A 144,179-nucleotide genomic window follows, 5' to 3' on the forward strand; every position below is an offset into this window, starting at 1 on the left:
AACAAAAATAGCCTAAAACACAAAAATATAGATCTAGAAAAATACAGGGATAGAAAATAAGTTAAATAGATCAAAAAAATAGTAAAACAAGCAAAGGATGGCAGAGATATAGAGAGGATAGAAACACCATACCCAGACACATAGGAATGAATGAAAAACAAGATGGCGGCCCGATCACGCGCGAGTAAGTAAGTTCGCACGCGATTTCTCTCGCGAACTCGTGCGAACTTGTATTCGCAAGGCGCGAGTCGGGCGAGATTACACTTAGCGGGCGGAAACGGAAATACGTCACGCAAACAAAATGGCGGCGCCCATACTCAACCTTGAGGTAACTCGCACGAGTTCGCGGCTTCCACGGGCGAGTTCGCACTACGACGCGCCCCGCGAATAGGGCGAAATTACCGAAAAACGAGTTTTGCAAAAGCAAAACGAACGAGCAGGTGCAAAAGTTCGAGCTATTCATTTGTAACCATTTACCTGTAGTGCTTCCTGAAGGGGCCCTCCAGAATCCGGTTGCCTACTTGCAACTATTGTGTGACCCTGCTCTATCAGTCACAGAATAGTTACAAGTATGCCATTGCATCCTGTTAAAAAAAATTATTTACTTTGCATTTGCAACAAAAAGGAAAGGGAGCAGACAAGCAGGTGCCAGCCTTCATTAATGTCAGTTGGGGCAGGGCAGGTGTTGTTGTTTGCAAAACTTAAGGCACTTAGCAGGTGTTTGTTCACTCAGTGGTCAATCAGAGGGTGTTGTGATGACACTGAGGGTGGCATGGGTGTGCCAGCCAGAGGGTGGCATGGGTGAACCAGAGTGCCAGTGTTGACAGAGGATGGCAGTGCTTTGCTTTGCCCCAATAATGTACACTGGTGAACTAGAGGGTGATGTGATGACACAGAGGGTGACATGGGTGAGCCAGAGGGTGGCATGGGTGACCAAAGAGAGTGCCAGTGGTGACAGAGAGTGGCAGTGATGAAGAAAGCTTAGCAAACAGACTGGGCACGTACAAACAACAAGTTCGCTAAACTGGCGACCCGACAAGTAAGTTCGCAATTTGCGAAATAGTACAAAACCCTCGCGAACTTGCAGAAACCCGTGCGAACACACACACCCCCAAAAAATCCGCTAATCCGCGAGAATTCGCGGATTTCGCGTATTTTCGCAATCCGCGAATACGCAAATCCGCAAATTCGCGGATCGCGAATCCGCAAAATCCGCCCATGCTTAGTTTTTTGTCGTTTTTCTGGGGCTGCTGGTGGGGCCCTTTGCCCAGGGGTAGTGGTGCATGGACTGAGTGTGCCTGTAGTGTGGTCTCACTCTCTTTAATGTAACCATCATGGATGGCATTGGATTGTGGTGATTTCTGGCTGTTTTTCTGTGTTTTTTGGGGTGTACTGTTGATGTGGACTGGCCATGTGGGTGGTGGTGGTGGTGGCCATCTTGAGTGCTGCTGGCTGGTACAGGCAACATGTGCTTGGGGTGTAAGGGGCCATTTTGAGGAGAGGCAGTGTCTGAGGCCTGCACTTATTTTGCCTACTTTTCATCCATTATGCCCAGGGGTAGTGAGTGTTGCATACTTGCATGTCCCTAGTCTTTCTGTGGGGTGTCTTCAATGTAAACATCATGGATGGCATGGGATTGTGCTCATTTTTCTGTGTTTTGTCGATTTTTTGGGGTGTATAACTGAACTGATGTTCCTCTGTCTTCCATTGCTTTTAGGTGCACAAGACTCAAGAGAACCACCAGTGCCAGGAAGAAGTCCTGCAGCGGTGTGTGTGTGCAGCATAACGTCACGCGACGTCACGTCTGGACACAGACAACTCTGCAACTCGTGCAACTGCTGCCTGCTGTTCTGACCTGCTCTGAAGAAGATGGCCCCAAAAAAAGTAACCCGTAGCTCCTCTAGCAAGAAAGGTGCCAGTAAGGAGCAGAAGAAGCAAATTACCAAGGAGACTGGTGTGCCGCCCGCCCCTTTTTTTGGTGGTAAAAGAAAAAGTATGCCTGCAGCAGCAGCGGGATCTGCTGGGGACCAAGCTGGCAGCAGCACCCCCGCTCCATTGGGCTCAGTGCCACCACCACCACCACGCCAACTTAAGTCCAAGCCCTTGAGTGCTGCAGAGGCAGCCAGTATAGTTGTTCAATCACCATCGACCAGTGGTGTTGGCTCATCGCAAGAAAGCAGCAGCAATGTCCCTCAATCAACACAGGTTGTTGTAGCTCATCTGACGAGTGTTGAACAACCACAGCCGCAACAACAATCACATGTGCAAGTACAAGCCCAAGTACATGTGGAAGGAGAGGCAGCGCAAGGAGATGCGCAAGCAGAGGTGCATGGAGGGTCACAAGTGCCCACAATAGTTGTCCCTCCCGAAGTAGGGGCACATCAGGAAATCGACAATCAAGGCGAGGTATCATTTGAGGAAGCCACTCCTCCTGATGATCCTTCATTGTCTTCCACACCCCTAGCAAGGAAGAGATCAAGGGTGGTGTCTACATCTTCTTCAAGCACACCTCCTTCTGATGATACGGATCAAACTTGGGAACCAGCACCAGTGCCGTCTGAGAGTGAGGCACACCATGATCCGACAAAGGTAGTTAAGCGTAAAAGAAAGCTCGTCCAAAGTCTCAGAGTTATGGAGTGTGATGAGGCTCAACAAGAAGTGGCGGATACTGCTGCTGATGAAGACTCTGCCAACAACGACCCAGTCATCATAAAGGTCACTGCAGCCCCAGCGGGCATGCAGCAAACAGACATTTTGACCCTAGCCCGAAGAGCTGCTGAGCGTGATGATGATGATGTTGTTGATGAGGAGGCAGTGGAAACACCACAATCATTGGAGTTAAGTAGTACACCAACTCGTCCCGCTTCCATATTTCTTTCTGGCAAGAAGAGACCTCCATCCACCTCGACCTTAATTAGTGGCGGTGAAAGTGCACAACGTACAAAAGTTGGGCAATCCAGATCCTCCACTTCATCTGGCATTAGCTTCATGACCACCACCACCAGTATCGCCGCCTCCTCCAGGTCCCACAGACACTTCAAGTCCCCAGTTTGGGACTTCTTTACTGTTTGTCAAAAAAATCCAAAGTTTGCCATTTGTACCCTTTGTAAGCTTGCAGTTAGTCGTGGTAAGCCAGGTACCAACTATGGTACCGGAGGCCAGAGAGGTCATCTTAGGAGACAGCACACTGTCCAATGGTTTGCGCACCTAGATGCGATCAAGAAAGGCCGAATTCAAGGAAACGTTGATGTTGCATCTGATGATGACGAGGAGGAAGAAGACGTGTCAAACACTTCCCTTACACCCAGTACCCCTGTCAGCAGCGCACCCAATGTGAGGCACACTAAGAGTGTTGGAGCGAGTGAGACACCAACGCACAAAAGTTCACCAGCGAGCAAAATTGGGTCAACGAAGTCATTATCAGCCCGTAAATGCTTGGTCCAGGGCAACATTAGAACAATGCTTACTTCAGACGTGCCATATGAACGCAACCACCCACTGACGCGTCTGTATAACACTAAGCTGGCTAAAATGCTAGCTGTGGACCTTCTCCCTTTTTCTTTTGTAGAAGCGGTAGGTTTTCTAGAATTAGTGGCAACGCTCTGCCCTAAATGGAAGGTTCCTAGCCGGTTCTATTTTGCCAGAGTTGCGGTCCCAGCACTACATGAAGATGTGCTGGAGGCGATTGGGGCAGCTTTGCAGAAGAGTGCTGTTCACACAATACATCTGACAACAGACATGTGGACCAGTGGCGCAGGGGCTGATTACATGTGCATCACTGCACACTGGGTCTCTTTTTCAGGTGTTAAAGCAAAGCTAAACGCAGGTGTTGACCCGGACAAAGTTTTCAAAGCTGCTCGGAAACATGCAACACTAGCCATGTTTGGCTTGGAGAAAAGTCACACATCCCAAAACATTTTGGACGAGTTTGACAAAAAGGTCTTGAAAATGCTATCTCCAATAAAACGCAAGATTGGTTATGTTTCCACGGATAATGGCGCCAATATAGTTAAGGCCATGTCGCTGGGTGACTATGTTAGAGTGCCGTGTTTGGCGCACTGTATCAACCTGGTAGTTCAAAAATTCTTGAGTGATAGAGACAGTGCAGCGTTCGCGGTAATGGCCACCTGCCGCAAAATGTGCAACCATTTCAGCCATTCTTTTAAGGCACGGAAGCATCTGAGGAGGCTGCTACTTCAAAGTCGAATACCAGTGAAAGCACTCATCCAGGAGGTGGCAACACGTTGGAACTCAACCTTCTACATGCTTGAGCGTCTGTATGAGCAGTATACGGTACTCGATCACTATTTCTTAACAGAGGGTACAACTCAGAAGGAGGACCTGCGGATGGCTGCGGCGCAATGGGACATAGTTAAAAGCCTGACAGACATGCTTCGTCCTTTTGAGTTCTTCACGCGTGCAGTCAGCCAGGAGGACTGTAATTTGGGAAAAGCTATCCCATTGTTGTGCATGCTGGAGCACCAACTGATGGCGGTGTCTTCTGAGTTTCAAAAAGATGTACAAAAAAAAGACCATTTTATTTTGTCTGAGAAATTATTAGAGCGCCTACGTGGTGATGAACGTCTTCAAAAGATCAAGTCAGATCAGCATTACATTTGTGCTACTATTCTGGATCCACGCTACAAAAAGGCGCTGGCAGGCGAAGCATTCTTTCCTTTTGCTGATGCAGATGTTCAAAAGTACAAACATTGGTTAGCCTGGTCAGCCAAGAGGTTTGAAAAAGAACGGCAGGTTATTGAAGGAGAAGACAGTACATCAGCATCAGCAGGCCATCCCCAGTCACAAGAATCCACTCTCTCAGCCGTTAAAGACACCGGAAACTGGATCATCTGCACCACACACAACACTAACAGTGGCTGCTGAGGAGGATTGGCTAAGTTTGCTTGGGTATGGTTCTCGAAAAAAATGTCAAAGGCACAGCAAAAAGTAAGCAAAGTGGAGGAACCGTTGATGACCTTGAGTCGATGGTGCAGGACTATATGAATGACTCAACAGAGGTCTTTCTTAATGATGAGCCATTGCAGTATTGGCATGGCAAAAAAACAATTGTGGCCACAGCTCTCCAACCTGGCTATAAACTATTTGTCTTGCCCACTCGCAAGTGTGTCTTCTGAACGTGTTTTCAGTGCTGCTGGTGGCATTGTAACTCCCAAACGGAGCCGCCTCTCGCCCAAAAATGTGGAGCGGCTGACAATGATCAAGATGAATCAGCACCTCATACCACCAGATTACAAAGTACGAGAAAGCACGCCGCATGAAGACGAGGAGGACGGCAACGTAGATGAGGGGATTTGTTCTCTGTTCGGTGGCACTGACCTCATCCTGCCTGAATTCGCAGAGTATGATGACGAAATCTTCTTCTTATTCCCTGACACCGAGCCCTGAAAATGAGACAATGAATAAAGAACTTTCTTTTTCGTCCTTATTCACTTTTATTCCTGTGTGTCTCTCTTTCTTTGTTTTGCACAGTTAATTTAATTCAAACTTTAATCACCTAATCCCAAAAACAAGACCATCAGCAGAACTGTCTTCACTTGTTTGCTTATTAATTTGAAGGTGCCGCAGTCTACATTCCTCAGGTTCACAAGTTCTGAAGAACATGCTCCTCTATCCTCCTCCTCCAGACTGCGATTTCCCTCAAAGCAGAGTGCTGGATTACGCCCAATGAAGAAAGACTCAGCACTTGTGGGGGTGTTGTACTTCTTTGCGGGTGAGTTGACGGATTTGGGCCCATTGCTTTGAAGCTCTAATAATGGACAAAAGTGTTTTGGACCAAATATAAGGTGGAAATTTCTTGCCGTTTTTGCTGACTTGCTTGCCTTTGAGGTGCTCTTTGGCGGGGTTCCGGGTGTTTGTGGGTGATTTTTGGTGTCTGGGAGCACTGCTGCGACAGTCTAATCTTGATTGCATTTTCTTTTCAGGAAATCCGTGGTGGAAAACAGGAGTTATGATGATTGATGATGATGACCTAGCTGCACAGCGCCGCGTTTGGACCGAAGGCCGAGAGATATTGTAAGTATGAGATTTAGCTTTTTCGCTGTTTGGGGGTGTTGTCGGGTGTTTTTTTGCAGGTGGGTTGGCGGGTCTTGCCTGGGGCATTCCTGGGAAGGCCTAATACCGGATAGAAGTGTTTTGGACAAAATCCTTAAGGAACAGCCTTTTTTTTGCTATTTCTTCTGACATCTTGTTCAATGTAGCGTTTTGGGGGGCTTCCTGCTGTTCGTGGGTGGGTTGCGGCCGGGGTCTCTGTCGAAGCACTGCTGCGACAGTCTAATCTTGATTGCATTTTCTTTTCAGGAAATCCGTGGTGGAAAACAGGAGTTATGATGATTGATGATGATGACCTAGCTGCACAGCGCCGCGTTTGGACCGAAGGCCGAGAGATATTGTAAGTATGAGATTTAGCTTTTTCGCTGTTTGGGGGTGTTGTCGGGTGGTTTTTTGCAGGTGGGTTGGCGGGTCTTGCCTGGGGCATTCCTGGGAAGGCCTAATACCGGATAGAAGTGTTTTGGACAAAATCCTTAAGGAACAGCCTTTTTTTTGCTATTTCTTCTGACATCCTGTTCAATGTAGCGTTTTGGGGGGCTTCCTGCTGTTCGTGGGTGGGTTGCGGCCGGGGTCTCTGTCGAAGCACTGCTGCGACAGTCTAATCTTGATTGCATTTTCTTTTCAGGAAATCCGTGGTGGAAAACAGGAGTTATGATGATTGATGATGATGACCTAGCTGCACAGCGCCGCGTTTGGACCAAAGGCCGAGAGATATTGTAAGTATGAGATTTAGCTTTTTCGCTGTTTGGGGGTGTTGTCGGTTGGTTTTTTGCAGGTGGGTTGGCGGGTCTTGCCTGGGGCATTCCTGGGAAGGCCTAATACCGGATAGAAGTGTTTTGGACAAAATCCTTAAGGAACAGCCTTTTTTTTGCTATTTCTTCTGACATCTTGTTCAATGTAGCGTTTTGGGGGGCTTCCTGCTGTTCGTGTGTGGGTTGCGGCCGGGGTCTCTGTCGAAGCACTGCTGCGACAGTCTAATCTTGATTGCATTTTCTTTTCAGGAAATCCGTGGTGGAAAACAGGAGTTATGATGATTGATGATGATGACCTAGCTGCACAGCGCCGCGTTTGGACCGAAGGCCGAGAGATATTGTAAGTATGAGATTTAGCTTTTTCGCTGTTTGGGGGTGTTGTCGGGTGGTTTTTTGCAGGTGGGTTGGCGGGTCTTGCCTGGGGCATTCCTGGGAAGGCCTAATACCGGATAGAAGTGTTTTGGACAAAATCCTTAAGGAACAGCCTTTTTTTTGCTATTTCTTCTGACATCTTGTTCAATGTAGCGTTTTGGGGGGCTTCCTGCTGTTCGTGGGTGGGTTGCGGCCGGGGTCTCTGTCGAAGCACTGCTGCGACAGTCTAATCTTGATTGCATTTGCTTTTCAGGAAATCCGTGGTGGAAAACAGGAGTTATGATGATTGATGATGACCTAGCTGCACAGCGCCGCGTTTGGACCGAAGGCCGAGAGATATTGTAAGTATGAGATTTAGCTTTTTCGCTGTTTGGGGGTGTTGTCGGGTGGTTTTTTGCAGGTGGGTTGGCGGGTCTTGCCTGGGGCATTCCTGGGAAGGCCTAATACCGGATAGAAGTGTTTTGGACAAAATCCATAAGGAAACACCAGTTTTGGCACTTTTTGTAAGTTAGGGTTCTTTAGGGTTCGCCCTAGCAGCAGGATTGCATGTATTTCGGGGGGTTCTATTGCAACGCAGTTCTGGGGTTTTAGAGCACTGTTGGAGCGATGCTGGCTATGGATACTTTTGCTTGCTTGCAAGTGGTTTGAATACAATCCACGGTCTGTATTTGGGCCTACTGTTACTTTCAAAGTACGTTTTGTCACAATTTTTCTGCTAGGCATCGTTTTTGGAGATCTGATTGGGGGTCTTCTACATTTTTGCGACTGGCTTTAGTAAGGGTCTTGGTGGAAGCATTGCTGGGAAGGTCAAATTTTGTTCTAAAACACAGTTTACAGTACACCTACCTTGAGGGGAAAGATCCGCTATAATATTTTGGCCATACTTATTTATCCTTAAAAAGGTGACTCAGACAGAGCACGCAATTTCAAAAATATTGTACTGTCTATTAGGGAAATCAAAGTGTCACTTTTTGCACCACACAGCGTACATACCTTTCATTTATTTATCAGTGGTATTGTAATAGCACTTCCTGTTTTCCGTTCAATAATTACAGGCCGGGTTTCAGTCAACATCCGCCAGGCAGGCAGTGGACAGGGTGTCTTCTGTCAGTGGTCACCAAAATTGATGGACGAAGCGTCAGCTGGAATGGAGGAGTGCCGCCAATAAGAGGAATTGTTTGCTGCATGCAACTTACTTACCAAATTCAACAGGACAACTCCAACAACATACGCAATACAGATACAGTATCCATTGTTTTTTTCTATGAGTGTGACTGCATGTGCTTAGCTTTAGTTTGTACCCAAAGATTCTCTTTATCTTCATTTATTGTTTGTCCATGCTGTGCTTTTTTTTTCTTCTCTCAACAAAACCTACCCAAAAAGAAACCCCCATTCCCATCCATTTTCCAAACCCTAACCCTCTTCCCCCGGGCTGTGTTGTTTTGCTTGATGTCTGACTAAAATGACATCAATAATTCCACACACTTGCTGGGGAGGATAAGGTCATAGCAACAGGCTGGTGAAGGAATACGAGGATATCTTCTAGACTTACTCAGCTTCAGTACTATATCTTCTAGTAGTAGGAGCCAATGTCAAATAAATTCAACGCAAGTACTAGTTATACTTGCAAGCAAATACTTTACCATTTGTTAGGCTACATTATGGCACTGTTCTAGTGTACTGTCACCTGCTATATTCTCGATGGTACCGTAACCGTTGTAATGCTACAGTAAGGACAAACCAGGTTTCGTTTTCTTTTTTTCCACAGGCATGCAACTGCCACTGTGTCACACCAGTAGTACCACCGCAATGAGGAAATTTCACCCGCCCAGGATTGCCAACGTTAATCCCCATTTCACGTGGAGCCAGCCCTGGGCCTAGCCCTAATTTCTAACACAAATTACAGGTAAGATAAGCGTTTGGTGGGAGGTAGTATAATGGAGTATTATTTAGGACTAGACGAGAGATTGACGGTAGTACTACTAAAGTCCTACGACTGTTCAGGAAAACAAACTTACTGTTACACCCCCGTCCCCCACCCACCAGACTGAAAAGCAGTAAAAAACAGGTATGGTCAGATAAAGTTTAAAAATGTATATTTATGTAGCCCTAACAAAATAATCTCCCTCAAGACACACCCTAATCCCAACGATTGTCTTTGAAAAGTCCCAAAACGATCCCAACTCCCAAATCCCACCCCCCAAAAGTCTATAAAAAAAGGGCAAGGGACACTCCACTACTGGAGGGTGCTGGACCTGGTGCATTTTGCGGCATGGGCATCATACTCCTTGCGGAGGGTGGCAAGCTCGAAGCGGAGGCCCTCTACCAAGTTCTTATAGTTCTGGACCTCCTGCTCCAGGTAGGACATTCGGACTCCTAGGCGGCGTTGGCGTGCCTTGCAGCTCCTGTGGGGGGCAGCTGGTCTTTCTGTTGCTTGGCGGTGGCGGTTGTCTTTGTTAGCCCGGCTCGGTCCCGCTGGAGCACTGCGCATGCTGGCGTCCCGTGGGGTCACGGAGGAGGATGCAGCGGTCCCAGTCGAGGATGTTGTTGTTGCACCGGTCGACTGCGTGTCCTCCTCCTCCTCCAGGGCCACCAGCCGCCGATATTCGGCGACAGTGGCATCCAGCCTCCGTTGCCGGGCCATTCGCGCCTGCTCCCTCCGTGATGTTGATTTGGAAGGAGCAACTATATGAAGAAATAAAGACATAGTCTGTAACCAATGCTCCTTGGCATTAATAACACAAAGTGATTGAGCCGAAAGTTGGGTCACAGTACAAGTAGCAAATTGAAAGCACAGTACATAACTATTGAGGACAGTATCTATGTAACCTCCCACTTCTGCATCCTTGCTCTAACATTAGTGGTAGTTTAATGAACAAATTCTACCACCACTATGGACTTCCATTACACTCGACTATGACAGTACACCAGTCTTATTCTTCTTCTTCTCTCTTGTTTAGGAAAATTGGTACGTTATCTTATGCAAGCCGGCAGAATGGCAGCACAGTGAACTTGCACCCAAGAAAAACAGTTGCACACCATGATGAGTGAGACAGACTTGCGTTACTGTACCCGTCCAGTACATGCGGGTGGTGAAGCTATTACTTTTCTATTACGGGTGGCACTGAGAATACTCTGTTACAAGGGCTACTGCTTAATTAATTTACCTTTCACCCTACAGTGCAAATGAGTACTAGAAAAGGAAAATGAAGAAGCTAAATAATTTGATTATCTATCACTTCACATGGGACGTATTTGATGACATATGGGATGACTTTAGGTGCTTTGCTTAATATTGAGTGAACAGTGATACACCCACACATGAATGACGCACTACAACTAAACTAAAGTTATTAAGAGAGGTACGGAGTGTCCACCGTAATAACCAGATATATGCTGTGCTTGCACTTGCAATACAAAGTACTGCTACTATTCATGGTAGTATTGGACACATTTACAATTTCTTTTCCTTGCCTTCCCTACACTGGAACGGACGTGCAGGTGCGGTGGTAGATGCTCTTCGAAGTAACACTTAGTTCATCCAGCGACCATCTACTCTCTATAGATACACATGTGCTATCTAAGAGTCAGAGAATACCATGCTCCAGGCATCCATTCATTCAAAGTATACGCACACATACACTTTCTGTTTCACCCACCCAGGCTGATGTCCTTCCACCCATCCTTGCTTCATCATTGACCCAGCCATGCACCATACCATATTCTTTCCTTCCCAGCCACCTCGGGGGCCAAGCAAACACATATCGTTCTTCTTTGCCAGCCATCATACAATTTCGTGTCCCACTTACTTACACCCTTCTTTCGCTTTTCGTTCATCCCATCCATCACGTTCGTCTAAGAACTTATTGGGATTCTTCTCACCAAAAACTTCACAGCTAAATCGAAGTACATTTCGAGGAGGCTACTACCTGGTTGATTTGTAATACACCCGTGCAGAAAGCACACTATGCAGTCTTCAATCTCAATAAGTAAGGAATATATAGCTTACCTGTTCCCGCCACCACCGTGCGAACCCCCACAGGACCGTCCGCCGGCTCTTGCACCGCCTCCTCCCCAGAGTCCTCCGAGTCCTCCTCGCCCAACACCGCCACCTCCACGCTGGCCCCGTCACCAGATGTTACACCTACAAAGTACATTTAAGAATGTTAGAATACACCACTCACTACTATATAATATTTGGTCTAGGAGAAATGTTAAAAAAACAGAATACAATGTAATAATTTGTGACTGTCTACTCTAAAGTAAAAATGTCCCTTTTTCCAGGGAAGGCTGTTGTCTTGCTGCACTTTTATGCACAACTGATGAATGCTTGCTTTTTAGTTTTAACACGCACCACTTTTTCTCCTAACAGACAGAAGCTTGACTCCTAAGAACACGACCAGGATCAAGTTCAAACCAGGTGAGAGCTCGGCTCGACCACAAGAAATGTGTCCAATTAATCGTCAGCACTAAGCACTTTTCCGTTTTCAGTTAAATAGTTTTATGACAAAGTAGATTTTAATAAATGTGTTTACTTTTAATAAAGCTTTTAAACTTAAATAGACTCTGTGGTTTTTGGTCCTCCAGACTAGAGTGGATGAGCTAAAGGTTTTGGAATTTTTGCAAGCATGAGTGCCTCTGACACTTCTTGACTGTGCTGTGACTCCGTACTCTCTTGTCCTGCGTACGATAATCTAGAGATCATTGGGGATCAATCATCGGTGACTTCGGGAGCTGAATGACTCTGCCACACTAACTAGTCAGTAAGGAGACAGTGCATAGAGCTATTGCTGAATAGAATGGGAGTCCAATGGAATTGCCAAATGTCCAATCTTAGTTAGCTACACAGACAGACTAATAAGAATAATGTACTAATACCACAGGGAGTCATATTCGAGCCAGGATAAGAATTTATATCCAGTCTACAAGAAGATCAAAGACGATTTAGAAAAAATCGAATGAGGAACGCTAGGAAAAAATAGGTACTCTTTATTACAATTAAAACTTACTGGGGCCAGCAAAGGAGCCCTCGCCTGCCCGATCCTGGCCTGCATCCTGAACAGCACCCTCCTCCTCCTGTGTCCTCTTGCCCTTGGGGGGAGCTGATGTACAACATGAAAGAAAGAAAGACCAGAAAACATGGATGAGATTTATCAACCATTTCAAAAGAACAATAACAACATTTTTTGGAGAAATAGCAAATAGATAGACAACTATTCCACGGGATCTATCTCATGTGGTATACTACGTTATTCGTATTGCCTGATTTGCGGACCGTTGACTTAGAAAGTTCCTATGTAACCCAATAAACAGACTACTAAAGAGGTTTGCCTAGGCCTGGCACTGCAGGCAGCAGTCCGCAGCACGCGAAGTGACAGACAAAGCCCATCCTGCTTGCAGATCAGTGAATACTCAAACTATCAATCCACCCACCACCACCACTATTTCTTCTTATAGCCATGTGTCTAAAGGAAGGACTGGACTTCAGTCTGTTGGGGCTGATTTAGAAGTCCCTTGCGGCTCATTTTCCTCCATTGTTGCGTGACTTTTGTGACGCAGCGGCAGAACAAAAGACTCGCCATGGTGTTGGTGCGGCGTATATATAAAAAAAAAAAAATATGGGCGATGCATCACGTTGTAAAGCCCTGCTCCATCAGGGGGCGTTCCGGCGCAAGGGAGGGCGTACCTGCACAGGGACGAATCCTAAAAGTGGCTGAGGGAAATCTACAAGATGTCAATCAGTCACTTTTAAGACAATGATGCATGAGTCAAACCCTGCGCGCTTGAAGCCGACGTACGGCTTGATGCAGCATTGGGGAGATAGGGTACCCCAGAGCATTGCTGGAGCTGCGCCATCGTTGGCACGCAACTCCAGCAATGCGCCGCCTTTACGGCACAGATGGGTAAGGCTTCTGTGACGTTTTGGGCCAATGGGTGGTGGTGGCATGGCACACAATTACTGCCGCATCCCTGCTACTTTGCAGGGATGCGCCGGTAATTGAAAATATGACCCTTAGTGTCTAGCATTACGCAGTTTTTATCTTTACACTACACTCATACATAATTTCTCAGGCCAATGAAATGAACACAATTTACAAAACAAATAAGCATAGTAGCAAGCAAGGCTACTGAGAAGGAGAGCAGTGCACCTGAAATGCATAGAAGATTTTGAAATATAATTTACCTACAATGTAATCGGCAGCATTATTGCTCTTGGTAAAGAACAAAGATTTGCAAATAACAGAGCCGGATAAAACAGAGTAGTGATGAATAGCTACTACTACTCACCAAGCCCGGGGACCTCTACGCCGAGCGCGTCCAGCAAGTCCCGTTCCCGGTCCATGACATCGGTCCAGCGGTGGGTGGCCTGGTTATATGTGCGCCGGACCCCAGAGAGCTTATACATGGCCCGGCACACCTTCTCCCACCGCTTCCGGCGCTCCCGGATGCCATAGCCAGTTGCGATCTTGCCGCCTCCCAGGATCGTCTTGGGGAGGCGGCGCTGGACGTGGAAGATGAGCGCGGCCACCTCCTCCGCGCTGAAGATCTCCCGTGGCACCACTTGCTCCCCCCTCAAACGCCCGCACGGGAGCCGGGCACGGGGTGCGGGACCCTTCCCCTTCTCAGGGTGCTTCCCGGCTCCCTTTACCATGGTCTGGGCAGAAATAAACTTAAATGATAAAGAAGAAATAGAATAGTGAAGAAGAAAAGAAAAGAGTTTAAAAAAGTAGTTTAAAAGTAACTAAAAGTAGCAGAAAACACAAAAATATACAGCTAGAAAAATAGAGGGATAGATAATAAGTAAAATAGATTAAATAAACTTCAAACAAGCAAAGGATGGCAGAGATTCAGAGAGGATACAGAAAGCATGCCCAGAACCATAGCAATGAATGAGAAACAAGATGGCCGCGCCCGTTCACGACCGCGTGGGTAAGTTCGCGCGAGATTTTCCTTGCGAGCATGCGCGAAATTGTACTAGCGAGCAGCACAGTTTGCGAGATTACACATAGCGGCCGGAAACGGAATTACGTCACGCAAACAAGATGGCCGCGCCCGTGTACGACCGCTAGGGTAACTTGGCAAACGGATAGCTACAAGCGCCTCGCGAACACGCACAAAAGCACGCGAACATACACGTCGCAAAAAAAAATTAGTGTATTCGCAAGCATTCGCGGCTTCCGAAATCGATCTCGCACGGATTCGCGCCCCAAAAAACGCGCGAAATTGCAGAAAAAATGATTTTTGCTAAACTGAAAGCAATGAGCAGGTGCAAAAGTTCAAACTTAACATTTGTAACATTCACTGTAGTGCTTCCTGAGGGGCCCCTCCAGAGTTTGCAACTATTCTATGACCCTGCTATGACCCAAACAGCAGGCTCATAGAATAGCTACAAGTAGACCATAAAGGTCCTGTGAAAAAAAAAATTCACTGCAACAGAAAGCAATTTAGAGATAAGGAAGGAAGCAGGTGCCAGCCAGACTGGAACTTTCTAAATAACTGACACATTAATCAACCCCAAATTAATTCATGGCAGTTGAAGTAGGGGAGATGTGCTTGCTTTTTTCACCCCCCATAAACTACAGTGATAAACAAACCTAATGGGTGGCAGTGAGGATGTAGCAGAGGGTGGCATGGGTGTCCCAGAGGGTGGCAGTGGTGAAACAGAGGGTGCTGTGAACCTGTGAGATAAACCAGACGTAGAAACAACATAGTCGCGGCCGTTGCGTGCCGAAAAGTAAGTTCGCAATTGCGAAATTGTCCCAAAATCGGCGCGAACGCTCGCAAACACAAAAAACGGGAAAATCCGCAAATCCGCAAGAGTTCGCATATCTTCGCGGATTGCGAATCCGTAAATCCGCAATTTCGCGTACGCGAGATCCGCTACATCCGCCCATGCTTAGTTGTAAACCATGATCTTAAAAGCCGGGCTGTGTAGGTGAAATGACCTCAATAGTGTTCAGCGTCGAATGTTATCTCTGAAAGTGTAGTCAAGCACAAATCGAGTGGGGACGCCACATCTAAATGTCTAAAAATTTGCAGCGGTCTGTGTGCCTTCTCTTATTACGATGAGTTATAGTGCCGGTAGGAACAAGGGCTGGGCATTACGTAAAAAACGTGATTACTTCACAATACTTCCTGTGTAATTATCCTCTATAAATCAATTAGCAATGGCTTATATGCGCTAGAGCATGCTACAAATTACATGAGAACACATTTTTACATAACAGTAGTTCATGTTGTGGTTATTTATAATTTGCAATATTTATAGTTCTACATAAATAACTGTGTGTATCTCAATGTCTATTGTAGGTTTCAGTGTATACTAGTGATGTATTTCTGGAACCCATGTGATCTGATGTCTAGGTGCTGTGACATATGACCAATGGTCTGGATCTAGTGTAAAGATCAGGATTCAATGGTCTTGTGAAGGAGACCACATAAAGGCTTCTGATGTCATCGTGCTTGGAGACACATCATGACATTGCAATTACTGTAGTCTGCTCATCTGAACATATGTCTCTTCCTGTTCGTTGAGACCATGCTTGGTGGCTTCCGTAATGTGTATCCATCGACATTCTTTGAAATTAAGTTGGTTGATGATGTTGCCTCCTCTTTTGTGAAGGATGACCTTTTTGCGCACAGTTCATTCAATCTCATCTGGTGTGTGACCTAGTGAGGTGTAATGATCCACTAACGGTGCACCTTGTACTTTGCACTTGATTCTGCTTTGGTGCTGTAGAATTCTGCTTTTAACTTTCTGAGTCGTCTGGTCTATATAGATGCATTGACATGGGCATCTTATAGCATAAATCACGTTTTGGTTGTTACAATTTGTGAAATTGTTCAGAGTGTAGGTTTTGCTCACGGGGACTCAAATGCAGCACGTACCAGGAAGATCCTAACCTTTGATTGTGTGTGATTTTGTTCCCCGTTATTGCATATTTGAAGGCTTTGCAATTGCCACATTTTTGATGTCCTGTGATCGGTGGGAGACCCAGTTGTGACCGTGTGTCAGGGTCTAGGAACGAAGAGACGACGTGTTATGCCAATCTCAGGGCCTACCAGACCTCAGTACTTCTTAATAATGTCGTTGGTTTCATGACTTTTGGTATTGAATGTGGTAACACATATTAATCTGTCCATTTTAGTGTCTCTTGGTTGTATCTCCAGTAGTGTTTCTCTTGGTCTATACCACACTCTTTTCCTGGCCCTGTTGAGAAGTTCTTTAGGATAACCTCTTTCCCTTAGCTTCATGATCAGTTGGTCACTCTCATTGAAATAGTCCTTTCTTCTTGAGCAGTTTCTTTGGACACAGAGAAATTGGCCGTATTTCAGATTGTCCTTTAGAAGCCTACGGTGATGTGAGTTGTATTGTAATAATATATTGCGATCCGTTTTTTTTTTTTAAAAGACTCATTATGATTTTGCCATCTTCTGTTTCTAAGGTGAGGTCAAGGAAAGGGATGGATGTATTGCTGTGTGTCATGGTAAACTGGATGTCTGTGGAGCGAGTATTTAACCATGTGAGAAATTCTTCGAGTTTGCCTTCAGTTCCGGTCCATATCATTATGATGTTGTCAATGTAATTGTTCCTGGATGTGACATTCTCTTTGTATGGATTATGGTCAGGATACATCTGACGGTGTTCACTAAAACGTTTAAATGACTGAACACATTCCATGTATATGACCACTACATTTCAGTGGACAATCCTGATTCATTTAGCAAATACATTTCCAATTTGCTGCATTATTTTTTTGCCAACATTACATCCAAAAATGAGACACAATAGAACAAGAAAGAGGCCCAATGGGCTTGTAATTCTGCCCAAGAGTGTATGCAGCAGTCTATGTATACTGACTAGGGAATTCTTAGGAGGGAGGTATGATGAGAGAGGGAGGATTAAGAAGTCAGAGGAGGGAGTATAAAAAAAAGGGGGACTACTAGGAGACAGAGGAGACAATGAGAACAGAGAGGGACTAAGAGGACAGAAGGGACTATGAGAACAAGCAGCACTATGAAGAAAGACAAGTGAAAATGAAGAAAGAGGGGAAATATCAGAAGAGAGGGGACAGTATAAGCAGAGAGAAGTAAAGTTGGTACACTTCAATCACTATCCCTATACGAGTGCACAGGACTGGGCTCCGCAGATGCAAATTGTGAAAGGGAGCATAATCGTTTAAGAAGACTGAATGCTCTCAACTTAGGTGAATATCCTGTATATGAAAAGCGTGTAGTATGTCAAAAATGAACATTTGAGAAATGCTGTAGTGAGGATGTAATGTAATGTAATGTAAAAGACATTTCTAACGCGCAACTTTCACTCCAAGGAGTATCTTGGCGCTCACACAACTCAGGTGGAAGAGTTGGAGGGAAGGATGTTCTGCATTATACACCACAATTACACCAAAGTCCTACATGTAACATCGGGCAAAGAGAAGATCCAAGTTTTTAATGCCTTCCTGAATGGGGCTTCTAGGGAGAATGTGCGTAAAGAAAGAGGAAGCTTATTCCAGGCCTTGGTGCCCAGTACAAAAAGGGATTTACCCCCTTTTGTAGCCAGTTTGAACCGAGGAAGAGTGAGTAGGTTCTGACTGGCAGACCTCAGGCAGCCCGTTGGATGATATCTTTTAAACCCATTGAGTAAATATTTTGGGCCACGCTGGTGAAATGCCCTAAAGGTAATTAAAAGAATTTTAAACAAACTTCTCTTACTTACAGGCAGCCAATGGAGAGTATTGAGTGCTGCTGAGGCTGACGACCTCCGAGGCCAACGTAGCACGAGGCGGGCTGCCGCATTTTGGACCATTTGTAACCTATGGAGAACGCTTTTGTTGGCTCCAGCATATACTCCGTTACAATAGTCCAGCCTAGAACTTATTAAGGCCACTGCGACTGTTTTCCTCGCTGATAACGGAAGTAGATCGAAAAACTTCCTCAGTGCTTTGATGATTTGGAAGCACATGCCTGCCACTGCTATAGCCTGGGGCTGAAAAAATAGTTGGTTATCAAATGTAATGCCCAGGTTGCGGGCAGATGCGATTGTGTTGGGGGGATCTTCTGCCTCCGTTGGCCAACACATTTTTGGGGAAAACAAATTATGGCTCCCGACAGGTAGGATTTCAGTTTTACCGGTGTTGCACTTTAGATGGTTGTTGGTCATCCATCTAAAGGTAGCTGCCAGACACTCCTTAAGATTTTCCTCTGCGCCTGGTCGTTCTCTATCCAGCACCAGTATGAGCTGAGTGTCGTCAGCGTATGAGATGGAACTGATCTGGAATGACGCGATCAGTTTCACAAGGGGTACCATGTATAAGTTGAAAAGAACAGGGCTCAAGCTTGAGCCCTGAGGGACCCCTGAGCTGACGTCTTTGGCTTCAGACTGGTATTGGCCTAGCACTGTCACTTGGCGTCTATTGCTAAGGAAGTTCCTGAGCCATGCCAAGACCTGACCTCCTACTCCTGCGGCAGCCAACCGGTCCACTAAGATGTTATGTGAGACCGTATTGAAGGCTGCCGACAGGTCGAGTAGGATAAGGACAGCCTTTTTTCCTTGGTCCATTGCTGCCCGTAAGGTTTCTGCGGTGAAAAGCAGAGCCGTCTCGGTAGAATGTTCTGACCGAAATCCTGACTGATTAGGGTGGAGAATGTTATTCTTCTCCAAAAAGTTTGTCAGTTGGTTATTGGCAAACTTTTCAGTCAGTTTAAACAGGACAGGTAGCAAGAAAATGGGCCGCAGATTGGAAAGAGTAGTGGGGTCAGCCAGTGCTTTTTTTTGGAGTGGCTTGACAGCTGCAAGCCTCCAATCATTAGGAATGCTTGCCGTAGCTAAAGAGGAATTAATAATCCTGTTGATTATAGGATTAACCAACTCAACCAAAATATGCAGCACCGGGGGGGGAGGGATCGAAAGGGGATCCCGATTTACAGGCCAGGATAGCCTTAGAGGTTTCCTCAAGGGACACTGGGGCAAACTCCTCAAAGCAAGAGGGAGTCGTCGTTTCACCACACTGTTCAATTTCCGCAGTTGCCATTACTCCTGGTGGAAAGGTCTTTACAATGGCAAGAATCTTATTGTCGAAATAGTTGGATATCGCATTACAGAGATCTTGGGATGGTGGAATCTCCTGCGATAGAGCTGAAGGATTCATAAAATCCTTAACAATCTTGAAGATTGCTTTTTGTTCCTGACCTGCCATAAATAAGGCCTGTAGATAGTGGGTTTTTTTTGCAGATTTTATTTTGGCATGGTATTTCCGTCTTGCTGCTATGTAGATATTACGTGCGGTGGCGTCATAGTTTCGACGCCATCTTCGTTCCAGTACTCTGACCTCACCTAACGCAAGTTTCAGAGTCATTGAGAACCAAGGGGAACTCTTTTTAGTCCTGATAGTTTTGGAATTGTTGTTTCTAGGCGAACTTAGCAGGAGTCCTGCTCTAGCAATCCAATCACAGAAAGTCTGATTATCTGTTGAGGTAAGATCAGTTAGGACTGGTAAGTTGTCTTTAAGCTTATTAATTACGTCAGGTCTATAAGTTAAAGATTTCCAATCAGGGGTAAATTTGGTTTGGACTTTATTTATCAGTGTTGTGAAGTTGGTAATGGATTTCAAGTTCCATACAATATTAAAAGGAATAAAATAGTGATCCGTCCGTGTCTGAGGGCTGGGGGGTTTGACTCTCAGAGTAGGAGAGTTGGAACATATGCAGTCCAATAAATGTCCTGCCTGATGGGTGGGTTCCTGATTCATAAGTGAGAGTCCCAGTACTTCAATAATTTCCATAAAACAGCCTACTCCGGGGTCATTAGGAGACTCTAGGTGCAGATTTAGATCACCCAATACTGAGAAATGGGAAAATCTGAGTGCTAAATCACTCAGAGCATCACCTACTGTTTCTAAGAACTTCGAGGAAGGACTTGGAGGGCGATAGATAAGGGCCCCAGAGAAGACAAAGGTGTCATGGATCTCCAATGAGAATGCTAATGCTTCTGCAGGATGGAAATTGAAAAAAAAATCAAGAGAATGTTGAGGCTCCAAACAAAAAGAAAATGGGAAAGTCAACTATCAATTTCAGGAAAAACTTACAAAACAGTAGCAATAATTTTCCACGATGGACCTTCTACAACACCTGGACACTATACTGTGTATTTAAAGTGCAATAAAGGATGGAAACATTTTAATGATACCCATTTGGAATTCAAATATCTTTTGCCTTATGTATTACCAAATTTGTATCTAATATTTTTGGTGTCAAAGTTCTGAAAACATCATTCGGCCTATTGGGAAGATGTTCCTATGAATTAATGAGTTTATTTAAGATATTTTTCAATACAAATGATTTCAGAAACATCATTTGGCCTATTGGGAAGATGCCAATATGAATTAAGAAGTTTATTTTGGATATTTTCAATGCCAATGATTTCAGAAACATCATTCGGCCTATAAGGAAGATGTCAACAATTACTGTTTCAATTATCGGTTCTGTTCTTTGATAATGTTTTAGGAAATTATTTTTGAAAGAAGCAATTTATATATTTGATCTTTGTATTATATGCAATGTTATTGAGGGTGTTTATTTTTAGAAATGTACACAGATAGTTGAGTTTGTTGTAAAAATTTTGAACACAGATTTGTTTTTTTTAACAATCTTATTGATTGTATTTTTTTGCCCGCTGTCACATAATAATCAACATTGAAATCACTGTGCGTGGTGAAATTCAATAGAATCTGAAAACAGCAAAAAAGGCAAACTGAATAAGTTATGTAATTGGAAAATTATGTTGTTTTGCCAGTATTTTTCTTCTGTGTTATAGACACTAATTCTAAATTTTGAGAATATTTTAAATTTAGATTATAATCAAACAACTGAAAAAATAGTTGCAGTGAGTTTTATATCCACTTCAAAAAAGGTAAGATTAAGTCACCCAAGACACTACTCATTCACTCCTTCAATTACCCAGGTAGTACCCATGCACTGCTCCAATCACCCTGTCACTACCCATGCACTCCTCTAATCACCAACCCAGTACCATGTACTAATCCAATCACTTTGTGAATACCTAAGCACTTATAAATTCACCATGCACTATCCTTGCGGTACTCTAATCATCCAGTCAGTACCCATGTACTCATGCAATGACCCAGGCACTAACCATGCAGTGCTACAATCACCTGTGCACTACCCATGCAGTCCTCTAATCACTTAGACACTACTCATTCATACCTTTAATTAGCCAGGTAGTACCCATACAGTCCAGCAATCACACTGTCACTACCCATATTCTCCTCCAACCACCCAACCAGTACCATGTACTCATCCAATCACTCCACCAATACCCAAGCACTTATAAATTCACCATGCACTATCCTTGTGGTACTCTAATCATCCAGTCAGTGCCCATGTACTCATGCAATGACCCAGGCACTAACCATGCAGTGCTACAATCACCTGTGCACTACCGATGCAGTCCTCTAATCACTTAGACACTACTCATTCATACCTTCAATTACCCAGGTAGTACCCATGCAGTCCAACAATCACACTGTCACTACCCATATACTCCTCCAACCACCCAACCGGTACCATGTACTTATCCAATCACTCCACCAATACCCAAGCACTTATAAATTCACCATGCACTCTCCTTGTAGTACTCTAATCATCCAGTCAGTACCCATGTACTCATGCAATGACCTAGGCACTAACCATGCAGTGCTACAATCACCTGCACACTACCCATGCAGTCCTCTAATCAAGTAGACACTACTCATTCACTCTTTCAATTACCCAGGTACTACCCATGCACTCCAGCAATCACCCTGTCACTACCCATGCACTCCTCCAACACCCAGCTAATACCATGTACTTATCCAATCACTCTGTCAATACCCAAGCACTTACAAATTGACCATGCACTCTCCTTGCAGTACTCAAATCATCCAGTCAGTACTCATGTACTCATACAATGACACAGGCACTAACCATGCAGAGCTAAAATCACCTGTGCAGTACCCATGCAGTCCTCTAATTACCTAGGCACTACTCATTCACTCCTTTAATTACCTAGGTCCTACTCTTGTGCTCTAGCAATCACCCTGTCACTACCCATGCACTTCTCCAATCACCCAGCCAGTACCATCTACTTATCTGATCACTCTGTCAAAACCCAAGCACTTAATAATTCACCATGGACTATCCTTTCAGTACTTTAATCATACAGTCAGTACCCATGTACTCATGCAATGACCCAGGGACTAACCATGCACTGCTACAATCACCTGTTCACTACCCAGGCAGTCCTCTAATCACCTAGAAACTACTCATTCACTATTTCAATTACCCTGGCCCTACCCATGCACTCCAGCAATCACCCTGTCACTACCCACGTGCTCATCCAATCACCCAGCCAGTACCATGTACTTATCCAATCACTCCACCAATACCCAAACACTAATAAATTCACAATACACTCTCCTTGCAGTACTCGAATCATCCACTCAGTACCCATGTACTCATGCAATGACCAAGGTCACTAACCATGCTCTGTCCCAATCACCCAAGCACTACCCGTGCACTGATGCAATCACACACTGCAGGACCAATGCAATTCTCCAATCACCCAGTTAGTATCCAAGCACTCATTAATTCACTCAGAATGACCCACATCACCTAGGCATTACTCATACACTCTCCCAATATCCTAAGCACTACCCATGTTTGCATGCCATAACCTAAGCATAACCCATGCATAGATGCAATCACACATGCAGTACCCATACAATTCTCCAATCACCCAATTAGTATCCAAGCACTCATGAAATCACTCCGCCACTACACAGGCACTAATAAAATCACTCCATAACTACCTAAACACTTATGAAATCCCGCAGGCACTATCCATACACTGTTCCAATCTCCCAAGCACTAAAATATACTCATGCAACAACCCAAGCATTACCCATGCACTGGTGCAGTTACACATGCAGTACCCATACAATTCTCTAATCGCCCAATTAGTATCTAAGCACTCATGACATCACTCTGCGAATAACCAAGCACTCATGAAATCACCCAGGCACTACTTATACAGTACTCCAATCACCCATGCTCTACTCATGCAATCCTCAAATTACTCAGGGACTACCCATGTACTCTTTCAATCACCCAAGCAATACCCATGCACTCTTTCAATCACCCAGTGACTACCCATGCAATCATAAAATCACCTATGTACTACTGATGCACTCATACTATCACTCCGGACCTACCCATGCACTCTTTCAATAACTCAAGCACTACCTATGTACTCATGCAACAACCCAGACACTGCTGATGCACTTATGCAAACACCCAATCACTACCGATACAAACTTCCAATCACCCAACCACCACTTATATACAAATGCAATCACCCAGGCATTATCCATCCACTCAAGCAATAACTTAGGCATTACAGATACACTTGTGCGGACATGTAGGCATTAGTCATGCACTCATACAATCACCCATGCACTACGCATGCACTGTTTGAATTAATCAAGGGCTACACATATACCCAGGCATTAGCATGCAGTTATTTCTCTTGTTTAACCGAATAAGGTAGTTCTGAAAAGAACTCTTTTTTTCTTCTTTTTTGTTTTTTTATTTGTCTGTGTTTTTACAACTATTTTGTGATTTTTTTTTAAACGTGAAAAAACTGTTAACTTTTAGAATTAAATAGTCATTCCAATACAAAAATCCAAAAATTAGCAACAATGGTTTCTTAATGCAGAGCAAACAGCATCAACTGACTGCTCCCCACTACAAAATACAGTCTTGCATTTCATGCAATGTTGTTCAAGGTTTGAAAACTCAGGACGAATGTCTGGTCCTCGAGGTGAGAAGCTTGAGGCTCCAATAGTGCTGGGAGCAGCTCCCTGGTCACCTTCCTATATGGCTCCCTGTGCACATTGGAGTTGTTCATCTGTCAGATGTCCTGGGTGGATGGTTTGAAGATGTTTGAACATACTTGATGTTCCACACAATTATTTCTTATTGCTTCCGCTTGATAACATTTTTGGGCAAAGTGTACAGCTCAACTTTCTAGCGTTCACCTTCTTTTCACCATCTGGAATACAGAAAAAAAGGTTAAAAACAAGTAAAGGGGGCAGGATAGAAACACCCTGACCCCCTAGGCCTGCTCAGAAAGCATTTTGTTTAAATCAGCAGGATTTGCGCTGGCTGCGCAAATCTGGGCAAAAAAATAAATAAATGAATCGCGGGCTCCCACGCTTCATTTAAATGAGCCCCTGGGTGGGCCAGTTCCTGGGGGCAATACCACAATTATATAGCGGGGGCCAGCCACCTCCTTGGGGCTATGATAATTATGTGCGGGGACAGTCGGCCAACCCGCAGCCCCGTGGAAAGCCACCTCCCCAGGGCTTCTTCTATAGTGAATGCGTGGGGTGGTCCCAACCCCCCTTGCTGCCCCGGGGAGCACCGCCTCCCCTGACACTGTATAATTTTATGCAGGGAGCACGAGGCCCCGGCAACCCCAGAGACAGCCACCTTCCCGGGGCTTTATATATTATTTTTTAAAAAGATATGTGGGGGCAAGAGCCCCTCACACACCCCGGGGACCACCACCTCCCCAGGGCACATACTCTTTAAAATATGGAGGTCCATAAAGGAGGACCCCCGGCGCCAGGGACTGCCACCTCCCGGGGATATTTAAATTAAGGGAGGGGGACCCCTGGCCCACCTCAAGGAGCCCTTGATGGCCCTGAGGACTGCCATTCCCCAGGGCCGGTTCCTGCAATGTACTGGGGTGCCCACCCCGGGACATTGCTGTTTGCTATGTCAGGGCAGGAGCACGGCTCCCGCCCTGCCATAGCAAACACTGCTTTGCTTCATTGCTCCCCTTGCTCAAAATCAATGCTGGCTCCTGCAGGTGGTGCGGAGCTGGTCGGACCATGGGGGCATTGGGGCTCCCCCAACAGTAAGGCCAGGCCCCAGAAATGGGATACCCAGAGCCAGAAGTAGCCCAGGGAAGGGGGGCCATGCAGCCCGCCCTCCCATAGAATTTTTAAAAAAGAAACCAACAACTCGCCAGAGGCCCTGCCCCCTCCCTGCAGCACTTTGCAAACACGCCCCTGGCGCATTCTAAGTTGGGGAATTTAATCACCTTGAATACTGAGGGTCCCTCGGGGCCAACTAGCCCATCATGTACCTCCAATAAGCGTCACACAGCTGGATTTCAGAGAAGTGGTCCGAGTCCATGCCACTTTATACACCACTGTGCAAACACACCTCTTGGCGCAATGAGGTCCTCTTGTGTCCTGAGGACCTCAGGAAACAAGTGGACTTCATCCCCTGAGCAGTGAAATGTCCAACTATAATGTCCCTGAAACATATGTTTTGTTTCTGTGAATTTCTAAGGTTTTTTAAATTCTAATTTCTAACTATAACGTCCCTGAAACCTATGGTTTTTTCTGAATTTCAAAGGTTTTTTTAAATGTTAATTCCTAATTATAATGTTAATTAAACCTATGTTTTTTTTCAGTAATATGGATTTTTTTGTGATATTTTGGAACTTTAATGTCCTAAAATTTGTTTTTGTTATGTTTTGCATATGTTACTATAAGTATATAATGTCTTCTTTTTTATTAACTATTATATATATTTTATTGTGTACCTATCTTGGTTGGTGCGCGGATTCAAACCATCATATTGGTGAAGACGTGAAGGATGCACGTTTCAGCCAGCCTACTCCACTTACGCTTACAGGGAAGGAACGACAATGCTACATGTCCAAGGTCTTCCCTGTAGTGACGGCTGTGGAGTTTGCTCCGGCACGTGGTGGGCCCTCTTGAAGACACGCCGGTGGTGGCAGGTGAGCATTGAGGTCTGGGTACGCAGGGTCGGGCAGTCATTGCTCGGTGGCGGACTGGTCTGGGGACTAGGGCTAGGATGCTTGCAAAAGATGTAGGAATCATGTACACTGCCTTAGAAGTTTGCAACGACATTAGTGTTCACACCCCGGTGGTCCAGTTTTGCCTGTACATAGTTAGAATGCGTGTGGTTTCTATTGCGGTGATTGTGTACAGTGTCGTGAGCGGACACAAGTAGTACATGTGTGCAGTCAATTGCCCCTACACTGGCAGGAAGCTTGCTATGGCGTGCTTACCTTGCTTGGTCTCCAGCTGTTTCTGCGCAGTGTGGGTGAAATGAAGACGCCGGTGTATCAAACTGAAAAAAAAACATGATACCTACAGGTATGATAAATCCTGCACAATGAGACTGTAACATAGGTTCATGTGGTTGTATTGTTCCTTTTCTTTTTGACGAAGGTTATGCCCACACAAACTTCTGTTAAAGTAATTTTGTGCAGGATTGATCATACCTCAAAGCATTCTGGTTTGTCTAAGTGAAATATTTTGTCCCATATTAAGTTAATGACCATACTAACGCTTGACCATTCTCACCATTTATCCAACAGGTTTCTGACTTTGGAGCATGGGGATTTCCAGGACAATCTGCAGTTATATGGATCCACAAGTTGCCCTTTTGATATTCCCCATTGGGAATGTCACTTGTTGTTTGATGTTTTTGTGTTGTTAATTTATGTTTTTGTAATAAAGTTCTGTTTTTTCACTACTGTTGACTGATGGACTTTATGACCTGGCGCACCCCCATTATCAGTCACTAAAATCTTGGATCTGGAGCACAGAGGCATCAAGCGAAGGCTGGGGTTGGGGTTAGTTGTGCTGGAATACTACAAATTGGGACGAGCAGTTGGTGCGGATATAGGGGCCCTATGTTGCTTTGGTAGACATGCATCCAAGACATGTGAGGAAGTTTAATAGGGCTGGCAGTGAGACTACTCCAACTCTGGCAGTTGTTAATTAGAAGGTACCAGAGGGCAACAGGTGCAGCACAGCCAGCAGCTTTGTCAGCGGAAGTATGTTGATTGTCCGCTTTGGCAGTGTGCACCAACTTGAGAATGGGTCGATAATTCTTTTGCCACTTTTACTGCGCTAAAGTGACGATAACTAGGCGATAAGTCCCCACTGTTGGGCTATAGGGTGACTTTAAAATGAGCCTTTGTGTTTATTAGGACTTTGTTCTAGGTACATGTGAATCACAAGAAAAAAGATGGAAAAACAAGAAAAGTGGGTAGGGTACAAATACCCTGACCCCCTAGCTCTGCTCAGGGAATCCCACAAAAATGCCCAAGGCCAAAAAATGTATATATTCTTCTTTTTAAAAAAAGTGGCTGGGTGCGCGAATCCAGATGAAAAAAAAAATTATCGGATGTATTCTCAAGAACTTATTGCCGAGTTATCGGCACTTTAGCGCAGCAAAAGTGGCAAAAGAATTATCTTCCCATTCTCAACCAGGTGCAAACTGACGATATCACCAGTTTTCTTGCGATAGCTTCCGCAAAAAAACATTGCCACCGATGAGAGCGGCAACTAACACTACTAATATGCAGAGGAGGCGTTCCTGTACAAAGAAACCACAAAAATACCACTTCCTGATATTTTCAACTACCAGCCAAATCTGTGATGCGATACAAAAACAGGCAATAAGCCGTGTTAGCAGTAGGAATTTAACATTTGCCTATTACTGGTGTAAAGCAGGACAACTACCTACAGTATGAAAGGGAGCCCAGCCCAGAGCCACATCTTAAGACCAACACATGTCATAGAGCTACTGATCATGCAGCTCAGATACCCAAGAAGGCCACAACACCCACCGCCACTGCCACCACCCCCCCCCAGACCATCCCCCCCACTACTGCTGAGGAAGCGCAGAACAGGACTGCGGACTTTCCAAAAATGGCATGGCCCCTCAGCCATAAAATAGCTGAATGTTGGGAGAGGTGGAAACCAAGTGTGCGTGAAGTAAACAAGTCAAACATGAATAAGAATGCACACAATGCTAACTGTGGTGGTGATGTGCTGGATAGATCTCGCTATGCGGACAATAGACCTCTCCATGTGGACATATACTGCTGGTGCTTGTAGTGTTGTGGAGAGTGGACGCAACCATGTTACCTCAGTCAGTGAGGAAGACCTCGGTCATGTAGCTGTGTCGTCCCCGCTATAAGCATAAGCAGAGTGGGCTGGTCCGACGTACGCCACTCCAGCGCAGGAGTGTGAATAAATAGTCCGGGGCACTGGGCGTGGTTCACTTCTGGGAAGGCCAACGCGTCTGCCATGGTGGCGGCCCTCACCCTGCTATGAGGCCGCTGCCATGACCGCCATCCTCCTCTAAACAGGCACACTGCGAACCCAGCAGCACTGCAGCACCGAGTTATGTCTGTGCTGACTACTGCCTTCCATATACACTGCGGACAGCAGGGCTCTCAATTCAGATAAAGCCGCGATTACAGATTATGCAGTCCAGTAGGCAACTAACTATAACGTCCCTAAAACCTACATATTTTGATAATGTATTCCATAGATATTTCATCTTTTGTGCTGTACGCTACACTGAGGTCAGCAGGGCTCACAATTCAAATTCAGTCTTGCTTTATTAATTGCAGAGTGAACTGTACTCTATGGCCTCGGATTTTGTCAAGAGGAAGTGACAAAAAGCATTCCTCGATGTCTGTGCTGACTGTTGCCTTCGATCTACACTGCGACAACAGAGCTCACAATTCAGATCGAGTCGTGATTGTAGATTATGAAGTCCAGAAGGCAACTAGCTATAATGTCCCTGAAACCTACATATTTTGACATAGAATTTCATAGATATTTCATCTTTTTTTCTGTACGCCTACACTGCAGTCAGCAGGGCTCACATTTCAAATTCTGTCTTTCTTTATTAATTGCAGAGTGAACTGCACTCTATGTTCTCATATTTTGTCAAGAGGAAGTGACAAAAAGCATTCCTCGATGTCTGTGCTGACTACTGCCTTCAATCCACACTGTGTTGTCAGCAGGGCTCACAGTTCAGATCAAGTCGTGATAACAGATGACGCAGTCTAATAGGCAACAGACATTGCTACCAGTGTGATCCGCCCAGACCACGTATTATCGTCGGCTGCGCGCACACTGAAATGCCACTAACTGCATAACTCAGCTCAAAGCCACATGGCTGTGGGTCCTTGCTGACCGCTGCCTCTGGCCTACACTGCAGACAGAAGGGCTCACAATTTAGATCGAGTCACGATTACAGATGACACAGTCCAGTAGACAAGTGCAGCCAGCCCGGACCACGTATTATCGCTGGCTGTGCACACGCTAAGTGCTTCAGGTACCACTAACTGTGCAATTCAAGTAAACACTACATGGCTGTGGGCCCTTCCTTACTGTTGCCTACGGCCTACACTGCGGTCAGCAGGGCTCACAATTCAAATTCAATCTTGATTCATTAATTTGACAGTCCAGTAGGCAACTATAAAGTAATCCACGTACAAAAGGGAAGGTGCTCCAAAGTCAAAGTCAATGTCCTCCAAGTGTATCCAAACAATATCATTTTAGTATCCTTGCTTCAAGAACTGTTTTCATATCAGTTATATCTTAAGTACAATGACCACATTCATATTGCAAGTCCAAAGGAACACTGATTGGCAGTCTACACTGCGGACCGCAGAGCACTAATTCAAATAGATTTTTGATTTATTAATTTCAGTGTGAACTGTACTCTATGTCCTCGGAGTTTGTCAAGAGGAAGTGACAAAAAGCATTCCTCGATGTCTGTGCTGACTACTGCTTTCGATCTAAACTGCGGACAGCAGGGATCACAATTTGGATCGATTCGCGATTGCAGATGATGCAGTTCATTAGGCAAGAGTCATTCCTCCAAGTGGGGCCTGCCCGCACCGCACATCATCTCTGGCTGCGCACACGCTGAATGCTTCTGAAGCCCTTACCTCAGAATACCACAACTCATCGACCCTTTATGATAGAATCTTTTGTGTATGATTTCAGATCCCCTACTTCAGTGCACCACAAGTCATGGACCCTTTACAATAGAATCTTTTGTGTGTTAATTCACATCTGGTGCCCCTACCTCAGTGCAGCACAAGTCATGGACCCTTTATGATTAAATCTCAGTGAGTGATCCAATGATTACTGTTGTACGCCGAGCGTGCCCGTACCCAGTTCCATTATCTGTCTAACTTTGTCTGTGTGTTCATTATGTACGCATGATGCCCCTGGGCCCCACCACATTACATTGTGCTGTGGACAGCGCACGCAGCCATGTTACCTCTGGCAGTGGGAAAGGCTTTGGTTGTGTAACTTTGTCTGGGTCATTGTATAAGTACATGGGTAGAGACTGGATCATTAGAGTACGGTAAGGAGAGTGTATAGTGAATGTATAAGTGCTTGGAAATTGGCAGAGTGATTGGATAAGTACAATAGTTGGTGTAGCCTAACCCCCGAGCATGAGCTTGGCAGTAATTGGCTACCCTCCAAATGCAAAAAACTGAAATTTGGGCTTTACATGGCCCTGTATTGCTACAGCTAAACATTCATATCCACACAGATGTGTCATGTCCACGATCTTTCATGTGTGGAAACAGGGATGAATATAGGGTCAGCGATTCCCCCTACCTTCCATGTTGGCCATGTTGTGGGGCTTGGGTCACAGGGTGATACATTGGTGCTTGTGGCCCGGGTGGCAATTGCAAAAAACACAGTTGATGGACAGAATGTAGAACAATGTCATACATTCACCCCAGTACAAGGATCTGGGCCTAAATCCATCGTTTTTTTGCACTCCACACCACCCTGGGTTAGACACTGGCTATATGCAAATCAGCTCTGACCCTGTGCCTCATGGGAACAGTCCAGTCCGAACTACCAAGCCATGTCTTTCCCAGACCGGAATCAAGCATCCAAAGACCGGTTTCTGGCTATCAGCCTTCATTCAGCCTGGATAGCTTGACTCCAGTGGTGTGGAGAGCCTGGGACTCACGTCTGAGCATACCCAGCCCACTCGGGGTGAAAATTGCAAAAAACACAGTTGATGGACAGAATGTAGAACAATGTCATACATTCACCCCAGTAAAAGGATCTGGGCCTAAATCCATCGTTTTTTTGCACTCCACACCACCCTGGGTTAGACACTGGCTATATGCAAATCAGCTCTGACCCTGTGCCTCATGGGAACAGTCTAGTCCGAACTACCAAGCCATGTCTTTCCCAGACCGGAATCAAGCATCCAAAGACCGGTTTCTGGCTATCAGCCTTCATTCAGCCTGGATAGCTTGACTCCAGTGGTGTGGAGAGCCTGGGACTCACGTCTGAGCATACCCAGCCCACTCGGGGTGAAAATTGCAAAAAACACAGTTGATGGACAGAATGTAGAACAATGTCATACATTCACCCCAGTACAAGGATCTGGGCCTAAATCCATCGTTTTTTTGCACTCCACACCACCCTGGGTTAGACACTGGCTATATGCAAATCAGCTCTGACCCTGTGCCTCATGGGAACAGTCCAGTCCGAACTACCAAGCCATGTCTTTCCCAGACCGGAATCAAGCATCCAAAGACCGGTTTCTGGCTATCAGCCTTCATTCAGCCTGGATAGCTTGACTCCAGTGGTGTGGAGAGCCTGGGACTCACGTCTGAGCATACCCAGCCCACTCGGGTGAAAATTGCAAAAAACACAGTTGATGGACAGAATGTAGAACAATGTCATACATTCACCCCAGTACAAGGATCTGGGCCTAAATCCATCGTTTTTTTGCACTCCACACCACCCTGGGTTAGACACTGGCTATATGCAAATCAGCTCTGACCCAGTGCCTCATGGGAACAGTCCAGTCCGAACTACCAAGCCATGTCTTTCCCAGACCGGAATCAAGCATCCAAAGACCGGTTTCTGGCTATCAGCCTTCATTCAGCCTGGATAGCTTGACTCCAGTGGTGTGGAGAGCCTGGGACTCACGTCTGAGCATACCCAGCCCACTCGGGGTGAAAATTGCAAAAAACACAGTTGATGGACAGAATGTAGAACAATGTCATACATTCACCCCAGTACAAGGATCTGGGCCTAAATCCATCGTTTTTTTGCACTCCACACCACCCTGGGTTGGACACTGGCTATATGCAAATCAGCTCTGACCCTGTGCCTCATGGGAACAGTCCAGTCCGAACTACCAAGCCATGTCTTTCCCAGACCGGAATCAAGCATCCAAAGACCGGTTTCTGGCTATCAGCCTTCATTCAGCCTGGATAGCTTGACTCCAGTGGTGTGGAGAGCCTGGGACTCACGTCTGAGCATACCCAGCCCACTTGGGGTGAAAATTGCAAAAAACACAGTTGATGGACAGAATGTAGAACAATGTCATACATTCACCCCAGTACAAGGATCTGGGCCTAAATCCATCGTTTTTTTGCACTCCACACCACCCTGGGTTAGACACTGGCTATATGCAAATCAGCTCTGACCCTGTGCCTCATGGGAACAGTCCAGTCCGAACTACCAAGCCATGTCTTTCCCAGACCGGAATCAAGCATCCAAAGACCGGTTTCTGGCTATCAGCCTTCATTCAGCCTGGATAGCTTGACTCCAGTGGTGTGGACAGCCTGGGACTCACGTCTGAGCATACCCAGCCCACTCGGGGTGAAAATTGCAAAAATACAGTTGATGGACAGAATGTAGAACAATGTCATACATTCACCCCAGTACAAGGATCTGGGCCTAAATCCATCGTTTTTTTGCACTCCACACCACCCTGGGTTAGACACTGGCTATATGCAAATCAGCTCTGACCCTGTGCCTCATGGGAACAGTCCAGTCCGAACTACCAAGCCATGTCTTTCCCAGACCGGAATCAAGCATCCAAAGACCGGTTTCTGGCTATCAGCCTTCATTCAGCCTGGATAGCTTGACTCCAGTGGTGTGGAGAGCCTGGGACTCACGTCTGAGCATACCCAGCCCACTCGGGGTGAAAATTGCAAAAAACACAGTTGATGGACAGAATGTAGAACAATGTCATACATTCACCCCAGTACAAGGATCTAGGCCTAAATCCATCGTTTATTTGCACTCCACACCACCCTGGGTTAGACACTGGCTATATGCAAATCAGCTCGGACCCTGTGCCTCATGGGAACAGTCCAGTCCGAACTACCAAGTCATGTCTTTCCCAGACTGGAATCAAGCATCCAAAGACTGGTTTCTGGCTATCAGCCTTCATTCAGCCTGGATAGCTTGACTCCAGTGGTGTGGAGAGCCTGGGACTCACGTCTGAGCATACCCAGCCCACTCGGGGTGAAAATTGCAAAAAACACAGTTGATGGACAGAATGTAGAACAATGTCATACATTCACCCCAGTACAAGGATGTGGGCCTAAATCCATCGTTTTTTTGCACTCCACACCACCCTGGGTTAGACACTGGCTATATGCAAATCAGCTCTGACCCTGTGCCTCATGGGAACAGTCCAGTCCAAACTATCAAGCCATGTCTTTCCCAGACCGGAATCAAGCATCCAAAGACCGGTTTCTGGCTATCAGCCTTCATTCAGCCTGGATAACTTGACTCCAGTGGTGTGGAGAGCCTGGGACTCACGTCTGAGCATACCCAGCCCACTCGGGGTGAAAATTGCAAAAAACACAGTTGATGGACAGAATGTAGAACAATGTCATACATTCACCCCAGTACAAGGATCTGGGCCTAAATCCATCGTTTATTTGCACTCCACACCACCCTGGGTTAGACACGGGCTATATGCAAATCAGCTCTGACCCTGTGCCTCATGGGAACAGTCCAGTCCGAACTACCAAGCCATGTCTTTCCCAGACCGGAATCAAGCATCCAAAGACCGGGTGGCGGCAGCACTACAACAGGGACACCCTCATCAGTTAATTCCTCATACAGCCCAGGATGGAACCATGCCCAGAGCTCTGGAGTCATTGTTCACAACCTCACGCAGGACTGACATACGCCAGTCCCATCCACTCCGCTTACACTTAAAGGGAGGGAAGACAACACTATATGGCCCAGGTTTTCATTGTAGTGATCTGCTGGTCACAGGTCTAGTTGTCAGTATGCCACAGCCACTCCCTCAGGCTAGCTTACGCCCACACCACAGCCATCAAGCACAGCATCACAGGACATGTGACCCTGCCAATAAAAAGTCCCGGGGAACACGTGCAGGACGCCATTTCCACTCTCTGTCTGGGTGTGCCCCTGTGTGTCACATATATGCATTTGGGCCTAGGGCACAACCACCTCACAGTCCCCAGGGCCGGAGGTTACATGATGGCTGCTGCACCATGATAGACAATCATAAAGGCACCATGATTGGTGGGTGTAAGACTTGGTGGCACCAGGCACACTGTGTCTGACACAGGCACACCGTCACGGGTCGGTGACTTTCGGCGCTCTAAGGGGCACAATCAGTGCTGAGCGCGTGTGCAGCCTGGGATGATGCTGCATCCTAGCTGTCTGGACTAGTAAGGATTTGTGTGAGCTCTGCTGGACCACAGTGTGGAGGGCAGCGTGGGCCTACCACCATGTGGCAGTGGCTCACGGGTCAAGGGGGTAGTAGCACATTAAGGGCTGAGCGGGTGTGCAGCCTGCAATGATGCCATGGGCATTGATATGTTCTCGGCCATTGCAATATCAAAACCCAGAATCAAATGTGCGACCTTCTGGCTGCCAAGAACACGGGCCCATGCCTTGGATCTCGCTCTTGCATGTGGTGGGCCCTCTTGGACACATGTCTGTGGCGTAAGGTGAGCAGAGTGGCTTGTTTGCACAGTGCTAGGCAGTCACCTCTGGGCGGTGAGAGTGGATGGTGTTCAGCAGCCTAGGAGCGCAAGGGCAGGCAAACACCTCTGGGTGGTGGGAGTGGATGGTGTGCAGCAGCCTGGGTGCGCAGGGGCAGGCAGTCACCTCTGGGCTGTGAGAGCGAATGGTATGTAGCAGCCTGGCTGCGCAAGAGCAGGCAGACACCTATGGGCGGTGGAAGTGGGTGGTGTGCAGCAGCCTGGGTGCCAGGGGCAGACAGACACCTCTGGGCGGTGGGAGTGGAGGGGGTGCAGCTTCCTGGGTGTGCAGGAGCAGGCAGACACCCATGGGTGGCAGGAGTGGATGGGGTGCAGCAGCCTGGGTGCACAGGGGTGGGCAGACACCTCTGGGTGGCAGGAGTAGATATGGTGCAGCAGCCTGGGTGCTCAGGGGCGGGACAGCGATGAAGGCATGTGTAGTTGTATGTACTCTGCCATTACTGATTCTATACTGTGTTCAGATGAGTGAGCTTGAGGGCTGCAGTATTTCCTAGCACGCGGTTGGAGACACACCAGGGGCGGAAAGGTAATCTGTGAGGGTTTTGTAGGTAGTGTCGGCACTCACTGTCCCTCTCCCTCTCCATCTCATCCTTTCACTCGCTCACACTCTTTCTCTTTCTCTTCCTCTCTCTCACTCTTTCTCTCTCTCTTCCTCTCTCTCACACGCTTTCTCTCTCTCTTCCTCTCTCTCTCACTGTTTCTCCCTTTCTCACTCTCTTCCTCTCTCTCTCACGCTTCGCATGATGCACAATCTTATCTTGCTTTTTGTCTTGCAGGCTGTGATTCACAGATTGTCGAGGGATGACACGCCATGGCTGTACCTACTTTTATTTTTTAGTTTTTTTTAAATAAAATGTTTCACATGTTCACAGTTGTGACAAAAAAAATGTTTTACATGTTAATCCATAGATAACTGTGATTCTCATTTGTCCAACCTCACATGCATCTTGATTGTTATAATTGTGAAACATCAGCCGATTTGTTATGTTCCAAATTTCGGAAGGTTGCTGTCACATTTGTTTGTTCGGGGGTCAGGGGGGATGGTGGACTTGAGGATGGTGGGGGGGTGGCGGGGCAATCTTGGGTGTCCAAGACGCATAATCGTTGGCTCCATGGCATCTGTTGTTGTTCAGGTGTGGCTGTGGGCTGGGCTCCCTTCCATGTTCCAGGTTGTAGTCTGACTTTACACCAGGTCAGAGCAGGTATATATATATATTCACTGAAAAAACCATAGGTTATAGACCATATATAGTTAGGAATTAGCATTTACAAAACCTTATTTTACTCACACAAAACCATTGAAATTCCATATATAATTAGTTGCACTAACTATATATCGCGCACCCGCAATCCACTGCTGATGATGTCACATATTACATCATTCATGACATGGTCAGTGACATCACTGATGACATCACTGATGACATCTCAAATGACATCACTGATGACATCACTGATGACATCTCAAATGACATCACTGATGACATCTCATTTGACTTTACTGATCACATCACTGATGACATCATTCATGTGATAATACGATGAACATCTTCAGACTCTAATATAACCTTAGATACACTCAGTGTAAACAGACACTCACAGACTGTCACTCATCCATGAAGTTACACACACACCTAGTCAGTCATGCAAAGAATCAATCACACCTCCATTTTCTCAACTATACAGTTATACACACCTTACTTATTCAAACATATAGTAACACATATTTACTCTCTTATACACTCCCGGATACAAGTTCACAATGATCCATACAGCCACTCACACATTCACTGGCTCTTATGCACAGTTATTTATATATGTCAACTCTTACATGTACTGTGTTTTACATATGTACTTACTTTGACATGTAGCACTGAGATATCCATTCACTCACCAATACACTCATGCACACAGTCAACCGCCCATACAGCTGTTTCCACATGCACTTTTGGACCCATACATCTAGTGAATCAACTGCTCACACATATATGCACAGAGTCATACACCTACCAGCCACCCACACACACACTCAGTCTCCCATACAAATACATGGGCAACCAATCAATAACCCATATAGTTACTCATATAGCTACTGATCAACACATGCAGCAGTTTACAGAACAACAGATATAATGATGCACAAATTAAGACAGTTTAGTCACTAACCCATGCACTCAGTGAGACACATTTAATCACTCACTCATACAGTCAGTCATGCACCTACTAAATCCTTCATCCAGACACTTATAAATCCACTCATTCTTCAATATGTAAGACATATTTTAACTTCACAGAAACATAGTCACTGGATGTTGTCATCAGTGATGTCATCAGTGATGTCATTTGAGATGTCATCAGTGATGCCATCAGTGATGTCATTTGAGATGTCATCAGTGATGTCATCAGTGATGTCACTGACCATGTCATGAATGATGTGACATCATCAGCAGTGGATTGCGGGTGCGCGATATATAGTTAGTGCAACTAACTATATATGGAATTTCAATGGTTTTGTGTGAGTTAAATAAGGTTTTGTAAATGCTAATTCCTAACTATATATGGTCTATAACCTATGGTTTTTTCAGTGAATGTTCAAGGTTTTGTAAATGCTAATTCCTAACTATATATGGTCTATAACCTATGGTTTTTTCAGTGAATTTCAATGGTTTTTTAATAGTAAATATCAAAAGCTTTAAAATGTATTCTTCTTTAAATCGAAAAATATATTTTATATGTTTTTAAAACAATTTTTTTTATGTATTTTTTTTTATATATTTTTTTGTTTCGCTCCCGGTCCGCGAACCGGGTAGCTTCCCGTTAGCTCAATTTGGTGCCGCGACCCGGTCCGCGAACCGGCAAATGTTCAGTTTGCGCAACTGCAGCATTAGAAAACAACATCGTGACGCGTCGCGTAATCGTGACGTATCGCGTTGTCGCGTAATGCGTCATATGACGAGTCGCGTTAGCGCACCCGGAAGTGCTCCGGTACACGAAGCGAGGCGCGAAGCGCAGCTTCCCGGAAGCGATCCGGGACGCGGCGCGGAGCGCGTAACGTAAGCATAACAGGTCATGTGACTTGTTAAAAACACTTTTCATTGGTTCATTTCACTTTTGGTTTCCTAATGATGTAAGGCTAGGTCATATGACCTAAAAATAACACTTTTCATTGGTTCAGAACTATTTTTTTTCCCAAATGATGAAAACCCCTCCTTGTTTCCTCACTCTGACTTTCATTTTTGTTAGAGGAAGACCTTTTTTCATCACTTAGCAATGGCAAGTGTTGTAGCTTCAGCTGGTGCACCCCCACCACCACCACCACCTCCTAGGAAGAGAGGACCACCTCCTCAGGTAATCCTCAATCAAGAGGAGGAAGAAGAGGAAGAAGAGGAAGAGGAGCAAGAGAGGAGGCAGTTTTTGGAAGAAGAGCCTAGGACGTCCCGGGTCAAAGAGAGTTTCATTTGGCAATTTTTAAAATATCCCCGGGGCCAAAAAAAAGTGAATGCCCAGTATGTAACGTGCCTTATATGCAAGAAAGATCTGTCCAGAGGGTCAAATAAAAAATACAGTTATGGCAATTATACGATGCATACGTGACATGCAGGACAACCCCCCTCCTGTGACCCGAAGATCAAATGTAGAGGAAGTGACGGGACCAGAGGCGAGGGACATGGTCCCAAATATACAGATGAGGTTCAGGACAATCAAACAAGTGTGCGTGCGTTGCGGTCAGTTGATTTGCTACAGAGAAAGTAGCATCAATTTAATCAACTTAGCAATTGATAATCATGATTGTCCGAAACGCCCCAGAGAATAAATTCTTTTTTTTTGTTGCTCCTGTTGAGCCCTTTACAATGAATCGTTTTCGTTTCCCCCCCCCAAAAAACCAAAAAAAATATAAAACCGTTCAAAAAATACAAAAAAAGTAAAAAAATGTTCAGAAAAATAATAAAAAAAATAAAACAACAAAAATAATTTAAAAAAAAGTTATTTTCAGAACTACCTCCCCTTTATAAAAAAAATTGCTAAAATGTTTAGCACTCTGGCAACCTCTATTTCTTTTGGTTCGCTTCCCGGTTTGCTCGCCGGTACGCGAACCGGAAGCGAAACAAAAAACAAATTAAAAAAAAAAGAAGAGTAAGTATAAGGGAAGGAAACAGAGAGTAATGTTAAAAGAAAGACAGCTATAGGGAGTAACACAGAGATACTGTTTAATAGATCTATTTACCGAAGAAAAGATGGAAGAGGGTATAATTGTGAAAAACAAAATAGATAAGGAAGTGAAAGAAAAAAAGGAGAGTAGAAGAATAATAAACAAGAGTTTCTTAGAGAATGTGAGTGAATGTTCAAAATAAGATTAAAACATGTGGAATAACAGAGAGAAAAAACAGAAAGCAGAAAAGAAGAAGTAACAGAAAAGGAATGATTGAAACAGCAAAGAAATGTAAATAACATAGGGGCATATTATCAACATAGGTGATAAAATTATCGCTGCTTTTATAGGCAGAAATCTGCCGCTAAAGCCGCTTTTGCGGCAGAAAACTGCTGCTAAAGCCGCTTTTGCGGCAGTTTTCTGCCGATAATCACTGCTTTTATCGGCAGAAATCTGCCGCTAAAGCCGCTTTTGCGGCAGAAAACAGTTTTCTGCCGATAAAAGCAGCGATAATTTTATTGCCTGTATTGATAATATGCCCCTTAGTGTGCTTGAACTACAGGGAGAAAGCATAATCAACTATTAGTGAAAGAGTGATCAGTCAGAGACAGTGAGAGTAATAGAGACGGAGTGAGTGAACAGGAGTGAGGAACTATGAGAACAGAGGGACTGAGAAAAGGAGTGGAAGGAGTAGAGTAAGTAAGTAATAGAGAAAGGAATGAGAGAAGTAGCAAAGGCAGGAAACTGAGGGTTAAAGAAATGAAGCAGTGGAACTAATAGAAGTTAAATGTGATAGAAATGTAATGAAAAGAGTACAAAACATTTACCTTATAATTGTCGTTAACTTAGTCACTTGTTATTTTTATACTTTCAATCTGTGAAAGAAAGAACAAAAATTTGAAAAAGATTAAAACATGTATTTAAAAATTAGAAAAGACAAGGGGAAACTTTGACACTTACAGAAGCCTCTGCTTCTTCATGCCCCCTACACAGTCCTAAATATATACATTTTAAACTAACAGTATCTTGTTGCAGATGAAGTGAGGCCTATCTTGCAACATGGTGCATCTTTTGCATCACTGCTGCATCACATAAGTGATGCAACAGCGGCACAAAAGAGGCGCACGGCCATCATAAATCTGCCCCTAACATTTTAAATGATTGATTCAGGATGCCGATAAGGTGTGGCCTATCCAGGGGTTTGTTTGAGGTGAGGCCTACTCAGGGTTACAGATGAAATTTAGACTTGTTGAAGAGTACAAAGGAGATAATACATGTCCATGCCTACCAATGAAGTGAGTCATGTCCACTGCACTCTTTAACAAAGGCCAGACCTCCTCTGTCTCCCTGGACAGGCCTAAACCTGATCTGCACAATGTGATTCGTAATGTTAGGAAACACAGGTGATGTAATTGAAAAACGTGCAATTTCTTTTGCTCATTTCACAATCACATCACTTGTTTTTCCTTTGCTTAGGTATCTCATTGTGCATATGTAGTTCAGCATATGAAAGAGTACGCAGAAGTTCAGCACTGCATGCAACAACTTTGACACTTACTGAAGCCTCAGCTTCTCCATGCCCCCTACACAGTCCTAATTATATACATTTTAAACTGACGGTATCTTGTTGGAGATGAAGTGAGACCTATCTTGCAACATGGTGCATCTTTTACACTGCTGCTGCGTCACAAAAGTGACGGAACAGCGGCGCAAAAGAGGCGCACGGCCATCATAAATCTGCCCTTAACATTTTAAATGATTGTTTCTAGATGCTGATAAGGTGTGGCCTATTCACAGATTTGTTTCAGGTGAGTCCTACTCAGGGTTGCAGATGAAATTTAGGCTTGTTGAAGAGTACAGAGGAGATAATACATGTGCAGGCCTACCAACGAAGTGAGTCATGTCCACTGCACTCTTGAACAAACGTCAGACCTCCTCTGTCTGCTGGAACAGGCCTAAACCTCATCTACACAATGTGATGCGTAATGTTTGGAAACACAGGTAATGCAATTTTTTTTGCTCATTCCACAATCACATCACCTGTGTTTCCTTTGCTTAGGTATCTCATTGTGCAGATGTAGTCTATCATATGAAAGACTACAAAAAAGGTGAGCACTGTATGCAACAACTTTGACACTTACAGAAGCCTCAGCTTCTCCATGCCTCATACACAGTTCTAAATGTATATCATAAATACAAAAAGTACAGAATTAATTATACATGTTAAATGGTTTATTTTTGCTGTTCTCAGAATATATCAAATTTCACTAAAAACAGTGACTTGAAGGTATTCATCATATAACAGCGGGGAAAAAAAACACAATCAAAATGATTGTGTTTAAAAAACACATATAACATAACCAATCAAAAATCAGAACTCCTTAAAATTAACTTACTTTCTATGACGTCGAAGGATATCCTATGAACAGCTTACACTCTGTTGTGCTGTTATTATTTTCAGCCCGCCACTTTCTGAAAGAAAAGCTCCATCGTTTTGACAAATATGTTACATACAATAAATGACTTCTCGCTCTCTACCACACTTTTCCACAAGGCCACATCGTGTAAGAGCCATTTATAACTCTTGGAATTCTTCTAAGCAAATCCCGTCATTTTCTTTTTCCGCAACTTTCAGAAAGAAAACGTTCAAGATCACTTTCACAATCCTGTACAAGTAATATCTCACCCTTCTTGCTCACTCATGTTCCATATTTCCTATGACACTGATACTGCTTACAATGTAGCAGACTTACACTACCTCTATGACTACTACAATTATTTAATTCTCTACATCACTTTTATTCACAAAGCAATTTAAAACAGTACATAACATTATATCAACCCCTAGAATCATTATAGGCCAGTTACCTAGCCTAAATTCTTTCTACTGAAAACAGAAAGTAAGAATATTTTTAATAAGATGTGTAATAATAGGATGTTGTCAAAGGACCATCATGTCATATAATAGCAGCAGTTTGAATTTTTTTTCTAAAATCAACGAGTGTGTAGCCACAACATTTGAAATTAAAGTTGAAATCTTATTTTCATCAGGTTTATATAGTTGGAATTTTTAAATGACATTATAACCAAAAGTTTGTTCAAAATATGTCGACAGCATTGCAGACTTACATTACCTCTACTCCATGTTTTGATTGGCTGCTTGAATTAGTTTATTAAAAGAAACAGTTTTCCTGAACTCATTCAAAGTGCAGTTATTTTTCCATGACGTCAAGTGTTATGGTAAGAACACCGTTTGCTTTGGGAAATACTCTGTTGTCCTTTAACTAATCCGTGCCCACCACTTTCTGTAAGAAAACCTTCTTTTTTTTCAGGAACTACTTAAAACTGAAAAATAACTTTTGACTCTGTACTACACTTATCCTCAAGGCCAAATAGTGTAGGAGCCATTAGAACCTCTTGAAATTCTTCAGAGCAAATCCTGAGATTCTTTCCCTAAAAGTTTGTTTGTAAAAACACCAGGTAAGAATTTTTAAGGTCAAAAGGCAACTTTTTTTTTAAAGTTAAAACAGAATCATTGCAGAATGACCAGCCGCTTCTAGACTTCAAATAAGCTGTGTAATGTCCTGATGTTGATGAAGGACTGTCATGATATATCATTGCTGCAGTTACAAAAGTCCTTCCTGATATTGACAACTGCGAAGCCACAAAATTATTAATTAAAGTTGTCAATTTTGTTCCATCAGGCCTACATCGTTGGAACATTAAAATGACATACTGGCCATATGTTCGTATAAATAATGTGGACAACATTTCAGACTTACATTGGCTACACTCCATGTTGTGATCGGCTGCTTTTACTAGCTTATTAAAGGACACTGATTTACTGTCTGGCAAAGTTAAATATATACATTTTTCTGAGTCTACACTAGTAGTACTTGATACCCTACAGTTCTCGCAGTCATGCTGCCATTGATAAGAAAGGCCAAACAGGTGATCTACATCTACACCTTCATCTTGCAATACATCAAGCATATACATCAAAAACTCCTGACAATCTTGCTGAAAATTTTGAGAGAATTGCGTTTGACCTGAACATTTGTCTAACAGATTTCGAATTTCAGACACACTTTCTATTTTTGTTCTATCAGTGCTACATTTCTCTAACACAGAATTCAACAAACTGCAAAATCTTTGATCCGAATTGACCACAATCTCTTCTTTTAAATTTTCTAGAGAAAACAAAACATTAACCACTACATTAGCATAGCAGTTGACACCAGAACTGTTTTCAAATTGAAAACCAACAACATCTTCAACAAAATCCTTTTTCTTTCTGCTTATAATTTCTGGTTCATCGACTTTTCGTCTTTTTGCTACAACCTCTCTACTATTGGTCACATTTCTTCGTTTCCGGCCAACCACACGTTTCTCAAACAAAGGATATTGAGGCAAATCTGGCGCATACTCTATTCTTAACCTATTGTATTCCTTAACACAATCTAGATCCGCACAAATGTTTGTGACATCACACTCAATCAAGTACAATCCCGATAAAGTTCTGACTCGTGACAATGCCACATATGCCATACCCTCCTTGAACACAGAACTGCCAATATTCACCAATGCACTGTCTACACTTAAACCTTGCGATTTATGGATTGTCACCGCATATGCCAAGCAAACAGGAAACTGCTTACGGCGAACATATAAGTCTTTTACAAGCAAAAACCTAGCAGAGCAACGACCAATTAGCTGTACTTCCTCAATGCCATCAAATTTAATTTTTAAAAATTCAATTCCATCTCTATTTCTGTATTTCTCAAAATCAACAACATTACCCATTGATCCATTTACCAGACCTCTTTCAACATGTAAATTCCTTCTTAAAATTATACGGCAATTTAAGCACACATTCAGAGTCTTTTCAAAACCAGCAGTTTTAGATATAGTCTTCTCTAATGAATCCAATTTTGATTTCAAATTCTCAGACAAAATAATTGTTGCTCCCATATGCTCTACTCTGTCAATAGCTTCCAGTTTCACAATCTCTTGGTTTTCTAAATGCAACATTTTGTTGTTGAAGATGGCACATTCTGCAAGAGTTGGCATCAAACATATTCCAGATTTCTTCTCAGTAATTTTCTGAAAAATATTCTCAGGCACAACGTCTTCTTCTGGATACAAATTTGACAGTAATCGTGCATGTAAAGCTTATTTCCCATGCTCGGTCACTTTTCCGATTCTAACATCTTGTAGAATATTCTTATAATCTTCATCCTTCGCTTGACGCATATTTTCACGCAGTTCAGCATAATTGAAGTTTAACCATATATTGACGTTGCCAATACTCCCTAGGCACTTCCTGGTATCTTCATGCGTGAGCATTTTGAACACAGGTTGTCCTTTCACTGGTGTCAGCTGCAGAAGATCACCGAAAACAATGATGTGTTTGCCACCAAATAACACATCATACTCTGTTTTGAGAACTTCTTGCATTCTCAAATGCACAAAGGCAAGCATGACATTGGAAACCATGCTTACTTCGTCAATGATAAGAAGTTTCATTTTCCTCAAGACTCTTGAAACTTCACAACAAGCATCTCCAGATAACTTGTGGTATTGTAATTTGTTATCATGCTCCACTGGCAGCATCAGTAGACGATGCAAAGTAATACCTTTAATGTTATGTGCTGCCAGTCCAGTTGGAGTGGTGACAACACAAGACAGCGATGACTCAGTCCTTTTCTGCAAATTGCTTTAATGAGGAAACTTTTTCCAGTTCCCGCTTCTCCACTCACGTACAGTCGGACAGGCTTCAACGACGTACATAAGCACTCTTTTTTCTCATGACTTAATCCATGATCTATTTGGTTGGTAACTTCGTCATATATTTTCCTCTGCTCAACGTTGAGTTGTCTTTCCAAGTCTTCTAAGTTAACCGCATCCTCCTGAGCATGTGCCATGGCTCTTTCCACTTCAATCATGGCAGTGGCAGCTTCATTTTCGATAACTGGTCATCCTAGTGGATCCTGACTCAATGAAACAGAACTCTGACTGTCCTGAGAACTGTCTCTAGCAATCTCGGCTGCAATCGTTGCTTCCTGCTCGATTTCCGCATTCAACATTTCTAGATATTTGGGAAAACCAGGACATTCTATGGTCTCCTTGGCGGCATTGAAAGAGTCTTCGTAACAGAGGAAATCTCCAAGCAGTTCCTCTTCTGCACGCCAAGGCTTGAAAAGTTGCAAAAGTGCTAAATAGAAAAACTCTTTTCTTTCAGGAGATTCGCCACTCAATTTTCGATGGTTTACCAAGTGGCATTTTCTTTGCTTGACCAGACATCCCTCACTTCCAATTACAGCATACACTCCTTTATCAATATCTTCTTTGATGTTCCTCTTGAATATGTAATTTTGTAGAACCTCATACAGACAAACATTCTCGAGGTGACTGCTTCTATTTGGATAATATGTATCCAACATGTTGGTCTTCAAAATATCTGTACTGTTTGGCTCCTTTTCCGCCAAATACTCAATTTCCCATACAGGTTTCAGAACTCGATTACGCGTTGCAGCAAGACCAAGACTCGCCCAAATGATACTCCTGGATTTGGCATAGAGACTTGCTGAAGACAACCGGTCAGAACATTCGTAAGCTCCGATTTCTCGATGCGACAACATCTTCAGACTGAAACTGTACAACTTCTTACTGAGGCTCTTTTCATGGGAAATGTCCTCCCACATATCCTTCAATTCTGTCTTTTCTGTTTTTGGTGCTGTAAGATGTCACATACCGAGCCACAGCCATACAGTTATCAGCCACAAACTGTATATCCATGTTAGCATTCCACATGGACAAAATCACTGGGTTGTAGTCGTTGATGTACTTGGACTCTTCGTTCCTTTTCAAATTGTACGTATTTTTGGGTGATTTCTTCATCACATTGTGTCGCAGTGAAGACATCAAACTGTTCACTCTTCCCTTAGAAATCACCGGTCGTGGAAAGGCGAAACGACATTTTGTGTAGAACTTGTCCTTGTTTCTGAATTTACGACAACAGTACTTTCCACAACGATGGCTTTGGAAGCGTAAAACTTGTTCTCTTAGGCTTTTGTGTTCCTTTGCCTTTGGAACAGCACATGTAGAATACTGTTCTATGAAACTCATCACTAAGTCATCCGGATCTGTTCCAAAATTGGGTGCATCTTTGATCCACAGCAGCATATGTATATGAGGAGCACCTCTTGCTTGGTACTCCTTTCTCCAGAAGAAATCCAACACCTCTCCAAGAGGTGGATTTTTCTTGTTCATGATGAAAGATATCATAGCTTCAAATCTATGATTGAAGAACCTGCATACATTCACTGGATCCAAGGAGCACAGTTCTCCGGGTGTCTTGAATTCGATATTTTCAATGTTTCCATTTGCCTCTCGTAGAAATTCAAGTAAATCTTCCCAGCCATACTCGGCACAGCTGAGAGTGAGGAACCATGTGGGAGTTCCTAAGTTCCTCAGCATACATTTTAAATCACCATGACGACGGTACCAGTACTCATTAGTACCACGCTGACACGCCATGAGATTAATCAGGTTAGAATCCAAAATACTGTCTTGCACATTGACTTTATCCATAAAGTCACTTGCAGAGATATTTTGCATCTGTACACCACTTTTCAAGATGTGGTTCACTGCATATGACAGTCCAGACAGATCGCTTTCAAACAGTAGATGAAACAAATAGGGAATGCATTGACGAAACCTAGGATCTTCTGCATACAATCGTAAAGTCCGGTATTCAGAAGCAGGAATTTGATCAGGTCGCTCATCATATCTTCCTCCTTGACCTGTTGGAAATAGCTGTGGGAAACACCAAGCTTCCAAACTTTCCTCCCAAACACTAATGGGACTTCCTTTGGCTTGTTTCATTTGAAACAACTCAATAGCATTCCCCATGACTTCCTTGGAATGCAAAGGATGAACACTATAATGTTCATATATTTCTTCATTTTTAGAGGCTTCTACTTTCTCAATTTGACCAGCACACAAATCGCTATCCTCTTCTTCACTTACTTCCTCTTCTGCAACATATACATTCTTGTAGTACTTATTGTTTTTCTTCAAATACAATGTTGCCTTTTTGACTTTCCTAACATCCACTAAATCTTGCCAGATTTTCTTACTCTTTGTCGGAACCCCATTAACTAAGATAACCAGAGGTTCCTCTTCCACTTTCTCTACTCCAATTGTATTAATGTTTTTCTTCAAATCTAGAGGCAAATAAACAACTCTTCCCTTTAATCCTCTCTGTAAATCTGATGGAGGCAATTTCCCTGTCTTTGGCTCCATTCGTACAATAGCCTGAAAGGGATGGATACTTTGAATCAAAATAAATTCATAAGTATTTAAATCCTTCAATTCAGAAGGAATGTCACCCAATTCCAGATTATTATGAACCGCTCTAGCAGGCATCCGGTTTTGATTTAATTTGTTACAACAATAAGTACACACACGTTGATCCAATCCCAAATCAAAACAATTTTCTACCATCAAGTATGTTGCAAAATCCTTCCATTCACTATTATTTTCACTTTCACTTTTCGCATATAAATCCACTAACTTAGTCTGATTCTTATAATAAGTGCGTCGACAACACACACAAGTAAAATTAGGCCTCTCACTTGATTTCACCTGAAACGTGGCAATTTCTTTCTGAAAATTATCTGTACTGGAAACCTGTACACTATCTTCCACATTACCTTCTTCTTCTGGGTCAATTTCAACATTCTCCTCTTTACTTGCAAAGTAACAAAACTCAATTTCTTCACAAATATTCTTCACATCTACTTCAGAACCATGCAAAAGAGCAGTGCATAATTGTTTAAGCATAATTGCTGGACTCTTAGCATAATACAACATTCTAACTAATTTCCTCACTTTATTATGATGCACTGCTAGCATCCTGAAATGATGAAAAACACTCTGGCATACTCTCCTGGAAAGACAAGCCAGTGAATGACCATGCAAACCTGTCACTTCTCTCACTCTGCAAGGATCTAATTCTTGCAACAACTTCATTTTCTGTTTTAAAGTTTTCTTATTAAATGTCCGTACAAAATCACAAAGCAAATTGATGGAATCCTGTCGCACACTGCAAATACTACTACACTTCCAAGTATACACTGGTCCCTTAGGACGTCTTCCTAAAACCTCATTACCTAACACCTCTTCTGCCTCTGTTGTCACAAGTTTTTCTTTTTCAACTGGACAACCATCTTTCACCTCATAGGCTCAACCACTGGTGTCAACTGCATGCACCAAATCATTATCCTGGAAATAACTCTCCTCATTAAAAAATGCCTCACAACTTGAACTAATTACAAAAAGGGGGGTGGTGATGGACAGAGTATCTGAGTTAATCAGAACACTCCTACCCAGTCAACAGATCAGGGCTTGATCCATCACCGTTTTTTAGCTCACTGCACCATCCCAGTTCAGAACCTGGCTATATGCAAATTAGTCTGTCCCTGGCCCAGTGCATCATGGGAACAGGGCAGACCAAACTACCAAGCCAATTCTTCACTGGAAAGGAAACAAGCTTCCGGGGACCGGTTTCTGGCATTACAGCCGTCTTCGGCCCGGCTTGCTTGAATCCTGATGGTGCAATGAGCAGGGGACTCATGTCTGAGCATACCCTTCCACACTCATGGTGGCCAAAATAATTACAAAAAGGGGGTGGTGATGGACAGAGTATCTGAGTTAATCAGAACACTCCTACCCAGTCAACAGATCAGGGCTTGATCCATCACCGTTTTTTAGCTCACTGCACCATCCCAGTTCAGAACCTGGCTATATGCAAATTAGTCTGTCCCTGGCCCAGTGCATCATGGGAACAGGGCAGACCAAACTACCAAGCCGATTCTTCACTGGAAAGGAAACAAGCTTCCGGGGACCGCTTTCTGGCATTACAGCCGTCTTCGGCCCGGCTTTCTTGAATCCTGATGGTGCAATGAGCAAGGGACTCATGTCTGAGCATACCCTTCCACACTCATGGTGGCAAAAATAATTACAAAAAGGGGGTGGTGATGGACAGAGTATCTGAGTTAATCAGAACACTCCTACCCAGTCAACAGATCAGGGCTTGATCCATCACAGTTTTTTAGCTCACTGCACCATCCCAGTTCAGAACCTGGCTATATGCAATTTAGTCTGTCCCTGGCCCAGTGCATCATGGGAACAGGGCAGACCAAACTACCAAGCCAATTCTTCACTGGAAAGGAAACAAGCTTCCGGGGGCCGGTTTCTGGCATTACAGCCGTCTTCGGCCCGGCTTGCTTGAATCCTGATGGTGCAATGAGCAAACGACTCATGTCTGAGCATACCATTCCACACTCATGGTGGCCAAAATAATTACAAAAAGGGGGTGGTGATGGACAGAGTATCTGAGTTAATCAGAACACTCCTACCCAGTCAACAGATAGGGATTGATCCATCACCGTTTTTTAGCTCACTGCACCATCCCAGTTCAGAACCTGGCTATATGCAAATTAGTCTGTCCCTGGCCCAGTGCATCATGGGAACAGGGCAGACCAAACTACCAAGCCAATTCTTCACTGGAAAGGAAACAAGGTTCCGGTGACCGGTTTCTGGCATTACAGCCATCTTCGGCCCGGCTTGCTTGAATCCTGATGGTGCAATGAGCAAGGGACTCATGTCTGAGCATACCCTTCCACACTCATGGTGGCCAAAATAATTACAAAAAGGGGGTGGTGATGGACAGAGTATCTGAGTTAATCAGAACACTCCTACCCAGTCAACAGATCAGGGCTTGATCCATCACCGTTTTTTAGCTCACTGCACCATCCCAGTTCAGAACCTGGCTATATGCAAATTAGTCTGTCCCTGGCCCAGTGCATCATGGGAACAGGTCAGACCAAACTACCAAGCCAATTCTTCACTGGAAAGGAAACAAGCTTCCGGGGACCGGTTTCTAGCATTACAGCCGTCTTCGGCCCGGCTTGCTTGAATCCTGATGGTGCAATGAGCAAGGGACTCATGTCTGAGCATACCCTTCCACACTCATGGTGGCCAAAATAATTACAAAAAGGGGGTGGTGATGGACAGAGTATCTGAGTTAATCAGAACACTCCTACCCAGTCAACAGATCAGGGCTTGATCCATCACCGTTTTTTAGCTCACTGCACCATCCCAGTTCAGAACCTGGCTATATGCAAATTAGTCTGTCCCTGGCCCAGTGCATCATGGGAACAGGGCAGACCAAACTACCAAGCCAATTCTTCACTGGAAAGGAAACAAGCTTCCGGGGACCGGTTTCTGGCATTACAGCCGTCTTCGGCCCGGCTTGCTTGAATCCTGATGGTGCAATGAGCAGGGGACTCATGTCTGAGCATACCCTTCCACACTCATGGTGGCCAAAATAATTACAAAAAGGGGGTGGTGATGGACAGAGTATCTGAGTTAATCAGAACACTCCTACCCAGTCAACAGATCAGGGCTTGATCCATCACCGTTTTTTAGCTCACTGCACCATCCCAGTTCAGAACCTGGCTATATGCAAATTAGTCTGTCCCTGGCCCAGTGCATCATGGGAACAGGGCAGACCAAACTACCAAGCCGATTCTTCACTGGAAAGGAAACAAGCTTCCGGGGACCGCTTTCTGGCATTACAGCCGTCTTCGGCCCGGCTTTCTTGAATCCTGATGGTGCAATGAGCAAGGGACTCATGTCTGAGCATACCCTTCCACACTCATGGTGGCAAAAATAATTACAAAAAGGGGGTGGTGATGGACAGAGTATCTGAGTTAATCAGAACACTCCTACCCAGTCAACAGATCAGGGCTTGATCCATCACAGTTTTTTAGCTCACTGCACCATCCCAGTTCAGAACCTGGCTATATGCAATTTAGTCTGTCCCTGGCCCAGTGCATCATGGGAACAGGGCAGACCAAACTACCAAGCCAATTCTTCACTGGAAAGGAAACAAGCTTCCGGGGGCCGGTTTCTGGCATTACAGCCGTCTTCGGCCCGGCTTGCTTGAATCCTGATGGTGCAATGAGCAAACGACTCATGTCTGAGCATACCATTCCACACTCATGGTGGCCAAAATAATTACAAAAAGGGGGTGTGATGGACAGAGTATCTGAGTTAATCAGAACACTCCTACCCAGTCAACAGATAGGGATTGATCCATCACCGTTTTTTAGCTCACTGCACCATCCCAGTTCAGAACCTGGCTATATGCAAATTAGTCTGTCCCTGGCCCAGTGCATCATGGGAACAGGGCAGACCAAACTACCAAGCCAATTCTTCACTGGAAAGGAAACAAGGTTCCGGTGACCGGTTTCTGGCATTACAGCCATCTTCGGCCCGGCTTGCTTGAATCCTGATGGTGCAATGAGCAAGGGACTCATGTCTGAGCATACCCTTCCACACTCATGGTGGCCAAAATAATTACAAAAAGGGGGTGGTGATGGACAGAGTATCTGAGTTAATCAGAACACTCCTACCCAGTCAACAGATCAGGGCTTGATCCATCACCGTTTTTTAGCTCACTGCACCATCCCAGTTCAGAACCTGGCTATATGCAAATTAGTCTGTCCCTGGCCCAGTGCATCATGGGAACAGGGCAGACCAAACTACCAAGCCAATTCTTTACTGGAAAGGAAACAAGCTTCCGGGGACCGGTTTCTGGCATTACAGCCGTCTTCGGCCCGGCTTGCTTGAATCCTGATGGTGCAATGAGCAAGGGACTCATGTCTGAGCATACCCTTCCACACTCATGGTGGCCAAAATAATTACAAAAAGGGTGTGGTGATGGACAGATTATCTGAGTTAATCAGAACACTCCTACCCAGTCAACAGATCAGGGCTTGATCCATCACCGTTTTTTAGCTCACTGCACCATCCCAGTTCAGAACCTGACTATATGCAAATTAGTCTGTCCCTGGCCCAGTGCATCATGGGAACAGGGCAGACCAAAATACCAAGCCAATTCTTCACTGGAAAGGAAACAAGCTTCCGGGGACCGGTTTCTGGCATTACAGCCGTCTTCGGCCCGGCTTGCTTGAATCCTGATGGTGCAATGAGCAAGGGACTCATGTCTGAGCATACCCTTCCACACTCATGGTGGCCAAAATAATTACAAAAAGGGGGTGGCGGTGGACAGAGTATCTGAGTTAATCAGAACACTCCTACCCAGTCAACAGATCAGGGCTTGATCCATCACCGTTTTTTAGCTCACTGCACCATCCCAGTTCAGAACCAGGATGCTTGTTTCCGGTCCAGGGAAGACATGGCTTGGGCGTTCGGGCTGGACTGTTCCCATAAGGCACAGGGTCAGACTGATTTGCATATAGCCATGTCTGAACTGGGGTGGCTGAGTGAACTAAAGAATGGTGATGGATTAAACCCAGATCAGTTGACTGGGGGTGAGTGTTTGATTTATACAAACGCTCCGTCCATCATCCCCTTTTGTATCGCTTTGTTCGCCCTAAGTGTGGCAGGGTATGCTCAGATGTGAGTCCCTTTTTCACCTGGCCACTGGATTCAAGATAGCCTGGCTGATGAGGATTATGAATCCGAAACCGGTCCCAGGATGCTTGTTTCCGGTCCAGGGCATACATGGCTTGGGCGTTCGGGCTGGACTGTTCCCATAAGGCACAGGGTCAGACTGAATTGCATATAGCATGTCTGAACTGGGGTGGCTGAGTGAACTAAAGAATGGTGATGGATTAAACCCAGATCAGTTGACTGGGGGTGAGTGTTTGATTTATACAAACGCTCCGTCCATCATCCCCTTTTGTATCGCTTTGTTCGCCCTAAGTGTGGCAGGGTATGCTCAGATGTGAGTCCCTTGTTCACTTGGCCACTGGATTCAAGATAGCCTGACTGATGAGGATTATGAATCCGAAACCGGTCCCAGGATGCTTGTTTCCGGTCCCGGGAAAACATGGCTTGGGCGTTCGGGCTGGACTGTTCCCATAAGGCACAGGGTCAGACTGATTTGCATATAGCCATGTCTGAACTGGGGTGGCCGAGTGAACTAAAGAATGATGATGGATTAAACCCAGATCAGTTGACTGGGGGTGAGTGTTTGATTTATACAAACGCTCCGTCCATCATCCCCTTTTGTATCGCTTTGTTCGCCCAAAGTGTGGCAGGGTATGCTCAGATGTGAGTCCCTTGTTCACTTGGCCACTGGATTCAAGATAGCCTGGCTGATGAGGATTATGGATCCGAAACCGGTCCCAGGATGCTTGTTTCCGGTCCAGGGAAGACATGGCTTGGGCGTTCGGGCTGGACTGTTCCCATAAGGCACAGGGTCAGACTGATTTGCATATAGCCATGTCTGAACTGGGGTGGCTGAGTGAACTAAAGAATGGTGATGGATTAAACCCAGATCAGTTGACTGGGGGTGAGTGTTTGATTTATACAAACGCTCCGTCCATCATCCCCTTTTGTATCACAACTTGAACTATGCATCCATTCTCCTGAAAAAACTTCACAAAAATTACTACGATTAACTGTTCTCTTCCATCTACTATTTCTTTTGAAATCATAAATTGCCTTGTTTAGCTTCCTAATTCTATTGATTATCAAAATAAATAACTTTCGCTTAATTTCAAATGCCTGATCAATAATTTTCTCAACTTTTTTTTTTCTCTTATAAAAAACCACTTTCTGTTGACCTTTCTTAATATTTTTTAACAAATTGCCAATTATCCTGTTGCGGTTCATTCGTCTACGAATGTCCCTAAACTGATTTTTCCTTCTACTACCATGCACAGAGTTATCTCCTGCTCTAGCAGTAACATTTTTGATTGGCCTTTCCTTTCCATTTAAATTGGTTCTCTTTTTCTGGACTAAAACATTTTCTGTAGTACTACTTTTTTTTCTACAAATGTTTCTTAGGAATAATGTTGTTGTCTTACCCGGAGCTTTCTTGGTGACTTGACGAGTTTTTATTGTAGAGGACTGCTGCAAGCATTTAGTAATCTGCTGTCTTTGACGTTTTGTAGCCTTTCGGTTTCGTTCTTTAGATGGCATTATGTACTTTTGAAATGATCTGCAGTTGAATCTGTGGTAAAATATAATAAAAAATATTATTAACCACTATTACCAAACAGTAAATCTATCAGTCGTCAAAAATTTAACACACTACTTGTCAATTTTACATACAATAATTTTTAGTGCATTGGCAAATTTAGTAGTCACAAATAGTAGCAAAGAAATGGAATGCTTCTACATTTGACCTGTGCTCTTTTATATGTGAATCTGAACTAATTGTATGAGCATATTTGACTTTTTTATTAAAGACACTACACACAAGCTGTTTTTGAAGTTGTGTTTAATTTTAAATGAAACGGTTTACATGTTTACTTTTCATTTCCAGTAACTTTTAAAAATAAATGTTTATAGTTCCATAGGCTCAAGCAGGTCAGCTTCCCACCCTATGTCATACAATTCTGACAAATCGGCATCCTCATCATGTTCTTCATCATCCTCAGGATTTAAATCATCCAAGGGATCTACTTCCACTGATGTTTCAATCACAATATCAATGATAATATCGAGATGAACAGATTGCTCATTATCACTCATGCTTGATGTTGTCGTTACCTTTAAAGAAAGAGAACAACAATGAGATGTTGCAGAGTAAGAGACAAATCTCAGAGACTATAATTGTAAAATTGTTTAACAAGAGTAACATTTTGCAGATATTATTTAACCATGTCCAGCGATGCTGAGGAGGGGAGGCCTATGTCCAATTTTTCAGTGAACAGGACTCATCTCTTCTTAACCTTGGATAAGCCTCACCAACACTGTGTCCCCTGCTAATACTTAAATTTAAAGGAGCAGATTTATGTTAACTGGCGCATCCCCAGGGATGCACCAGTTAACGTGCGCCACTGCTCTGCCACCCATGATGTGCCGCATTTACAATGCAGAGCACCATTGAGCAAAAACAGCACAGATGCGTCACGCATCTGTTCCACAAAAACGGCGCATTGCACGAATCACGTCGTAAGCGCAACATGTCTACTGCAATGCACAGGGGCAAGCCACACATTGCATGGTGCATCACTCCTTATGCCTGTTTCAAACAGGCGTAAGGATTTGATTCAGCAATGCCATAAATGTGACTCAGTGAAATCTTCTTATTTTTACTGTGTTAGTTTTACAGGGCTTTCATGCAAATGACTGGCCACCCTACAACAAAACGCTCACATGAAATCTGACGCAGGTTTCATGTGGCACAGGACTTTACAGCATGACACATCTGCCTAGATGCATCAAGTTGTAAATATGTCGCAACATAGCAAATCTTTTGCACCGCCGCTGTGTCACAAAAGTGATGCACAGCGGCGCAAAAGAGGCACACGGCTATCATAAATCTGTCCCTAACATTTTAAATGATTGATTCAGGATGACGATAAGGTGTGGCCTATCCAGAGGTTTGTTTGAGGTGAGGCCTACTCAAGTTTGCAGATGAAATTTAGGCTTGTTGAAGAGTACAGAGGAGATAATACATGTGCAGGCCTACCAATGAAGTGAGTCATGTCCACTTCACTCTTGAACAAAGGCCAGACCTCTTCTGTGTCCGTGGACAGGCCTAAACCTCATCTGCACAATGTGATTCGTAAAGTTAGCAAACACAGGTGATGTAATTGAAAAATGTGGAATTTTTTTTCCTCATTTCACAATCACATCACCTGTGTTTCCTTTGCTTAGGTATCTCATAGTGCAGATGGAGTCTAGCATATCAAAGAGTACACAGAAGTTGAGCACTGTATACAACAATTTTGACATTTACAGAAGATTCAGCTTCTCCATGCCCCCTACACAGTTTTAAATGTTTACATTTTAAACTGACGGTATCTTGTTGGAGATGAAGTGAGGCCTGTCTTGCAACATGGTGCCTCTTTTGCATCACTGCTGCATCAGTTTCATGTGGCACAGGACTTTACAGCATGACACATCTGCCTAGATGCATCAAGTTGTAAATATGTCGCAACATAGCAATTCTTTTGCACCGCCGCTGCGTCACAAAAGTGATGCACAGTGGCGCAAAAGAGGCACACGGCTATCATAAATCTGTCCCTAACATTTTAAATGATTGATTCAGGATGACGATAAGGTGTGGCCTATCCAGAGGTTTGTTTGAGGTGAGGCCTACTCAGGGTTGCAGATGAAATTTAGGCTTGTTGAAGAGTACAGAGGAGATAATACATGTTCAGGCCTACCAATGAAGTGAGTCATGTCCACTTCACTCTTGAACAAAGGCCAGACCTCTTCTGTGTCCGTGGACAGGCCTAAACCTCATCTGCACAATGTGATTCGTAAAGTTAGGAAACACAGGTGATGTAATTGAAAAATGTGGAATTTCTTTTCCTCATTTCACAATCACATCACCTGTGTTTCCTTTGCTTAGGTATCTCATTGTGCAGATGGAGTCTAGCATATCAAAGAGTACACAGAAGTTGAGCACTGTATACAACAATTTTGACATTTACAGAAGATTCAGCTTCTCCCTGCCCACTACACAGTCCTAAATGTTTACAGTTTAAACTGACGGTATCTTGTTGGAGATGAAGTGAGGCCTGTCTTGCAACATGGTGCATCTTTTGCATCACTGCTGCATCGGTTTCATGTGGCACAGGACTTTACAGCATGACACATCTGCCTAGATGCATCAAGTTGTAAATATGTCGCAACATAGCAAATCTTTTGCACCGCCGCTGCGTCACAAAAGTGACGCACAGTGGCGCAAAAGAGGCACACGGCTATCATAAATCTGTCCCTAACATTTTTAATGATTGATTCAGGATGACGATAAGGTGTGGCCTATCCAGAGGTTTGTTTGAGGTGAGGCCTACTCAGGGTTGCAGATGAAATTTAGGCTTGTTGAAGAGTACAGAGGAGATAATACATGTGCAGGCCTACCAATGAAGTGAGTCATGTCCACTTCACTCTTGAACAAAGGCCAGACCTCTTCTGTGTCCGTGGACAGGCCTAAACCTCATCTGCACAATGTGATTCGTAATGTTAGGAAACACAGGTGACGTAATTGAAAAATGTGGAATTTCTTTTCCTCATTTCAGAATCACATCACCTGTGTTTCCTTTGCTTAGGTATCTCATAGTGCAGATGGAGTCTAGCATGTCAAAGAGTACACAGAAGTTGAGCACTGTATACAACAATTTTGACATTTACAGAAGATTCAGCTTCTCCATGCCCCCTACACAGTCCTAAATGTTTACAGTTTAAACTGACGGTATCTTGTTGGAGATGAAGTGAGGCCTGTCTTGCATGGTGCATCTTTTGCATCACTGCTGCATCGGTTTCATGTGTCACAGGACTTTACAGCATGACACATCTGCCTAGATGCATCAAGTTGTAAATATGTCGCAACATAGCAAATCTTTTGCACCGCCGCTGCGTCACAAAAGTGACGCACAGTGGCGCAAAAGAGGCACATGGCCATCATAAATCTGCCCCTAACATTTTAAATGATTGATTCAGGATGACGATAAGGTGTGGCCTATCCAGAGGTTTGTTTGAGGTGAGGCCTACTCAGGGTTGCAGATGAAATTTAGGCTTGTTGAAGAGTACAGAGGAGATAATACATGTGCAGGCCTACCAATGTAGTGAGTCATGTCCACTTCACTCTTGAACAAAGGCCAGACCTCTTCTGTGTCCGTGGACAGGCCTAAACCTCATCTGCACAATGTAATTCGTAAAGTTAGGAAACACAGGTGATGTAATTGAAAAATGTGGAATTTCTTTTCCTCATTTCAGAATCACATAACCTGTGTTTCCTCAGCTTAGTTATCTCATTGAGCAGATTTAGTCTAGCATATCCAAGAGTACGCAGAGGATGAGGACTGTATCCAACAGAGCAATGTACATTACTCACCTCCTTTGACACTTACAGAAGCCTCAGTTTAATATTTCTCAGTTCAATATTTATTTAAAGAAGCACACAAAATATGACCTTCTCATAAATGTGAAAAGCGTTTTAAAAAAAAAAAAAGATTTTCTGGTCATAATTTGAAAACACAACACAGGTCCTATGTAGAAGCACATCCTATCAGTACTTAAATTAGCCAAGCACACATGGGGGCGTATTTACAAGGACCTTACACCACAGGGAAATAACTTAAATTAAAATGGGGAAAATAACATCGAAGGGACTCAAAGGCCTTTTAAATATGCCCCAAGCAGCCTATGAAACTCTAGCAGTACATATCAAGAAACTTAAATGACTTCAATACACGTTTTTAAACACATCAAGTAAAGCAGTTATTCAACTACATTCATGGGGAAGTGACTTAAAATGCCCTAACACACATGAAAGCGTATTTTGAAGGCCCTTAAACCATTTTTGCATCACTTTTAACATGGCTATGTAACTCAAAGAAACAAAATCTAAATTTGCCAAGCACACATGGGGGCGTATTTACAAGGACCTTGCACCACGGGGAAATGTCTTAAATTAAAATGGGAAAAATAAAATCAAAGGGACTCAAATGCCTTTTAAATATGCCCCAAGCAACCTATGAAACTCTAGCAGTACATATCAAGAAACCTAATTGATTTCAAAAAACGTTTTTAAACACATCATGTAAAGGAATTATATACCTACATTCATGGGGAAGTGACTTAAAATGCTCTAAGACACATGAAAGCGTTTTTTTAAGGCCCTTGCACCATTTTTGCGTCACTTTTAACATGGCTATGTAACTCAAAGAATCAAAATCTAAATTAGCCAAGCACACATGGGGGCGTATTTACAAGGACCTTACACCACAGGGAAATAACTTAAATTAAAATGGGAAAAATAACATCAAAGGGACTCAAATGCCTTTTAAATATACCCCAAGCAACCTATGAAACTGTAGCAGTACATATCAAGAAACTTAAATGACTTCAATAAACGATTTTAAACACATCAACTAAAGCAGTTATTCAACTACATTCAAGGGGAAGTGACTTAAAATGCCCTAACACACATGAAAGCGTATTTTGAAGGCCCTTGCACCATTTTTCCATCACTTTTAACATGGCTATGTAACTCAAAGAAACAAAATCTAAATTTGCCAAGCACACATGGGGGCGTATTTACAAGGACCTTGCACCACGGGGAAATGACTTAAATTAAAATGGGGAAAATAACATCAAAGGGACTCAAAGGCCTTGTAAATATGCCCCAAGCAACCTATGAAACAAAGCAACATTTTAAATACACAACTTTCTTCATCATTTTCTCCTTAAAGCATACTATTCTCTATCTAAATTAAATGAATTTTTTCTCACCTTAGCAAATACTTTTTGAGTTTCAAAACAGTCTCAGACACACACCAATTTGTCTTCAGCAGAGCAAAAGGTATGCACTCCAGAGGCTGCAACCAACAATGGCACAGAAATGCTGTAATTCATCACACATATCTCTCATGTCACCCAATCAAAACTCTTCCCTCACTTTTTTCAAATCAACACCCTTCCCCCCTCTGCCCTTTCTGCCTTTTTTGCATAGCAACCACCTCCTGAAAGACCTCTCATGTTTGCAAGTTCACACAACAATGTTTCAATTGAACTCTGAACTCTCAGTACACCTGCGTATCCAGTGCAATCTTTCATAAAATGATTTTTTCTTGACCATTAAAATTACATCTTTCAAAGAACTCATCCATGCACCCTAATTTTCTGTTTTCAGCAATCAAAATCCACCAATCACTGCTACTGATTAATTACCACAGAAACTCCACCGTTTTTTTCATTACATACTCCTACTGTATTAACTGCCATTTCATTACCACACTTCATCTGACTGCAGCAGAACCTCCTTTCACCATGTTTTCTGTCTGGATTGTTGGACATAGTTATATCCACTGGGCTCAAAGGTATGCTGATAACAGAAATTTACACAACCTCAATTTACAAAATGTGGAAATCAACTGGATTGGCCACAGAGGATTAAGATGTCACCAATTGATACCATTGGTGAAAACCTTTTTGCATTTGCCAAAACCTGACCTGTTAATTGTGCACTGTGGAGGAAATGACTTGGGCACTTTGACTGGGGTAGGTCTGGAAATGCTTTTAAAGGACACCTTTGAGCAATTGATGGCACTATTTCCTCAAACTGCCTTGGTATATTCAAATATATGCCAAAGACAGAATGGAGGTGGTCAAACCAATTTTGTCCACAAATTGAGAAATCGAGGAAGCATGTAAATAAATCTGTTTCAGCTTACATGAGAGACCATGGAATGGGCTCCATCTACAACAATAACTTGCGTTACTACATGCAAGATATCTACAGAGCAGATGGAGTTCACTTCTCAGATGAGGGGAACAGAATTTTCATCCTCAATTTAAGACTGTGCATTGGTATCTACTTGTAGGTACCTACATCAGCCACAGGACCCAAAAGCTCTTTTCAGAGCTACCCTACATCTGATCACTCACAATTATTATTTTACTCTAACTTTTTTCACTAATTTTCACCAAAATACGCTCCCCGGAGCGCTACCCGGTACGCGCACCGGACGCTAACCGCGCGAAAATTTGAAAAAAAAATGTTTTTTTTTCGCACATATGGGCCTCCTCAGCCACCCTCAGAAAACCTAGGGGGTCAGGATACGTCTACCGTGCCCCCTTCTACCCATTCTGAACATTATTTGCCCTCCATCTTGTATCTCAATTCTACCGAAACACAAAATGGAGGACTCCCGTAACGCTGCCGTATCGCGTACCGGGGCGCGCACCGGGAAGCGCTCGCTCAAAAAAGGTGGGAAAGTAATATACAGAAAAACCACTGGAGACACTTTCACCAAATATAGATTAGCTCATACTACATACCAATCCCTACCATTTTCACAAATTTGGTTGGAATTCCATTTAGCCATTTAGCCTGTAGACCTCTCTAAATACCCTGAGGTAAATTACTTCACAAAACACATCTGAAGTGTTGGAATTGACAACCAATTAAAATGTTACTTTCATTTTCTACTTTTTTTACCTGACATTTGATTGGTTATGTACCTGAATATATATAAAGAAAGAGAGAGAAACACAGCCATTTTTACTACTACTTCCTGAACTACATTGCAAGATCATTTTCACTGACAACTTAAACTTGTTTTTAAAAGGTAAGATGTTATTTTATAAATTTGAAAACATTTTCAGATAGTTATATACTATCCCTCTGTAAGAGTTAGACATTGAGAAAGGCGTGTTTATTATAATTATGGATTGATTTAGGTTTCTGTGGTATAATTATAAATTTACTTAGGCTTTTTCACAGGCACTTTTTAATAGTACTACTTCACGCCTGAAAAGTACCTGTCTGAACTTAAACCCAACAGTGCCCTATCTCTACTGATATATTTATTTTGTATGCAAATTTCAGCACAAAAATGGAAGGAGAACAGAACGTTTCCTTTGAAATTGTCCTAGAGATGAACAATGAGGAAATCATTGAACCCATTGACTTGGAATTCATGGATGAATCACGAGACCATGAACTTCTACAATGTGTAGAATCTGTGGATTTCTTACTTCAATATGAGGACGGTCAAATGTGGGAAGTTATGTTCAGTCAAAAAGAAGACATATCGGACAGTCAAATGTTAGACGTTCTATTACATTTTGAAAAAGAATCAGAAAAATAAATGTATATTAAATAATCAAAAATTGTTTGAGTCTTTAATCATTTTTATATCTAATTCATAAACTAGTACCAAATTGATTATAATGTAAAGTCAGACTTATAGTATACTGTGCAACTTTATATTATCTCCAATGTGTATTTAACATCTATTTATCATCTCCTGCCTCCATATTGTTTCTGCTTTCCTGACACACTATGGTATGAATTCCATATTCCACAATAACTTCTGAAACAACATGCAAGATATCTACAAAGGAGACGGTGTATATGAATTTTTTGACTCTGCATTGGTACCTACATATTGCTACTTAAATAAAAAAAACGAAAAAAAAAACCCACAAAACGAACAATCAATAAACATACAATATTTAAAAAGTCTATCATTCTTTTTTCCTTATAATACGCTCCCCAGACCGCTTCCCGGTGCCCGTACCGGGCGCTCCCCACGCAAAAAAACCGAAAAAAAAATGTTTTTTTTTCTTTTCCCCCGCGGGGCCCTTTTAAAGCCTCCACATCACACCTAGGGGGTCAGGGAGGGTCTGCTATGCCCCCTAATGGTCATTTACCCCTTTGTTTTGGCCTCCTCTTGTCTCTCGATCCTACCGAGAGACAAGATGGCGGCCGCTCCGGACTGTTTAGAATGTTGACAGACACCGGAGAGCCAATCATCTTCGCTTCGCGAAGTTCCGTTACGCGTCAGGTACGCGAACCGGGGCGCTGCCCGGAGCGCGCTTACAGATATATATATTTTTTTGAACGTTAATTTCTCAAAATCCACTGGAAGACATATATTGAGACCTAGCAAAGGCACATCGGGCTACCAGTCCCTACAATTTTGCCAAGTTTCGTGGAAATCCATTTAGCCGTTCGAGCTAAAAGTGAGGCCAACAGCCCTATGGAAAATTGCATGGGAAAAACGTGTTTTGGGACCCCCCTTTTTTCTCGGTCCCCCCTTGACGAAACCCCCCCAAATTTTAAGGGGCTGCTCAGAAACAAAATGTTCCATTTTCCTGAAAATTTCAGCCAATTCCGTCCTCAAACGCCAAAGTTATTCGACATAGAATTTTCAAAAATCCCATAGAGAAAAAATCCTAACTATATATACCTACTGGCGACCGCCAGTAGGTAATATATATATATATATATACCTGTTTTACCGTGAACTCCATCACGTCAGGATTCCTGTGTTTCATATATATATATGAATATATATATTGATATATATATATTCACTGAAAAAACAATAGGTTTCAGGCCTGATATAGTTAGGAATTAGCATTTAAAAAACCTTAGAAATTCACTGAAAAAACTGTAGATTTTAGGGGTGTTATAGTTAGCTGGACATTTCACTTGTACAAAACCATTGAAATTCCTCCAATATAGTTAGTTGTACTAACTATATCTCGCGCGCCCGCAATCTACTGCTGATGATGTCACATATTACATCATTTATGACATGGAATTTCAATAGTTTTGTACAAGTGAAATGTCCAGCTAACTATAACACCCCTAAAATCTACAGTTTTTTCAGTAAATTTCTAAGGTTTTTTAAATGCTAATTCCTAACTATATCAGGCCTGAAACCTATGTTTTTTCAGTGAATTTCAAAGGTTTTTTTAAATGCTAATTCCTAACTATATCAAGCCTGAAACTTATGGTTTTTTCAGTGAATGTGCAAGGGTTTTAAATGCTAATTCCTAATTATGATGTGTGTGAAACCTATGGTTTCTCTGTGAATTTCTAAGTTTTTTACAATGTTAATTCCTAACTATAACGTGTGTGAAATCTATGTTTTTTTCAGTGATTTTACAAGGTTTTTAAAATGCTAATTTCTGTATTAATTTTTATATTTTTTATATATTTATTTTCCAACAAATTGCCTTTGTATAATGTAATACATTGACTGTATCCTGTAATATGCAACGGCACAGCTAGTTGTTATTATTTGGATAAAGTTAAACAGTATAGTCTACATCTTCATTCAAAATATAAACAGTCAAATTTGTCAATTCATTATTTATTTATTTATTTTTCAACGTGCGTGCACCTCGTGATTAAAAAAAAAAGGTCCTTTAGAGACCCCTGAGAAGGCCTAGGGGGTCTGGAAGTCTCTACCCAGCCCCCTTTTCACATTCTCCACTTTTGTTTTTGAGTCACTTCTGCCTCGAGGGTGCGTGCAACGTGCGCTCACCTCGCGATTCTTTTTTATTTAAAAAAAAAATGTTTTTTTTGCCCTGAGGGGTCCTTCAGGGACCCCATGAGAAGGCCTAGGAGGTCAAGGAGTCTCTTCCCTGCCTCCTTTTCACATTTTTAAAAGCTTTTTCGAAAATCGGGTAAAACCTCATTTATATGCAACGGTCGCGCAACATGCGCGCATGCGTGCGCGCACGTTGCACGCACATAAAGTCATGTGACATGAAAACAACACTTTTGATTGGTTTATAGTAGTTTCTTTTCCAGAATCTTGAAAAACCCCACCCACTTCCCTCACTATCTCTTTTGGTTTCCTGAGAGAAGGATCTCTGCTTTGTTCCAGCTTTTTTCGTATCAAAATGGCAGAACAGCAGCCACAAGATTCTTTGGACTCCGATGTCGACTTGGTGGAAGAGTAGCCACGTGCCAAGAATGTGAAGAAGTCCTTCATCTGGCAATTTTTTACATATCCTGAGGGGCAAAAGAAAGTCAATGCTCCGAAGGTGAAATGCACTATCTGTGGAAGTGTGTTGTCGAGGGGAGACCCTAAAAATAAATATTCATTCAGCATCCACACCATGATGCGACATGTCAAGAAGGTGCATCCGAACAACTATGCACGCGCTTCCACAAGAGCCCTGGCAAGTGAACTTCCAACTGCTGTCCCCAGCACCTCATCTGGAGCAGCATATCCATCAACATCATCTTTAGATGTCCGGCCACTTTTGGCCAATGTTCATATAAAATGTAACTTTTGTTATGAAGTACTCTGCTATGGAGAGCAGAGCGTTAATCTAATCGAGATGAAGATTAGGCAGCACCAATGCTCCCGAAGATAATTTTTTTATTTGTTTTGTTTGTTCCTGTTGAGCAGTTTTTCATTTCCTGTTTATTTTTTCCTTACAAAAAATACAAAAATATATAAAACTGTTAAAAAACTACAAAAAAATACAAAACAAAAAAGTTAAAAAAAATGAGTTTTTTTCAGAACTAACTTCACTTCTCCAAGAAGAGCTATATCTCTTATATACTGTGTCATACTTTTTTTGAATGAATGTGTAGTGTATACATTAATGACTGCAATGACTGAGTGTAAGGGAGGAAAGAACTGAGGGAATGAGTGAGGAAAGGGTAGAATGGTGACTGAGGAAAGGAGAGTCAAAGAGTGACTGAAACAAGGGGACTGAGGGTAGGGGAGTGAGGTAAGTGGAGAGAAAGAGTAAGGGAAGGGCAGTAAGGAAAGGAAAGTGAGCGACGAGGAGTGAGAAAAGGGGAGCATGGAACAGAGACAGGGAAGGGGAGTAAGAGATGGAAAGGGAGAAGTAGAGCAGAGTAAAGGTAGTGAAGGTAAGAGAAGTGGAGTGACGGTGAGGGAAGGGGTGTGAGGATGAGAAAAGGGGAGTAAGGGAAAGTGAGTGTTGGGGAGTGAGGGAGAGAGAAGTGGAGTGAGGGGATAGAGGGAGTTAGAAAAGGGGAGTGAGAGAAGGGGGTAAGGAATGGAGTGAGAGAAGGAGAGCGAGGGGGAGTGAGTTAAAGGGAACGGGAAAGTGAAAGGGTAAGAAATACAGACAGGAGGAAGTGGAGTGGGGGAAGAGGAGTGACGGTGAGTGAAGGGCAGTGACAGTTAGGGAAGGGGTATGAGGGTGAGTGAAGGGGAATGAGGGAGAAGGAAGAAAATTAAGAGAGAGGGAAAGTGAGTGAGGGAGAGAGGAGGAGTGATGGAAAGAGAGAGGAAAGAAGATTAAGGGAAAAGGAGAGAGAGAGAGAGCAAGGAACTGAGAAGGAGTAAGGCAGTTAGAGTGAGTGAGACAGAGGGAGACAGGGAGAGAAACATGGATGAAAAAAAGTGAGTGAGGGAATGAACGAAGGGGAGTAAGTGAGATGGAGTGAGGGAGTGAGGAAATAGGAGTAAAGGAAGGAGAGTGAGGGAAGGGGAGTGAAAGAAGCAGAGTGAAAGAAGCAGAGTGAGGGGGAGTGAAGAAAAGGGAGTGGGAAAGTGAAGGGGTGAAAAATACAGATAGGATGAAGTGCAGAGGGGGAAAGGGAGTGACGGTGAGTGAAGGACAGTGACAGTTAGGGAAGGAGTATGAGGAAGAGAGAAGATGACTGAGGGATTAGGAAGAAAATTAAGAGATAGGGAAAGTGAGTGAGGAAGAGAGGAGGAGTGATAAAAAGAGACAGGAAAGTGGTTTAAGGGTGAGGGAGAGAGAGGGAAAGAGTGAGAGAGAGGGAGAGCAAGGAACTGAGAAGGAGTGAGGCAGTTAGAGTGAGTGAGACAGAGGGAGACAGGGAGAGAAAAATGGATAAAAAAAGTGAAGGAAGGAATAAGCGAAGGGGAGTAAGTGAGATGGAGTGAGGCAGTGAGGAAAGAGAAGTGAAGGAAGGAGAGTCAGGGAAGGTGAGTGAGGGAAAAGTACTGAGGGAGAGTGAAAGGCAGTAACAGTGAGAGAAGGGGTATGAGGGTGACGAAAGGGGAATGAGAGAGAAGGGAGGAGATTAAGAGAGAGGAAAGGGGACTGAGGGATAAAGTAGGAGTGAAGGGAACAGAAATAGAAAGACAGTAAAGGTGAGGGAGAAAGAGAGAGAGAGTGAGAGAGAAAGAGAAGGAGGCGCAGTGAGTGAGAGGGAGTGAGGCGATTAGACTGAGTGAGACTGAGGAAGAGAGGGAGAGAAAAATGGAGTGAAGGGGAGTGGGGGACTAAACAAATGTTATGTTATGTTATGTTATATTTATGCTTCTATAGCGCACGGCCACTCCTTTGGAGCATCCCGGCGCTTTTTCGAAGGTACCCACCAGAAGAGGGAGAAACATAACACTGAAGGGACATGCAACACACCTATAAAACAGCAGCAGCGGACTATGGGAAAAGCCATGTTTTAAGGGCCTTTCGGAAGGACAGCAGGCTAGAAGTTAGCAAAAGTGAATGAGGAAAGTGAAGTAAGGGAAGAGGATTGATGGATGGAGTGAGGGAAAGAGAGTAAGGGGGAGTGAGCGAATAGAAGCAGGTGAAAGAGAATAGGAGTAATGCACATAGAGAAGAATATGAAGTAGGAGAAGAGGAGTGAGATTGAGTGAAGGGCAGTGACAGGGAGGGAAAAAGAAGCATATTAAGAGAGAGGAAAAAGTAGTGAGTGAGAGAGAAGGATTAATGGAAAGAGAGAGGAAAGAAAAGGAAGAGTGCTGGAGAGAGAGGGAGACAGTGAGAGAGACAAACAGAGGGAGAGTGGAGAAGTGTGAAGGAGTAAATCAGTTATACTGACTGAGACAGAGGGAGAGACTTAGAGACGGATGAAGGAAAGGAGAGTGAGGGAGAGAATAAAGGAAGAGGAGTAAGCAAAAGGGAGTGAGGGAGTGAGAGAAGTGGAGTGAGTAAAGGTGAGTGAGGGATGATGTCAAGGAAATAGAGTAAGGGGGGAGTGAGAAGAGACTGAGGGATAGAGCACGTCAAAGGTAGTGATGTAGGAAGATAGGTAGGAAAGAGAAGTAAGGGCCAGAGAGGGGAAAGAGGTAGTTGAATAATGTGAGTGAGGGTGAAGAAAGAGTGCTGATAGTGAGAGAAGGACTGTAAAGGTGAATAAAGTGGAGTAATGAGAATGAGGAAAGGTGAGTAAAATGAGTAAAGGAAGAGTAGTAAGACAGAGATTAAAGAATGGGAAAGAGAGAAAGAGAAGAGAGTGATGAAAAAGTATTTTTTGTTTGTTATACTTACCTTATAAATAATAACAAGTTAATAGTACATTTTTTTAAATAAATATAGTATCTGTGGAAGACAAGAAAAAATTGAGTTATAATATACATTTCATAATACAAAAGGAACTAGGAGTGAAGGAAACAGAAAGGTAAAGAAAGAAAGGGTGAGGGAGAGAGAGAGAGAGGGAGAGATGGAGAGAAAAAGATAGGGAGAACGAGTAACTGACAGGGAGTAAAGTGGTTAGACTGAGTGAGACAGAGGGAGACAGGGAGAGAGAAATGGAGTGAAGGGGAGTGAGCGACTAAAGGAATGGGAGTTAGCAAAAGGGAATGAGGAAAGGGGAATAAGGGAAAGGTATTGACGGATTGAGTGAGTGAAAGAGAGTGAGGGGGAGTGAGGGAATGGGAGCAGGAGAAAGGGAATGAGACTGATGCACAGAGAGGAGAACATGAAGTGGGGGATGAGGAATCAGAGTGAGTGAAGGGCAGTGATGGAAAAAGAAGCATACTAAGAGAAAGAATAAAAAGAAGTAAGTGAGAGAGTAGGATTTATGGAAAGAGAGAGGAGAGAAAAGGAAGAGTGGTGGAGAGAGAGCGAGACAGTGAGAGAGACAAACAGAGCGAGAGTGAGGAAGTGTGAAGGAGTAAATCAGTTATACTGACTGAGACAGAGGAAGAGACTTAGAGACGGATGGATGAAATGGGAGTGAGGTAGAGAATAAAGGAAGGGGAGTGAGCGAAAGGGAGTGAGGGACTGAGAGAAGTGGAGTGAGTGAAGGTGAGTGAGGGATGATGTGAAGGAAAGAGAGTAATGGAGGAGTGAGAAGAGACTGAGGGATAGAGCAAGACAAAGGTAGTGATGGAGGAAGATAGGAAAGAAAAGTTAGGGACAGAGAGGGGAAAGAGGTAGTAGGATAATGTGAGCGAGGGTAAAGAAAGAGTACTGATAGTGAGAGAAGGACTGTAAAGGTGAATGAAGTGGAGTAATGAGAATGAGGAAAGGTGAGTAAGATGAGTAAAGAAAGGGTAGTAAGACAGAGATTACAGAATGGGAAAAAGAAGTTAGAGAGTGATGAAAACGTATTTTGTTACACTTACCTTATAAATAATGACAAGTTAATAGTACATTTTTTTTATAAATATAGTGTCTGTGGAAGACAAGTAAAACTGAGTTATAATATATATTTCATAATACAAAAGGAAATAGGAGTGAAGGAAACAGAAGAGGGAGGGAGAGAGTGAGAGAAAGAGAGAAAGAGAGGGAGAGCGAGTAACTAACAGGGAGTGAAGTAGTTAGACTGAGTGAGACAGAGGGAGAGAGAAATGGAGTGAAGGGGAGTGAGAGACTAAAGGAATGAGAGTTACCAAAAGGGAATGAGAAAAGGGGAATACGGGAAGGGTATTGACGGAAGGAGTAAGGGAAAGAGAGTGAGGGGGAGTGAGGGAATGGGAGCAGGAGAAAGGGAATGGGAGTGATGCAGAGAGAGGAGGGCAGTGACAGTGAGGGAAGGGATATAAGGATGAGCGAATAGGAGTGTTGGAAAAAGAAGCATATTAAGAGAAAGGAAAAAGGAGTAAGTGAGAGAGAAGGATTCATAGAAAGAGAGAGGAAACACAAGGAAGACTGGTGGAGAGAGAGGGAGACAGTGAGAGAGACAAACAGAGGGAGAGTGAGAGACTGTGAGGGAGTAAGTCAGTTATAGTGACTGAGACAGAGGAAGAGACTTAGAGACGGCTGGAAGAGAAGAAAAAATTGAGTTATAATATATATTTCACAATACAAAATTATATGTACAATATGTTTTCTATTTTATTTTGCTGTTCTCAGAATAAATTGAATTTCACTGAAAACAGTGAGTTCAATAGTACACATCATATAACAGCGGGCAAAAAAAAAGACTATCAATAAGATTGTCTTTAAGAAACCCATTCAAGATTTTCATTGAGAATGTAACAATTATAAAAAAACATATCTTAAATTTCTTTTTCGAACAGCAATTTTTTATGTAAGTAAGGGAAATTACCAACAATCACAAAGTAACAAAACATTATTACTTCTTTCCTATACACTCTAAATAAAGTTATATACAAACATATGCTAACAACATTTACCCGAAATAGTCATTTTTTTGTTTCAGATACCATTCCACTGGCCAAATAGTATGTGTAAAATCTTTAGTTTGGAAGTTACTTAATAGTACTCTTAACCGTCCGTTTCCCAACCTTCCGAGTCAAAAGCACAAGGGAATGAAAAATGTCAGCAACATCTCGAACAACTACAACAAATCTAAAACACTGCTGCCTCACTGATGATCAACATCTCCTGTGATAGCCACATCACCCACTATCTGATACACTTACACTACCTCTACGTCTACTACAAGCATTTTTTGAACCTCATCACCCTCACTCTCAAAGTAATTTTCAACACCAGACTACCCTTTCTTAACAGCAGTAATTTTCCCAGGCCAATTATTTTCCATAAAATTTGGGTTGTAAAAACACTAGGTAAGAATTTGGTAAGTTATAAGGCAAACGTTGTTTAAAAATCAATTGAGTATCATTACAATGAGTCCAGCCTTTCGTACATTTTAAATAAGCTGTGTAATGTCCTGATGTTGTAGAAGGACCATCATGGAAAATAATTGCTACAGTTACAAAAGTTTTTCCTGATATTGATAGTTGAGAAGCCACAATTTTTTTTATTAAAATTGTCAGTTTTCTTCCATCAGGTTTGCATCGTTGCAGCATTAAAATTACAGGATGTATGACGTTACAACGCATACTTTTACCACGCATACCTTTACAACGCGGTATTTACAACGAATACCGTTACAACGCATAGCGCTTAGAGGTGCTGGATAGTGGTAAGTATAATTTTTTATTCCAACTCCAGTCCCCTTGGACCCTAGGGAAGGTGTTGGATAGAAAATTAAACGTATTACTTACCCTAGAGCGCCCCCAGCGCAATACGTTGTAATGGTATGCGTGGTAATACCCGCGTTGTATTGGTAGTGCGTTGTAAAAATGTTGTTGTAAACGTTGCATACCAAAATTACATACTGTCCATATCTTTGTATAAATAATGTTGATAACATTTCAGAGTTACATTGGGTACAGACCATGTTTTGATTTGCTTCTCTAACTAGGGCCAGATGTAGGTGAAATAGATTTACCGATTTTAAATTACCGAATTTTACCGATTCGGTAATTAAAAATCGGTAAATCTATGGGGTCGACATGTAGGTATTCCAGATGTGCTGGAATACCGAATCGGATGATTTCGGTATTTACCGATTCGGTAAATACCGAATCGGTAATGCCCATTCATTCCTATGGGCTATGAAGCCCATAGGAATGAATGGGCATTACCGATTCGGTATTTACCGAATCGGTAAATACCGATTTCCACAAGGGTGCAGGGGGTGTCACTTTGACACCCTCTGGCACCCCCAAAACAGGCTCGGGTGCCATGTGGCAGGCATACATGCCCTAAGGGCAGGTCTGCCTGTCACATGGCATAGGTGTGCACCGGAATCGGTATTTTACCATCAAATTTATTTGATGGTAAAATACCGATTTGGTAAGGCTCCTGGGACTCTGAAGAGTCCCACCTACATATGGGTGGCTCAGATTCGGTAAATTTACCGATTTTTTATTTTACTGAATCGGTAAAATTACCGAATCGGTAATTTTACCGATTCGGTAAAATAAAGCCCCCTACATGCCAATCACCTATTTACCGATCGGTAACGGCCGAAAATACCGATTTTTGGCCGTTACCGACCGACCTACATCGGGCCCTAGATTATTAAAAGACACTAATTTGCAGTCTGGTAAAGTCAAATATATAAATCTTTCCGTGTCTATTTCAGACCTACTTGAAAATGAACAATTGTCACAGTCATGTTGCCATTCATAAGAAAGGCAAAAAAGTTTTCAATTTCTATACCATCATCTTGCAATACAACAAGCATATACATTAGAAATTCCTGACAATCTTGCTGAATATTCTGTGAAAATTGATTTAAACCAGAACATATGTCTAAAACATTTCGATTATCAGAAACACTTTCTATTTTAGTTTTATCACTACTACATTTCTCAAACACAGAATTCAACAAACAACAAAATCTTTTGTCCCGATTTTCAACAATTTGTTGTAGTAAAGTTTTAAGAAAAAAAAACAACATTCACCACTACATTAGCATAGCAGGTGACACCAGAACTGTTTTCAAACTGAAAACCAACAACCTCTTCAATAGAATCCTTTTTCTTTTTGCTTACTATCACTGTTTCATCTAGTTTTTTCTTTTCTCTGCAACCTCGGTACAATTTTTCTCATATCTTCTTTTTCGACTTACCACATGCTTTTCAAATACTGGATATTGAGGTAAATTGGGAGCATGTTCTCTTCTTAACCTATTATACTCTCATACACAATTTACATCTGCACTAATCTTTGTGTCAACAAAATTAATCAAGTATAATCCAGATAAAGTTTTGACTCGAGATAAAGCAACATATGCCATACCCTCTTTAAACACAGTATTTCCAATATTCACCAAAGCACTATCTACACTTAAACCTTGAGATTTATTAACAGTCACCGCATATGCAAAACAAACAGGAAACTGTTTTTGGCGGACCTATAAATCTTTTACAAGCAAAAATGAAGCTGAACAACAACTCACTTGTTGTACTTCTTCAATTTCATCAAATTTGATTTTCAAAAATTCAACGTCATCTCTATTTGGGTAATTCACAAAATCAACAACATTACCCATTGCTCCATTTACTAAACCTCTTTCCACGTGTAAATTACGTAGTGAAATTAACCGACAATTTATTCATGTATATAGATTCTTTTCTAAACTAGCAGTTTTAGATATTGATTTCTCTAAAGAATCCAAATTTGACTTCAATTTTCTGACAAAATATTAGTAGCTCCTTCATGCTCTATTCTGTCAATAGCTTCCAGTTTTATAATTTCTTGATTTTCTAACTTTAAAATGTTTTCATTGAATATTGAACATTCTTGCAGAGTTGGCATCAAGCATATCACTGATTTCTTTACTGCAATTTTTCTATATATATTCTCTGGGAGAATATTTTCATTTGGAAAAAAATTGTAAGTAATCAAGCCTGTAAAGCTTCTTTGCCGTGTTCACTCACTTTTCCAATTCTTATATCTTCAAGAATACTTTTATAATCAGCATCCTTTGCCTGTCGCATATTTGTAATGAGTTCTGAATATTCGAAATATGACCAAATATTAACATTTCCAATGCTTCCCAGGCACTTTCTGGTGTCTTCATGTGTAACACTGGCTGTCCTTTCACAGGAGTTAGTTGTAGTAGATCTCCAAAAACTATGACAGGTTTGCCTCCAAATAACACATCATACTCTGTTTTAAGGATTTGTTGCATTCTTAAATGAACAAAGGCAAGCATTAAATTTGATACTATGCTTACCTCATCAATAATGAGAAGTTTCATTTTGTTTCAAGACTCTGGAAACTTCACAACAAGCTTCTCCAGATAGCTTGTGGTATTCTAATTTATTTTCATGCTCTACTGACTGCATCAATAAACGATGTAAAGTAATCCCTTAAATGTTATGTGCTGCCAACCCAGTTGGAGCAGTAACAACACAAGAGAGTGATGACTCAGTTATTTTCTGTAGATAAGTTGCAATTACTTTAATTACAAAACTTTTTTCCAGTTCCTGCTTCTCCACTCATGTACAGTCGGATAGGTTTAAATGACGTACATGAGCACTCTTTTTTCTCGTGACATAAACCATGATCAATCTGTTCTGTCACTTGATCGTATATTTGTTTTTGCTCAACATTTAGTTGTTTTTCCAATTCTTCTAAGTTTATTATATCCTCTTGAGCTTGTTGCATTGCTGTTTCCACCTCATCCATGGCAGTCGCTGCTTCATTTTGAATATTTGGTTCTCCTAGTGGATCCTGACTCAACGAAGGAGAACTTTGACTGTCTTGAGAACTGTCTCTAGCAATCTCTGCTGCAATTGTAGCTTCTTGCTGTATTTCGTCGTTCAACATTTTCAGATAATTAGTAAAAGCAGGACATTCTATAGTATTTTTAGTTGTGTGAATGAATCTTCATAACTGTCAGTAGTTCCAGTTCTGTTCGCCATGGCTTAAAGAGTTGCAAAAGAGCTAAATAGTAAAATTCCCTTTTGTCAGCAGTTTTGCAACTCAGTTTTCGATGATTAATCAAATGTCCTTTTCTTTCTTTCACTAAACATCCTTCAGATCCAATCACTGCATATACTCCTTTATTGATATGTTCTGTAATATTCTTCGTAAAAGTATAGCTTTGCAGTACTTCATAGAGACAAACGTTCTCAAGATGATTACTTCTATTTGGATAGTATGTATCCAACATATTTGTCTTCAAAATATCTGTACTGTCTGGTTCTCTCTCTGCTAAATACTCAATTTCTTGTACAGATTTCAAAACTCGATTTCATGTTCTTGCAAGTCCTAAACTCACCCAAATGATTGTTCTAGATTTGGAGTATAGACTTGCAGATGATAAACGATCTGATTATTCATATGCTCCCATTTCTCGATGAGACAACATCTTCAAACTGTAGCTGTACAATTTCTTACTTAGGCTCTTTTCATGAGAAATTTCTTCCCACATTTCCTTTAGTTCCGTCTTTTCAGATTTAGTAATGTAAGACGTTACATATCGAGCCACAGCAATCGAGTTGTCTGCAACATATTGAATATCCATGTTAGCATTCCACATGGACAAAACGACTGGGTTATAGTCATTTATGTATTTTCACTCTTTATTTCTTTTTAAGTTGTAGGTACTTTTCGGTATTTTCTTGTGACAGTTTGTCTCAAAGATGACATAAAATTGTTCACTCTTCCTTTTGATAATACTGGACGTGGAAATGCAAATCAGCATTTTTTGTAGAACTTATCCTTAGATTTGTACTTTCGACGACAGTATTTTCCACAACCATGGGTTTGAAACCGTAAGACTTGATGTCTTAAATTATTTTCTACTGTACTTTTTGGTACAGCACATGTAGAATATTGTTCAATAAAACTCATCACTGTGTCATCTTAATCTGTTCCAAATTTGGGGGCATCTTTGATCCAAAGCAGCATATGTATGTGAGGAGCACTTCTTGCCTGATACTCCTTTCTCCAAAAGAAATCCAGAACCTCTCCAAGAGGTGGATTTTTTTGTTTGTGATAAAAGACATCATAGCTTCAAATCTATGATTCAAATACCTGCATACATTAACTGAATCCAAAGAGCACAGTTCTCCAGGTGTCTTGTATTATATATTTTCTATGTTAGCATTTGCCTCTCAAAGAAATTGAAGCAAATCTTCCCAAGCATAATCTGCACAGCTTAGAGTAAGGAACCATGTAGGAGTTCCTAAGTTTCTTAGCATACATTTCAATTCCCCATGACAACGGTACCAATACTCATTAGTACCACGCTGACATGCCATGAGATTAACTAGCTGAGATTCCAAAACAGTATCTTTCTGTTGGACTTTATCCTTAAAGTCCTTTGCTGAAACATTTTGCAAATGTTCTCCACTTTTTAGTATATGATTCACTGCATAAGAAAGTCCAGACAAGTCACTCTCAAACATAGGATGAAACAAATATGGCATACATTGGCGGAACCTTGGATCTTCTGCATATAATCTTGAAGTCCGGTATTCAGATGCAGGACTCTGCACAGGTCGTTCATCATATCGTCCACCTTTGCCTGTTGGAAATAACTGAGGGAAGCAACGAGCTTCCAAGCTTTCTTCCCATACACTAACGGGACTTCCTTTCGCTTCTTTCATTTGAAATAACTCAATAGTATTTCCCATCACTTCTTTAGAGTGAAGTGGATGCACACTATAATGTTCATGAATTTCTTCAGTTCTGGACACATCCACTTTTTCAATTTGTGCAGTTGGCAAATCACTCTCCTCTTCTACAGTTGTTTCCTCTTCTCCTACATACACATTTTTATAGTATTGATTATTTTTTACCAAATACAACGTTGCCTTTTTCACTTTCCTAACATCCACTATTTCTTGCCAGATTGTATTACTCTTCGTAGGAACACCATTAACTAGAATAATTAGAGGTTCCTCTTCCACATTTTCTACACCAATTGTTTCAATATTTTTCTTTAAATTTAGAGGCAAATATACAACTCTTCCCTTTAATCCTTTCTGTAAATCTGAAGGAGGCAATTTCCCTGTCTTAGGCTCCATGCGAACAATAACCTGAAATGGATGCACATTGAATGAGAATAGACTCATAAGTATTTAAATCCATCAGTTCAGAAGGAATATTTCCCAACTCAAGATTATTATGAACAGCTCTAGCAGGCATCTTATTCTCATCTAATTTATTATAACAATATTTACAAATACATTGATCAGAACCCAAACAATTCTCTACCAACAAATAAGTTGCAAATTCCTTCCACTCATTATTATTCTCCATTTCACTTTTTAAATATAGATCAACTAACCTGGTCTGATTTTTATAATGAATTTGTCTACAAAGTTTGGCTTTTCATCTGAAATGACCTTAAACCTTGTAATTTCTTGCTCTAAATTTTCTGTACTAAAATTCTGTACATTTTCTTACACATTTCCTTTTATTAATGTATCTGTTTCTGCACTTTCTTCTTCAGGACCAAAGTACCTAACAACAATTTCTTCACAAATGTTGATCACATCTAACACAGATCCATGCAAAAGAGCACTGTTCAACTTTTTAACATTAGTGCTGGACTTTTTGCATAATACAACCTTCTCACTAATTTCCTCACTTCAGTATGATGCACTGCTAACATCCTAAAATGGTGAAAAACACTCTGACATACTTTTTTAGAAAGACAAGCCAAAGAATGACCTTGCAACCCCATTTTTTCTCTCACTCTGCAGGGGTCTAATTCTTGCAACATCTTAATCTTCTGTTTAACAGTTTTCTTAGTATACTTACGTAAAAAATTGCAAAAAAAATCAAAAGAATCCTGTCGTACACTACAAATTCTACTACAATTCCAAGTGTACACTGGAGCCTGAGGATGTCTCCCTAAAACTTCATCAGCTAACACCTCTTCTGCATTTCTAGGGACAATTTTCTCTTTTTCCAATCCGGGTACCATTCTTAACCTCGTAAGCTCGACCACTGGTGTCAACTGCATGCAACAAATCATTACTCTGAAAGTAACTCTCTTCATTAAAAAAACGGTTCACAACTTGAACTATGTTTCCATTCTCCAGAAAAAACATTCCAAAAATTAGTTCTATTAATTAGTCTTTTCCACTAACTTTTGACCTTCATAACATTGATTGGCTTATCTAGTGTTCGAATCCTATTGATTACTACAACAAATAGTTTTTTTTTTATTTCAAAAGCTTTGTCCACAATTGAGTGTATATGTTTTTTCTTCTCATAAAAAGCTGTTTTTCTTTTACAATTCTTTACATTTTTTTAATACATTTCCAACAACTCTGTTATGAAACATTTGCTTCCGAATCTCAACAAACTGATTTTATCGTCTATGTTTCCCACTTATTTTTCCATCATTTTTTGTTTTTTTCTGGCTTTTCTTTGTAGTTACAGATATATTTTTATTTTTTTCCTGATTGTCCACAGTTTTTTTTAATTGTGTTATTTTCCTTATAAAATGCTTTGTTGACTTACCAGGAGCTTTCTTTGTTTTTTCCAGACATTGCTCTTTAGATAAATCTTGTACTTCTTTTTTCTTGGAAATGGAAGCCTGTTTATATCTTTTTCTTCTTTCACTTTTAGACTGCATTTTCTTTTTTCTTTCTGTAGATAATTAAAATCTGTTGTGAAGAAAAAAAACATATTATTGTATTTACAATAGTAGACCACTACAAGCATACTACATAGCAATTAGAAACACTATATGTTGTTAAGTCTGGTTCACTCCATAAGTAGTTTTAAGGCACGGCAGCAGACGTCGGGCAGTGTAGGAGATCATGCAGGGAGTGCTGTTTCAGGGTTTAGGACAGTGCAGTAGTGTTTAAACATTATAGGGGCATTTGCTGAAAATTATGTTTTAGGGTTTAAAGCAGTGCAGTAGTGTTCAAAGAGTTTAGCAGGTTTTGCTAGGGATGGTATTCCAGGGATTAGGACAGTGCAGTGGTGTTCAGACACTGTAGAAGTTCAAGGGGGGACTGATAAGTCTGAGTTTAGAGCAATGCCTGAACAACACTGCACTGCCCTAAACCCTGAAACAGCACTACCTACAAGAACCCCTTTCACTGTAGTAATAATTTTACTAAATTGCAAGGCATACTGTCATGTGTCTACGATCACAGTGTGAGTCAGACTTTATTTCATAAACATGTGGCAAAATAATTTGCTTAGTTGATGTATTTTTAAATTATGGCAATACATGTACTAGAATCACCAGCCGACACCCATGGACCCTTCAGCTGTCACCGCTGCCGGCACACCTGCAGCACCGCCAAGAACACGGATCCAGCACAACCCGCCCACAAGAACACAACCGAACCGAAGTCCCTGCAATGCATCCTCCTCAACGTCCGATCCCTCCACAAACACGCCACAGAAATCTGGGACCTCCTCGACAGCACAACCCCAGACGTAGCATTCTTCACCGAAACCTGGACCAACACCACCTCAGGACCGGACATCGCCATCGCCATCCCCCAAGGATACAAGATCTCCAGGAAGGACCGCCCCATCCACCCAGGAGGAGGAATCGCCATCGTCCCCAAATCCAGCCTCCGCCTGAGCACACTCCCTGACGAGTCCACAGAACTGATGGAACACCTTCACTTCAAGATACTGGCCAGCCCCATCGCAGCCCTCCGAGGAACCCTCATCTACCGACCCCCTGGACCCCGCGGACCCTTCGCCAACTCCATCACGGATATTATCTCCCCGCAGGCCATCGCATCCACCAACTACACCCTGCTGGGAGACCTCAACTTCCACCTCGACAATCAACTGGACCCCAACAGCACATCCCTCCTGGATAACCTCCACAACATTGGACTCCGCCAGATCGTGACCGAGCCCACGCACTCAGCAGGACACACCCTCGACCACCTCTTCACTACAGGAAACTCCATCACATTCAGCCACACCACCGAACTCCCATGGACCGACCATCGTTGCGTCCACTTCACCTTCAGAACACCCACCATCCACAGACACCAGCACCTGCTTCCACAAAGAAACTGGACCAAAATCACCGATGACCAGCTCACCTCCTCACTCAACAACTCCACCCCAACCATCGCGGAAAACGACGACCCCAACACCGCAGCCCGAACCCTGCATAGATGGATCTCGGACAGCACCAACACCATGGCCCCCCTCAAGAAAAACAACAATACCCGTGCCAAGAAAGCCAGATGGTTTACCACCAAACTTCGATAGTCCAGGCGCACATGCCGCCGCCTCGAAAAGGCCTGGAGAAACAACAAATCCACAGAAGCCCACAACAACTTCAGAGCCGCCACCAACGCCCACCATCAACTCATCAGAGAAACGAGGAAAAAAGCGATTGAAGACAGAATCTCCACCCACGCACACAACAGCAAGGAACTCTTCAGCATCATCAAGGAGTTCGCCCAACCCACCAGCGAGTCTACCGACATCCCTCCCTCACAAGACCTCTGCGACAAACTCAGCATCTTTTTCCACCACAAAATCAAGAGCATCTACGACAACTTCGACGAAGACAACCAACACACTGAACCCTCACCAACCACCCCCGACACCCGGAAACCAGCGATTGATGACTGGACAGCCCTCACCACCGAAGACACACTGAAGACAATGAAGTCAATCCACTCAGGGGCCCCCACGGACCCCTGCCCCCACCACATCTTCAACAGAGCCGCCAACACCATCGCACCCATGCTCCGCCAAACCATCAACTGCTCCCTGGCGACCGCCTCATTCCCCGACGACTGGAAACACGCCGAGGTCAACCCCCTCCTAAAGAAACCCTCAGCGGACCCCACTGACCTCAAAAACTACAGACCCATCTCCCTGCTCCCGTTCCCAGCGAAAGTCATCGAGAAAGCCATCAACAGCCAACTCGCCACATTCTTTGAAGAACACAACATCCTCGACTCCTCCCAATCCGGCTTCAGAAAAAACCACAGTACGGAAACCGCCCTCCTCGCCGCAACAGACGACATCCGCACCTTACTGGACAAAGGAGAAACAGTAGCCTTCATCCTCCTCGACCTATCAGCGGCGTTCGACACAGTCTCCCACCGCACCCTAATACGCAGACTCTACGATGCAGGAATCCAGGACAAGGCCCTCGACTGGATCTGCTCCTTCCTCTCCAGCAGGACGCAGCGGGTCAGACTCCCCCCTTTCCTCTCGGACCCCACACCTATCACCTGCGGAGTCCCCCAGGGCTCCTCCCTCAGCCCGACGCTCTTCAACGTCTACATGGCTCCACTTGCCCCCATTGTCAGAACCTACGGACTCAACATCGTGTCATATGCAGACGACACCCAGCTCATCCTCTCCCTATCCAACGAGCCCAACACCGCCAGACGCAACTTTCGAGAAGGCATGGAAGCCGTCGCCAACTGGAAGAAAAACAGCTGCCTACAACTAAACACCAACAAAACAGTAGTACTCATCATGGGCCTAAACCCCGACGCCTGGAGTGACACCTGGTGGCCCACCGCCCTCGGAAACCCGCCAACCCCCACAGACCACGCACGCAACCTGGGAATCATCCTGGACTCCGAGCTCAAAATGGACCGCCAGAACAACTCTGTCTCATCTTCCTGCTTCCACACCCTCCACCTCCTTCGTAAGACCTTCAAATGGATCCCCCTCGAACACCGAAAGACAGTCACTCACGCCCTGGTCACCAGCAGACTCGACTACGGCAACGCACTCTACGCCGGAATAAACAAAAACCTCATCCGCAAGCTACAGAACATCCAGAACGCCGCCGCAAGACTGGTCCTCAACCTGCCAAAACACTGCCACATCTCCCTGCACCTGCGCACACTCCACTGGCTCCCCGTCGAGGCGAGAATCACCTTTAAGATGCTCACCCACGCACACAAGGCCCTCCACGGCACCGGACCAGCATACCTGAACAGCCGACTCAAATTCCACGCACCCCAAAGGACCCAACGATCAGCCCAGCTTTCCTACGCTGTGGTCCCCCGCACCAGAAAGACCAGATCGGGAGGCCGCTCCTTCTCCTTCCTCGCGGCCAAAGCATGGAACGCCCTTCCGCTCCACCTCAGACAGACAACATTGCTCCCCATCTTCGCAAGAAACCTCAAAACCTGGCTCTTCGACAGACCCCCTCCTTGATGGAATGGAACCTGCACCCCCCCAATTCCCCCCCCACCCCTAGCGCCTTGAGACCCTTACGGGTGAGTAGTCGCGCTTTAACAAACTCCTGATTGATTGATTGATTGATTGATTGAACTCATGTAATGAGTCAGGCCTTAGGACAATTACTGCTACAAAGTCCAAAGCAGCATGTGTGCCGGACCACTGAATACTGAAATAGTCTCCATGCTGTGTAATAGAAATCCTGGGTGTGCTGTTGAAATTGCATAGCAACTGTCTCTGTAGCATGTAGTAATCATTTCAGTGAATTCTCATTTCTACATTCTCAGTTTCACCTTGACCCTCTACACTGCATGAACACCACTGCACTGTCCTAAAACCTGAAACAGCACTCCCAGCAAGACTCTCTTTCACTTTAGTAATAATTGTACTGAATTGCAAGGCATACTGTCATGTGTCTAAGATCACAGTGTGAGTTAGTATTCATTTCAGAAAAATTCAATTCCATTAAATGATTACTACAGTGAAAGAGAGTCTTGCTGGGAGTGCTGTTTCAGAGTTGTAATGGATGTTGCTTTGTAAAAAATGCGTTGTAAAGGTGTGCGTTGTAAAAGTATGCGTTGTCACGTCACACAACCCCACTGCACTGTCCTAAAATGTGAAAGGTGTGCTGGGTGTGTCTGTTGTGGTGTCTGACCTGTGGCATCTGCGTGTACGTTGGGTAGGTATGGGAGAGGCTGAGGTGGATGGGTCTGAAGGAGGGGGTCAGATGCTGCCGGGTGGACAGTGCTGCTGTCAGTGATGACTCTATGGCAGCCACACTCTGACGTAGATCAGACATGGCAGATGACATGCCCTCCATGAACGACAACAACTGTGTCATTGTTTGTGTATGTCCATGAAGGACAGTCAACATGGATGTCTGAACTACTAGAATCTGCCAGAGTAGGTCCACAGACTCAGCACTGAGGGCAGCAGGGGAGACAGGGGCAGGGGCTATGGTGCCAGGAACAAAGGAGACACGGGGGCTAACACGGACCCTAGGGACCCTAACAACTGGGAGGGTGGAGATGGTACTGGAGGAGGAGGGGACAGCCAAAGATGTAGAAGATGGCATAGCTTCCTATTCCCCCTCCTCCGGAAAGTCTGATTCCGAGCCGTCCGCATGGTAGGAGGTGTCGTGCTCATGAGGTCCGGCCATCTGACTCTCCTCACCCTCCGTGCCACTGCCTCCCACTAACTCCTCAAAGCAGGTGGCACTGTCGCTTGGTCCCTCTGTCTGGTCCACGCCTGTGTCTCCTCCAGATTGTGGTGATGATGCTGTTGGCAAGGAGAATAAGAAAAACATATCAGTAACCTGTACACATAAGACATATCAGCAACAAATCATTTGGGCACATTTCTAAACATGGCATGCATCATGAGTCACATGCAACTGAACTCTGCACAATGCTAAGCCTAGTCTTGGGCAATTGTAAGAGACAAAACGCTCAATATATAGTAGGATACAAGTAACAGGCAAGGCAACAACTTGTATGAGAGACACAATGATGAGCAACTGCCTGACAACAGGATAGCTGATGATGAATCACTGTTCATTTGCCCACCCTGCTACCCAAATCTAGACCTGGTCATGTTTGAATCGCTTTGACCCTGTGCCACATGGGAAAAGTCCTGCCCGAACTGCCATGTGAGGCCATCCTGGGACCTGAACCAAGTGTTCCATCACCTCACACTGGCATCAGAGCTGTCTACACCCAAAGTCACATTGTGTGGCTGACCATCAATATTATTTACAAACAACATGCAACATATTTTGAGAATATGCAGACACGCACTGCCCAGTGTGAGTATGCACAAGCCTAAATTAGTTTACATGTACAGTGTGCACCTGTAGCTAACACATGACAATTAGAAAGTGTACTATGGACAAAGGCCACTGAGGCTGACTTGTGCAGAAAACGCATGTTGAGACTCCTGATCAGTGCCAAAATATGAAGAAGACAAACCGAATTGCCGGGCAGTGTAAATTGATAGAAACAAATGCACACCTAGTACAGTGAATTGCTAGGCTGACAAACCATTTGTGTTTAGTCACTTGTTTTTTTTATATGAAAAAAAGATTTTTACCAAAAACTTTGGCATCAAAGGATTCACACAGCAATTACTGAGGTTCACAAAAACATTGAAAAAACCATATACAATACATAAAGTCAAAACATACACATATATCAATTATGATAACAATGAATATGGACAACTATATAATGCCTCGAGAAATTTCATTTGTTGAGGCACCAATCCTGAATGAAAATAAACAAGTGGACAGATGAGAAGACAAACTAGCCTACTTGTTTTCACCAGAGACTAACGGGTTCGAAACGCGTCGGCGTCCTGCTCCACCCAGATACTGAACCAGCAGGGCACAATAGGAACATAACCCACAAACATGTCTACATTGATGCATAGTTTTGTGTCTTCCTAATTTGTGCACCATATGTTAAATCATCTAATGTGTATCTAGTGGTGGTGAAAACAAGTAGGCTAGTTTGTCTTCTCGTCTGTCCACTTGTTTATTTTCATTCAGGATTGGTGCCTCAACAAATGAAATTTCTCGAGGCATTATATAGTTGTCCATATTCATTGTTATCATAATTGATATATGTGTATGTTTTGACTTTATGTATTGTATATGGTTTTTTCAATGTTTTTGTGAACCTCAGTAATTGCTGTGTGAATCCTTTGATGCCAAAGTTTTTGGTAAAAATCTTTTTTTCATATAAAAAAAACAAGTGACTAAACACAAATGGTTTGTCAGCCTAGCAATTCACTGTACTAGGTGTGCATTTGTTTCTATCAATTTACACTGCCCGGCAATTCGGTTTGTTTGTTTCATAAGAGTGGTCCAGCCGGACAGAGACAGGACCCAGCCTTTCCCCCTTTTTTTCCCAAAATATGAAGAAGGGCAGACACAGTGCACATGTGGTGCTACATGTAAGGTACCAACAGGTGTCACAGACCTCCCTCCAACATGATAATGTGCAAAGGAATATGCATACTAAGACAGTGCACCTTAGGAGTACATGAGAAAAACAATCAATAGCCAAAGCGCTGGTCAAATGTGGAGTAGGGCAAGGCATGTAAAGAAGCATCTGCTGAAACTGGGCCATTCTTATGCCAACGCATAAAGTGGCTGTCTGACCACACCACTCCAACTGTGGGAGTGTTACCATGCCTCGGAGCACTGCAGGTAGCATGTTACACACATGACAACAAACAGACATGTACCTACCCCCTTCTTGCTGCTGTCCCTCCTGTAACTGCCTATGGAGGTCTGGGAACACCACTTCCAGGACCCGGAGCATGTGGGGGGTGAGGTGGCGGGTGCATCCATGCCAGCGCGGAGCTTCGAGCTTGAGCTGTACCCTGGCGATGCGGTGGGTCCAGCACCAGATGTCCTGCCCCTCTTCCTGATGTTACTGAGCCTCCTGCAAGGCCCCCCTCACTCCTGACAGCCTTGGCGATGTCCAGCCAGATGTCACCCTTCTCATAGGCAGATACCTGTCACAAATATAAAGTGATTACTGCAAACACAACAATGATGGACAGAATGTGGATCAATGTCACACATTCACCCCAGTCAAAAGATCTGGGCCCAAATCCATCGTTTTTCCACTCCACACCACCCTGGGTTAGACAATGGCGATATGCAAATCAGTGCTGACCCTGTGCCCCATGGGAACAGTCCAGTCCGAACTACAAAAGCCATGTCCTTCCCAGAACGGAAACAAGCATCCGAGGACCGGCCCGGTTTCGAGGTAACACCTCTCATCAGCCCGGCTAGCTTGCTTCCAGTGGTGTGGAGTGCCTGGGACTCACGTCTGAGCATCCCCAGTACACTTAGAGCGGTTACTGCAAACACAACAATGATGGACAGAATGTGGATCAATGTCACACATTCACCCCAGTCAAAAGATCTGGGCCCAAATCCATCGTTTTTCCACTCCACACCACCCTGGGTTAGACAATGGCGATATGCAAATCAGTGCTGACCCTGTGCCCCATGGGAACAGTCCAGTCCGAACTACAAAAGCCATGTCCTTCCCAGAACGGAAACAAGCATCCGAGGACCGGCCCGGTTTCGAGGTAACACCTCTCATCAGCCCGGCTAGCTTGCTTCCAGTGGTGTGGAGTGCCTGGGACTCACGTCTGAGCATCCCCAGTACACTTAGAGCGGTTACTGCAAACACAACAATGATGGACAGAATGTGGATCAATGTCACACATTCACCCCAGTCAAAAGATCTGGGCCCAAATCCATCGTTTTTCCACTCCACACCACCCTGGGTTAGACAATGGCGATATGCAAATCAGTGCTGACCCTGTGCCCCATGGGAACAGTCCAGTCCGAACTACAAAAGCCATGTCCTTCCCAGAACGGAAACAAGCATCCGAGGACCGGCCCGGTTTCGAGGTAACACCTCTCATCAGCCCGGCTAGCTTGCTTCCAGTGGTGTGGAGTGCCTGGGACTCACGTCTGAGCATCCCCAGTACACTTAGAGCGGTTACTGCAAACACAACAATGATGGACAGAATGTGGATCAATGTCACACATTCACCCCAGTCAAAAGATCTGGGCCCAAATCCATCGTTTTTCCACTCCACACCACCCTGGGTTAGACAATGGCGATATGCAAATCAGTGCTGACCCTGTGCCCCATGGGAACAGTCCAGTCCGAACTACAAAAGCCATGTCCTTCCCAGAACGGAAACAAGCATCCGAGGACCGGCCCGGTTTCGAGGTAACACCTCTCATCAGCCCGGCTAGCTTGCTTCCAGTGGTGTGGAGTGCCTGGGACTCACGTCTGAGCATCCCCAGTACACTTAGAGCGGTTACTGCAAACACAACAATGATGGACAGAATGTGGATCAATGTCACACATTCACCCCAGTCAAAAGATCTGGGCCCAAATCCATCGTTTTTCCACTCCACACCACCCTGGGTTAGACAATGGCGATATGCAAATCAGTGCTGACCCTGTGCCCCATGGGAACAGTCCAGTCCGAACTACAAAAGCCATGTCCTTCCCAGAACGGAAACAAGCATCCGAGGACCGGCCCGGTTTCGAGGTAACACCTCTCATCAGCCCGGCTAGCTTGCTTCCAGTGGTGTGGAGTGCCTGGGACTCACGTCTGAGCATCCCCAGTACACTTAGAGCGGTTACTGCAAACACAACAATGATGGACAGAATGTGGATCAATGTCACACATTCACCCCAGTCAAAAGATCTGGGCCCAAATCCATCGTTTTTCCACTCCACACCACCCTGGGTTAGACAATGGCGATATGCAAATCAGTGCTGACCCTGTGCCCCATGGGAACAGTCCAGTCCGAACTACAAAAGCCATGTCCTTCCCAGAACGGAAACAAGCATCCGAGGACCGGCCCGGTTTCGAGGTAACACCTCTCATCAGCCCGGCTAGCTTGCTTCCAGTGGTGTGGAGTGCCTGGGACTCACGTCTGAGCATCCCCAGTACACTTAGAGCGGTTACTGCAAACACAACAATGATGGACAGAATGTGGATCAATGTCACACATTCACCCCAGTCAAAAGATCTGGGCCCAAATCCATCGTTTTTCCACTCCACACCACCCTGGGTTAGACAATGGCGATATGCAAATCAGTGCTGACCCTGTGCCCCATGGGAACAGTCCAGTCCGAACTACAAAAGCCATGTCCTTCCCAGAACGGAAACAAGCATCCGAGGACCGGCCCGGTTTCGAGGTAACACCTCTCATCAGCCCGGCTAGCTTGCTTCCAGTGGTGTGGAGTGCCTGGGACTCACGTCTGAGCATCCCCAGTACACTTAGAGCGGTTACTGCAAACACAACAATGATGGACAGAATGTGGATCAATGTCACACATTCACCCCAGTCAAAAGATCTGGGCCCAAATCCATCGTTTTTCCACTCCACACCACCCTGGGTTAGACAATGGCGATATGCAAATCAGTGCTGACCCTGTGCCCCATGGGAACAGTCCAGTCCGAACTACAAAAGCCATGTCCTTCCCAGAACGGAAACAAGCATCCGAGGACCGGCCCGGTTTCGAGGTAACACCTCTCATCAGCCCGGCTAGCTTGCTTCCAGTGGTGTGGAGTGCCTGGGACTCACGTCTGAGCATCCCCAGTACACTTAGAGCGGTTACTGCAAACACAACAATGATGGACAGAATGTGGATCAATGTCACACATTCACCCCAGTCAAAAGATCTGGGCCCAAATCCATCGTTTTTCCACTCCACACCACCCTGGGTTAGACAATGGCGATATGCAAATCAGTGCTGACCCTGTGCCCCATGGGAACAGTCCAGTCCGAACTACAAAAGCCATGTCCTTCCCAGAACGGAAACAAGCATCCGAGGACCGGCCCGGTTTCGAGGTAACACCTCTCATCAGCCCGGCTAGCTTGCTTCCAGTGGTGTGGAGTGCCTGGGACTCACGTCTGAGCATCCCCAGTACACTTAGAGCGGTTACTGCAAACACAACAATGATGGACAGAATGTGGATCAATGTCACACATTCACCCCAGTCAAAAGATCTGGGCCCAAATCCATCGTTTTTCCACTCCACACCACCCTGGGTTAGACAATGGCGATATGCAAATCAGTGCTGACCCTGTGCCCCATGGGAACAGTCCAGTCCGAACTACAAAAGCCATGTCCTTCCCAGAACGGAAACAAGCATCCGAGGACCGGCCCGGTTTCGAGGTAACACCTCTCATCAGCCCGGCTAGCTTGCTTCCAGTGGTGTGGAGTGCCTGGGACTCACGTCTGAGCATCCCCAGTACACTTAGAGCGGTTACTGCAAACACAACAATGATGGACAGAATGTGGATCAATGTCACACATTCACCCCAGTCAAAAGATCTGGGCCCAAATCCATCGTTTTTCCACTCCACACCACCCTGGGTTAGACAATGGCGATATGCAAATCAGTGCTGACCCTGTGCCCCATGGGAACAGTCCAGTCCGAACTACAAAAGCCATGTCCTTCCCAGAACGGAAACAAGCATCCGAGGACCGGCCCGGTTTCGAGGTAACACCTCTCATCAGCCCGGCTAGCTTGCTTCCAGTGGTGTGGAGTGCCTGGGACTCACGTCTGAGCATCCCCAGTACACTTAGAGCGGTTACTGCAAACACAACAATGATGGACAGAATGTGGATCAATGTCACACATTCACCCCAGTCAAAAGATCTGGGCCCAAATCCATCGTTTTTCCACTCCACACCACCCTGGGTTAGACAATGGCGATATGCAAATCAGTGCTGACCCTGTGCCCCATGGGAACAGTCCAGTCCGAACTACAAAAGCCATGTCCTTCCCAGAACGGAAACAAGCATCCGAGGACCGGCCCGGTTTCGAGGTAACACCTCTCATCAGCCCGGCTAGCTTGCTTCCAGTGGTGTGGAGTGCCTGGGACTCACGTCTGAGCATCCCCAGTACACTTAGAGCGGTTACTGCAAACACAACAATGATGGACAGAATGTGGATCAATGTCACACATTCACCCCAGTCAAAAGATCTGGGCCCAAATCCATCGTTTTTCCACTCCACACCACCCTGGGTTAGACAATGGCGATATGCAAATCAGTGCTGACCCTGTGCCCCATGGGAACAGTCCAGTCCGAACTACAAAAGCCATGTCCTTCCCAGAACGGAAACAAGCATCCGAGGACCGGCCCGGTTTCGAGGTAACACCTCTCATCAGCCCGGCTAGCTTGCTTCCAGTGGTGTGGAGTGCCTGGGACTCACGTCTGAGCATCCCCAGTACACTTAGAGCGGTTACTGCAAACACAACAATGATGGACAGAATGTGGATCAATGTCACACATTCACCCCAGTCAAAAGATCTGGGCCCAAATCCATCGTTTTTCCACTCCACACCACCCTGGGTTAGACAATGGCGATATGCAAATCAGTGCTGACCCTGTGCCCCATGGGAACAGTCCAGTCCGAACTACAAAAGCCATGTCCTTCCCAGAACGGAAACAAGCATCCGAGGACCGGCCCGGTTTCGAGGTAACACCTCTCATCAGCCCGGCTAGCTTGCTTCCAGTGGTGTGGAGTGCCTGGGACTCACGTCTGAGCATCCCCAGTACACTTAGAGCGGTTACTGCAAACACAACAATGATGGACAGAATGTGGATCAATGTCACACATTCACCCCAGTCAAAAGATCTGGGCCCAAATCCATCGTTTTTCCACTCCACACCACCCTGGGTTAGACAATGGCGATATGCAAATCAGTGCTGACCCTGTGCCCCATGGGAACAGTCCAGTCCGAACTACAAAAGCCATGTCCTTCCCAGAACGGAAACAAGCATCCGAGGACCGGCCCGGTTTCGAGGTAACACCTCTCATCAGCCCGGCTAGCTTGCTTCCAGTGGTGTGGAGTGCCTGGGACTCACGTCTGAGCATCCCCAGTACACTTAGAGCGGTTACTGCAAACACAACAATGATGGACAGAATGTGGATCAATGTCACACATTCACCCCAGTCAAAAGATCTGGGCCCAAATCCATCGTTTTTCCACTCCACACCACCCTGGGTTAGACAATGGCGATATGCAAATCAGTGCTGACCCTGTGCCCCATGGGAACAGTCCAGTCCGAACTACAAAAGCCATGTCCTTCCCAGAACGGAAACAAGCATCCGAGGACCGGCCCGGTTTCGAGGTAACACCTCTCATCAGCCCGGCTAGCTTGCTTCCAGTGGTGTGGAGTGCCTGGGACTCACGTCTGAGCATCCCCAGTACACTTAGAGCGGTTACTGCAAACACAACAATGATGGACAGAATGTGGATCAATGTCACACATTCACCCCAGTCAAAAGATCTGGGCCCAAATCCATCGTTTTTCCACTCCACACCACCCTGGGTTAGACAATGGCGATATGCAAATCAGTGCTGACCCTGTGCCCCATGGGAACAGTCCAGTCCGAACTACAAAAGCCATGTCCTTCCCAGAACGGAAACAAGCATCCGAGGACCGGCCCGGTTTCGAGGTAACACCTCTCATCAGCCCGGCTAGCTTGCTTCCAGTGGTGTGGAGTGCCTGGGACTCACGTCTGAGCATCCCCAGTACACTTAGAGCGGTTACTGCAAACACAACAATGATGGACAGAATGTGGATCAATGTCACACATTCACCCCAGTCAAAAGATCTGGGCCCAAATCCATCGTTTTTCCACTCCACACCACCCTGGGTTAGACAATGGCGATATGCAAATCAGTGCTGACCCTGTGCCCCATGGGAACAGTCCAGTCCGAACTACAAAAGCCATGTCCTTCCCAGAACGGAAACAAGCATCCGAGGACCGGCCCGGTTTCGAGGTAACACCTCTCATCAGCCCGGCTAGCTTGCTTCCAGTGGTGTGGAGTGCCTGGGACTCACGTCTGAGCATCCCCAGTACACTTAGAGCGGTTACTGCAAACACAACAATGATGGACAGAATGTGGATCAATGTCACACATTCACCCCAGTCAAAAGATCTGGGCCCAAATCCATCGTTTTTCCACTCCACACCACCCTGGGTTAGACAATGGCGATATGCAAATCAGTGCTGACCCTGTGCCCCATGGGAACAGTCCAGTCCGAACTACAAAAGCCATGTCCTTCCCAGAACGGAAACAAGCATCCGAGGACCGGCCCGGTTTCGAGGTAACACCTCTCATCAGCCCGGCTAGCTTGCTTCCAGTGGTGTGGAGTGCCTGGGACTCACGTCTGAGCATCCCCAGTACACTTAGAGCGGTTACTGCAAACACAACAATGATGGACAGAATGTGGATCAATGTCACACATTCACCCCAGTCAAAAGATCTGGGCCCAAATCCATCGTTTTTCCACTCCACACCACCCTGGGTTAGACAATGGCGATATGCAAATCAGTGCTGACCCTGTGCCCCATGGGAACAGTCCAGTCCGAACTACAAAAGCCATGTCCTTCCCAGAACGGAAACAAGCATCCGAGGACCGGCCCGGTTTCGAGGTAACACCTCTCATCAGCCCGGCTAGCTTGCTTCCAGTGGTGTGGAGTGCCTGGGACTCACGTCTGAGCATCCCCAGTACACTTAGAGCGGTTACTGCAAACACAACAATGATGGACAGAATGTGGATCAATGTCACACATTCACCCCAGTCAAAAGATCTGGGCCCAAATCCATCGTTTTTCCACTCCACACCACCCTGGGTTAGACAATGGCGATATGCAAATCAGTGCTGACCCTGTGCCCCATGGGAACAGTCCAGTCCGAACTACAAAAGCCATGTCCTTCCCAGAACGGAAACAAGCATCCGAGGACCGGCCCGGTTTCGAGGTAACACCTCTCATCAGCCCGGCTAGCTTGCTTCCAGTGGTGTGGAGTGCCTGGGACTCACGTCTGAGCATCCCCAGTACACTTAGAGCGGTTACTGCAAACACAACAATGATGGACAGAATGTGGATCAATGTCACACATTCACCCCAGTCAAAAGATCTGGGCCCAAATCCATCGTTTTTCCACTCCACACCACCCTGGGTTAGACAATGGCGATATGCAAATCAGTGCTGACCCTGTGCCCCATGGGAACAGTCCAGTCCGAACTACAAAAGCCATGTCCTTCCCAGAACGGAAACAAGCATCCGAGGACCGGCCCGGTTTCGAGGTAACACCTCTCATCAGCCCGGCTAGCTTGCTTCCAGTGGTGTGGAGTGCCTGGGACTCACGTCTGAGCATCCCCAGTACACTTAGAGCGGTTACTGCAAACACAACAATGATGGACAGAATGTGGATCAATGTCACACATTCACCCCAGTCAAAAGATCTGGGCCCAAATCCATCGTTTTTCCACTCCACACCACCCTGGGTTAGACAATGGCGATATGCAAATCAGTGCTGACCCTGTGCCCCATGGGAACAGTCCAGTCCGAACTACAAAAGCCATGTCCTTCCCAGAACGGAAACAAGCATCCGAGGACCGGCCCGGTTTCGAGGTAACACCTCTCATCAGCCCGGCTAGCTTGCTTCCAGTGGTGTGGAGTGCCTGGGACTCACGTCTGAGCATCCCCAGTACACTTAGAGCGGTTACTGCAAACACAACAATGATGGACAGAATGTGGATCAATGTCACACATTCACCCCAGTCAAAAGATCTGGGCCCAAATCCATCGTTTTTCCACTCCACACCACCCTGGGTTAGACAATGGCGATATGCAAATCAGTGCTGACCCTGTGCCCCATGGGAACAGTCCAGTCCGAACTACAAAAGCCATGTCCTTCCCAGAACGGAAACAAGCATCCGAGGACCGGCCCGGTTTCGAGGTAACACCTCTCATCAGCCCGGCTAGCTTGCTTCCAGTGGTGTGGAGTGCCTGGGACTCACGTCTGAGCATCCCCAGTACACTTAGAGCGGTTACTGCAAACACAACAATGATGGACAGAATGTGGATCAATGTCACACATTCACCCCAGTCAAAAGATCTGGGCCCAAATCCATCGTTTTTCCACTCCACACCACCCTGGGTTAGACAATGGCGATATGCAAATCAGTGCTGACCCTGTGCCCCATGGGAACAGTCCAGTCCGAACTACAAAAGCCATGTCCTTCCCAGAACGGAAACAAGCATCCGAGGACCGGCCCGGTTTCGAGGTAACACCTCTCATCAGCCCGGCTAGCTTGCTTCCAGTGGTGTGGAGTGCCTGGGACTCACGTCTGAGCATCCCCAGTACACTTAGAGCGGTTACTGCAAACACAACAATGATGGACAGAATGTGGATCAATGTCACACATTCACCCCAGTCAAAAGATCTGGGCCCAAATCCATCGTTTTTCCACTCCACACCACCCTGGGTTAGACAATGGCGATATGCAAATCAGTGCTGACCCTGTGCCCCATGGGAACAGTCCAGTCCGAACTACAAAAGCCATGTCCTTCCCAGAACGGAAACAAGCATCCGAGGACCGGCCCGGTTTCGAGGTAACACCTCTCATCAGCCCGGCTAGCTTGCTTCCAGTGGTGTGGAGTGCCTGGGACTCACGTCTGAGCATCCCCAGTACACTTAGAGCGGTTACTGCAAACACAACAATGATGGACAGAATGTGGATCAATGTCACACATTCACCCCAGTCAAAAGATCTGGGCCCAAATCCATCGTTTTTCCACTCCACACCACCCTGGGTTAGACAATGGCGATATGCAAATCAGTGCTGACCCTGTGCCCCATGGGAACAGTCCAGTCCGAACTACAAAAGCCATGTCCTTCCCAGAACGGAAACAAGCATCCGAGGACCGGCCCGGTTTCGAGGTAACACCTCTCATCAGCCCGGCTAGCTTGCTTCCAGTGGTGTGGAGTGCCTGGGACTCACGTCTGAGCATCCCCAGTACACTTAGAGCGGTTACTGCAAACACAACAATGATGGACAGAATGTGGATCAATGTCACACATTCACCCCAGTCAAAAGATCTGGGCCCAAATCCATCGTTTTTCCACTCCACACCACCCTGGGTTAGACAATGGCGATATGCAAATCAGTGCTGACCCTGTGCCCCATGGGAACAGTCCAGTCCGAACTACAAAAGCCATGTCCTTCCCAGAACGGAAACAAGCATCCGAGGACCGGCCCGGTTTCGAGGTAACACCTCTCATCAGCCCGGCTAGCTTGCTTCCAGTGGTGTGGAGTGCCTGGGACTCACGTCTGAGCATCCCCAGTACACTTAGAGCGGTTACTGCAAACACAACAATGATGGACAGAATGTGGATCAATGTCACACATTCACCCCAGTCAAAAGATCTGGGCCCAAATCCATCGTTTTTCCACTCCACACCACCCTGGGTTAGACAATGGCGATATGCAAATCAGTGCTGACCCTGTGGGCTGGGTATGCTCAGACGTGAGTCCCAGGCTCTCCACACCACTGGAGTCAAGCTATCCAGGCTGATGAAGGCTGATAGCCAGAAACTGGTCCTTGGATGCTTGATTCCGGTCTGGGAAAGACATGGCTTGGTAGTTCGGACTGGACTGTTCCCATGAGGCACAGGGTCAGAGCTTATTTGCATATAGCCAGTGTCTAACCCAGGGTGGTGTGGAGTGCAAAAAAACAATGGATTTAGCCCCAGATCCTTGTACTGGGGTGAATGTACAACATTGTTCTACATTCTGTCCATCAACTGTGTTTTTTGCAATTTTCACACCGAGTGGGCTGGGTATGCTCAGACGTGAGTCCCAGGCTCTCCACACCACTGGAGTCATGCTATCCAGGCTGATGAAGGCTGATAGCCAGAAACCGGTCCTTGGATGCTTGATTCCGGTCTAGGAAAGACATGGCTTGGTAGTTCGGACTGGACTGTTCCCATGAGGCACAGGGTCAGAGCTGATTTGCATATAGCCAGTGTCTAACCCAGGGTGGCGTGGAGTGCAAAAAAATGATGGATTTAGGCCCAGATCCTTGTACTGGGGTGAATGTACGACATTGTTCTACATTCTGTCCATCAACTGTGTTTTTTGCAATTTTCACCCCGAGTGGGCTGGGTATGATCAGACGTGAGTCCCAGGCTCTCTACACCACTGGAGTCAAGCTATCCAGGCTGATGAAGGCTGATAGCCAGAAACCGGTCCTTGGATGCTTGATTCTGGTCTGGGAGAGACATGGCTTGGTAGTTCGGACTGGACTGTTCCCATGAGGCACAGGGTCAGAGCTTATTTGCATATAGCCAGTGTCTAACCCAGGGTGGTGTGGAGTGCAAAAAAACAATGGATTTAGGCCCAGATCCTTGTACTGGGGTGAATGTATGACATTGGTCTACATTCTGTCCATCAACTGTGTTTTTTGCAATTTTCACCCCGAGTGGGTTCGGTATACTCAGACGTGAGTCCCAGGCTCTCCACACCACTGGAGTCAAGCTATCCAGGCTGATGAAGGCTGATAGCCAGAAACCGGTCCTTGGATGCTTAATTCTGGTCTGGGAAAGACATGGCTTGGTAGTTCGGACTTGACTGTTCCCATGAGGCACAGGGCCAGAGCTGATTTCCATATAGCCAGTGTCTAATCCAGGGTGGTGTGGAGTGCAAAAAAATGATGGATTTAGGCCCAGATCCTTGTACTGGGATGAATGTATGACATTGTTCTACATTCTGTCCATCAACTGTGTTTTTTGCAATTTTCACCCCGAGTGGGCTGGGTATGCTCAGACGTGAGTCCCAGGCTCTCCACACCACTGGAGTCAAGCTATCCAGGCTGATGAAGGCTGATAGCCAGAAACCGGTCCTTGGATGCTTAATTCTGGTCTGGGAAAGACATGGCTTGGTAGTTCGGACTTGACTGTTCCCATGAGGCACAGGGCCAGAGCTGATTTCCATATAGCCAGTGTCTAATCCAGGGTGGTGTGGAGTGCAAAAAAATGATGGATTTAGGCCCAGATCCTTGTACTGGGATGAATGTATGACATTGTTCTACATTCTGTCCATCAACTGTGTTTTTTGCAATTTTCACCCCGAGTGGGCTGGGTATGCTCAGACGTGAGTCCCAGGCTCTCCACACCACTGGAGTCAAGCTATCCAGGCTGATGAAGGCTGATAGCCAGAAACCGGTCCTTGGATGCTTAATTCTGGTCTGGGAAAGACATGGCTTGGTAGTTCGGACTTGACTGTTCCCATGAGGCACAGGGCCAGAGCTGATTTCCATATAGCCAGTGTCTAATCCAGGGTGGTGTGGAGTGCAAAAAAATGATGGATTTAGGCCCAGATCCTTGTACTGGGATGAATGTATGACATTGTTCTACATTCTGTCCATCAACTGTGTTTTTTGCAATTTTCACCCAGAGTGGGCTGGGTATGCTCAGACGTGAGTCCCAGGCTCTCCACACCACTGGAGTCAAGCTATCCAGGCTGATGAAGGCTGATAGCCAGAAACCGGTCCTTGGATGCTTAATTCTGGTCTGGGAAAGACATGGCTTGGTAGTTCGGACTTGACTGTTCCCATGAGGCACAGGGCCAGAGCTGATTTCCATATAGCCAGTGTCTAATCCAGGGTGGTGTGGAGTGCAAAAAAATGATGGATTTAGGCCCAGATCCTTGTACTGGGATGAATGTATGACATTGTTCTACATTCTGTCCATCAACTGTGTTTTTTGCAATTTTCACCCCGAGTGGGCTGGGTATGCTCAGACGTGAGTCCCAGGCTCTCCACACCACTGGAGTCAAGCTATCCAGGCTGATGAAGGCTGATAGCCAGAAACCGGTCCTTGGATGCTTAATTCTGGTCTGGGAAAGACATGGCTTGGTAGTTCGGACTTGACTGTTCCCATGAGGCACAGGGCCAGAGCTGATTTCCATATAGCCAGTGTCTAATCCAGGGTGGTGTGGAGTGCAAAAAAAATGATGGATTTAGGCCCAGATCCTTGTACTGGGATGAATGTATGACATTGTTCTACATTCTGTCCATCAACTGTGTTTTTTGCAATTTTCACCCCGAGTGGGCTGGGTATGCTCAGACGTGAGTCCCAGGCTCTCCACACCACTGGAGTCAAGCTATCCAGGCTGATGAAGGCTGATAGCCAGAAACCGGTCCTTGGATGCTTAATTCTGGTCTGGGAAAGACATGGCTTGGTAGTTCGGACTTGACTGTTCCCATGAGGCACAGGGCCAGAGCTGATTTCCATATAGCCAGTGTCTAATCCAGGGTGGTGTGGAGTGCAAAAAAATGATGGATTTAGGCCCAGATCCTTGTACTGGGATGAATGTATGACATTGTTCTACATTCTGTCCATCAACTGTGTTTTTTGCAATTTTCACCCCGAGTGGGCTGGGTATGCTCAGACGTGAGTCCCAGGCTCTCCACACCACTGGAGTCAAGCTATCCAGGCTGATGAAGGCTGATAGCCAGAAACCGGTCCTTGGATGCTTAATTCTGGTCTGGGAAAGACATGGCTTGGTAGTTCGGACTTGACTGTTCCCATGAGGCACAGGGCCAGAGCTGATTTCCATATAGCCAGTGTCTAATCCAGGGTGGTGTGGAGTGCAAAAAAATGATGGATTTAGGCCCAGATCCTTGTACTGGGATGAATGTATGACATTGTTCTACATTCTGTCCATCAACTGTGTTTTTTGCAATTTTCACCCCGAGTGGGCTGGGTATGCTCAGACGTGAGTCCCAGGCTCTCCACACCACTGGAGTCAAGCTATCCAGGCTGATGAAGGCTGATAGCCAGAAACCGGTCCTTGGATGCTTAATTCTGGTCTGGGAAAGACATGGCTTGGTAGTTCGGACTTGACTGTTCCCATGAGGCACAGGGCCAGAGCTGATTTCCATATAGCCAGTGTCTAATCCAGGGTGGTGTGGAGTGCAAAAAAATGATGGATTTAGGCCCAGATCCTTGTACTGGGATGAATGTATGACATTGTTCTACATTCTGTCCATCAACTGTGTTTTTTGCAATTTTCACCCCGAGTGGGCTGGGTATGCTCAGACGTGAGTCCCAGGCTCTCCACACCACTGGAGTCAAGCTATCCAGGCTGATGAAGGCTGATAGCCAGAAACCGGTCCTTGGATGCTTAATTCTGGTCTGGGAAAGACATGGCTTGGTAGTTCGGACTTGACTGTTCCCATGAGGCACAGGGCCAGAGCTGATTTCCATATAGCCAGTGTCTAATCCAGGGTGGTGTGGAGTGCAAAAAAATGATGGATTTAGGCCCAGATCCTTGTACTGGGATGAATGTATGACATTGTTCTACATTCTGTCCATCAACTGTGTTTTTTGCAATTTTCACCCCGAGTGGGCTGGGTATGCTCAGACGTGAGTCCCAGGCTCTCCACACCACTGGAGTCAAGCTATCCAGGCTGATGAAGGCTGATAGCCAGAAACCGGTCCTTGGATGCTTAATTCTGGTCTGGGAAAGACATGGCTTGGTAGTTCGGACTTGACTGTTCCCATGAGGCACAGGGCCAGAGCTGATTTCCATATAGCCAGTGTCTAATCCAGGGTGGTGTGGAGTGCAAAAAAATGATGGATTTAGGCCCAGATCCTTGTACTGGGATGAATGTATGACATTGTTCTACATTCTGTCCATCAACTGTGTTTTTTGCAATTTTCACCCCGAGTGGGCTGGGTATGCTCAGACGTGAGTCCCAGGCTCTCCACACCACTGGAGTCAAGCTATCCAGGCTGATGAAGGCTGATAGCCAGAAACCGGTCCTTGGATGCTTAATTCTGGTCTGGGAAAGACATGGCTTGGTAGTTCGGACTTGACTGTTCCCATGAGGCACAGGGCCAGAGCTGATTTCCATATAGCCAGTGTCTAATCCAGGGTGGTGTGGAGTGCAAAAAAATGATGGATTTAGGCCCAGATCCTTGTACTGGGATGAATGTATGACATTGTTCTACATTCTGTCCATCAACTGTGTTTTTTGCAATTTTCACCCCGAGTGGGCTGGGTATGCTCAGACGTGAGTCCCAGGCTCTCCACACCACTGGAGTCAAGCTATCCAGGCTGATGAAGGCTGATAGCCAGAAACCGGTCCTTGGATGCTTAATTCTGGTCTGGGAAAGACATGGCTTGGTAGTTCGGACTTGACTGTTCCCATGAGGCACAGGGCCAGAGCTGATTTCCATATAGCCAGTGTCTAATCCAGGGTGGTGTGGAGTGCAAAAAAATGATGGATTTAGGCCCAGATCCTTGTACTGGGATGAATGTATGACATTGTTCTACATTCTGTCCATCAACTGTGTTTTTTGCAATTTTCACCCCGAGTGGGCTGGGTATGCTCAGACGTGAGTCCCAGGCTCTCCACACCACTGGAGTCAAGCTATCCAGGCTGATGAAGGCTGATAGCCAGAAACCGGTCCTTGGATGCTTAATTCTGGTCTGGGAAAGACATGGCTTGGTAGTTCGGACTTGACTGTTCCCATGAGGCACAGGGCCAGAGCTGATTTCCATATAGCCAGTGTCTAATCCAGGGTGGTGTGGAGTGCAAAAAAATGATGGATTTAGGCCCAGATCCTTGTACTGGGATGAATGTATGACATTGTTCTACATTCTGTCCATCAACTGTGTTTTTTGCAATTTTCACCCAGAGTGGGCTGGGTATGCTCAGACGTGAGTCCCAGGCTCTCCACACCACTGGAGTCAAGCTATCCAGGCTGATGAAGGCTGATAGCCAGAAACCGGTCCTTGGATGCTTAATTCTGGTCTGGGAAAGACATGGCTTGGTAGTTCGGACTTGACTGTTCCCATGAGGCACAGGGCCAGAGCTGATTTCCATATAGCCAGTGTCTAATCCAGGGTGGTGTGGAGTGCAAAAAAATGATGGATTTAGGCCCAGATCCTTGTACTGGGATGAATGTATGACATTGTTCTACATTCTGTCCATCAACTGTGTTTTTTGCAATTTTCACCCCGAGTGGGCTGGGTATGCTCAGACGTGAGTCCCAGGCTCTCCACACCACTGGAGTCAAGCTATCCAGGCTGATGAAGGCTGATAGCCAGAAACCGGTCCTTGGATGCTTAATTCTGGTCTGGGAAAGACATGGCTTGGTAGTTCGGACTTGACTGTTCCCATGAGGCACAGGGCCAGAGCTGATTTCCATATAGCCAGTGTCTAATCCAGGGTGGTGTGGAGTGCAAAAAAAATGATGGATTTAGGCCCAGATCCTTGTACTGGGATGAATGTATGACATTGTTCTACATTCTGTCCATCAACTGTGTTTTTTGCAATTTTCACCCCGAGTGGGCTGGGTATGCTCAGACGTGAGTCCCAGGCTCTCCACACCACTGGAGTCAAGCTATCCAGGCTGATGAAGGCTGATAGCCAGAAACCGGTCCTTGGATGCTTAATTCTGGTCTGGGAAAGACATGGCTTGGTAGTTCGGACTTGACTGTTCCCATGAGGCACAGGGCCAGAGCTGATTTCCATATAGCCAGTGTCTAATCCAGGGTGGTGTGGAGTGCAAAAAAATGATGGATTTAGGCCCAGATCCTTGTACTGGGATGAATGTATGACATTGTTCTACATTCTGTCCATCAACTGTGTTTTTTGCAATTTTCACCCCGAGTGGGCTGGGTATGCTCAGACGTGAGTCCCAGGCTCTCCACACCACTGGAGTCAAGCTATCCAGGCTGATGAAGGCTGATAGCCAGAAACCGGTCCTTGGATGCTTAATTCTGGTCTGGGAAAGACATGGCTTGGTAGTTCGGACTTGACTGTTCCCATGAGGCACAGGGCCAGAGCTGATTTCCATATAGCCAGTGTCTAATCCAGGGTGGTGTGGAGTGCAAAAAAATGATGGATTTAGGCCCAGATCCTTGTACTGGGATGAATGTATGACATTGTTCTACATTCTGTCCATCAACTGTGTTTTTTGCAATTTTCACCCCGAGTGGGCTGGGTATGCTCAGACGTGAGTCCCAGGCTCTCCACACCACTGGAGTCAAGCTATCCAGGCTGATGAAGGCTGATAGCCAGAAACCGGTCCTTGGATGCTTAATTCTGGTCTGGGAAAGACATGGCTTGGTAGTTCGGACTTGACTGTTCCCATGAGGCACAGGGCCAGAGCTGATTTCCATATAGCCAGTGTCTAATCCAGGGTGGTGTGGAGTGCAAAAAAATGATGGATTTAGGCCCAGATCCTTGTACTGGGATGAATGTATGACATTGTTCTACATTCTGTCCATCAACTGTGTTTTTTGCAATTTTCACCCCGAGTGGGCTGGGTATGCTCAGACGTGAGTCCCAGGCTCTCCACACCACTGGAGTCAAGCTATCCAGGCTGATGAAGGCTGATAGCCAGAAACCGGTCCTTGGATGCTTAATTCTGGTCTGGGAAAGACATGGCTTGGTAGTTCGGACTTGACTGTTCCCATGAGGCACAGGGCCAGAGCTGATTTCCATATAGCCAGTGTCTAATCCAGGGTGGTGTGGAGTGCAAAAAAATGATGGATTTAGGCCCAGATCCTTGTACTGGGATGAATGTATGACATTGTTCTACATTCTGTCCATCAACTGTGTTTTTTGCAATTTTCACCCCGAGTGGGCTGGGTATGCTCAGACGTGAGTCCCAGGCTCTCCACACCACTGGAGTCAAGCTATCCAGGCTGATGAAGGCTGATAGCCAGAAACCGGTCCTTGGATGCTTAATTCTGGTCTGGGAAAGACATGGCTTGGTAGTTCGGACTTGACTGTTCCCATGAGGCACAGGGCCAGAGCTGATTTCCATATAGCCAGTGTCTAATCCAGGGTGGTGTGGAGTGCAAAAAAATGATGGATTTAGGCCCAGATCCTTGTACTGGGATGAATGTATGACATTGTTCTACATTCTGTCCATCAACTGTGTTTTTTGCAATTTTCACCCCGAGTGGGCTGGGTATGCTCAGACGTGAGTCCCAGGCTCTCCACACCACTGGAGTCAAGCTATCCAGGCTGATGAAGGCTGATAGCCAGAAACCGGTCCTTGGATGCTTAATTCTGGTCTGGGAAAGACATGGCTTGGTAGTTCGGACTTGACTGTTCCCATGAGGCACAGGGCCAGAGCTGATTTCCATATAGCCAGTGTCTAATCCAGGGTGGTGTGGAGTGCAAAAAAATGATGGATTTAGGCCCAGATCCTTGTACTGGGATGAATGTATGACATTGTTCTACATTCTGTCCATCAACTGTGTTTTTTGCAATTTTCACCCCGAGTGGGCTGGGTATGCTCAGACGTGAGTCCCAGGCTCTCCACACCACTGGAGTCAAGCTATCCAGGCTGATGAAGGCTGATAGCCAGAAACCGGTCCTTGGATGCTTAATTCTGGTCTGGGAAAGACATGGCTTGGTAGTTCGGACTTGACTGTTCCCATGAGGCACAGGGCCAGAGCTGATTTCCATATAGCCAGTGTCTAATCCAGGGTGGTGTGGAGTGCAAAAAAATGATGGATTTAGGCCCAGATCCTTGTACTGGGATGAATGTATGACATTGTTCTACATTCTGTCCATCAACTGTGTTTTTTGCAATTTTCACCCCGAGTGGGCTGGGTATGCTCAGACGTGAGTCCCAGGCTCTCCACACCACTGGAGTCAAGCTATCCAGGCTGATGAAGGCTGATAGCCAGAAACCGGTCCTTGGATGCTTAATTCTGGTCTGGGAAAGACATGGCTTGGTAGTTCGGACTTGACTGTTCCCATGAGGCACAGGGCCAGAGCTGATTTCCATATAGCCAGTGTCTAATCCAGGGTGGTGTGGAGTGCAAAAAAATGATGGATTTAGGCCCAGATCCTTGTACTGGGATGAATGTATGACAGTGTTCTACATTCTGTCCATCAACTGTGTTTTTTGCAATATAAAGTGAGACAACATCAGTACACCTGGTCCATTTCCAAAAGACACACACTTGCACCAAATAGACGATGACAACAGGGCATAGGATGCTGACCACACTTGCATCATTGTCCATGTGTATGTGGCCTGTGAGCAAACAACAATGCACTACATGCCATAGAAAGGCTACAGATGCCATAAAGGGGTGCAAACCAATCTTTGAGCATGGCACTCACTGAGCAATATATGCTACATCAGGGTGCACTGCAGCACGTGACATGCTGTCACACACCCCACTACACCAAATAACCATCTTCGGACCACACATGCACACCCTGGCACAGCTCATCTGCTTGTCATTGTCAACAGTGTATACAACATCAATTAGCACATGTTACACCTGCGAAAGATGTGACACAGGCCTCAAGCTAACTGTCCAAGTCATGCACACGGCGCTGCATACTTGTCTCATCACATGGGTATAGCAGCGGCATACGTCATGCACCACATCACCAACACAATTTGCCAGGTTACAAAGATCTATCACACTCTTCAATGTACATCACTTCAAAGCATGCTTTTGTCCAACAGGCACACATGTCATGAACCCATCTACAGTGAGTACATTCATCTGTCATTCATGGGTGAACACTGCAACAGCTCAGGAAAACATCCAAAAAGAACATGCAAGGTGTGGCATAGCAGAAAGTGTGATTCACATTGGAGTTAATGTCACAGTTAGCACAATGCTGAGGAGCAGTAAACACTATTACACCACATCATTAACTGCATGTGAGAGACCACACTGTACACACCGGCACTCACTCCAAACAACATAGCATCTCTTAACAATACATACACAATGGCTGTAGTGTCACACACACAACAGGTGCACAGTCCAAGGTAGTGCACACATCACTCACATGCTCCTCTGGTCTCCCATACAGCTTGCTGTAGTTAGGCAAGAGGGCATCCAGCAGGGCCTTGTTCTCCCCCTCACTGAATGCAGGTGCCCTCTCCATGCTCAGCTAATCAGGGTCCAGAGGATACAGAGACAGCAGCTGTGTTGTCCACTCCAATGTTGTGCAGGCAAGTACCCTCTCACAGCCACATGCTGCCTTATATCTGTGCTGCTGAGGGTCTGTGAGTCCAAGGAGTACTGTGTGATAGGCCAGAATAGTTTGCATCCTATGTTTCATCCAATACCATGACACATAAGGCCATGACACCCATTTGCATGGTTTGAAAACTGAGCCTGAGCTCAACAACAACTTTTGCAACCGAAACTGAATTTTCAAGAACACCTGTAGAACACTCTGTTTCCTTGACAACCTGGCTGCATTCTAACCATTCCACTGTTCCCCTAGATGTTCCCTATGTATTTTCTGTAATCCTCACACACGTACGGTACGATTGGCATCGCAAATGCAACTCATTCAATGGTGAAACGAGCCACGTTCAATCGGGGTACAGTCTGCTCCCATATGGCTACAATGCAGTAGGGAAACGACCCGTACACACGCATGTTCAATCGGGGTACGCTCTGCTCGCATATGGCTACAATGCAGTAGGGAAACGACCCGTACACACGCACGTTCAATCGGGGTTTGCTATGCTCACGTATGGCTACAATGCAGCAGGGAAACGACCCGTACACACGCACGTTCAATCGGGGTACGCTCTGCTCGCGTATGGCTACAATACAGTAGTGAAACGAGCCGTACACACACACGTTCAATCGGGGTACTGTGCGTTTGACATGCTCAAGTGAATGCATGTGTAGGCTGCGTACATAAGCTCATTCATGTCAACATTGGGAGAGTGATACCAGGAATTCACATGGCAGGGATGTAGGTGTAGGCTCATGTTGAGGATGTGGATGTATAGATTTGCATGGCATCCTTACATCAGCAGGCCCTATGTGTGGCAGACAATGATATAGCACAGGGAATGTGATATTGTGGCACAGTTGATGTGGGAAGAGCTGTTCAGACATGTCATTAATCACGGTGCACATGTGTTCCACATACATTCAACACTTCTCACCTGAGTTACATCTTGAACATATTGTGATGCACATCAACACTGGTATGGCACAACATTCAGTACAGGCATCTGTCACATGATGACAGCAACATGCCCACTGTCACAGATGTAAAATTGACGCCCAGCATGACCGTGTGTGACCACGTCATGTGTGTGCCATGTGCGAAATTGTGCATGCTGTTTGTATACTGTCAAGTTCATCTGCTGTAGGAGCATCTATGATGGGTCTTTGCCGTGAAGACAGGGTTACACATGTACGCACACCATGCCACTAGAGCAAATCATTCGCTCATATGTGTGATGGCATTATAGACCATTTGTCCCCAAACATACATATCTGCAGTCTGATAATGTCCATGTTGTAGTTGTTGCAAATGCACACCTCAAGCACAATATGTCTGATATGTGCAAATGATGGCACATGTGATGTGGGTGTGTGCATTGCTGTCAGCTGTCTGGATGTGCAGACAACCTCCTCATGCAGTTCATGTGACGTGTGTCACTGACATGATACATGGTCCTGCTCACTCAGACCAGCCCAGCAGATCATTTGTATGCATGTTATGTCCATTCCACAGACAACAGGTCTAATCAGTTATAATGGAGGAGTGGCAGCCAGCTGGCACATGTGTCCTCAATGTGTAGCCCACGCCAGACTCAAAAATGATTCGATGCGTTGAAGCAGTGTTGCTTCTGCCATGTGCATTGTAATTGTCTTTGTCTGACAGTTGTACCCTTTTTTTCCTTTATATGTTGTGCAGGGCATCCCCTCTGGCAAGGCCGTTGCCAGACTTGGATGCCATGAGGGAACGTGATTGAATACGGCATTACCGCTTCACACGAAAGTTGATTCAGGACCTGACGGACAGGCTGGAACCACATCTCCAACCACGACCCAGGTATCCAACTGTGCTGACACCCAAGGTAAAGGTGATGGCAACACTATATTTCTTTGCCACAGGTACGTTCTAATTTACCACAGCTGATGTGGGGGGGATGTCCCAAACAATGTTCAGCAGGGTTTTACGTGATGTATTGGCAGCCATGTTGGTGCACATAGATGAATTCATAACATTCCCTACTCCTGCACAGTTGACAGATGTCAAGGGGAAATTCTATGGCCTGGGACACATGCCACATGTAATTGGTGCTATTGATGGAACACATATTTCTCTGGTGCCACCACAGGCTCAGAAGCAAGCGTTCCGCAACAGGAAACATTACCACTCGATAAATGCACTGGTGGAGTGTCTTGCCTACATGCTGATCTCCCATGTTTGTGCACATTTTCCAGGATCGTGCCATGATGCATTCATCATGAGGCATAGCAGGGTACCACATATGATGCTGCAGCTGCGCAACTATTGGGCATGTCTTGTTGGTGGGTAAACTCTGTTACTCATGTATGTCTGTATGTCATTATTTCCTTAACTGCATCATAATACACACTCATTTCAATGATGTCAATTTGCAGGAGACGCAGGATATCCAAACATGCCGTGGCTCATGACTCCGCTATGCCCAGGACCGCTGCAGACCAGCGGTACAACAATGCTCATGGGCAGACCAGGTGGGTGATAGAGCGAACATTTGGACTCCTGAAGAGCCGGTTCAGGTGCCTCGACAAGACAGGCGGAACCCTTCCATACACCCCACTCAAGGTGTGTGACATCTTCACCGTATGCCGCATGCTACACAACATGGCAGTGGAGGAGGCCATGCCACTCATCCTAGATCCTGATGAGCTGGAACATCTGCCTGTGGAGGATGAAGGACTTGGCCAGGATGCCAGTGACAAGGAGGTTGAAGATGATATCCGGAGTCACCTCATCCTCAATTTCTTTTCATAATGGTGAGTCCTAGGTGCATTTTGTTCACGCATGTACCATAGAGTTGAATGGGTAGCATGCTGTGTGTCCAGCTGACTGTATGCAATGTCACTTTGATGTTTGTTGTGCAGTGTCACACAGGTGCAGATGTAATGCCACACACAGACGTGCTATGTGTGAACTTGGAATGTACAAGTATAGTACAACCTTAGTCTATTCAACATGACCATGTCTGAATGAAATTATTCTGTACTTGAACCCTTGTGTGCCTCTCATTCCCAGGGCGCGCTGCCTGTTGTCCGTTGGTGTCATCTTGGTCAGCCTGCTATTTCTCATGATGATAGCAACATCAGCCAATTCAACGGACCATGCACGGACATGTGGAAATGTCAGTTTGGGTAAGGACTCATATAAGGCTTTTTTGCGTTGGTATGGTTTCAATTGTGTGGTACATGTTCATGTGCAAGTTGTTGGACCAAGCGTACATGCAATAACATCAGGTTTCCGATTCCATGTAGCCCCACTCCCATGACAGGATAGTCACCCTATCTGACAGTCATCTGTCGTTGAGTTTTGACTCTGGTGAATGCATCAATGTGTGTAAACATTGACACTGAAACATTGCATATACCATGGTTGGACATTGTGTGGGAGATCACAACCAAGGACTCTGTGGGGGATTGCAACCTCACTGTGTGCAGCAGGATGTGTCTGGATCATCCCCTCAACCCTGTGGGCCAGTACACTTTGGTTTCCCAAAAACCATGTCGTGGAGGTGTGGGCCGGTGTATGTCCCTTATGTTAAGACAACTGTCGTGTGAGTCTGTTTGCATGGATGCATTGCCCCTTGTGCCAGTATGTCATGTCACTGTCATATTGTTACCTCAGTGCAGGTTGAGAATACTGCTACGCTTGCTTTCACAGTGAGTAGAAGTTCACTTTCCATTCCCATGATGCCAGGTATGTTGGGCTGATGACATTAGAATGGTGGGCTGAATCACATGTAAATTATTCCGTGGCACCAGTGGAGTGAGGTTAATCACATGATTCTCTAGTCCCATGCAGCATCTCATGGTGACGGTAGGGTTCTTTATGTGGCCTAGCTCTTCCTTACTTGCTGTTGACTTAACTTCCACCTGCTTGTCTTGTTTAGCACAGTGAGGCTCATTTGCAAGAGCAACAGACTGGCTCCAGAGGGGCTTCATTGGATTTAGGTCATTATCTTCCTCATCATATGAGATGCTTAAAGCTGTTGTGGGTGATGTCAAGTTTGCCTTCATGGCCCTTACAGATACACAGGGCCAAATACAGATATTTGACTTTGCGTAAGTAGCACTGCCATACAATTTGATGTCTTGTTTTGGGACACATCATCATACGCTGTGACTTAGTTTTTGTCAACATGGATCTCATTGCATACTAGCAGACTTGTGAGCGTTACACAAGATTCTAATAGGTGACAGACTGGACTATATTTTATGTGTCTGTGTACATGCATCTGATCTTTTGTCATAACATTATATGTGATCTCAAAAAGGGTACAGTGGTTACACTTCACAGGTGTGACTGGTACAGTGTATCTCATGAGGTATTTGTCGAATCAGTGACATAAAAATGCAATCCTAATGCTTGTTTGCCTCTGTTTCAGATCTCCCTCCTTGCAGTTCCCATCCTCTCCTTCCCTCGCCTGATCACCCTTTTGTGTCTGTCATTTGTACTCAGACCAAGAGACTATTTGGAGGTGGAACCCTTTCAGCATTGCACAACTCTGATGATCAAAGGTACGGACAGTCCCTGGAAGTCGTGTGGAGAATCTTTCTGCAGCATTACAGGTGACATCATTGCATGACTGTTATTGTGTTCAGGGCAATGCCACTGGCCATGTACATTGGATAATGCTGCATGGCCTCCCAAGGAACTTCATCATGTTGTGTATGACGTGTGATTTCCACAGAACATTGTACCTCCTTGCTGTCAATGCACGTCTTTCTAATGTGCGTGTATTCAATATGGCCTAATGTTAATTAATTGTTCATATGTGAATACGTGTACAGTGACCACATGCATGGTGTAGGTAAAGACAAAAGTTCAATATTGTGCGTGAGGTAGATGGCTGTGTAAGTGCTGTTTACCTTGCTACCCACTACGTGCAGACTATACCTGCTGACGCTGTGTGTCCTGTGCCCCACTTGGCCCAAAGGGGCCTGATCCTGTGACCGTGATATTTGGTGATTACTCTGCCATTTTGCTTGCAGTGACCCTGAGTCACCCAGACACATCCACAGCCACATTGCAGCACCGAGTGGCCAGATCCTGGACCCCACACGCCTACAGAATACTCCTCCTTCCATCTATTTGTAGAGCATGCTCCTGCCAGCCTACACACAGAGAACACCAGACATTCATCCACCTGGTATCACGATACCTCAAACTCACCCATAACAGCTTCTCTGCCTGCGTGTGCAACACATACTGGCAAGACTATGCTGCCCCACATGACAGTGTGTCTACGTACAACCAGGTCATGTGCCTCGTACAGCACACAAACACCTTCCTTCTGCACAATTTTGTACTGTGTTACCTTGTCAACACTACAGCAGCACACCTCACCTTCCTTACAGTAACGTGGAAGTACGCAACCTCAGCACACCACTTCAACATGGCCATCACAGACAGTCAAATAGCCACCGGGAACACACACCAAAACCACGTCTCTTGGGTGTGGTGTGATGTGGCCAGTCTGGTGAAGAGATTTCTCAGACGTGGCAAGGCGTTCGTGATGCGTTGCACCCGTCACATGAGTTTGGTTGTTGTAGCTGCATAGGGGGCGGTCACGTGATCAGGTGAGCTTGTAGAGAGTGCAACAGGCCATTGCTCACAGTTTGTCCTGCCACCCTTGGTCTGTGCACCATTCATCACATCCACAGTACAGCTGCATGCTGATGATCATACATCAGGACACAGATGTTGGTACTCCCTACGTGGACACCTACATTTTAACCCTGATCTATATACCTACAAGTGAGTCTCCTGTGCCTGTCTGTAATTGCAGTGTTTCAAGCCAAACCCCCCTACAGCACTTAGTAACCATCACAGGTGTGTATTGCCATCCATGTATCTTGTTATTTGAAAATTTTGACCACCTATGTGTGTCCTCAACCAGACTCAGATCCAAGTGTGTGGATGGCTGCGGCTTGTTAAATACTCTAGCATTTCATACATTTCCACACACATATGTTTTAGACTCTGGGTACAAGATTACTACACCAATTCGTATGATGTTTCTTAGATTTATTTGGTGATCTTGTGCAGGAAATGTGAGTAGGTGCTGTAAAAAATGGGGGAATCCAAAGTTCACAGCTGGAGATGAGATGCCTTACAGTTTCAGTCAACAGAGTCCAGGCCACAGTGCGTGGCATCATTGGACAGACTGTGACCAGCAAGTCCAATAGGTGATGCTGTTGCACCCAAGGGCAATATGCCAGGCAGGTGTCCCTGGAGTTGTGCATTGCCCATTGCCTCTCAAAGTCTTTGCCGTGGACAACCAACCTTCCTTAGGGGATCCTCACATGCAGGCCTTGACGATGCATGGGACGCTGCGTCAGACTGTTCCTCCTCCTCCTCCTCCCTCCCTGTGGCTGGAGTAGAACTTTGCCTTGACATTTGTGGCATGGTGACACAGGGAGGGTGCTGCATGTTGGCAGACATCTGACGGAGAGATTGGCTCATATACCGATGCACCGTCAAGAGCTCAGCCAGTGTTGCCTCCACCCGTCCATGATGTCGTACTTGCCTGGCATATTGCTCGGCCTGCTGTTGTTTCCGTTCGTTGAGGGCCTCCCCTACCTGGCTGACCTCCCTGGTGTTCTGCCGGTATGCCTCCAGGATGGTACTCAGTTGAGCCATACCGGTGCCTGCAGCTTTCTGGCCAGAATCTCGCCTCTGCCTTGCGCCACTCCCACCACCCTGACCCACATGAGCACGGCCTGCGCTTGTGGGCACATCGGATCGACGGGACCCCCGAGTGTTGGCAGGGTGGATGTTGTCCGCCACCTCCAGGGTGCCTGCCGAAGCGTGTCCCTCATTTTCAGACTGGCTCTCTGGTGGATCATGGGCAGGGCTCTGACCTGTCTGCTGGGATGTGGTGGGAATGGGTATGGTGGTTGGCACAGATGTATCTGATCCAGTTGCTGCAGGGGTTTAGGATCCAGAGGGGCCAGGTTGGTTGGGGTCATCCACGGTGTGTTGTGAAGCATCGCTGTCGGTGGGATCATGGTCCCGCTGAGCCTGGGACTGGGATCCTTCTCCCCCCTGGTTGGGGGTGGTTTCCACACGTTGCCCTGTGGGTGTGAGAGACAGACACTGTTAATGCACTATCATGACACATATTTTTTTGTTCTCCATTGTCAGCATCACAGTTCAACCTGCTTTATATTCTTCTCATTGTTCACTTGTGTATGTGTATGTAGTGGGATCCAATTAACATGTGCTCAGGGGTATTAGCCATGTTCCATTTTCTTGAGAATGACTGACACAGCCATTGCTGTGACTTGTGTTGCCGGCACGACACAGATACAGCAGCAATGCTCTGTTTGATGCAATATTCACAATACAGTGTCAATCCTTATGCCAGCGTCAAGCATGCACAGGGTTTAGATGCAGCATGTTAATGTAAGAGACAGAGCAGAATTGTTCTGATTCAATTCAGCTACTTTTGATATGTGTTGCTGTTCCATGATGGCCAACCAATGCCAACCCCCCTGGACCTGTACACCCACTTCTAGCTCATGGCTTTAGAACGTGGCACTTCTCCAAGATGCATCACCTTGTCAATACCCATGTCCATGGTGCAACTTTAGTGCATCCGCAACGTTCATGAGATGGGTCAAGTGCATTGTGTGAGAGGCACAATGGACTTGAGAATCAACACTGTGCATATTAAATTTGGATGCGTAATCATATCAGTGATTGTTTTGTTGTTACATGACAATTGTGACAGTGTTGAACTCCATTGCCTGTCTCCAGGGGATACGTTTCTGTAAGGGGTGTGTGTGACATGCTAGTTGTTTGAGTGTGATTTGCAAGCGTCCATCGTGGTTTGGCTGTGCCCCTATGAAGCATGCTGCCATGATTGTGGTTGTGGGTTCCTGCACAGGATGTCTGACCTTGTCCTGGAGTTTGTGTTTGCACTGGTCACAGGAGGGCCTTGTGCTGCCTACACCAGGGCCCATTGTCTGCTGTCTTGTGCGTAATTTCACACTCCCTGTGCATTGAGCATGGTGCGTACCTGGGACATATGGGATGAGGGCAGCCTCCTACCCTACACCTTCCACACTATCAGCCTCCCCCTTACAACCACCCCCATACCGTTGGGCACTGCTGGGACTCATGGCCACCCACCCCCATACCGTTGGACACTTCTGGGACTCATATCCACCACACCCCCATACTGTTGGGCACTGCTGGGACTCATGGCCACACACCCCCATACTGTTGGGCACTGCTGGGACTCATGGCCTCCCACCCCATACCGTTGGGGACTGCTGGGACTCATGGCCACCTACCCCCATACCGTTGGGCACTGCTGGGACTTATGGCCACCCACCCCCATACAGTTGGGCACTGCTGGGACTCATATACACCCCACCCCCATACTGTTGAGCACTGCTGGGACTCATGGCCACCCACCCCCATACTGTTGGGCACTGCTGGGACTCATGGCCACCCACCCCCATACCGTTGGGCACTGCTGGGACTCATGGTCACCCACCACCATACCGTTGGGAACTGCTGGGACTCATGGCCACCCACCCCCACACTGTTGGAAACTGCTGGGACTCATGGCCACCCACCCCCATACTGTTGGGCACTGCTGGGACTCATACACACCCCACCCCCATACTGTTGGGCACTGCTGGGACTCATATCCACCCCACCCCCATACTGTTTGGGCACTGCTGGGACTCATATCCACCCCACCCCCATACTGTTGGGCACTGCTGGGACTCATATCCACCCCACCCCCATACTGTTGGGCACTGCTGGGAGTCCCCCCATATTACATGAGTTGTTTTTATACTCACCAGGCTCAACGGCTCCTTGTATTCCATTAACTCCCACCGGTGGTAGCAGGGCCATGACTTTCTCCTCCCAGGGCTGGTATTGTGGAGGTCTGCGGGGACCACCACCTCCAGTGTGGTGTGCACAGGCGTAGTCCTGGTCCATCTTCTTCTTGACCATCCTCCGCAGATCATACCACCTGGACTGACATTCCTGCCTGGTGCGCCTGATGGGTGCAACAGCATTGACTCTTAACTTGTAATTATTGAAATTTTGACTCTTTAGTAAAGGTATTATTAATCTTTTCAATAAATATGTGATAAAAAAAAATTGAATAGCTGTAGGCACAGGGTCCACTCCTGTCTTATGTTTTTTTCCTCTGTAATGTCTCTGCTTTGGCAATTGACACCAACCAAGTAAGCATCCAGATGTTTGTCTAGTATTTTGTAAACGTTAGTATACCACTACTAGTCTTGTGGGTATTCTATCTTCTATGGAGTCATATACATATTACATAACTATGTATGCACCAGAAAATTTGATGTTGGTGCTGATAGGTAGGTTGGACCTTACTTACACCCAAGTCACAGAACTCTGAGGAACCCAGAATTCACTGAACGACAACCTATATGGGCTCAGTCATTGGTCAATTATTCAATTATCACACTCCTGAACCCCAATACCAAGATGCCCAATGCTTTTATTACACAAACCATTACCTAAGAAACCCCCTTTTGCTCACTCACTCGTGTGAGTCTACAAGACAACAGACACTGAAAATAAACTTCAGAGTCAAAGTGGTACTTCAAAAGCTTTATTTTGTTAGAAGTAAGTAAGTAACATCAATGTTTTTAAGTTGTTCCGTTAAATACGTCGAGGGGCCCACCAGAAAAAAATCCAGAGTTAAAAAAGGCAGAATAAAGTAATCAACATTTGTACAGCTACTAGTGCGCGATAGGGAAATGTGGGAAATGTCGGAGACCCCTCACCATTGAACGTATACTCGTTACATATGCCTCTTTTTGGTAAGCTCTGGAAATGTCAGCTTCGTAGAAGGAAATCTTCTCATCTGCCGAAAATTCATGACAAAAGTGGTGCACGTTAGACAGTATGAAATACATTTAGGCCAGTTTTATGCAGCCATGCTAAAAAGAAGTTGTAACCTGTAAGCAAACTCTATTCCACAATCCACATAGAAAACTTAAATACGGGCCCTTTTATTTTCCAACCTCTTCAGGTGTATGCATTGAACAATCATGTTGCCTCAAAGGCGTCTTCTCGTACTGCGCACCAAGCTGCGAGGTAGCATGCGCAAAACTGGATACATTGATGTACAAAGGTTACATAGTTCACTTCAAATTTCCAAGGACTAGAGTAGCAGTACAGATGAGATGAGCTTGGGTACCATACCATAACAATGAATGCTAATATGTGTAGTGACTCTGCTGTATTATGCAATGTGGACTCCTACAGATTACGTACGTTGTACTTAACTGTTTTGAAGAACTCCATTCTTGGTGAACAAGTACAATGGGGGCTGTGCATCCATCTAAAAAGGTGTACTTATTTTTATAGGCGCAGAACCCGTACCATCCACCAGTGCCGACGGGGACAGCGGCGCAGCATCAGGGATCCCGGCGGGGACAGGAGGACCAGAGGCACCTACACCAGCACCAGCGGGGGGGGGGGAGCCATCAGCGGTGGGCGATAGTAAGTTACATTCAATAGTGATCCGCATTACTTGGTGGGAGGGGAAAACTTCCTCACTGTACTCTACTGGACAATATATGATGTTACCTTTACTTGTCATTACCATGCTTAGCATTACCACTACAGTAATGCAGGTGGCTGATAGCAGTCGGATGCATGGGTTGTTGTTGAAGCATGGAAAGGGGAAAACACAGCTGCCAGCGTGGTTGGGAGACACACCCAATATCGGTGGTTAGTGGAGAGTCTCAGCAGCAGCGGTGTTTTGGTCAAACCCAAAGGCAAGGGAAGGAGGGGACGACTGGATGCATGTGTCGTTGCTGGTGAAACACAAACCGAATAAGGTTTGTTGCGCGATATAAAGAATGATAGTCTCTAATAGACATGTACTACTAGCTGCTCCCTGTTAATTAATGTTAGTTTGAGACTGTTCCCGCCTTCCCGGAATCGGAGTGTATAATATAAAACGAGATATGAAAAAGACAGGTGTTCGTTCTAATGTGTGTGAACGTTGAAGTACACCCATGCTACTTGGGTAGGCATAATGCCGTGCCAAAAAGTCCAACAAATTAATTATATAGGCCGTAGAATGTTCCAGATAGATGCAACACAATTTTTTGTACTCAGCTTGCTTGCTAGTGCTACTGTGCCACTATGTGTTGAATCAATGTTGTGTTCTTGATTTGCGGGGATTTTGGATCACAACAATTCTGTTTCTTTCTTTATAGTTACTCCTTCAAAACCAACGAGGAAGGAGTTGGCAGTCCGGGCCCGGCAGCGGAAACTGCAGGCCATCGTAGAGGCCTACCGCCGGCTGGTGGATCAGGCCGAGGAGGAGGAGGAGGCGGCGGCAGCAGCTGCTGCCTCTTCCAATGCCCCGGCCCCCAAGCCTGCAGGACTACGCCGGCGTGGTCAGGCAGCCGCCCGCCGCCGAATCGTAACATCATCGGTGGCCCCCCCAGAACATGCGTGCAAATGTAGGTGCCGGGAATTTAAAGCAAAGATTCTCCGCCGGGTAGCGAGGCTGGAGGAAGAGCGGAAGAAGCTTGAGGAAGGAATAGAGGAGCGTGTCAAGATCATGGTGGACAAACACCTGAAAGCCCGCCGGCTTTGATATGGACCCTGTTGTTTGCCCCTTTTTAAAGACTTTTGTTGGTGGGTGGGATTTGGGTGTTGGGGTTTAGATTTAACTTTGGTTGGGGTTAGGGGAGGGTAGGGACAGGATGGGGTAAGATTTGATATATATTTTATTTTTCTATCATCTTTCTTTATGTTATGTTAAAATAAAAATGAGACAAAGTTATTTTCAAAACAAAACATTTGAAGTTCATTTGTGTTTGTTGGGGGGGGTGGAGGGGGGACTGTTTCACCAAATAATGTACGTTGTGCAACATCACAACGTTTAATTGGCCATGCAGGTCAGGGGACAGTGCTTTCGAATTAAAAAATATCTTGGCCACATCTTCAACATGCAGACAGATAGATGCGGTAAACCCTCACCGAGTTATGTTTGTAGTATTAGAAGAACTACCAGTCTGTCTTGCGTTATACCTCACAGCAAACTTATCTTACCTGTGATTGGTGATGATGAAGTGGGCTGCATTTGTTTCCCAAGACAATGGATAAGAATATGTTGTTCTGAACTTCTGTGATAGTAGTAGTAGACAGACCCTGCCAGTAGCATTGCATCATTCATTTAATATACCTGTCTTGCTCTTGTCTTTCACTATCAGATGATTGATCACAGATGCTGCCGAGCCTTTTAAAAATAATGATGAGTCACAACAAGTTGACTTCAGTTGTGGATGCCTGCTCAAGTATTGACACTGAAGAGTCGTCTATGAATGCCTGCAGACAGAGGTGGTAGCCTTAAGTGTAAGACAGTGATGAGTTGCAGATTTCAAATGATATAGAGAGGGCTGTAGTCACGACTGTACGGTTCACTTGTTATGGAGGGACTGTTAGAGGCTACATTATTGTACTATACTCCATCTACATACAACATCCAATGTATGGCTGGCAAGATGGAATTGTATTGACTTGAGTGGGAGGCAAAAAGATGGAGCAAGACTCTGAGGAGTGCTGCAGTCAACAAATGCACAGGCGTGCAACTGCAGTAGGTAAATACAAAGATACAGTGAAAATAAAAGCAGTCGTGCAACTCCAGCAGGTACATAAAAAGAATCAGTTGTGGGGATGGATTTGGTTGTGTTTTTTTTTTATTTGCAGTTTAGCACCAGAAAGCCATTGTTAATAAGAAAATAACACAAATAAAGGAAGGGAGAAAGTAACAATTTAAAAGCCTAGTTGTCAGGGAAGAGGAGCTCGTCCTCAAACTCTGTGCGTTCGGACAGAAGTAGGTCATGTAACCCAGTAGTGAGGAGGTCTTCGGACTCGCTTTCTTCATCCTGCGCTGATTCACGTACTTGATAGTCTGGTGGTATGAAGCGTTGATTCATTTTTATCATTGTCAGCCTCTCCACGCTTTTGGGGGAGAGACTAGTCCTTTTCGATGTCACAATGGCACCAGCAGCACTGAAAACCCTCTCAGAAGAGACACTGGCTACAGGATAAGCCAGATACTTTATCGCCAGCCTGCTCAGCACTGGCCACTGTCTCCTTCTTTCATACCAATAGACCAATGGGCTTTGCTCCATGAACACCTCTGATAGGCCTGAACCATCCGCTCAGTGTTCATTGGGGCTCGGCTTTGCTGGTCCTCTTTTCCCTTTGCAACAGCAACGGACTTGCCCATCCCTTTCTGTAGAAAAAAAGCAGTTATGCTTTTGGTTGGGTCTGCTGAATCAGATCGTGTAGATGCTGCTTTTGGTACTGTTGGTGCCTGCTGGAAAGCAGACGCACTGCTCTCATGCTGTGAAGAACTTGCGTCAGGAGTACTTGGACTGGCCTAGGCTGGCAGTGGCAGGAAGTAACAGCCGTTCAGTTTCTAACTCATTAGCTTCCGCAGCTATGGAAGTTTTGTACTTGTCAACATCCTCATCTGAAAAAGGAATTACTGCTGAGAAATAATTTGTACCGTGGATCCAAGATTGTTGCAGTTATGTAATGTTCACCTGACACAATATTGTTGAGCCTTGCGTTTATAGACAAGCGGTTGGTTAAGCCCTTGGCCAAGGTATATGCATCAAATTTTTGTTTGTCACCTTCGTATGTTTGACAGACCTCCTTCACCTGTTGCTCAAGCATGTACAACAATGGGATGGCTTGGCCCATAGTACAGTCCTCCCTGCTAACTGCACGTGTGAAGACCTCAACGGGTAGTAGCATCTCTGTGATGCATTTAATGAGGTCCCACTGCCACATCTCAATGGTCAGGGCTTTAAGATTAACAGTAGGATCCCCTAATCTTCTTGACATGACATAAGCATTCATTGGGATGTACTGCTCAAAGAGACGCTCAAGCATGAAATAAGTTGAGTTCCAACGTGTTGGGACCTCCTGGATCAGTGCTTTGACTGGCAAGTTATGCTCACGCTGAATGACCCGTAGCAGCTTCCGTCCTTTAAAAGAATGGTTAAAGTGCGTGCATATTCTTCTGCAGATGATCAGTATGTTGCTGACTTTGGCTTCAGTTTTCAGAAAGTCTTGCACGACTAAGTTAATGCAGTGTGCCAAACAGGGTACCCTGAAATAATGTCCTTCTCTCATTGCCTTCACTACATTACTGCCATTGTCGGTGGCAACAAAACCAATCTTAAGGCCTCTTGGTTTCAGCCATTCAAAGACCTTGGTGTTAAAGTCAGACAAAATGTTTTCAGCAGTATGACTTTTGTCCATACCAAACATGGCTATAGTTGCATGTCTGCGCGCATCATTAAAAATTCCAGCAACGTCACGGAGGCCTGAAGTTAACTTGTCTTTAACACCTGCAAAAGAGATCCAGTGTGCGGTGATGCACATGAAATCTGTAGCATCGCAACTGCTCCACATGTCCGTTGTCAGGTGGATACAATGGACAACACTCTGTTGTAAGGCTTTCCCAATCAATTCCAGCACGTCGTGGTGTAGTGCTGGAACAGCAACTCGGGCAAAATAGTAGCGACTGGGAACCTTCCATTTTGGGCAGAGGGTTGCCACTAATTCCAGAAATCCAACAGCCTCAACAAATGAAAATGGGAGAAGGTCCAGTGCTAACATTTTCACAAGTTTCGCATTGTACAAACGTGCTACTGGGTGGTTCCGCTCGTACTTTCCCTCCTGCCTAAACATGCTAGGAATGGTACGCTGCTTTGCATTTCTTTCAGTTATGCTAGACGGACCACGTTGCATCGCTGACTTTGCACTCCTTGGTGTTTCCAGCTGACTCTGGTGCCACTGAGAAGTTGCTGATGCGGAGGATGTGGACTTTACCACTCCAGTGCTGGCGACAGGGCTCCTTTGTGTACCACTCCTAGATAGAAGGTCATCGTCTCCCTCTTCTTCTACCTCCTGGTCAACCATGAGTGGACCTTGTACCACTGTATCCCCACCAACACCAGTGCTAAAAAATTTTAAGCTTGCAAGGTGGTTTTCCCACCTGATTAAGTGTGTTTTTTTCAAATGGGTCGTTTGGCCTCCAGTACCATAGTTTGTACCAAGCTTACCACGACTAACATTGACATGACAAATGGTGCATACAGCAATGTTCTCCTGCCACTGGGGAGGTAAACTTTTGTCTCCTGCCATAGGAAGAGGAGGACCCACTGCCAATGCCGGATGGACTGGAGGATTGTTGAATTTCACTATGTGACAGCTCAGTCCTAGTACTGCCACTACCTCCTTCTGTTGAAGTGGCGCTTCTGCTGGATGTCGGATGCTGCCGGGCCTTCGCTGATGAAAAAATGGGAGCTGGTGTTACTTTGGGTGTTGAGTGTGTAGGAGTTATGCGTGCTACCTGCTCATCACTGATTGCAGCATTTCTGGATAGGGTGAAAATGTTGGTCTCTACATCCTCTGCACCAGGAATAACGCTCGTGATGATGACAGTGTCAGACCCGTCTTTATCACCAGCAGTATCCTGCTCACCTACATCGGCCTCCATAAGTTCAAGCCTGGCTGGAAACTTCCTTTTTCCTAGCCTGGTCTTCTTGGGATGTCTCTCCTTTGAATGCTCAGATAGTTGTGGCTGCCAATCCGTATCAAGGTCATCGGAAGGGATGCTTGGCGAAGAACTGGATGCACTAACCCTCCTTTCCCTTGGTGAATTCAAAGGCAATAGATCACCTTCAGAAGTGGCTTCCTCTTCTTCTTGCTCGGAATGAGGCTCTACTTCCTGAACTGCCCCGACTTTGGGAGGAACAACTACTACTATTGCGTGCGGAGATGGTGGTTGTTGTTCTTGAGGAAGTACTATTGCGGGCTGTGGTTCTTCAACAACTGTTGCGGGCGGTGCTTGTGGTTGTTCAACAACTGTTGTGGGAAGTGGTTGTGGGTGAACAACTCCTATTGCGGGCGGTGGTTGTGGTTGTTGAACATCTACTGCTGGCGGTGGTTGTTGAGCACTTCCATCTTGCGTGGATTGTGTACTACTTTGAGACAGCGATACGTTTAGTTCAGGCTCAGTATCACTGCTCGCAAACATAAGGCTGGCTACCTCTTCGACCCTCATCATGTGCTTGGCCCTGGGATGGTGGCTTTCCCCCACTAATGCGGATGTGCTGGTCCCAGCTTGCACCCCAGACACCGCTGCTGCAGGCGTACCTTTTGGGGTACCAAAAAAGGTTTTGGGGTCCATGCCAGACTTAAGTGACACTTCCTTCTTCTGTTCCTTCTTCTCAGCAACTTTCTTCGTGGTGGAGGACCTGGTAGCTTTCTTAGGGCCCATCTTCTTCTGATGTCAGCTCACAGCAGCACAAATTGCAGAGATGTCTGGTCAGATGAGTCACACACCACACGTGGCGTACAACTGAAGGAAGTCCGTCTGGCAGTAGAACGAGCGATGGATGAAAAAACAACCAGCACCTCCTCAGTCTTTTTTTGTGCACCTACAAGTAAAGAAGGCAGAACAACATCAGTCAAACGAGCAGTAAGGCAACATGAACAATTGAAAGACACAGAGGCCAATGTATAAAAGACAAAACAGAAGACTAATAATACCAGTCCAGCACCACAGCTCAAAGCCACATGAAGTCCAGAAAGAACCAATAAAGTCAAGCAGGCCTATATATACCAATATGGACAGAAAAAGGAGGATGCCTGCTGCACATGACAGGTTAATGCAAGGAATAAAATACCCCATGGCTAAGACAGAGGTTGTAAACCTAACACCGCAAAAACACATACAAACAAACCCCTGCCCAGACAACACATTTTGGAATGATTATGCAATGCCATACACACATGCCCTAATGATGTTAATTGCATACACCGAATTAAAACAGCTACATAAAGGCAGCACCCCCGCTAACTACTACCTCTGGGACTCTGGCCTACTGTCAGATCAGACCAAAAGCTGGGAGACCAATGATAAATGCACAAAGGAAGTACCTACAAAATGGCCACCACCACATGGCCTAGCCACCCCCAGCAACATGAAAATAAAAAGAAAAAAGAAGACAGACAATAAATGCCTATGGGAAAGGGACAATGCTTTGTTTTGCTTCACAAAGTAGCCGCACCGCTGCCCACGTGGTCAGCCCACCCACAAACAAGAAGACAGACACAGGAATTGTTCCAGGCTCCAAAAACTACAACCAAATGACAACTTCTGTTTTTTTGGGTGCACAAGAAACACATGCAACATTTTCGAGAAACTTTTATGCAACTCGGGACATATTGTCCGCGAGAATGCAAAATCGGCGTGTTCGGCAGCGCGAATGGAAGAAAACGTCGTTTTCGCGTTCCCGAGCAAGTACATTGAGCGCGCGAACAAGACAAAAAATGTAATGTCGCGTGTCAAGAGTTGATTAACTTTAATGCACCTATGGCTATGAGTAGTAGTAACTCTGCCCTACTGCCAGAATAGTCAAAAACCTTGGATGCCTATGGCAAAAGCACAAAGGAAGGACACACAAAATGTGCGCCACCATAGGGCCTGGCCACCAACAACAACATGGAAAATTCACAAAGGATGTATACACAAAATGGCCTCCACCACATGGCCTGGCCACCAACAACAACATGGCAAAATCACAAAGGAAGCATACACAAAATGGCCGCCACCATAGGGCCTGCCCACCAACAACAACATGGGAAATTCACAAAGGATGTATACACAAAATGGCCTCCACCACATGGCCTGGCCACCAACAACAACATGGCAAAATCACAAAGGAAGCATACACAAAATGGCCGCCAGCACATGGCCTGGCCACCAACAACAACATGACAAGAAAGAGAAGACAGACAATAATGCCTATGGCAAAGGGACAATGCTTTGCTTCACAAAATGGACACACCACCACCGCCCAAATTGGTCACCCCACCCATAAACAAGAAATCATTACATAGAGGACAGAAAATGGAAGTGGTCCATGCTCCAAAAAGAGAAAACTACAACCAAATGACAACATAAATGAGGACTTTTTATAGCACAAGAAACACATTAAACATTTTAGGCGTGTTCGGCAGCGCGAATGGAAGAAAACGTCGTTTTCGCGTTCCCGAGCAAGTATATTGAGTGCGCGAACAAGACAAAAAATGTAAGGTCACGTTCTCACACTGTGCGAAGTTACCAAAACTACCCAAGCTGTGTTCCTAGGGTTACCTAATGTCAGAAATTGACAGAGTATTTAAACACACCCAAAACCTGAAGTACCCCACACATAAAAATAAGATTTTCTACATCAATCCAAGCCATCCATGATTTGCAAAATAAGGGTACACCACAAAAACAGTTGATTAACTTTCATGACCCTATGAGTAGTACCTCTGGCCTACTGGCAGAGTAGGCCACAAGGTTGGAGGCCTACGGCAAGAGCAAAGTGGCTGGAAACATAAAATGGCCGCCAACACATGGCCAGGCCAACCACAGAAAGTTAATACAATGAACTCAAGCATGCCTAGTACACACTAACTACATGGAGTACTAGGGTCAGTGTGGGCTTTGGGTATGGGCGGACCGGAATAACAGGCGTGGAGGCCGTATGTAGTGAGCTATATCTTTAGCTCTTTTTATTAACACAGACAGATATTGAGTTTGTAGAGGTAGAGGAAACAAAGGATTGGAGAGAGAGAGCTCCGGAAGGCAGTCGTCAGGGAGGAGGGATCCGCGATGAGCTGGTGCGGTACGTCTTCTTCTTCCAGGCTTGGGGATCCGGTGGCCCTCGGAGTTAAAGAGAGACAAAATAGGGCAGTTTAGTCCTCGACGTTGAGTACTGACCGATGACACCAACACCCGGTTTGTGATGGGATAGAGGAGAGAGTGAGGAGGGGTCGGAAGGGTCGAAGACGGAAGGGAATACAAGCGGGAAAGGCAAAGGGTGAAAGCAGTGAGGAGTCCGGTGGCGGTATTCTCTATATACAGTGGCTCGGGAAGTGCGCGTATATACAGTGCCCCTAGGAGTGCTATACAGTGAGGGGATTGCTTATATACACTATCATACAAGTCGACCTGCAGTTCAGGAGACAGGGTACTCACATGCCCCGCCGCAACTCTTCTCCGAGTTGCGGCCGCTCTCCAGCCACCTCCTCTGGACTCCACCAGTCCTCGCTCCAGATCTCTTCCTCCTCGCCTCCGGTCTTCGCTTCTCCTAGGTCTCCGCTATCTCCGTCCACCGCCTTCAGTTCTTGGTATGCTGTCTCCTGCCACGAGTCCGCCGTCAAGAACCCTGCTCCTTCTCTGCGGCGTCCTTTTCCGTGTTCCGGTCCGGGATCGTAGGCGGGACTTCCGGGGTCAGCGACGGGTGCTTCCGGGTTGCCGTCACTCGTACTCGATTCCTGCATGGAAAGAGAAAGGGGAGTATGCCGGGTTGCCAGGGACGCGGTGGGACCATCATCGGTGCCCAGAGAATCAGTACTGAGCCATCGCCCAATAGAGGTAGGGGAAGGGTCAGTTCCACATCCCTTTCCCCTAGCCATCTTTCTACTAGAGTTTGTTGGGGTTGGGTAACGAGACAAGCAGTCGGCATTTCCCTGCTCCACCCCTTTTCGGTGTAGTGTTTTAAATCTGTAGGGCTGAAGAGTAAGGAACCATCGTAGAACACGGTCATTGTGTCCTTTGTTTCTTGCCATCCATTCTAATGGCGCATGGTCCGTATATAAGGTGAATTCGCGACCATCCAAGTAGTAATGAAGGGTTTCTACAGCCCATTTGATAGCCAAGGCCTCCTTTTCGATTACCGCATAATTCCGCTCCCGGGGAAAGAGTTTCCGACTCAGGTAGAGGATTGGTCTCTCGTTACCGTCCCTGTCTTTTTGGGATAGCACGGCCCCTATACCTTGGTCTGATGCATCCGTTTGAAGGATAAACGCCTTGGTGTAGTCGGGACTAACTAGAACTGGTTCGGAAACCAGAGACTGCTTCAGTTGGCTGAAGGCATGAAGCAACTGCGGGGTTGGATGGCAGAGGGCCTCCTCGGCTTTTGTGGACTTCTTGAGGAGATCTGTTAAGGGAGCAGCTGTTTGGGAAAAGCGGGGAATGAACCTCCTGTAGTAACCCAGGAGGCCCAGAAAAGCCCTTAATTCTTTCCGTGTTCGTGGGAAGGGGATAGATTGTATGGCATCTATTTTTTTGTTTTGAGGTCTGATGACCCCCTCGCCCAGGAGGAACCCCAGATATTTCACGGTTTGAGCGGCCAGTGTGGTCTTGGAGGGATTGATGGTAAAGCCATGGCTTCCCAGCGAGGAAATGACTTCTTGTAAGTGATGTAGGTGTTGGGTCCAAGTGTCACTGTAGATGATAATGTCATCCAGGTATGCCCCGGCGTATTGGGAATGAGGTTGGAGGACCTGATTCATGGCCCTCTGAAAGGTGGCGGGGGCACCGTGAAGGCCAAAGGGCATCACCTTGAATTGAAACAGGCCATCCGGGGTTGAAAAGGCTGTTTTCTTTTTGTCCTCTGCGCGGAGTGGGATTTGCCAATAGCCTTTACAGAGGTCAAGGGTACTGATGAACTTAGCCTTGCCTATGCGTTCCACCATTTCATCTACCCTGGGTAACGGGTATGTATCAAAACAGGAGATCTTGTTGACCTCCCGGAAGTCTATGCAGAATCGTACCGAGCCATCCGGCTTCGGTACCAAAACAATAGGGGAATTCCAGTGACTGATGGACGGTTCAATGACGCCCATTTTTAGCATCATGTCAGTCTCCTCCTTGATTACCGTCCTTCGAGCCTCTGGAACTCGATAGGGCCGTTGTCTCACGATTTTCCCAGGTTCAGTCCGAATACAGTGTTCTATAACCGTGGTATGGCCCGGTAAGGAGGAAAACACCTGCTGAAGGGAGGTCAAGGCAGTGCGTAGGTCTTCTCTTTGGGGTTCCCGCAAGTCGGGATCAAAACAGACCTCGTAAGGGAGGACTGTAGGGGTAGCAAGACTGGACAGAACAGGTCGGGTCCTTCCCACCGTTTTAGGAGATTTATATGGTAAATCTGGGAGACCCCTCGTTGAGGATCCAACTCTATTTCATAGGTCACAGGGGTTACCTGACATAGGACTTCAAAAGGACCCTGCCACTGACCCAGAAGTTTATGGTCTGAGGATGGCAGAAGGAGTAGTACCAGATCACCTGGGCTGAATGAACGGGCCCTAGTACCCTTGTCATATTGACGTTTTTGAGAGGCCTGTGCCGTCAACAGATTCTGACGCACAATTTCTCGTATTTGTCCCAGGAGAGTTTTTAGGTTAGCAACATATTCTGGGAGGGGTTTGGTGCAATCAGGTTCGGCCTCCCACGCTTCTTTTGCCATGTCCAACAGGGTTCGGGGAGCCCTTCCATACAACAGTTCGTATGGGGAGAAACCGGTGCTTCTTTGGACCTTGCATCGGATTGCAAACAAGGCTAGGGGTAGCATCTCTTCCCACCTTTTGCTTTCGAGGGCCAGTAGTTTCTTTAACGTAGTCTTTAGGGTGGCATTATAGCGTTCAACCAGGCCATCGGTCTGGGGGTGATAAGCAGAGGTCCTTATCTGTTTGACACCAAGCTGTGAACATACCTGTTTCATGAGGGAGGAAACAAAGGGGGTCCCTTGATCCGTTAGGATCTCTCGGGGGAAACCTACTCGTGAAAATATTGAAATAAGTGCTTTTGCAATGTTCTGGGTGGTAGGCTGTCTTAAGGCCACTGCTTCTGGAAATCGAGTGGCATAGTCCACCAAAACCAGCGCATATCGACACCCACTTCTGGAAGGAAGCAGAGGACCGATAAGATCCATGCCAACCCGACTAAAGGGTACGTCTATGAGGGGCATAGGCTGGAGGGGTACTCGGGGAGGGCGATATTGGCTGTTTTTCTGGCAGACGGGACATTCTTGACAGTAGCGTTTTATCTGCTGATAAACCCCCGGCCAATAGAACCGGTCGAGGATGGATTGTCCCGTTTTTACATCACCAAAATGTCCCCCTAATAGGTGGCTATGGGCCAGGAACAACACTTTCTCCTGAAAGGGGCCAGGGATTAACAACTGTGAGGCCTGCTGAGGGCTGCCCTTCCTGTATAAAAGTCCATTCTGTTTATAGAAGTAGGGACCTACTTGAAGAGGGTCTTCATTATCCAGAGCCCGGTTCCAGGCATTCTGTAACATGGGATCTTCCTGCTGAGCCGCCCTGAACTCCCTATCAGTCTCCCAAGGATGGTCGTTCACTTGGACGGGATATGCGGTAGCGTGCTTTCTTTTCTCCTTCTTCTTTTGGCTCTTGGTTTTGTAGGGTTTGTCCGGCACGTTCGTATTAGTACTGGTTTGGGGAAATGGTGCTTCTGCCCACCATTTCTCAAGTGAGTCAGTTGTTTTCTGGAGGAGGTGAGGAAGTCCGCTATAGTCACTGCCCAGTATTATTTGTTCCGGTAAAGTGGGTACCAAGCCTACGTTCAGAAGGCTTCCTTGGTCTGCATGATGTTGTACCCGCACCCTGGCAGTGGGATATGTCTTGGTGTCGCCGTGTACGCACTGGATGGCGACTGTACCGGTCACGGGTCCTATGCGAGTGGGCAGTTCCTGAGGGCGCAGCACGCTTTGCCGGCAACCGGAATCAGCCAGAGCACTTAATGGTTGACCGTCAATCCTCACTGGACAGTGAAAACGAGGGGGTTCCGGGGTGTCACATACCAGATTCCTAACCAGCCCCACTTCCATGAGTTCTTCTCTCTGGGGGCAAACCCTGGCGATGTGACCGTAACCCCCACAATGGTAGCACTGGGGTCCGGGGTTCGGTGGTCGTGGTAGGACGGGGTAAGGAAAAAGGGGGGTTGGTTCTGGTTTTCTAGGTAGTGGAGGTCTTTGGGCTCGGATGTGATTGGGGTGATGACCTCGGGTTGGGTGCTCATCCTTTATCCTTTGTGTCTCCTGGGCACGATTGAAAGCGCTGGCGATTTCCACGGCCGTTTCTAGCGTTAAGCGGGCGTGCTGGCGTACCTACTTCTGCGTGGAGGGATGCAAGGAAGCCAAAAATTGCTCCAAATATATTTTAGCCAAAATATCGTCTTTGGAGGAGGTGGCGGGTTTCAGCCAACGATTAGCCAAATCCTGGATACGGAAGGAAAGAGCCCTGGGGTTTTCTTGTGGCCCTTCCTTCACTTGTCTGAGGCGGATCCTATAAGTGTCCTCGTCGATTCCTAGTCGTTCCAGAATGCATGTCTTTATATCAGCATACGGGGTCTGCCCCTGGACGTTGGCCTGCTGGTAGGCCGCCTGTAACTCACCGGTAAGCAAAGGACCCAAATAGTGACCCCAGCGGTCGGCTGGCCAAGCAGCAGCGTGGGCCAAGCGTTCAAAGTTTGTAAAGAAAAAGTCCGGGTCTTCGCCTGGAACATACTTTTGTAGTACTACCGACGGAAGGGAAGTAACGGGCCTCTGTTGTCCCAACACGTCAGTCAGTTTTCCTAGGGCTTGGTCTTGGGCCGTGCCTTGACCCTTCAGGACGTCGTGTAATTACCCACGGTCCTCTTCGGCAGTCCTTAGGAATTGTTCCATGAGCTTTCCCTTCTGCTCCTGGGATTCGGCCAGCTTTTTTACTGCAGCCTCCATGCTTCCGGTGTATCCCACTTCTGACACCACCTGTGGGCTTTGGGTATGGGCGGACCGGAATAACAGGCGTGGAGGCCGTATGTAGTGAGCTATATCTTTAGCTCTTTTTATTAACACAGACAGATATTGAGTTTGTAGAGGTAGAGGAAACAAAGGATTGGAGAGAGAGAGCTCCGGAAGGCAGTCGTCAGGGAGGAGGGATCCGCGATGAGCTGGTGCGGTACGTCTTCTTCTTCCAGGCTTGGGGATCCGGTGGCCCTCGGAGTTAAAGAGAGACAAAATAGGGCAGTTTAGTCCTCGACGTTGAGTACTGACCGATGACACCAACACCCGGTTTGTGATGGGATAGAGGAGAGAGTGAGGAGGGGTCGGAAGGGTCGAAGACGGAAGGGAACACAAGCGGGAAAGGCAAAGGGTGAAAGCAGTGAGGAGTCCGGTGGCGGTATTCTCTATATACAGTGGCTCGGGAAGTGCGCGTATATACAGTGCCCCTAGGAGTGCTATACAGTGAGGGGATTGCTTATATACACTATCATACAAGTCGACCTGCAGTTCAGGAGACAGGGTACTCACATGCCCCGCCGCAACTCTTCTCCGAGTTGCGGCCGCTCTCCAGCCACCTCCTCTGGACTCCACCAGTCCTCGCTCCAGATCTCTTCCTCCTCGCCTCCGGTCTTCGCTTCTCCTAGGTCTCCGCTATCTCCGTCCACCGCCTTCAGTTCTTGGTATGCTGTCTCCTGCCACGAGTCTGCCGTCAAGAACCCTGCTCCTTCTCTGCGGCGTCCTTTTCCGTGTTCCGGTCCGGGATCGTAGGCGGGACTTCCGGGGTCAGCGACGGGTGCTTCCGGGTTGCCGTCACTCGTACTCGATTCCTGCATGGAAAGAGAAAGGGGAGTATGCCGGGTTGCCAGGGACGCGGTGGGACCATCATCGGTGCCCAGAGAATCAGTACTGAGCCATCGCCCAATAGAGGTAGGGGAAGGGTCAGTTCCACAGTCAGCTATTGGCTTAAAAAATAAAAACATTTCAAATTCTACAAACAGAAATTCCACAACAGACATTGCTAATGCATAATGAACATAATCCAATGCCATCCATGATGTTTGTTTACAAACTGGAATAAAAATGTAAACACACACTACAGAAACATGATTGGACCCATGGGTACCTCTCTATGTAGCCTGGATGAAATTTTTAAAAAAAAATACACGTTGGGACCTCATAAAAGTACAGGCCTCCATCAATAATTTTATTCCAGGATTGTAAACTCAAGGGCCCTTCCTCCTTCCTCCTTCCTCTTCAAAACAAGAGTAGAAACAAAAAGAGGGCTCCTTCCCCCCCAAAAATACAGCCAAAGGTACAACGTTAAGGTTTTTTTTCATTTTTTTCCTAACCAAAATGGTAATTTATTATGGTTTTAACAAGCTCGCGAGTTATTCTGTGCAAGAATGCAGTTTCTGCGTGTTCGGCAACTCGATCTTACCAACAAGCATCCTCGCGCATCATTATGACGCTATCGCGCATCCAAATGACGTTATCGCGTTCGCACATTGCGCGAGAGTGTTTCCAATCATGGTGGCACACGCGACCAGGAAAAAGCGAACGCAGAACCAAGGTAAGCCATTGCCGCGCACGCGATAATGTTATTCAGCGCACGAGAACTACGCTACGCACCGGATCGCGGAGTAATCGACAGCTTCGCGTTCTCCGTAGAACGCGGAGTTGCCGAAACTCCGCAAGCTCCGCGAACGGAGCGTAGTTCTTCGCCCAGGGTTAGTTCTTACTGCATAAATGCATGACCCCAAAGGTATATAAGATAACCAATCCTGATTCATATACAATGACAATGTAAGAAAAAATAATAAAAAAATGCCGGTCAAATCCTGTGACTACTAAACATGTACGTGATAACATATCACCCTGTTGCCCACAAGCTCATGTCCTAAATATTAAAAATTCACAAATCCGGAATTTTCTATTTCATATTATTTACAGTTCATATATTCAAAATCAAAATGTAAGTGCTTTTCTGTACATGTATTTACTGGTGAGTGATACAACACCAAAGAAAAACATTTCTTACAAGAAAAAGAGAAAAAAGCCCTCTATGAAAAAGCAGAAATAAACGCTGTTTCAGAATATGTAATTTACAATCTAATCACAGAATTTACAACAAAAGGGATAAAAATTCATTATGCAGGTACAATACTTGGTTTAGTCTATTCTTTACATAATACACCCCCTTCATATGTACCTGAATGTGGCTTTTTAAAAAGAATGTATACTGAGCACAAGTTGATAGTTAAGTTATAACATACACATCAATTAAGACAAGACTAATAAAGAATGAATGTTGACCACATGAAATCTGTCAAGTGGCAATGTAAAGGTGCTATTTAGAGAAATTTGTGGAGATCCTCAGTCGCGTTGAGCCCATAGGGCTGTTTACTGTCCAACGCGATAATATATTGTGTTTCTAATTTTCGTAACAGTTTGTCCCTGTCTCCTCCCCTCCTTTGTGCGGGCACTGGATCTATTACATAATAACTCAAACACGACAGATCCCTGTCGTGCGTAGAGTTGAAATGCCGCGCCACAGGGTAAGCTGTATCATGGTTCACAACCGCACGGAGATGCTGCAAAATCCTCACGTGAACCTGCGATCTCGTGCTTCCCACATAGCACAAGCCGCAGGTGCACGTAAGGACATACACAGCAAACTCCGTGCGGCAGCTGTAATTGCCCTTGATTGCAACTTTGGTGCCTGAAAAGGGATTGACATAGTGTGTGGTGTTCTGCCCGAATTTGCATGCTCGGCACGAGCTGCATTTGTAGAAACCCTTTCTGGTCAGCCAGTCACTGCCACTGACCAGCTCAGGACTAGGTTTAACCAACTTGCTGTGCATGCTAAAGGCTTTTCTGAAAGTAATGATAGGTTTGTCTGAAACTCGTGAGCTCAAAACACCATCAGTTTTGAGGATGGACCAATGTTTGTTTAATATGGACTTTATCTGACGTTGTTGTTGACTGTACATGGTGATCAACCGGGGAGGTTGTTCACCAATGTCCACTTCTGGGGGCTTGGGTGTAAGGAGAGATTCCCTGGATCTTTCCTTGGTTTGTTACACCGCTCTGGACAAAATAGACTCACTGTATCCCCTGGCCCTGAGGCGTTCTAACATCAATTTTGCTCCCTCATCAAACTTGTCAGTGGTGTTGCAGATGCGTTTTAGACGCAAAAGCTCCCCCAGAGGTATACTCTCAATTACATGGCGGGGATGTCCACTGCTGGCATGAGGTATGCTATTGCCAGCAGTGGGTTTGCGGTATAGTGAGGTTATGACCTTGGTTCCCTCAATATCAATCTGAACATCCAGAAATTGTGCTGTTTGTTTACTTATATTGGATGTAAAGAATAAATTGCTGCTGTTGGTGTTTAAAGCTTGGACAAACTGTTGTGCATCCGAAATATCGCCCTCCCATGTACAAAAAATGTCGTCGATGAAGCGCATCCAATATTTAACATTGCTGAAACCTGGTGCCGCGATGAGATCCCGCTCCTCCCACCAGCCCACGTGTAAACACGCGTAGCTGGGGGAAAAGCAGGATCCCATGGTGACACCCCTGATTTGTTTCCAAACATCTTTGCCGTACATAAAAAAGTTATTATTTAGACACCACATCACTAGGTCGCACACTATTTGGTTGTGCCCATAGTTCTCACAAGATTTCTGTCCCAAGTAATGTTTGATGGCTTCCATACCATTGTAATGTTCGATACAAGTATATAATGACTCGATGTCAAGTGTTATTATGCACCAGCTGGTCTGCCATTGTATGGTGCCAAGTTTGGACAAAAAATCGCCGGTGTCTTTGAGGTAACTGGCAAGACCCTGGACATGACTCTGCAAGAAATATTCAATGTAGCGGGAAACATTTTCGCCCATGCTTTTTATCGCGGATATGATCGGTCCACCTGGGGTAGGATGTCTCATTTTGTGCACCTTGGGTATCAAATATAGGTGCGGCATCACTTGATTGTCTACCTGCAAAAATGCACACTCCTCAGGTGAGATCAAATTATTTCGCTTGTATGACATTAGCATTCTTTTTAAAGTATCACGGGCCCGTTTGTACTCCAAGCCGCTGCTTCTGACATAGCAGTTGCTGTCGCCCAATTGTCTCATTGCTTCTGTCATATATTCCTGCTTTTGCCAAAGAATTGATATTCCCTCCTTTGTCGGATGTATTGATTACTATTTCTTAATTTTTGCTGAGTTTGTCCATTAATTGATCATATTGAATGGATTGAAAATCTTTTTTCCTCGTTCTCTTGTTGTTAGTGGCATATTTCTGTCTGTGTACACGTCTGTTCAGTGTTTTTAAATCTTCCACCTCACATTCATGAAAAATGTCGACCGCGTCTTTAGGCATGACGGGGACAAATTTGCTCTTCACTTTGAAGGGGCTCTCCCCAGCTCCTCTTTGTGCCACACTGATAGCTCGAAGTTGGTCTTGAGTATTGGGTAAATCAGAAGATTGAATATCGTTGGAAGTAGCAGATCCTGTTCCTAGATCACAAAGAGTTAATAAGATTTTTGCATCACTGGCAGTAGCCAGAGGAGCACCATTGCTCCCTTCATCCCGGTCTCTTCTGTTGGTGTCTTTAGCATTAGTTTTGATCGCAAAAAACTTTTTGAGTTTTAGTTTCCTGATGAAAAGAAACACATCCGCTCTGGTGTTGGTGTAATTGAAGGAGTAATTTAAACATTTAAACCCAGCGATAGAATTTGTTGCTTCGCTGTTGTTAATGTCAAATTGGACAGATTAGTAATGGTGCCAGCCATGTTTATTGCTTTTTGTTCTTCTTGTTGTACCATGGCTTTTTTCTGAATTGCGGCGGATTTGGCGCGTTTTCTCCTTGCTTTGCGCCTTGCATTCCGCCGCTTGTGGCACCAGTGTTCCGAGTTTTGGGTCGCAGGGATTTCAGGCGCTCCTCGACTAAAAAATCGATTTCTTCGCCTAAATTCAGGACCACATGTGCCTCATTGTCCTGAACTGAACTTCCACTTGACCCTAGTGAACTGCATGTACTGGATAAAGAAATAGAATCCGGATCAGATTGGACTGAAGGTCCTGGCTCATTGTTAGCACTCGTTTGTTGCCCACATTTTGCTTGATTGTTGGCCTGTTGCAATCTTCTCACTTGATCGAATTTGCGCGAGAAAGTGTAGATACGGCCTGTCTCATAGACATTGAGATCTCAAGCAAATTTAGTTATTTTACGCAACTTGATTTTCTCCTCGTGTTTTTTCAGCCTGTCTTGAATTTCTTTGCGGCTTTTATCAACAAGTGCTTTGATGTCAGTGTATGTTTGTTTGTCCAATTCTTCATTAATTTTTTTTATTTCCTCAAGCAGGGTTCCTCTATCGAGTATGGCATGCCTAATCAGGATTTTTATTAAATTCATAGAAGCGATGAGGTTACTTTCTCCCCATTCTCTAAGCAAAACTGGGGTCGAGTCCACAAAACTTGGGGCAAGTAAAATTCGCAGGCCCCTGGGTACCCTCCCAGCTTCTTCGTATTTTGACAGGGACTTGTGTTCCCATTATTTTGTGACTTCGGACCTGGACTTTCTTTCCAACGTCTTCAATAACTGTTTTACATCCTGATTTACTGGATTGGCGGCAATTACGGGCGCCGTTTTGTTGGATACGCCCGAGGTAAATTTGCATACAATATCGCTGCTGCCGCTTCCCTCTCTTCGTCAAGATTTTCTGACATTGTTAAAATGGTAGTTTGTCGGTGTAACAGAAAGTATTTAAAATGTAGTAGTCGGCACTCGGCCGCTGTGTGTGCTTAAGCCTGATACTAGCCGCTGCCTTCTCACCTGCTCGTAGCTCGATATTGCACCACTAGGCTCCGGCGTTGCGTTCACAGCCGGTCTGTCCGACCGGTCGATCGCGTGCACTGGTGCTGTTCTCGTGGATACTCAGTATGCAGCAGGGGGCCACGCCAAATTACTCCACCTTGGAATGCTGCACAGTTTGGCTGTAGAGGCGAGGCCACTTGTTGAGAAGGGGGTTCAGTCGAACGGAGACAACCGGCTTCCGTAATTTAATCCGAAAGAAATCCTCAGACCTCCACACGGCGTGGCGAAAGAAGGAGACAGACCCCACGGCTTCAGGCAAGATGTTTTATTGTTGACCTTTCTGGCGACGCGTTTCGAGTACCGTGTACTCTTGATCACACACCGAGTATTCAAACAGCCTGTTATTTTATAATGCTTAGATTCCCTGACCCCTACTATGGGCCACACCTCCTATCGTGCATCACGTGATCTTAAGACCATAGACATAGAAAAGGTACAGAGTACAAAAGGGAATACAAAAACAGACGATAATTACATTTGTAAATAGTTCGAAGGTTTCATTATTTACTGAAACATATACGAATTATAAAATAAGTCAATCTTATTCTCATTTTTACTGTCCATTTAAACTTTTTAAGATGAATAAAATACTACATCCAAAAATTGCATTCCTATTAAAAAGAAAATTTGCACGATTTTCATTGCTGTCATTTTGTACAATTATGCCTGCATGAATGCAGATCCCATGAAACTGCTGAAGTGACTAGTGTTTCATCATTTCTGCATGAATGCATATTCTCAACGGGATATGGTTTGTTTGGTACATATATATATATATATATATATATATATATATATATATATATATATATATATATATATATATATATATATATTACCTACTGGCGATTGCCAGTAGGTAGTTTTAGTTAGGACCTAGTTACCATAAGAAAATGCCAACTTTCTATTCCTATTAACTTTAGCGCCGGTTGACGAATCTTTGCGAAATTTTCTAAACAAATTCTTTGTTGATATCAGCTCCTATGTTGAAAGATTGGGGTGATTCGTCAAGGGGGGGGGGCAGAGAAAAATGGAGTGTCCCAAAACATGTTTTTTTCTCTCTATGGTAATGTCCATAGGAAACTTCAGACAGGGCTACACGTCGAACGGGTGAACAGAATTACACCAAATTTGGCAGGGAGAAGTGTCTTGGTCTGTACAAGCACGTTTTTGTTTATTTGGTGTTAATCCGTTCAGTAGTTTTTGAGAAATATCAAAATTTACAGATATCGAGATTTGGAAATTCTGCCATCTGATTGGCTAATGCGTTACAAGCACAAGCTTGCTGCTGATTGGCTGCGAGCGCTGTGAGCGGTTGCAACTAGGAAGTGTTGGCCTCAATTTTGTGATTCTGTTGAAGCGAGTAAGGGGAAAAAGGGCAGAAAGAAATGTGAAAGAGGAGGATAGGAATGCTGTGAGGTCTGTGGGGTGGTTAGGGTGTGCTGTAGAAAGAATGTGAAGCAAAGTATTTACCCCTACCAGTGTGAAAGTGCTGTTTTGCCCACTGTGAGATGGTGCTGAGGTGAGGTACCGGTACACTCTAGGATGAAAAAGTGTGTGTAAACCATGAGCTGAGTGCTTTAAACTGATGTGCTCTGGGGGTTGTAGCATACTGGCCGAAGCGAAGTATTTACCCCTACAGGTGAGAAAGTGCTGTTTTGCCCACTGTGAGATGGTGCTGAGGTGAGGGCTTGGTGAACTCGACAATGAAAGCGGGTGCCTAAACTGTGAGTTGAGTGCTCTGTAGCATCCTGGCAGAAGCAAAGTATTGACCTTTACCAGTGTGAAAGTGCTATTTTGCCTAGAGTGAGATGGTGTTGAGGTGAGGTATCGGTAAAGTCGGCGATGAAAGTGTGTACTTAAACTGTGAGCTGATTGCTGTAAACTGATGTGATGTGGGCGCTGTAGCATACAGGCCGAAGCTAAGTGTTTACTCCTACCGGTGAGAAAGTGATTTTTTGCCCACTGTGAGATGGTGGTGAGGTGAGGTACCAGTACACCTTGCAATGAAAGCATATGCCTAAACGGTGAGCTGAGTGGTCTGTAGCATACTAACAGAGCCAAAGTATTTACTCTTACCGGTGTGAAAGTGCTGTTTTGTCTAGAGTGAGATAGTGCAGAGGTGAGGTACTGCTAAACTCCGGATGAAACCGTGCACTTAAACTGTGAGCTGAGTGATGTAAACTGATGTGCTCTGGGTGGTGTAGCATACTGGCTGTTGTAGCATATGTGTGCAGGTGGTGTAAGTATTCGTTTAGAGTATAGTGGAAGTGGGAAGTAAAGTACTCACTGGTACCGATCTTTAGACTCGGAGAGGAAAGTGTGAGTGTAAGTCGTGAATTTATTGCTCTAAAGTGACGTGCTGTGGGTGCTGTAGGATACTGGCCACTGTAGCATACCTGTGTAAGTAGTGTTAGTGTGCGTTTATACTATACAGGGAGTGGGAAGCAAACTACTCATCCCTACCGGTCTGCAGACTCGAATGAAATGTTTTAGGAATCAGGAATGAACAAATAATCATGAAGAATATAATGCAGAATGTTGCAATGCCACAGAAGAAAAATGGTGAAATGAGGTGTGTTTAAGAAAGTGGTTGTGTGCAATAAAGGCATGGAGTTTGAAGATTATATAGAAAGTGTCTTTATTTAAGTGCCATAATAGGACCCACTGGTGCAAGAGCTAGGGCATCCAGCCGAGTTGAACCACTTCTGCTGTATTCAAATGTAAGCTCCTGCATCAGTGAATTTCATATTACTTGTTTCAGTTGCATGTGACATAAGCAATAGCTATTACAGTTGACTCTAAATTCTATAAGGAAAATAAAGGTAGGATACGATTACCACTTGTATCCTTTAAGAAAAAGAAAGAACAAAAAAAGAAATTGCAAAGTGTAATCATCAAACTTTATAGGTATCCTGGCAGTGCTTTTTTGTAAGAGAAAATTATCAACAGTAGAATAGTTAGCAATCTGTTGTACAGTAGATTCAATGTGGTGTGTGTCAGAATTGGTACTAGTTCTAATCACATTGGAACTTTGAGGATGAATACAAACATTGCGCTTCTGAGAAGCACCTTTGGTACCTTTGTAGTCAAAACATACATTATTGTCTCCAGCTGTTTCAAAAAAACATTTTTCTATAGCGAGCTAAGGTATCGATCTGAGACAAACTCCAACCGCTTCTGCTGCAGTCAAATCCAAGCTTCTGCATCAGTGAATTGCAAATTATATGTTACAGTTCTATGTGACCTACACAATAGGTATTAGACCTGAATGAATAAATTGTATAATAAAAATAAAGGTAGTTTACGATGGCCACACTGTGTCAACCAGTTCCTAAACAAAGTCATCTTTTTTCAATATTATTGTGAGGTTTTGAGTAGATGTTGACTTTGAGTAAATTTGTGTGAAAGGGCTTTGTCAATAACAGGGAGTCAGAGAGGCATGTGCACAAAGAATATACATGGTTTCTAAATGGGCGTCAGGTTTAGGCTAATTCCAGAAGTAAATAACTTATTTGCAAAGCCATAAATCACCAATCCCTGGTTAAAGTGGATACATAAGGGGCAATAACGAGGACAGAGTTCAAATGTCTGAGTATACTTAGAAAGTTATTATATGAAAGTAGTAGGATTGAAGTGTATAATAAACAATTTAAAGTAAAAAGTAAAAAAAGAATAATGTGAATTTCTTACAAGACTTGGAGATTCCAGTCCCGAAGTTCTTCAGTGGCTTGAGGTGCGTAATGTTCCAAGAGGCTATTGTTGCCATCGTCTGAGAAAAGCAAAGCGATCCAATTCATATCTTCGAAGGGAAAGTAATGTTCTTCGAATGTTGGAGCGACAATTTGTATTGAAAGGCAATCTGCCATGGTGTGAAAGGTCGCACGTTGCCGGAGATCTTTCGCGCTGCGCAGAAATCCCATTCAGCTGCGATTCCTTTTTGCATTGCATTCACCATTTCTCTACTGCCAGAACAATCATGTTCATGGTTTTCAAGATTATGCATTACCTGCTGGATATCGGGAGCGATTGTTGGGATGTTGGCAAGGCATACATCCATTCGCCAGTCAAATGGGCAAATTGTAGCTAGCTCCGATAATAGATGGCATGCAGATCGGCGAAAAGTTTTTTAACAGTATTGATGTAGCTTGGCGTAGAGGTGGATTCTTTCGGACATAGTTGTTTCCACAGAGAACGTAGCCATTTTTAGAAGTAGAATTAGTAGTAGGATGGCCGTAAAGAGAGAGAGAATTATTGGCACTGTTTCTGTTATTCCAGAGAGGATCGAATGAATGTAGTCTGATATTAAAAGAAGAACAGTTTGAAAGCATGTTAGAAGGCCATAGAGACTGTGTTAAAAACGTGTGTCATACCTTGAGTGCGACATATCTTGAAAATTGTGTAACAATTCTCAAAGTGTTATTAAAATAATAATATAATATCCACATTTGTAAAGCGCACAATCACCCGTTAGGGTCTCTAGGCGCTGGGGGCCGTCGGGAAGATTAAGCAAGCTATTGCCCAGAGTCACATGGTGCTGGTCTAATCTGCCGCCGGTGCCGGGGATCGAACAGTGATCCCCAGATTCCGGAGTCAGTCGCCCTGGCCGCGGCGCCACACCTCTTCCTCGATTATTGGCAGTTCATATTTAAAAGGGAGTGTATTTTACTTGAAGTTCGAGGTATCTGCAGTTGATAAATTTATTTTGCAGAAGTGAGGGTGAGTTCTGTTTCGAACAAAATCACTTTTAGTTTGGTTTGTTTCTTGAAATCTGTTTACAAACGAAGAATTGAAGGCCAAGTTGAAGTTTGGGAGTTAATTTGTGTGGGTGGGAATAGACATTGCCACAGGAAGTTACTGTGTTTGAAACAGTAAGGACATGCGGTGTGCCAGCTCACATTCCGCAGTGGTGCATGTCATTCAGAAGCACATAACTGCAGTTAGAAAGCTGTGTGAATGTTAGTCTGATTGTGGGAGTTTACGTTCTTTTAAGGAAGGAAGCAAGGTTGGGGACTGCAAGCTTAGAAGCGCAGTGTAGTTGGACATTCTTGGATAGTAATGAATGACTGTAATTGTGGTCACACTTTTCACCTATGAGAAAAACGTCTGTATGCTCTTTAAGCCAGTGATATGTAAATTGGAGAAACCACTGCTCATGAATAAACGCCTACCATATATAATCACATACTACATGACAAACAACTTGTGCACCTAGCAGACACAATGACACTACATACTGTGGGAAACCTGGCTAGCCATGTACACAACCGATACATGGTATGGCACCTCTGCCTCACAATACAGAATGCGGGGAGAGATGGGAGCAAAGTATGTGAGAAGGTGGTAAGTAATTATCAATTATAAAAGTATATAATGCAAAGTGTTGATGGGATGTACCGGACAGAGTTGAGTATGCAGAGCACAGACATGTACATGTCAACATACAATGATGGTCTACTGAGTGAAGTGGACAGTGGACAGAACCATGATAGGACAGTCAGTAGGGAAGATTGCAGAATGGTAGCGTGTACGTGCCCCCCCTAAATGTTTAGGGTAGTGGGCTGGCTTGGCCTACGCAAAGCCAGTGTAGGGCTTTGAAGAAGAGGCACGTTTCTCTGGGTGTGGTTCTCTTCTGGATTGGCGAACATGTCTGCCTGGTCTACACAGCTTACACTGCCATGAGGCTGACGCTGTGATCAAAGATGGCTGCGTGAATGATGCTTTCAGCGTGCTGGTATCTGCAAAGCGTAATGGCCGCTGCAACGCATATATGCTCCACAGTTTACCTTTTGACACCACCGTATGTGAAAGAGGGCCCACCACGTGCCGGCGGAAGTACCTGGGCCGAGGCTCTGATGGCTCCTGAGATTAACGCTGGGTACCGCGACACAGGCACACAGCACCCAGCCTGAGGTCCAGCCATGTGGGGTGCTCTGTATACTACTAACATAGTAGTCTGACAGGTACCAACAGTGGAACAGTGTTTTTGATACTATAGTGGACGATGTTAGAATTATATCTGAGAATGGAGATGAAGGTACTCCCTTCGACTAGGTGTAAAAACCTCTAGGTCCCAACAGTGGAAAGGTGTGTTGATCACACAATAGACGATGTCTGATATTACCTGTTGCTGGTTTTTCACAGAACTCCCTCTGTTGAGGTGGATCAGACTCTGTGCTTCAGTAGTTAACTGCGGCACATGGTTAATGGGCTTAGTTGACTGCTATCGCTGGAATATACCGCGGTGGAATGGTGTCTTGATCCCACACTCGACAATGTAAGAACTGTGTCTGAGAGTGGAGATGGAAGTCCCCCCTTCGACCAGCTGCAGCCAACTCTAGGTCCCAACAATGGAACGGTGTCTTGATCCCATAATAGATGATGTTAGAACTGTATCTGAGAGTGGAGATGGAGGTAGTCTCTTTGACCAGGTGCAACCAGCAGTAGTTCGCAACAGTAGAACGGTGTCTTGATCCATCAATGGATGGTGTTAGAACTGCAACTGAAACTGGAGATGAAGGTACACCCTACAACTAGGTGTAACAAAATCTAGGTCCCTGGAAAGGTGTGTTGATCACACATAGGACGTTGTCTGATATTACCTGTTACTAGTTTTTCACAGAACTCCCTCTGTTGAGGTACAGCAGACTCTGTGCTTCTGTAGTTAACTGCTGCACATGGTTATTGGGCATAGTTGACTGCTATCGCTGGAATAGTGGCAGGACCAAACAGTTAAACAGGGTCTTAATTCTATGATTGAGGATGTCAGAAGTTAAGGTTTGTGATGATTTCTGGTACCCTCTCCAATGAGGTGCAAGCAACTCTAGGTCCCAAAAGTGGAATGTTGTCATGATCCCACAATGGATGATGTTAGAACTCTATCTAAGAGTGGAGATGGAGGTACTCCCTTCGACCAGCTGCAACCAACTCTAGGTCCCAGCAGTTGAACGGTGTCTTGATCCTACAATGGATGATGTTAGAACTGTATCTGAGAGTGGAGATGGAGGTACACCCTTCGACCAGCTGCAACCAACTCTAGGTCCCAACAGTGGAACGGTGTCTTGATCCCACATTCGACGATGTTAGAACTGTATCTGAGAGTGGAGATGGAGGTACTCCCTTCGACCAGGTGCAACCAGCTATAGGTCCCAACAGTGGAACGGTATATTGATCCCACAATGGAAGATATTAGAACTGTATCTGAGAGTGGAGATGGAGGTACTCCCTTCGACCAGGTGCAACCAGCTGTAGGTCCCAACAGTGGAACGGTATCTTGATCCCACAATGGAAGATGTTAGAACTGTATCTGAGAGTGGATATGAAGGTAGTCTGTTCGACCAGCTGCAACCAACTCTAGGTCTTAACAGTGGAATGGTGTCTTGATCCCACAATGGGCGATGTCCGATATTACCTGCTGCTTGCTTTTCTCAGCAGCTCGTATGTTGAGGTGCATCACACTCTGTGCTTCCATAGCTAACTGCTGCACATAATTATAGGGCTTGGTTGACAGTAGTCGGTGGAGTATACTGTGGTACAGTAGGTGCAAACAGTGAAATGGGTTCTTGATTGTATGATTGAGGATGTCATAAGTTAAAGTTTGTGATGATTTCTGTGTACCCTCTGTGATCAGGTGCAACCAACTCAGTAATTTTGAATCGAACAGTATGTGGCTGTGAGGAGTTAATGACCACTGCATCTGTTCTAGACTGAGGTTCGCAGGGTTCACAATTTAGATTGAGTGGTGATTATTTAATTACAGAATCCAGTAGTTACGTATTTAGAACATCTATGGAAACGTACACAATATTGTTTTATTGGAACATTGGAATGTTGGGAGCGCCATTGCTCCGTTCTTATAATGTCTTGTATAAGCCTGGAGCTGCAACATTGCAATTTTTTTTGGTTCACAGCTCTGGCTGTGAACAAATGCTTCAGGGAGCCTGAAGGGATTCCAATCCCCTTGTGCTCTCTTAAGGCTTTTCTTTATTTGTTAGAACATTCTATCCTCTAGTGGCAGAATGTTCAAATAGCCTTATAGCCCTTGGTAGCTGGGCAATAGTGGCTATCAAAGTACCTGTCCCTTGTTAAAGGCCTTCGGTTTGGGCCTTTAATGCTGGAGAGGGCCTTTATTAGCCGGTATAGCCTGCTACTGCAGGCTATAAGGTTATATTATACTTGCTTGAAGAAGTTTTTTTAGATGAGGTATAGGTTTAGTACAAGGACCAAATTAATTTTGCAAGTCGAAAGGAACAGTAAATAGTGTAGACTGTGGAGAGATGAAATCCCAATTCAAATTGTTTTGATTTATTTATTGTAGAGTTTTATGTAATTTATGTTGTTGTATTTTGTAAAGAGGGTGTGAGAAAAAGTATTGATGGTTGTGTGTGTGAGTACTGCCTTCAACTAACAATGCAGACAGTAGTGTTCACAATTCAGATTGAGTCGCTATTGTAGATGATGCAGTCCTGTAAGAGAAGAGATCGCTTTAGTTTGCTCTGTCTGCACCACGTTTACACATCATTGCAGGCTCCGCACACGTTTTGTTTGCTTCGTGTATTGAAAACTGTAGAGCTCAAGTCAATGGGGGCTGTGGGCCCTTGCTGAACGCTCTCTCTGGCCTGTACTGCAGAATTCAGTATTCACTTTTGCAATTGAGTCGGTATTGTAGATGATGCAGTCTTGTAACAAAAATCATTGCTCCGGTGAGCTCTATCTGCACCACTCATATGCATCATTGCAGGCTCTGCACACTTTTTTTGCTCCGGGTATTGCAAACTGTAGAGCTCAAGTCAATGGGACGTGACTGTAGGCCCTTGCTGATCGCTCACTCTGACCTACACTGCAGACAGCAGTGTTCTTAATTGAGATCGAGTCGCTATTGTAGATGAGGCAGTCCTGTAGGAAAAGACATTGCTCCAGGGCGTACTGTCTGCACCATGCATATGTATCATTGCAAGCTCCGCACAGGCTTTTTTGTTGCTTCTATTATGACACACTGGGCAGCTCAAGTCACCTTATGTAGGTGTGGGTCGTTGATGACCGCTCTCTGAGGCCAACACTGCAGACAGCATTGTTCACAATTCAGATTGAGTTGCTATTGCAGATGATGCTGTGCTGATGGCAAAATATATTGCTACTAGTACGGCCTGTCTACAGCACGCATTATTGCTGGCTTTACACATGCTAAACGCTTTTGATGTGGCTATGTGAGTGCACTAGAATTGTTGGAGTGTTTACGATGTTTATGATGTTTATGATGTAATCTTTTGTGTAATATTTCAGATCAATTTATTGTGTGTCAGTATACCACAAGTTGTGATTCTTTTACGATAGAATTATTTCTCTATTGTCCTTACCTCACTGCAGCACAAATTATTGATTCTTTTAATATTGAATCGATGTGTGTGATGCACTGATCACTGTTGACTGCTGTAGTTCATGCTAGCAGCAACCATTCCCTGAGGGCTGGTTTACACTCACCCCACACGCATCCAGCACAGACGTCACAGGATATGTGACCCTGGTGTTAAAAAGGAGTCAAGTGCACGTGCCCGTACCCACTTCCACTATCTATCTGTGTGTGTGTGTGTTCATTATCTATGCATGATACTGTCTCTGGGCTGTACTATATTGCATTGTGCTGTGGACGGCGTATTCAAGAATGTTACCTCTGGTAATGTAACTTTTAGGTGTATGGCTTTCACAGGTTGAAGGCTACTTTACAGAGCATGAATATTGATGACAATGATGGATGCATGTTGTGTGTGGTGTAAGACATGTGTATATTGCAAAAAGTTTAGAATAAAGCTCTCAAAGCAGAAGAGATACGTTTCATGAAAAGCAGTACAGATATTGACTATAATGGGTGGCGTTATTGAACTGTTACAATGGGAAATGTTATGAACTAATGAAATGTGTTTTTTATGGTCACATGGCAATCGCGCAGCCAGTGCACAATTAGATTGCACCCAATGTGATTTTGAGAAAATATATTTACTATAATATAAGTGAATTACAGTTAGAAATATATAACTGATTAAAATATTTTTAATTATCGCTTGCTCTCATATAAACTTTAAAGGTATTTAGACATAGTTTTGAGACAAAAAAAAAGAGGAAATGGTGTATGCGGCGTGATATCGTACGTCCATGATGTAACACAGGGCTTGGCAGCGTGCATTCATCGCATTTGGAACGGGCAGCGGGTGCCACCTCATACGTAAATGACGTAACGCGCTGCTTGGTAGTGCATACCAGTCGCATCCCACAGTAGCAGCTGGCGCGACCTCATACGTACATGTTGTTACGCGGGACAAGGCCGTTGTATACAAAATGCGCATCATTTAAATGTGGTGGATATGATTTGCGTGCTGATCGAGTTGGTAGACTACCGGTACCGGACTGTAGTCTTCTCAACAAAAAAAAAGTTTGATATGCATATTTTTGGGGGAAGATAGAAAACATTACATACTTTTTAAAATTAAAAAAAGGATAATAGATTTTCAAAATATTAAAAAACAATTAGAAAAAAATATAGGTTTTATAAATATTAAAATATGAAATTAACATTTAAAATACTTTTGAAATTCACTGAAAAAAACATAGGATTTACAGACGTTATAGTCAGGAATTAATATTTAAAAAACCTTAGCAATTCCCTGACAAAACCATAGGTTTCAGGGACGTTATAGTTAGTTGGACATTTGAATCATATAAAACCAGAGAACTTTGCCAGTTGTAGTTAGTTAGTTAGTTAACTCGCATGCCCGCAATGCACTGCTGATGATGTCACATATTACATCACTCATGACATGGTCAGTGAAATCACTGATGACATCACAGATGACATCTCAAATGACATCAGATTATCACGTGGATGATGTGATCAGTGATGTCATCAGTGATGTCATTTGAAGTGTCATCAGTGATGTCACTAACCATGTCATGAGTAATGTAATATGTGACATCATCAGCAGTGCATTGCGGTAGTTTGGGGCAAAAGTGAAATCAGTTCAGTAAAGGTGTCCTTCATAAACATTTCCAGACCTACCCCAGTCAAAGTTCCTAGGTCATTGCCTCCACAGTGCACTATTATGAGGTCAGGGTGTTGGAGATGCAAAAAGGATTTTACCAATGGCATCAATTGGTGCCACTTTAACTCTCT

Source organism: Lissotriton helveticus, chromosome 4_1 (genome assembly GCF_964261635.1).
Source record: "Lissotriton helveticus chromosome 4_1, aLisHel1.1, whole genome shotgun sequence".
NCBI classification, from domain to species: Eukaryota; Metazoa; Chordata; class Amphibia; order Caudata; family Salamandridae; genus Lissotriton; species Lissotriton helveticus.